The sequence below is a fragment of the Eriocheir sinensis genome, chromosome 14 (assembly GCF_024679095.1).
Source record: "Eriocheir sinensis breed Jianghai 21 chromosome 14, ASM2467909v1, whole genome shotgun sequence".
In the NCBI taxonomy this organism is placed as follows: Eukaryota; Metazoa; Arthropoda; class Malacostraca; order Decapoda; family Varunidae; genus Eriocheir; species Eriocheir sinensis.
The window spans coordinates 12,817,478-12,947,752 of record NC_066522.1 but is presented as its reverse complement, the minus strand read 5'-3'; the positions used below and the strand labels follow the sequence as shown (position 1 = coordinate 12,947,752).

The 130,275-nt window shown below is 45.0% G+C and overlaps 5 protein-coding genes and 1 long non-coding RNA gene across 8 annotated transcripts; 2 read left to right on the top strand and 4 right to left on the bottom strand.

Moving 5' to 3' along the window:
* The first annotated feature begins 28,135 nt into the window (after nt 1-28,135).
* Nucleotides 28,136-36,797, top strand: LOC126998491 (beta-1,3-glucosyltransferase-like). The gene is made up of 13 exons (XM_050860226.1): nt 28,136-28,848; nt 29,033-29,086; nt 29,468-29,568; nt 30,302-30,375; nt 30,829-30,940; nt 31,146-31,282; nt 32,011-32,185; nt 32,371-32,506; nt 32,706-32,847; nt 33,453-33,597; nt 34,056-34,181; nt 35,961-36,182; nt 36,523-36,797. Exons 1-12 carry the CDS (start codon nt 28,821-28,823, stop codon nt 36,120-36,122), a joined length of 1,392 nt encoding a protein of 463 aa, XP_050716183.1. The 5' UTR covers nt 28,136-28,820; the 3' UTR covers nt 36,123-36,182; nt 36,523-36,797.
* Nucleotides 36,547-54,832, bottom strand: LOC126998490 (trafficking protein particle complex subunit 10-like). 2 transcript variants are annotated; one of them, XM_050860223.1, is made up of 23 exons: nt 54,616-54,832; nt 53,769-53,871; nt 51,705-51,819; nt 50,665-50,858; nt 48,783-48,899; nt 47,373-47,563; nt 46,912-47,099; nt 46,106-46,303; nt 45,507-45,701; nt 44,887-45,119; nt 44,525-44,631; nt 43,719-43,854; nt 43,010-43,156; nt 41,891-42,157; nt 41,084-41,213; nt 40,654-40,875; nt 40,147-40,350; nt 39,863-39,976; nt 39,161-39,283; nt 38,496-38,687; nt 37,947-38,172; nt 37,396-37,533; nt 36,547-36,698 (listed from the first exon to the last, which is right to left on the bottom strand). In XM_050860223.1, exons 1-23 carry the CDS (start codon nt 54,638-54,640, stop codon nt 36,547-36,549), a joined length of 3,717 nt encoding a protein of 1,238 aa, XP_050716180.1. In that variant the 5' UTR covers nt 54,641-54,832. The 2 variants fall into 2 exon arrangements, with proteins under 2 accessions (XP_050716180.1, XP_050716182.1); XM_050860225.1 differs by having other exon boundaries at nt 41,891-42,151.
* Nucleotides 54,833-56,904: 2,072 nt separating this feature from the next.
* LOC126998489 (mucin-2-like) lies at nt 56,905-66,608 on the bottom strand. 2 transcript variants are annotated; one of them, XM_050860222.1, is made up of 5 exons: nt 66,121-66,608; nt 61,408-61,439; nt 60,265-60,503; nt 59,968-60,114; nt 56,905-58,786 (listed from the first exon to the last, which is right to left on the bottom strand). In XM_050860222.1, exons 2-5 carry the CDS (start codon nt 61,430-61,432, stop codon nt 57,671-57,673), a joined length of 1,527 nt encoding a protein of 508 aa, XP_050716179.1. In that variant the 5' UTR covers nt 61,433-61,439; nt 66,121-66,608; the 3' UTR covers nt 56,905-57,670. The 2 variants fall into 2 exon arrangements, with proteins under 2 accessions (XP_050716179.1, XP_050716178.1); XM_050860221.1 differs by lacking the exon at nt 66,121-66,608 and adding an exon at nt 63,056-63,460.
* Nucleotides 66,609-67,080: 472 nt separating this feature from the next.
* On the top strand, nt 67,081-71,187 carry LOC126998488 (uncharacterized). Its single transcript, XR_007752899.1, has 2 exons — nt 67,081-70,354; nt 70,463-71,187. It is a non-coding gene; the product is annotated as an uncharacterized LOC126998488 (long non-coding RNA).
* A 231-nt stretch (nt 71,188-71,418) lies between these two features.
* LOC126998486 (uncharacterized) lies at nt 71,419-86,963 on the bottom strand. The gene is made up of 5 exons (XM_050860220.1): nt 86,889-86,963; nt 73,912-73,953; nt 73,458-73,714; nt 73,193-73,339; nt 71,419-73,034 (listed from the first exon to the last, which is right to left on the bottom strand). The coding sequence occupies exons 2-5, from the start codon at nt 73,943-73,945 to the stop codon at nt 72,888-72,890; spliced, it is 585 nt and encodes a 194-aa protein (XP_050716177.1). The 5' UTR covers nt 73,946-73,953; nt 86,889-86,963; the 3' UTR covers nt 71,419-72,887.
* A 12,002-nt stretch (nt 86,964-98,965) lies between these two features.
* LOC126998485 (uncharacterized) lies at nt 98,966-101,766 on the bottom strand. Its single transcript, XM_050860219.1, has 5 exons — nt 101,607-101,766; nt 101,033-101,122; nt 99,926-100,755; nt 99,646-99,792; nt 98,966-99,563 (listed from the first exon to the last, which is right to left on the bottom strand). The coding sequence occupies exons 2-5, from the start codon at nt 101,058-101,060 to the stop codon at nt 99,411-99,413; spliced, it is 1,158 nt and encodes a 385-aa protein (XP_050716176.1). The 5' UTR covers nt 101,061-101,122; nt 101,607-101,766; the 3' UTR covers nt 98,966-99,410.
* Nucleotides 101,767-130,275: the final 28,509 nt, after the last annotated feature.

Sequence of the window (130,275 nt, the reverse complement as noted above, 5' to 3'; positions counted from 1 at the left end):
ATCTTGAACCTAAAAAAAACACTCATTAGAACCCGACTGATCTTAATTTTGGACTTTAAATATAGTTGATGTGGGAGGCAGAGCGTCTGAGAATACCAACAATAATAGCCGAAGGAAATCAAGCAAACCCCGACTTTTGTATTGGTAAGGACTGAAATGGATACAAACCCCGACTTTTGTATTGGTAAGAACTGAAATGGATACAAACCCTGACTTTTGTATTGGTAAGGACTAAAATGGATACAAACCCTGACTTTTGTATTGGTAAGAACTGAAATGGATACAAACCCTGACTTTTGTATTGGTAAGAACTGAAATGGATACAAACCCCGACTTTTGTATTGATGAGAACTAGAATGGATACAAGCGGCGATTTTTATACTGGTAAGAATGGGTACAACAGAATTTTAACTTTACTACCACTAACTAACTTCTACTACTACTGCTACTTAAATAATCCGCTTAGTCCAAATTGAGGTTAAGCGGAACAAGAACTACGAATAAAAAACACCAAATAGATTTCAATACATGCGCTAACTCTCGCATTAGGAAAAGGGACAGTAGTAAATAGCAATAAGTCTATAAGATGTAATACAAAAAGAAAAATCTAAAGTACACACACACACACACACACACACACACACACACACACACACACACACACACACACTTATATAGGGAGTTAACGAACGGTGTCAAAAAACGAAAGAACGGCAAGCGGTGGGCATGTCATTTTCATCTATAGTGCGGCCTCCTACAATTGTCCGGATCACATATCAGGCGTAAAGGACAGAGCCACTATTTCCTAGTATACCCTGGGAAAGACAAGCTACACATCCCAGGAAGAACAAGATACAAGTTGCAAGGGAAAAGCGACCTTGTATTTAGTGTACCGAGTGTCGATTTTTCCTTGCAACTCATATCTTGTTCTTCCTGCGATGTGTAGCCTGATTTTTCTTATGCAAACTAGAAGAAAATGTCTGTGTCCCTTACGCCGCTTCTCCGCCCGGTGCCGCTTATTTCTGAAGTGTCTGCTGAGCCTTGTGTGACGCGCGGGTCATAGCTCACAAACAACTTAACCTTCTCCTAAGTATTCTCAATGTATTTCCGTATCAACTGTACTATAACCAACAACAATATCATGAAGTCTACAACAATATCATAGTCTACATAATCATCCTTTTTTTCCTTAGCCTTATCGATAGCAAGCATTTCCCAGCCTTACGTAACCTTAACTAACCTAACCAACCTAACTTAACCTAACCTAACCTAACCTAACCTCACTAACCTTAACTAACCTAACCTAACCGAATCTAACCTAACCTAACCTAACCGAATCTAACCTAACCTAACCTAACCTAACCGAACCAAACCTAACCTAACCTAACCTAACCTCACTAACCTTAACTAACCTAACCTAACTTCACTAACCTAACCTAACCTAATCTAACCTAACCTAACCTAACTGAATCTAACCTAACCTAACCTAACCTCACTAACCATAACTAACCGAATCTAAACTAGGACCCTTATTCTCAAACCTCTCGGGGCTTACACACCCACATTTGAGAAGGATTTGGTTGAGGCTGTGTCAGTATTTCCTTGGGTTGATTTATGAGCCTATAGTGTCGGGGGAGGTTCTGTTTGTGATTACTGATTGTGTGTGTCGGGGGAGGTTGTGTTTGTGAATGGTGATTGTGTGTGTCGGAGGAGGTTCTGTTTGTGATTGTTGAGTGTGTGTGTCGCGGGAAGTTCTGTTTGTGATTGTTGATTGTGTGTGTCGCGGGAGGTTCTGTTTGTGATTGTTGATTGTGTGTGTCGGAGGAGGTTCTGTTTGTGATTGTTGATTGCGTGTGTCGGAGGAGGTTCTGTTTGTGATTGTTGATTGTGTGTGTCGCAGGAGGTTCTGTTTGGGATTGTTGATTGTGTGTGTCGCGGGAGGTTCTGTTTGTGATAGTTGATTGTGTGTGTCGGGAAGGTTCTGTTTGTGATTGATGACTGTGTGTGTCGGGAAGGTTCTGTTTGTGATTGTTGATTGTGTGTGTCGGAGGAGGTTCTGTTTGGGATTGTTGACTGTGTGTGTCGAGAAGGTTCTGTTTGTGATTGTTGATTGTGTGTGTCGGGGAAGGTTCTGTTTGTGACTGTTGATTGTGTGTGTCGGGAAGGTTCTGTTTGTGATTGCTGACTGTGTGTGTCGCGGGAAGTTCTGTTTGTGATTGTTGATTGTGTGTGTCGGGAAGGTTCTGTTTGTGATTGTTGATATGTGTGTCGGAGGAGGTTCTGTTTGAGATTGTTGACTGTGTGTGTCGGGAAGGTTCTGTTTGTGACTGTTGATTGTGTGTGTCGGGAAGGTTCTGTTTGTGATTGCTGACTGTGTGTGTCGGGGAAGGTTCTGTTTGTGATTGTTGATTGTGTGTGTCGGAGGAGGTTCTGTTTGTGATTGTTGATTGTGTGTGTCGGGGAAGGTTCTGTTTGTGATTGCTGACTGTGTGTGTCGGGAAGGTTCTGTTTGTGATTGTTGATTGTGTGTGTCGGGGAAGGTTCTGTTTGTGACCGTTTTCTCTGCACCATGAACGTGAAAAGCACTCATGAGAACCCGACTAATCTCCTTTTTTTGTGGTCTTTGGAAACGTTTGTTGTGGGAGCCAAAAACGTCTGAAAATAAGGGCCCCGGGGTGCTGAACTCTGATAACGTTTTCTGGTATATGCGTCCAGATTGCCGTGTTCCCAAAGGCGGCACTGCAGGTCATCGGCCAGTATTATGAGACCCTTTTATTATTATTATTATTTATTATTATTAGTAGTAGTAGTATTATAAGGCCCTATCCCTTCTCACATCAACCATATCTGAAGGTCAAAGAAAGGATCAATCGGGTTCTAATGAGTATTTCTTTAGGCTCATGCTACTGAGGAAGGGTCAAACTACCACCAGGGGCATAAAACTACTCCTGGAAATGCCCTCAACGCATACGAAAGCCTTGTCAAATATGTGAACTTGAGCGACGAAATGTTTTAAAATGCGACCAACTGGCGGTATAGTGTTGTTGATTGTTATCCACTAGGCACATCAATAAAGGGCATTTAAATCAGGTATACAGATAAGAAAGAATATATTGGTAGCGGTTATGGGTCGGATGATTCTTTTACTAACTCTTTTCCGGCTGATCACAAGCGTTTCCTAGCCGTTAAGTTGGTCTGGGATCTAAACTGTTGATAAATATACTGTATACATGTACTTGGCTATATTTATGAGCGGGATCTTTATATTAGGCATTCTGAGTATAGGCTGATTATTAGGTTTAGGCCGAAATAAAAAAAATAACCGTTGATAATAAGAGGAAATAAAGACAGGAATGAGAAAAAAAAGAGGAAAAAGAATGAGAGGAAAGGGAAAATGGCAGAAAAGACAAATGTGAAAATCCGTGTAAAATTAAAAGCGTTCATCATAGGAATAAATAAAGATAAGTAAGAAAAGGGGAAAAGAAGAACGGAAATAAGAAAAGATTAAAGAAAAACAAACCAAGAATGAAATAACAAAACCGAAAAAAGGACAAAAAAAATAGAAGAGAACTTTAGGGAATGGTTTGGTTTTCAATGCGTCTCTCTTGGGAAATCCCTAATATTGTATCTGTAATTCAATGCTTTAACACTTGTAGTCAATGTTGTTATCTCTACCCATCAAAGGCCCCGCTTCACACAAGGACGGAGAGCGTTAAAAATAAAGAACCAGAACCTCCCCCGACACACACAGTCAACAATCACAAACAGAACCTTCCCGACACACACAATCAACAATCAAAAACAGAACCTCCCCCGACACACACAATCAACAATCACAAACAGAACCTCCCGCGACACACACAATCAACAATCACAAACAGAACCTCCCCCGACACACACAATCAACAATCACAAACAGAACCTCCCCCGACACACACACAATCAACAATCACAAACAGAACCTCCCCCGACACACACACAATCAACAATCACAAACAGAACCTCCCCCGACACACACAATCAACAATCACAAACAGAACCTCCCCCGACACACACACAATCAACATTCACAAACAGAACCTCACCCGACACACACAATCAACGGTCACCAACAGAACCTCCCCCGACACACACAATCAACAATCACAAACAGAACCTCCCCGACACACACAGTCAACAATCACAAACAGAACCTCCCCCGACACGCACAATCAACAATCACAAACAGAACCTTCCCGACACACACAGTCAACATCCACAAACAGAACCTTCCCGACACACACAATCAACAATCACAAACCGAACCTTCCCGACACACACAGTCAACATCCACAAACAGAACCTTCCCGACACACACAATCAACAATCACAAACAGAACCTCCCGCGACACACACAATCAACAATCACAAACGGAACCTCCCCCGACACACACAATCAACAATCACAAACAGAACCTTCCCGACACACACAATCAACAATCACAAACAGAACCTTCCCGACACACACAATCAACATTCACAAACAGAACCTTCCCGACACACACAATCAACAATCACAAACAGAACCTCCCCCGACACACACAATCAACAATCACAAACAGAACCTCCCCCGACTCACACAATCAACAATCACAAACAGAATCTCCTCCGACACACACAGTCAACAATCACAAACAGAACCTCCCCCGACACAAATAATCAACAAAATCGGATATAGAAAAGAATAAATCATGCAGCTGTATTCTCACTAAACATTACAACCCCCAACCTCAGACTCTTGTGTAACGTGGGAGTCGCTCGCTGCAATATCTGCTACAACATACTAGGCTACATAAACACATATTACTTGTCCTATAACCCTCAGAGCAGAACGAGTCTCCTTTTGCAATACAGTTCATGGGCTACAGAAACACATCCTTCCTGATCCAAAAGGCCTCGGAGCATAGTGAGTTTCCTTTTGCGACGCACTATCCTACAAAACCATATCCTACTGATCATAAAATTCTCGGAGTATAGCGCGGCACTTTTTGCACCATACATACGAAGCTACAAAAACACATCATTCTAATCCCTGGGTTCATTTTGGATCATTCTAAAACATATCGGCGATCACCTATACACCAATTTGACAAGGCTTTCGTAGGAGTTGTGGGCCAGGGGTAGTTTTATGACCCTGGTGGCAGACTGATCATTCTTCTGTACCGTGAACCTAAACACACACTTATCAGAATTCAATTGATATACTTTTCGGCCTTAGGAAGTGGATGATGCGAGAGGCGAAAGCGTCTGAGATTACCGACATTTATCTCCTTTTGCAACACACACTAGCCTAAAAAAATAACTCCTCTAAATCCTGAAGTCCTCGGAGCACAGATGGATTTTGCGGAGTGAAGAAAGCACCATCGTCATCTTTAAGACTTAGCCGGGGATGAATACAACTGAGGCAACGTTTGTGAATCTAGAACCAAGAGGAAAGTGTTCTCGTAATGGCGGGGCGGGGTCCGTAGCAAGCGTCGTGACAGTACACTTTTGTTGACTGAAAGAGATAAATGTTTTGAGAGAGAGAGAGAGAGAGAGAGAGAGAGAGAGAGAGAGAGAGAGAGAGAGAGATTATTTATATACAGGTACTTTTTCCTCTTCTTATTCTTGTTTTAATTCTTTCTTCTAATTAAATACTATTACCGTAAGACACGTATGTATTTCAAGTCTATACGTACTTCATCTTTTTTGTTCTTGATTTATTTCTTTTTATTATTATTGTTGTTGTCATCCTAACCACCACCGCTGATATAATTCCTAACACTACCACTGCAACAACAACAATGCCAGCAATGACCTTCCTACCCCTGCGTATTATGCCCCAGAAGCGACGACACATTATAGCGTGTGTGTGTTTGTGCGTGTGCATCGCTCGTGTGTGTGTGTGTGTGTGTGTGTTGCCAGAGAAGCAGCATCGCCAGTGTTACCAAATCTACCGTGAACATTTTTTTCATTTTGTTTTTTTAATTCTTTTTTATTACAGATGTGGGTGGCTGTGTGCAAGTTATTAGCAGTGATGGATGGTCGGCCCCTATGCACTTTATATTACGAAGAGAGAGAGAGAGAGAGAGAGAGAGAGAGACACACACATAAATAATACCACCCTACACACCCCTAATCTCTCTCTCTCTCTCTCTCTCTCTCTCTCTCCACATACATGACACTTCTAAATAAATCCTTCCTCCCTTTCCTCTCCTCTCTCCTCGCCGCCATTCCCTCCGCCCTCCTTCCTCCCCCTTCCCCGTGGTGCATCCGGAGAGGCACTGTTCCCTCCCTCACAACTTCCGGTGGCCCTCATGGTAGGATGTTGGCACTGTCCTTCCATCCGCCCCCTAGCTCTCTCTCTCTCTCTCTCTCTCTCTCTCTCTGTCTCTCTCTCTCTCTGGCATTTCTTTTGGATCTAAAGTGATTATTCTTCCATTTTTTTCTTCCTCTTTTTCTTTTTCTCCTTCTTCTTCTTCTTCTTCTTCTTCTTCTTCTTTTTTCTCCTTCTTCTTCTTCTTCTTCTTTTTCTCCTTCTTCTTCTTCTTCTTTTTCTCCTTCTTCTCTCTCTCTCTCTCTCTCTCTCTCTCTTGTATAACCGTTTCTATATCTTCCGTAATTCATTTTTTCTTCTTATTATTCTCATTCTTATTATTACTATTCCAATTACTACTTCCACCGACGCCAGCAATAGAACTGTAAACACCGCTACAACAACAACAACAACAACAACATAACACCACAACGCCCCCCCCCCTTGTAGACCCCCATTAAAAGCTGGGTTACATAAACAAACCCACACTTCCGATTGATTAACGATACTCTCTGCCTGTCTGTCTGTCACTTGCAGCAATCCACACATAATAAAAACAAAAAATGGAAGCGATAGGATACTCAATTTGCTATAATCGCCCCTCACATTTCCCCTTCGATTTCTCCCTTTTTTCTCTTCATCAATCAAACTATCTCAATATCGTCCTCCTTTTCAATCTCTCAATGTATATCCATCCATCATTCTATCAGTCTAATTATCTCAATCTTACCCTCCCCCCCTTTCCTCTATCTCTATCAGCCTATCGAAAATTATTCATGCCTCACAAAGTCATAAGTATACATCATCTTTTTGTTATACTATTTTCTTCTCCCTTTCTGAAGATCGACAGTCGACCTCCATAGCACTATATAAAAGCCAGTACCCAACCAGGCGTTAGTCAGTCAGTCTGGTGCACTTGCCGAGGACGCTTACAGGACAGCACTTGAGGCCTTTAACTTTTACAGGATGGCAAGAAGGAACTGGAGCGCCGTTGCCAGATTATCGTACTCAGAGCATAGTATTTACCGGTTTCTGACGCCTAACTATTGCCAAGAAACATCAGGATCTAACTCTTTTAACGATAACTATAAATGGGTTTCGTTATTGGAGCCCAGAAGACAGTTTTTTGGTAGGAAGTCGGGAAATATAAGCGGCTGAGTACGACAATCTGGCAACGTTGAACTGAAGTGGAGCGGGAAAAGGGGGGCGGAATCAGCCTTACGAGAGAGAGAGAGAGAGAGAGAGAGAGAGAGAGAGAGAGAGAGAGAGAGAGAGCACATCATTGGCCCCCGAATTCATCCACACTGCAAGGAAACTGATATTGTGCCATTCATCTACTTTAACTAAACTATCTATCCACCTTCCTTCCTTACATCCTTCACCTCCTTCCTCCTCCTCTTCAATCCCTCCTTCAGAAAGAGTTAGGAGGCCAAGGAAGGAAGGAGGGAAGGAGGGGCGTAACGAGTAAAAATTTGAGTCCATCTTCTTAAACCTATCGTCACCTCAGTTCACCTGTTTGAAAAGACTCGCGGAAGAAGTGACAGGGTTTTTCATGGACTGCATTTGTGATCCTGGTGATATAGATAGTTTTACACGACTTCTGCTTATTGTTTCAAGAGAAGGGTATCTGGACACCTCTCCTTCCGAAATTGACCTCTCTTTCGGCCACCTCTTTGGATTCTTTTTAGGAGCAGCAAGTAGCGGGCTTTTTTTATTATTGTTCCCTTTTTTTGTGCCCTTGAGCTGTCTCCTTTGTTGCAAAAAAAAAAAAAATATTCAACAGGAAAACCACTACCCATGAAAACCCGACTAAGTCTTCTCTGTGGCCTTGGAAAACAGTCACAATGGGAACCCGAAACGTTTAAGAATATAGGCACAGCATAACACGAGGAGAGAAAGAAGAGAAGACCAGCATAACACAAGAGAGAGAAAGAGAAGAACAAGAAAGCAGCATAACACGAAAGAGAGAAAGAGAAGAAAAACAGCGTAACACAAGAGAAAGAGGAGGAGGAGAAACGCAGTATAACACAAGGGAGAGAAAGATGCGGAGGAGAAACGCAGCATAACACAAGAGAGAGAAGAAGGAGGAGGAGAGAAACACAGGATAACACAAGAGAGAGAGAGAAAGAGAACAGAAAATCAGCATAACACAAGTGGAGAGAAAAAGAGATGTAAAGGGACGAACGGGAGGAGGAAGAAGAAGAAAAAAGCCGCATAACACAAGAAGAGAAGAAAAACAGCATAACACAAGAGAAGAGAGAGAGAGCGAGAGAGGATAAAAGAAGCATAACACAAGAGGAGAGAAACAGACGAAAAGGGAGGGACGGGAGGAGAGAAAGAGAAGAAAAATCAGCATAAAACAAAAAGAAAAAGAAGAAAAACCGCATAAAACAAGAGAAGAAGAGAGAGACAGAGAGGACAAGGGCAGCATAACACAAGGAGAGGAAGAGGAAAATAAAAAGGGCCGTGATGGAGGAAGGAGCAGCGAGGGTGGTGGACGGGAGCCTGGCAAAGCGTCTGCGTCCTGAGTCCTGACCCCAAGTCCCCCAACGTCGCTGTTAAGGAGGTCGGAGCCTGTGAAAGATGCGCTTCGTCTCCTGGTTTTCCAATTCCGCGCCATTAATAGACCGTCTCGGCGTGAGGGGCGGACGGCGGCGGCGGCGGAGGCGGATGCAGGGAGGAAGGAAGGTCGCGGGGAGTGTGTGGAGAGTGGTCGCAGCGAGGGAGGGGTGAGTCTTTAGGCAGAGGAGTGCTAGAGAGAAATGAAAGTTAGTAACCCATACCACCACCACCACTACGACTACCCCCACCACCACTACCACCACCGCCTCTCTGTCTGGCCTGGTGGTGGTGGCTGTGGTGGTGGTGGTGTTGCTGCAATATGGAAAATTCCACTCATCTATGGTCACTTATTTGTCTCATTTTCAGCCTCCTCCACTGTGCCATTTCTACCCTGATGAGCCCCTGGGAGAGACTGTGAGATGAGGATGCTGGCGTGGACTGACTGGCTGACTGGGAGTGACTGGGCCTCCTCCTCCTCCTCCTCCTCCTTCTCGTCCTCCTCCCTCCACTTCGGTCTCTCCACGTCACCCTCCCTCCATCCCTCCTCCCTCCCTCCGTTGCCTCCTGCAGGGCCTTAGATTCCTCGGCGGACAGAAGAAGGAGAAAAAAATGGAAGGTGTAGTATAATGGCCTATGGAGCGGGGATTTAAAAAGCCGACTTGGCCGCGAAGGAACCAACCCACCAGCCCAGCCTGCTATTGGCGGTGGTGACGTCACGTGCAGGCCGCCCGCTGATTGGTCCCGCCGCTGCCCAGATGAACGACACATTAATGTACCCGACGACGTAAACGATGACGACGATGGTGATGATTACGATGATGCCCCAAAACGACTACGAAGATTCACTGCCAACGACGACTTTCTTGTAATCAAACGACGATATAAAAAACGAAAACGAAAGGACGATGAAGGTGATGAAAATGACGACGACGATGACGCAGACGAAGGCGACGACGGTAGTGGTGGGGGTGGTGAGGGTGGTGGTGGTGGTGGTGGTGGTGATGGCAGCGGTAGTAGTGGTGATGGTGGTGGTGGTGAGGACAGGCCACTCACCCACTCCCTCACACACACACACGCACGCACACACACACACACACACATTTACACTCCGTCAAAACCCCTAAAACAAAACAACGAAAGATATGAGTTCGTGCGTGCGTGCGTGCGTGCGAATATATAGTGCTTGCATGTGTGTGTGTGTGTGTGTGTGTGTGTGTGTGTGCCAGTGAGCAACATACGCCGGAATCCCCACCACATACCCCCCTCCGCCCCCTGCCCCCCTCCCTTCTACCCCCCCCCTCCCTCCTAACTCATCTTTTCTTCACCCTGGAAACGGTGAGTCGCCTTGGAAGCTTCAGAAAACCCATCTCGTAGCCCAGGAATCCTCGGCCGGGCATTAGCATACTCGAAATACTTCACATAGTTGACGGGAGGGAGAGGAGGAGGACGGAGGACGGAGAGAGAGAGAGAAAGAGAGAGAGAACGGAGGCAAGGGAGAGAGAGAGAGGTAGGGAGGTAGGTAGGTAGAGAGGTTGGTACAGGCGGATGGAGGAGGAGGGAGAGGGTAGGTAGGTAGCTAGGTAGGAAGGGAGGTAGAGGAGGAGGAGGAGGAGGAGGAGGAGGAGAATTCTTACGCCTTACGCACTGCTCTTAAGAACAAATCCATTTCACTGCCTTTTCGTCTCCTTCCTTTCCACGTAAAACTGAATATGTGAGGGCGTGAGATCGCATGTGTATGTGTGTGTGTGTGTGTGTCTGTGTGTGTGTGTGTGTGTGTGAGCCTCGCAGGGACAAGCAGGCAGGGAAGCAGGGAGGCAGGCAGCGGGCGGGACCAGGCGAGGGGAGGACTAGGGAGAGGCGGCGAGGCAGGGCGAGGCAGGGCGAGGAGGCGAGGCGAGTGGTGGGCGGGTGTGGCGACTCGCGGCATCCTCAGGGGACTCCGCGATCATTGAACCTTGGATGTTTACGGTTTAGGTTTAAAGGCAGTGGCGGCGACCAGGCAATTAACCAACCTGGGATTGTATTCATAACAGGAACAGCCTCTGCCTCTTCTTCTTCCTCCTCCTCCTGTTCCTCCTTGCTTTCTCTCCAACATCCTCTTTCTCTTTCTCTCTTTTTCTTTTTTTGTGCCTCCTCATCTCCTATTCCTCCTCCTCAGTAGCAAAATTATCCCTCTCAGTTCCTTTTTGCTTTCTCTTCAACTTCCTCCTCCTCTTTCTCTCTTTTTCTTTCTTTCTTTTTTTATGCCTCCTCATCCCCTATTCCTCCTTCCACCAAGACCTTTAATCCTCCTCAGTAGCAAAATTATCCCTCTCCTCAACTTCCTCCTCCTCTTCCTTCTTTTTTTCCTTTAATCTGTCTCCTGTCTCCTATTCCTCCTTCTCCTTATTTCTCCAAAAGCCTTAATCCTTCTCAGTAGCAAAATTATCCTTCTCAGTTCCTCCTTGCCTTCTCTCCAATTTCCTCCTCCTCTTCCTTCTCTTTCTTTCCTTTAATCTGTCTCCTGTCTCCTATTCCTCCTTCTCCTTATTTCTCCAAAAGCCTTAATCCTTCTCAGTAGCAAAATTATCCTTCTTAGTTCCTCCTTTCCTTCTCTCCAACTTCCTTCGCTTTCTCTCTTCATCTTAATCTGTCTCCTGTTTTCTAATTCCTCCTACTCTTTCTCTCAAAAATTATCCCTCTCAATTCTTTCTTGATTTCTCTCCAACTTCCTCCTTCTCTTTTTCATCCTTTTCTACTGTCTCTTCTTTCTCCTCTTTCTCCTCCTCCTCATTTTCCCAAAAGCCTCAGTTCTTCTCATCCGTCAGAGTTCCTTCTTATTTTTTTCTCCACCCTCCTCTCTCTTCCTCTTCTTCTGCCTCCTCCAACTCCTCCTCCTCCTCCTCCTCAAAAGAAGCCTCAATCCTTCTTAGCATCAAACTTATCCATCTCATTTCCTCTTTAATCCCCCACAGAGGATTTTAAATGAGAGAAATCAGCCATCGGGAGTCGAACTAACGCCCGTCACCCAGCCCTTCTACGCAACACCGCCCCTACGCTCATACGCTAAGGCCTCTGACGGCAGGAACCACTACTTTTACTACTCACACGGCGCCTCCTCTTCCTCACTCTCCCCTCTCCTCATCACCCATAACGCCCCCATAACGCCGCCCCCAGGAGTTACAGTGATGGTAATGGGAGGAACAGTCATCACGCCCTTATCCTTCCTTCCTTCCTCGCTTCCGCCCGCCCGTCAACTAGTCAGGCAGTCCACGATACCACCCTCCCATACGCCCTCTCTCCCGTGGTACTCCCTCCCTTACCTTCACTATACGCCTTCTGTTATAGCAACGGTGACGGTGAAATATACGCCTGCCGCCACCTTGAATACGCATATCTTGGAATTTTTTTTCTTGTTCTTGAGTCGATTTCTTTGTTCGTTTTTTAGGGTTTTAAATTTTCTGACGTTTCTAGATTTTTTTTTTTTTGTATTGGTGTTGAGGTGATTTTTTTGTTAGGTTATTTAGGGTTTTACACATGCATATATAGACACACTAATGAGAGAGAAGAAGAAAAAAAAAGAGTAGCCATTACGATTTGCCATTCATAACAAGTCTCATCCACTTTTACAGTAATACTAGATTTTACACACAACTTGTTTTATTATCATTTGCGTGTACAGCATTAGCGCAGGACATTCGTCTATCACGTGATACAGCAAAATTATTTAGCTTTACGTCTATTAAAAGAAACCGAGGCCTTTTCAGGGGTGACTACGTAAGCTCGTCCTATGTGAGGCTGTAACTTCAAGAAAAAAAATCGTGTTAGTCTAATCGAGGTTAAATTTGTCGGGGAGGAAAAAGGACATAAATCAGGAACGTGTGCGTGTGTGCGTGCGTGTCATAGCTGCTTGAGTGCGTGTGTGTCTGTTAGCGTGCGTCCCAGCGTGAATGTTTGAGTGAGTGCTTGCGTGTGTGTGCGTGCGTGCATGTTAAAAGTAAGTCATTGAAACACACAAAAAGCTTAAGGAGTATTAAATTTATGATGCGGAGGTGATGAGAGAAGAGTACGATGAGACACACCACAACCACGATCACCACCACCACCACCACCATCACCATCACCACCACCACCACCTCCGCTCTACCGCCGCGTGCCAAGCCACCACCACCACACCCCTCCCTGCCACCTCCCTGCTACCTCTCCCTGCTACTCAACGCTGCGGAGACTGACCCGTGTCGTCCCTTTAATTCCATCCATCCCCTTGTGTGTGTGTGTGTCTGTCAGTAGGCCGGCGGTGACTGACCCTTGCTGTCCCTTTAACCTCATCCATCCGCCTGTGTATCCATCAATAGGCTTATCAGTCCCATGTGATCGCTGGCTGGTGCAGTTTATTACTCTACAAGGGTGGGATAGGCAAGCGTATTTTTGTCATTTACGTGAAGAGCTGAAGTGATGTTCAATTGTTCATTATTCAATCGCTGGCTTAGACTCCTCATCATGCTATAAGGTTTCGATATGGCCACGCACTTAATACTCAGCTACTTGAAGAAATTAACAGACTTCTTAATTTGAAGGATCACGGAACGGGTATCGAATCAACCGCGCCATGGTACACAGCTAAGTTATGAGCTGTTACAAGCATCAATTCCTCCTGCACCTGCGTAAGGGCTCGGGGGTAGGGGGGGAGGACCAAAGAGAGGCCCAAAACATTATGCTCGGTATTGTCAGATGCTCCCACCCCTCACTCCAACTATTTCCAAAGTCCAAAAAGGAGGTTAATCGAGTTCTAATGAGCGTTCTTTTAGGTTCACGGTACAGAAGAAGGCTCAGACTACCACCAGGGTCATAAAACTACCTCTGGAAATGCCCTAAACTCCCACGAAAGCCTAGTACGATACGTGTTCTTGGGCGACGAAATGTTTAAGAATATGGATGGCCCTATGTGTTAGTGAATGTTGTCAGGCCGCCCAAGGATCCAGGGAAGGAATTTATGTCCAGCTCCCAATGATGCCATGTTGTGAACTCGGAAAAAAAGGCGAGAGTAACAAGTAACAATGAAACAAAGATATTGGACTCAACCCGGCACACGGCACGCCCCTCGTCCTGGTCGCCCCGGGTTATCACTCACACCGAGCCCTTCCTTCACAGCACGCGTCGCCCCATCAGCACGGCGGCAGTGGGCGGTAAGGTAAAGGTAAAGTTGGGGACATAGCCCGGTATTTTAAGACACTTTCGCATCTCACATCAACTATTTTTAAAGGTCAAAGAGGGCATCAATCGGGTTCTAATGAGTGTTTCTTTAGGTTCACGGTGCAGAAAAAGGCTCAAACTACCACCAGGGTCATAACACTACTCCTGGAAATACCCCAAACTCCCAGGAAAGCCTTGTCAAATAGGTGAACTTGGGCGCCGAAATGTTTTAAAATACGGCCCATACGCCATTGGTGCGCTCTTTCCCCTCATGCTTGTGTCTTCCTCCACTGCTGTCCTCGGCCCTCATCACCTCTCCTATTTCTTATGGTGTATTTACATGAGCATACCCAGTAACAGCTAGGCCTCATGATTTCCAGAGGCGCTCCTGTGCTTGCCGCCGCCGATGTGCCCGCGCCCCGCCACGCGTCAACACGAATTCCTTGCACTGGTGACGCAATCATCTGGCCGGTAGTGACGTCATACCGCTAGCAACTAATGAGCGACCCATGGATATCCAGCCTGCCACAAAGGTCGGTATTGTCAGATGCTCCCACCCCTCATGCACTCCAACTATTTCCAAAGGCAAAAAAGGAGGATAATCGAGTTCTCATGAGTGTTCTTTTAGGTTCACGGTACAGAAGAAGGCTCAGACTACCACCAGGGTCATAAAACTACCTCTGGAAATGCCCTAAACTCCCACGAAAGCCTAGTAAAGTACGTGTTCTTGGGCGACGAAATGTTTAAGAATATGGCCCAAAGACATCAATAGCCCCACTCCACGAAGGGTCCGCACACACCGAACTTGACAGTGAAACGAATACCATTGACCTGTCAGCCACCCCGATGGTAACACTCGTCTGATCGCCAAAACCCCAGCAAGGTCAGTCAACGTTTATCACCCATCGCGGCCAAGGCAACACCCGCCATGCACACACCGACACACTGACGACCACAATGCAGGGAACAAACTCGCCCACCCGTAACACCGAGTACACACACACACACACACACACACACACACACACACACACACACACACACACGTAGAGTGAAATAATACACACTAAAATACCAACAATAAAAAATGACCACACGAATCCCTTCCCAAGACGATCCAAACCTCATACATACAAGCAAATAAGTTCAAACCCTGAAAACTGTAAAAGGAGACAATGCGAGATGCCACTCACATGTACACTGACGATTGCCTGGACGGGCATCACACAGGCACTCCGCTCGCTCAAGTTCCTCCCTCTCGCGCTGCTGAGTCCATGCAAGCGCCCAGTCCAGCGATGAAGTGAGAAGCAAAACACGAGTAAACGCAGACGCCCGTGGATCAGGGATGAAGGAAGGCAGTCTGAGGGAGGACGCGGCGGCACAAGCACACGGGAGAGGAGGAGCACCGCCGTCAGGGTCCGGGCAGGCAGGCGGCTCCACGCACTTCAGGACAAGCGACAAGTGGGGCCATCCAGTAAGTCCGCCCTGGCCGCCACCACTGCCTGCCTCGCCTTCCTCGGCTTCCCGGCAACGTTTCTTTCGCCTTAATTTACTTTCCCCGCAAAGCTGTGAGGGTAATGTGGCACGCGCGGGCACGTTCACGCCGCGGGCCACGCAAATACCCGCGACCACCTCGAAATAGTGACGCGGAAAGCAGCGCATTTCACTCTTAGAGGTATTACCAAGACCCCCTCCCTCCCTCTACGTCTCCCTCCCTCCTTCCCTCTCTCTCTCCCTCACCCAATCCAGGCCCAAACCACCCTCCTGCCAGTGACCCGGGAGGAGGAGGAGGAAGAGGAGAAGGCAGAGGAGGAGGAGAAGGTAGAGGAGGTGGAGGAGGAGGAGGGCCAAATACCTTCCTTCAAGGACTGAAATTCCTCAGCAAAACTCTACGGAGGTACCCGGCCTGACTTCGCTTACTCACCCCCCTCCCCGCCTAATGTACCCACGAACCTCGATACAACAAACACAAACTCACTCCAAAACGCCCATAGAATCCCCCACATGAGCTACGGGCGTGAGTGGGCATGCGGGCGTACATACAGGCATGCGGAAAAGGTAGAATCGATCACCATACCCATAGAAACCCCGCCAAAAGCACACCGCAAGCCCACGAAAGACTCCTCCCCTCCCCAGTGCCTTCCCCAGCCCCCTCCCCGGCAGCGGAACACACCAGCAAAGAGATTCCCGAACGCTTAACAAATCCATCTCGGGCGGTGGATAAGGAAAGACAGGTTTGTTTTCCCAGCATTCTGTCGGTATGTGGATAGGCGGACAGGGGCGGAACGGATGACGGCGGGAGAGGGAGGGAGAGGGTGTGTGAGTTTCAGAGGCGGACCAATATCCACTAGTGAGTCGTGGAGCCACCTGTACCCATCTTTATAAGGTATGGTATTCATGTTGCAGGAATGTATTCACCAAACGGGTCAGCCCAGCCATGAGGGAAGGCACGGAGGGGATGCGATCGTGTGTCCGCCCGCCGCAGAGCCGAGTGTTCCCTGCGTGTGTGCGGCGGGTGGGTGGGTTAGCAACTTCATGCCCCCCCCCCCTCCCCCCCATCTCTCTCTCTCTCTCTCTCTCTCTCTCTCTCTCTCTCTCTCTCTCTCTCTCTCTCTCTCTCTGCAACATATTTTAAGTAAGTAGTATTTCTCTCCCCTCCGCTAAGCAATGCAGTTTGTTTGAAAATTGAGCGAAATATGTGTTACTGTTCTCCACTCTACCCCCTCCCCCCCTCCCTTCTCTCTCTCTCTCTCTCTCTCTCTCTCTCTCTCTCTCTCTCTCTCTCTCTCTCTCTCTCTCTCTCTCTCTCTCTCTCTCTCTCTCTCTCTCTCTCTCACCCACTTAGTTCAATACCCATACCCATTCATTCATTAACTCCCCATTCACCCACTTAGCCCCATACTCATCCATCAACCTACTCCCCTTCACCCATCTATTCCCCCCTCGCCCAATCCCTTACCTCCACCCACATCACCCAGCCACCATCTTCCATCAGTACTCAATTATCCCTCACAATCATAACTGAAAAATACGAACACACCAATTAACACACACACCCTTAAATCCAGGTAATATTCAGGTAACAAACACAAAATAAAATAAAAATGTATAGCCGCGTTACCCTGCACACTTATAACTAAAGAATGCGAACACCCCAAACTCGAATCCAGGTAACATCCAGGTATCACACACACACACTTGAATTAATAAAGAAGTATTGGCGAGGGAACAGGTAAACGAATATGCGGTTTGACTGACAGGTGACTAAACATATAAAAGTAAAAGTATGCATCGATTTCAAGGTGTTGGAGGTGCCTGACAACCTGAGTGATGCTGGGGTATAGCGACACACACACACACACACATACACACACATACACACACACACACAGGTGGCAATGGTAAAAAAAGACTAAATTTCGCTTCCCTGAACAGTTATTGTCTCGGGCGGAAGCACTAAAAGAAATGAAAGGATACGATAATTTATGGCTTCCTGTTTTCAGTAAGTCATACAAAAAAAGAATAAAAACGAAATTATCGACGACTAAAATTTTAACCAAACTCCCTTTTCTCAAGCCTAATTTAAGACACCTTTACTATTCGATACATCTTGTCGAAAAAATAAATACCGTGGTAGTCTATTCTTTGTAGGGATCAGGAGGCGGAAGGCAATACTCAAGGCGTCACATTGCCTTCAATACGGAGATGATATCGGGGAACTGCTTCTCATATACATGTTAGATTTTTTTTTTTTTTTTTTTTTTTTACGTTCAGCCCATGGCGCCGCTAGGCTTTCTTGGTGGATCCTGGTGGTCGGGTCCAGCCCATTATGGCACAGGCAAGCGTTTTATAGAGGTGCCATCTTGCTTTGCTCATGTTGCACCCCCAGAGCTTCTTTTTTACCCTCTTAGAGAGTTTCTCTACAGTCCTGGTTTATAAGTGGTCTTCAGGACAGCATATGGGTAGTCTTAGGCCGCTCGGCGATGACTAAAAATTATCAACTTGTAGCGGCTGGTTGGACTGCTCCCGGGTCCTCCAGGACGCCGCGCCCGCACGTTGGCAATTCAGTGAGTGAAATACATAATGTGCCTCAAGAGAAACCAGAAGCACCTTAAGGCGTTATGTTACTAAAAAGAAGAAAACGACGCTATCTCCGAGGCGCTGATGGCAGAAACGTGTCAACTTATCGGAGCAAGAAGGCAGTCACACAAGACGGGTAGGGAGCATTATGGAGTCTCGCTTTCCCTCGCCGGGTTCCGCCGACCAGCGAACACACCACGTCGCTATATCTCGAACTCGCAAGAAAGGCATAATCTAAGCTGAATAGCCTACGTGTTGCGGAAGACGGCGAATCCGAGCTCAGGAGGAGATCAGAGAAAATACTAATGAAGAAACCCCTGCTTGCAACTTTTTATATATTTTTACAGCAAAGGAGACAGCACAAGGGCACTATGTTGAACTTGCGAGAAACCTTACAGCAACCACTCTGCTATATCGTCACTCTTATATAGTCTGTACTGAACCGCAAATCTACGTTACAACAGACAGACTTCGACTCCGTACGCAATCAATCCTTCTTTCTTTTTTCTCTCTTGGCCCCGATGACCTCCACAACCAGTCTCCTATATCAACACTTATATCATTTATGCAGAAACTTAAAACGACGTTAAGAATCCTCACACAACAGATGAACTTCGACTTCAACCGTACGCAACCAATCCTTCTTTCTTCTCTCTCCTGGTTCCAGTGACATCCACCACCATTAAATCCACACCCTTTCATCGTCTATACTAAAACTCAACGTCAGAACACACACACAGACAAACTTCGACTCCTTACGCATCCAGTCCTTCTTTCTCTCTTAGCTCCAATGGGCTCCCCAACCAGCCCGCTATACTATCAGGACACCTCTTCTCACGTAATTGACTGCTCTTTCGGCCACCTCTTCGGATTCTTTCATTTTATTGTTTTCTTTTTTTGTGTGCCCTTGTGCTGTCTCCTTTGCTGTAAAAAAGAAATATCGACACCTTTACATCAATACAAAAACTCAAATCAACGACAAGAATCCTCACACACAGAGACAAACTTCGACGCCGTACGCAACATCTATTTCTTTCTTCTTCACTCCTGGCTCCAATGACCTTCACAGTAGCGAAATCTGCCCGAGGTCCCATACAGACAAGGGGGGAATAGCCGTCCAGGAATCCACCCAACCAGTGACGTCAGGCCCTTTCTCTGCCCTGCGGCGCTTGGAAAGACTTCCTCTCCTATTCTACGACCCGCCACAGACGACCCTACGAAAGCGTGGCATTGCCGGCGACCTTCACGAGCTCCCGGGCCGCTAGTGGTGCTGATGGTGGTGGCGGTGCTGTAGAGGCCGGCGGAAGAGGAGAGAGAGGAAGAGATAGCGCGTGATATAGTCCTTAGAAGGTGCTTGTATTCTTTTTATTGTCTTGGGATGTGTGGGGGTTCTTGGTGGGTAGGTATGATGTGTAAAGTGAAGAAAGAAGGTTCGTTTGACAGAAGTGAGGATCTTTTGTGGGTGGATATGATGTGGAAAGTGAAGGAAGAAGGTTCATCTTTTTTTTTTTTTACAGAAAAGGAGACAGTTCAAGGGCGTGAAAAAAAAATAATAAAAAAAAGCCCGCTACTTACTGCTCGTGAATAGAGTACAGAGGAGTGGCCAAAAAGAGAGGTCAATTTCGGGAGGAGAGGTGTCCAGATACCCTCCTCTTGATGTACAGATGTGGGTGTACAGGTCTTTGCATGTATATAGGTATGGTGTGTATAGTGAGTAGAGGTTCGACTGACAGGGTTGCTAACGAAGAGAGCTTACATAAACTACTGGTTATAATGGGAAGCATTCGGTAGTGAGAGAAAGAAAGAGAAAAAAAGTAAGCTATGTGTTAGGAGAATGAGGATGGATATTTCTGTACCAACCTAAACACCTCACATGGAATCAATAAACATACACACTCACATACAAACAACAGCATCAGACTCACACCAAAAATCACAGCAGAACACTGAGGTAGCGACGTCCACATAAGAACCACAAGAACTAAACACGCTGACCACTCTGGGCAAGACACGACATACGTAAAGAAGGGTGGATCGCATAGGAAGGAAGGAACCCGGTGAATGAGAACCGCGGTAGCAAAAGCCATAGAATAAAAGAGTTTGCCTAACTTCATCAAAGCCGCCATGTTGTTACCAAAAGATATACGCGAAATTCATATTGAGGATGATAGTTTTTTTTTTTTTTTTTTTTTGTATGTGTGTGTGTGTTCAAGGTACTTTTGGGAGGAACCCGAGCATGCCTAGAACTCAAAAATCACTTCTGCAGCGGCATCAATTTGAATCTCGCGCGGCTCTTTCGATAACAACATGGCGGCCGGGATGAAGTTGGTCAAGCTCTTCTAGTCTATGGCTCTGGTGGTAGCTGCTTGGTGTGCGTGCATGAGTGCGTGTGTAGAGAGCTGGCGAGACTGACCATTGAGTAACCTACGACACACGGACTAGAATATTACTAACGGGGGTCGGGGGGGGAGGGTGAGATGAAGGAAATGAAAGGGGTCGTTGATCGATTTTGTATAGTCACCCATTAAAAAGCACCTACACCCACCCACCCACCCACTCACTCACCCACCCACACACACACACACACACACACACGCAACCTAGTCGTGCGTTTAAAGCTATGTGACAAAATAAAGCCTAAAACTGTCCTATTTAGCCTTTTTTAGCGTTGTTCACCTTGATATAGATAAAAAAATATCAACTTTAAATTATCAACACAAGATTCTCTGACACGTACACAACACAAGGAAACACTACTTTAATCAATGCAAGATTACGCTATATACGCCATAGTCACGCAACACTCGAGCTGGTAAGGACACACTACACCTCCCTACACAAGACTACGCCACGCAACACCACGCCACGTCACTGTAACGCAACACTGTCACCTTAAATCACGCCACTATCACCAAGCACAAATTTGTCTCTATACAGGAACACTACACCGCCTTACGCAACATTATTCCACGCAACACCACGCCACGGCACTGTAACGCAACACTGTCACCTTAAATCACGCCACTATAACCAAGCACAAATTTGTCTCTATACGGAAACACTACACCGCCTTACGCAGAATTAATCCACGCAACACAACGCCACGACACTGTAACGCAACACTATTATACCACACCACGATACGCCTCGGCCATGCAACACTACGGAAACACTACACCGTCCTACACGACCTCCGGGTAACTCAACACAAACGACCCACTACTTATTAACACTACACCGCTCTACGCAACACTACACCATCATCACGCAACACACTGCCACGCTATCCACCTCAACACCCTGCTCAACGCTCCCGCCCCCTCCTCTTCCCCCCCCACCCACCCACACCCACACACATCAGCCACTCACAAAGGTGTTGATCTGATTCATTTAGCGTCACTTATGTGAGTCTTTCCTCTATGTTGCGCAGTTATTATTTACTGTTAAAGAAAATATTAAACGTAACTCCTGTAAGCGCTTTTTAGAGTATAGTTAGTGGGGTGAAGGGGTAGGAGGGGGAAAGGGAGAGTTACGGGAGTGGGGGAAGGGGGTGAAGAGAGGGGAGAGGGGGAAGGGGTGGTGAGGATAGGGAGAAGTTAAGGGGGTAAGGGGAGTTGAGGGTAGGGGGAGTGGGAAGGGGTAGTTGAAGGGAGGAGGAGTTAGGGGGAGGGGAGTTGAGGGGGAAGAAGTTGAGGGGGTAGCGGGAGGGAGTGAGGGATGGAAAGGGGGAGTTGAGAGGAGGAGAGTTGAGGGGAAGGGAGGATAAGGTGACGAGGGAAGGAGAGATGGGGAGCAAAGGGAAGGGAAGGGAAGGGAAGGGTAAGGCAAGGAAGGGAAAGGAAGGGTGGAGGAGGTGGTAAGAGGAGGGTAGGTAGGGGAAGGGAAGGGAAGGAAAGGGAATCTAAGTGTAGGAAAGGGAAGGGAAGGGAAGGGAAGCAAAGGGAAGGGAAGGGAAGGGAAGGGTAAGGCAAGGAAGGGAAAGGAAGGGTGGAGGAGGTGGTAAGAGGAGGGTAGGTAGGAGAAGGGAAGGGAAAGAAAGGGAATCGGGAATGGAAGCAAAAGGAAGGGAAGGCAAGGGAGGGCAAGGGAAGGGAAGAGAAGGGAAGGAAGAAGCAAGAAAGAAGAAAAGGGTAAAAAGGGGAAGAACAGTAGGTATATTAAAATTAAACTAAATGATATAATTATTTGCTAGTAATTATCAGTACCATTGTTTTTTCAGTCTTCACCATCGAGACCCATCACACAATAGCTAATACCTCTGACTGATCATCCAATAAAATATAAATAAAAACAAAAAAATAAATAAAAACACCAAATTCTTCAACCCCACGAAAAAATAAACACGCTAGGAATGTTCGTTTTCTCTTTTGATTTCCTTTTTTGAATTTATATAATTGTTCACTACCAAGCCGAAAACACTACCATCTCTCCTATGCGGCTAGTAAGAAAATAAAATAAACAATAATAATAATAATAATAATAATGAACAACACCTCCATTGATGAGTTATTTTCAATACGTACACGAGTTAGCTAATAAAAAGAACTATACAGTAACTTCCTCCTTCGAGCCGGCGAGTAAAACAATTAAATAGAGAAATAAAGACAACCTCTCTCTCTCTCTCTCTCTCTCTCTCTCTCTCTCTCTCTCTCTCTCTCTCTCTCGGGTGGACGACGCCGTACGGAATGTTATGACGCTGGAGTGACCGAGGAAAAAATGTGCAGTGTCAGGGCTAACCGGCAACCCCCTGGCGACACTGAGGCGCTGGGAGAGAGAGAGAGAGAGAGAGAGAGAGAGAGAGAGAGAGAGAGAGAGAGAGAGAGAGAGTTATAATGAAATACCGCCCTTTTTATACATCCACGTTCATAAAAAGAAGACATGAAAGCGATGGATGGAGATGTATTATTTTTTTTGTTTAATTGGTGTGTGTGTGTGTGTGTGTGTGTGTGTGTGTGTGTGTGTGTGTGTGCAGAGGAATTATAAGCGGCAGGTATAGATGCTAAGGCGATATTGTTTTTGTTGTTGTTGGCGTTGATTTAGTGCTACCGTTGCAACACCTGATTCTGCTGCTGCTGATGATGATGATGATGATGATATTGTTATTATTATTAGTAGTAGCAGCAGTAGTTAGTTCATTCTCTCGTTTATTGATTTCATTGTTACTATTAATGTTTCTTTTCTTCTCATTATGAATTGTTGTTATTGTTTATGTTGCTGCCGTGCTTCTAGTAATCAAAGGAAAGAAAAAAATGACAAAAAGGAGAATGATGCAAAGAAGAGACAAATAATGAAAATACCTAAATGAGGGATTGGAGTGGCGAGTGGCTGCGTGAGACTGGTGACAGGAAGCGGCAAAACAAAACAAAAGGAAGCACCACCACCCTCTACAACAACAACAACAACAACAACAACAACAACAACAACAAAAACACAGTAGTAACATCAGCAGCCAAGATGAAGCAGACCCATTGAAGATAAGAGAGAGAGAGAGAGAGAGAGAGAGAGAGAGAGAGAGAGAGAGAGAGAATATTGTGCTATAAGACGTATCACACAACTTTCGTCCCTCCGCGTATACGCATAAACACTCAAAACTTCTCCCTTCGCCTATTCTTACCTTCACATCAACAACAACAACAACAACAACAACATCTCTCTGCGTAACCACACTCGTCACCCACAACAAGAGACGGAGGGAAGAGGTGGGCGGTGGGTGGTGGTGGAGGTGGTGGTGTGTTGGCGTATGCATGGCAGCAGCAGCACCGCCACCACCACCACCACCACTACCCGAGCCACCAGACCACCGCCGCCGTACCCTGCTATGATACCTTCGTGTCTGGGGAACTCCACACCCTTGTATAACTAACGTCTTCTTAAAGCTATACATTGTCCGTCAGCACCTTACTACACTCCTGGCACTCCACTCCACCCATCTACAGCAGTTATGTCGCGCGAACGCCTCACTCTTACCTAACTAACCTATGCTTGATCTTATACACTGTCACCACCTCAGTACACTCTTGCACTACACTTCTTATCTCTTCACTGGCTGCAACTGCACTGTCCTCTGCTTATCTGTCGCGCGAACTACATACAACTTGTCTAACCTTTTCTTCGTCTGGCTGTTAACATCTCACATACTACTCTCCACGCTTCTTCACTGGCTGCAACTCCACTGCATTGAAGCGATATTATACTGTCTTTACACCTCACCACACTTCTACGGGACACATCCACGCTTCTTCACAAGCCACATCACCTTCACACACACATTCTTGAAGTTACACATTGTCTGCATACAACTGTTTAGCGGTTTAGCCTATTCCTGAAGATGTGCAGTCTCTTAAGACCTCACTACACTATTCCCAAACACCTCCACGCGTTTTCGCTGTCTACACACACATATCGTTTCCTAGCCAAGTGTCTCCGTACAACTGTTTAACCTATTCTTGAAGCTGTACAATTTATCAACGCTTCACTATGCTCCACCACTACGCCTCTTCGCTTCACACACACACACACACACACACACACACACACCAGAAACGCACCACAGACTCCTTACACGGTGCCACAGTCCTCGCGCGGCACCACAGCTTGACGCAACACTGCCACAGGCCCACAGCAGAGCCACACGCCCCCGGGAAGGTACGCCCCCGCCCGCGACTCGGCCACACTGAAGGGGCGTGGAAGGGGCGCGCCACACCACCACCACACCCTCCGCGGCCTTCGCTCAGGCTTGCTTGCTCCCTGGAGGACGAGGTCGTGTGTGTGTGTGTGTGTGTGTGTGTGTGGCGCGCCTCCCTCCTGCCTGGCTCGGTCCGCCTTACACCACCCAGCAGAGATCTTTACTAAACATCGCTCACTGAGGCTGCGAGGACTGGAGGGGCAAGGGAGAGAAAGAGGGAGGAGCGAGGGAGTAGGAGGAGAGACATTGAAGGAGGGGGGGAGGGTTCGTACAGGCACGACGCCAAACCCTTGCGTACTCCACAAGCACATCTCATTTTTGACCCACACAAGAACTAGTTTTATGTCTTGCACGTTGCTAATACTCGCAATGCAGGATACGGATTACTACCGTGAGGGACGAGGGCGAGCAGCAGTGTGTGTGTGTGTGTGTGTGTGTGTGTGTGTGTATATATATATATATATATATATATATATATATATATATATATATATATATATATATATGGTATAATTTTTCTCCACCTTTTTTGTGCGTCCTTACTTTATTGTCACTTTTATTTCTCATTTTCATATCTGCTCATGAAGGAGGCTGCAGTTCTATATAATTTTTTCCCTTGATGTCTTTTCACAAATAATAATAATAATAATAATAATAATAATAATAATAATAATAATAATAATGTATAACAGGTATTAAAATTTTGACATAATAACTCTTGCACTGGTTTAATTAAGAAATCGTTGCACATGTAACTGAAAAGCTAATAAATCACCCGCAGAGTTTCCATTACAGATTCAGAATCTGCTGGTTAGGTTGTCATAATGGTATATAGAAAGAATGAATGAAAACATTATAATTCCTGGACTGCATTGACAGTGATGAAAATAAATTATTTAATCTTTGATTTCCGTTTTCTTTGAAAGATTGATATAGAAAACGAAGCTTTAGAACGTAGACTATTAATATTGGTAGATATACTTTTTTTTTCCATTGAAAGCATGTAAGCGTAATGATAAATACCTTCTTGCTCAAGCTACCATGACATAACAACGCCATGATGTAACAAGAGGTAGGAATCACACGAGCAATATAAAACACAATAAATAAATATATACATCAATATTTCTTGGCAGTATTGTAAAAAAAAAAAAAGTCCAAAATCTGACCCTAAAATATGCAAAGAATTCGTTTCTCTCAACCCATTTACCAAGTGATCGTTCTTTCCTGGGAATGACAGATAAACTGGTGAGTAAAGGTAAACTGGGGCCATACGCTATAAGTACGCGTGGCCTCGGTGCTCACCTCCGTCGCATTCGCCCTTGAGCCTGTGATGGATAAGAAAACAGGACACGGAGCAGGTGTGACATCTGAGTTACCACAGTTTACCTTCCCCAGGTTTCCCCATGTAGGCCTACCCATTTATCGACTATCGGCTTCAGAACAGCTACAAACAGGGCGATACAATGCAAAATGGCGCCACTATAAACACTTGCCTGCGCCACAACGGGCTGGGGCCGACCATCAGGCCCCACTACGAAGGCCTACCGGCGCCATAGGCGAAGACGTAAAAAAAAAATTATAAAAATATATATATATATAAAATAACAGCCAGTTTTCCGAAGACGCTCCAGTCCAGGACGATCTGTACCACATTCTCTTTCGGCGTCCCAACCGCCTGATATTATTTTTTTTCTTTTACATCTTCCGTCATTATTATATTAGGGCCTACTTTGCATTTTTTATAGTGAGCACAGTATAGTCTTCCCTGGTCTACAAACCCAAAACCCTAAATTTGTCCTGTTCCCCTTTCACGGTGTAGTCCTTTATCCCGCACAAAGGAAAAGGTTCAGCAACAATGCATGTCAAGGGTTGCGGCCGCACGTCAAGGCAGGAGCGGAAGAGCTGCAAACCTGCGTCCTGCCGTGAAAGATAATGGTTCCCTCCCATCACAAAGGAGCTTCGCTGCCTCAACGGGCCCATGCCAGATAACTGCACACACACACACATACACACACACACACACACACACACACACACACACACACACAACGGTGGTACTCTCCCATACAATATCATTCAACAACGGTGCGTGAGTTTTCCTTTATCATTTAAATTTTGATTTGTGGAATTATTAAAATAAAAAAATGAAACCCCGAATGTGATCTATTTTCGTAACAGAAATGCCCAGTTATTATAGTTCCCCCCACGGTGTATCCTTAACCCCCGCCACCACCAATCAGAAACACCATAAAGCACAAACTTCCTTATGGATCTTCTAATATTTTCATGTAATTTTTCACAAAGTTAGCCGTGACAGCAGCATCAATGATTCAACAAGACTTTCCCTAAACTTAGCTCAGGACTTTAAACGATCTTTCCCACGCCTGCCAAAAGCCTAACATAACTCTTGTCGCAACCAACAACAAACAGCCGTCACTTGCGTCACAGCTGATGTGCCAAACAGTGAGTCACGTGTCATGGCAACTTCACGACACCCGGGCCGGCTCTCTGATGTTTCTGTCGCCATACGATTTCTTTCCACCACGACACACAGGTTTGAGAGTCGCGAGGTGTTGTGGCTCTAAATTCGTGGCCCGTCTGTCTCATCTTTACTTGCAACAATAAACTATCAATCAATCAATCAATTAATCATGTCGGCTAAACGTAAACACGCGTACAGTCGGCTATTCAGGTTCACCGGGTGCTGGGCATGACACTGTAGTCCATACGTGGATATTCAATAAGGAATGAGAATGTCTATATGAAAATGTGTAAATTAAAGTAGTGAAAAAGCATAAAACCAGGTCGTGAATAGTTACGGAAGACTATTTAAACGCCCCAGCAGGGATGATGATGATGATAATTAAATACCAAACATGACACGGCGAAAATTGAATGAAGCAAATAATGTCGTACACGTATTTACACTTAAAAACAACCTGTGTAGCCTACATGTGCGACCTTACTTAACTCATTCAATTTTCGCTGTTTAAATTAGTTTGCCAAATAATTGACCAACAAGCAAATCTTACCTGATAGTCTAAAAAGCGTGCACTGCAGAATACACAGGTACCGCTGCTGGCATCGGTACTACCGGTACTATAGTCATCGGTACTGGTATTACCGGTACTCAAATTAATGGTACCTCCCCACCCATACCGGGAAAGTCCGTGCACTGTCTATATATTTAGGACAGCCCAGCACCAACCTCTTCCTTAGCTACATTATTTTTGAGGCAATAATCAAATACAATACAAGAACCCATTAAACCTTGAAGTCATTTGAAACTAACATATGTAAACATTTATACATAGACTCCCTCCCCACTGCACCTGTCACCGCGGGAAGCTACGCCTTTTTTTCCGTTCATTTTGTTTGTTGCTTATTGGAACGTGTCACCAGAGAGGAGAACGACTCTGTGATATATTAGAACCTATACTTTAATTCCGCCAAGCTCTGTAGCGCCAGGGAGGACGGGAGCACCCCTTCAGCCCTGCCACCCTCAGGCCTTCGCCCCTGCCCTCACCCCTGCACCTGGGATGCTGCGGCTCCCTGTACTAATAGGAATGAGCTTAATTCTCTGGGTTTGATGCATTTGTTGGCTATGGTTTGCAGTTTAATCTGACAGCTAACACTTTATAATCTTAACAAATCAATTATTTTCTGAAAGGAGGCCTCTTGAGCTTCAACACACACACACACACATCATCATCATCATCATCATCACCATCTCATGTGCCAAAAGTAATGCAAATAATATGAATGTATAATACAATGATGACAAAATGCTGGTAATGATGAACCTGACTCATTCCCATATATGAAAAGTGCAAATATCTTAGAACAGTATGAAAAGATTTAGGCATTGCATAGAAGCAGATATGGAGAGAAGACAACAGAAGACTAGCTCAGGCCCTGGATACAACTAAATACAAGACACACACATATGCACTTAGCAAAGGAGGCACCAGCACACTCAGCAAGATGAAGGCTGTGATAAGCTTCTTGAGAGGTCAGTACAAATATTAACCAAGGAAAAATGTTAAAGAGGCTCTAGGAGGATATAATAATGTATACCAAACAAGATCTGGTCACAGAAAACTTATACTTTTAAATTGTTGAGAATTGTCATATAAAACCAATCTATATATCATATTTAAAAGAAAAGTAACATTGCTTATTGTATATCATTGCAGTATTTCTATCTCTATGGATCACAGTCAATGCAGCGCACAGCTCCCAGCAGTCAGGTGAGGCTTGATAAGTATCTTGTGATGCACTTAACTTTGTGCAGCTTTGTGCAGTTATTAGTCTTCAAATATAATGCATAATACATGTGGTTCAAATCAAGCTATAAAGTACTACTAACATTAAGAGGAGGCACAGCATATTATGATAACATGTAGCACACTGATCTCATATTAAAAAAATCCTAAGAGAATAAGTTATAAAGTTTCAACCAACATTATTGGATCACTGTTCAATCATTTAGCTATTGAAATCAGCCACACAGATTAATATAATGACAAACCTTCAATTTTGAAAGATAGTAATGATTGAGAACACTTCAGTCATCCAAAATTGAAAAGGGTTCTGGTATTCTAATATAGTAATGCAATATTCAACTTCAGACACTCTGGTGTTTGTGATCATGGACGCTGGGGGCTCGGGGCCAAGGCCTGTGGAAGACTTGAGCAGCAGCATCTCCTCCCAGGCTGCTCAGCTGGACATGGTGAGGGAACTGATGCCTAACTTTATTTTCTACCATGCTGTCAGAAACTGCTAAAAGATGAGCATTATCAACAATCAATAAGATAACTAAATAGGAATGACCAAGTCAACTTATGAATAGAACTGACAGCACTGAACAGTTTAGTTAGCAAAAAAGTAATCCAGTGATAGAAAAGAAAACCAAATGGATATGATACAAAGTTAAATGGATATGAGCTCTCATGGGATTCAATGAGGCACACTGAAAGAGAGAGGAAGCAGCAGGTTTAACTGACTGAAAGCTGGAAGTTATGTGTTGCTGACTTTAAATTGCTGCCAGTGACAATGATGAAAATGATGTGCCACTCGCATAATATATACTAAATAAATCAGCACATCATTATTCATCACAAAAAAAGAACAATGACTCAGTAATGCAAAATTTTGTAAACCTCCACATTAACCCCTTCACTCCAGCGACGGCGGCGTCCGACGGCGTCACCGTATGGAAAGGGTTAGTCCTCTTCTAAACCTCTTAATTCTCTTCTGAATCTCTTAAGAGGAATTTAGAGGAGGATTGAGAGGTTTAGAAGAGGATTAATCCTCTTCCATTTCCTCTTGACCCTTTCCATACTGTGACGCCGACATCTGCATCACGGATGGAAAGGGTTAATAGATACTTTAAGTTCTTCCCGTGTGCTGTGTCATCAAACATATTATTGCATACTTCCTAATTTCTATTTCTCTTTTCCCAGCCTTGTGTTGTCTACAAAACATCCAGGGACTGGCTGGGTACTGGTTCCTGGACTTACTTCCCATTACTTGAGTGGTGAGTGGAAGCAACAGAGAAAACCTGAGGGGAAGCAGTTCACTTGCATGCAAGACTAAGGCCCATATTCTCAGGATACTTCCAACCCTCACAACAAATGTTTCTGAAGCCCACAGAAGAAATAAGCTGGGTTCTCATGTTTTTTTGTTTGTTTTTTTATGTTCCTGGTGCAGAAGCCTTGTCAAACTATCACTGGACTCTAAAAATACCCATAAAATCCTTATCAAATGTGGGTGTTTTAGCCCTAAGATGTTTGAGACTATGGGTCTGAGTCACCCCCTGTATGTGTCATAGCTGGAATCACAAAGTGTTCTTGTTTCTCAGTGTTGAATAAACTTTGTGACTTTTTTGCTGATATCATATTACCTTTGTGATTCCAGTCGAACTGCATTAGTAGCCTTTAAGATTTTGTTATGTAAAGAGTACTGTTTGAATACATTTATGTTTTGGCAGGATAAACAGTAAGCATGGGAAAAGCAAGTACTGGCTGGTGTTCATTGGGAGCTGGGCCAAGGTGAGGGTGGCCAGGCTGGTGAAGCTCCTGCATGCCCAGAAGTCCTCTAAGGTAAGATACACACCAGGAAGGGCAGGTGCAGGGATATGGAGTGACCGAGATCTTGCATTAGCTGAAGGGTTAGATGTTCAGTAAAAAACATTGGGACCTCAAAGGTAGATGGGAACACAAGTATTGTTGGACCAAATTCTTGAGGTTATTCATAAACCAGCATTTTTCTTCCCTCAAATGAAGGCACCCACATTCTCCTTGGCAGCTGGTGTTCCTGGGTAGAGGTGTACATGACAGCGAGGAGACCATCATCCACCACTTTGCACGTGTGGACAGCAGCCGACCCTTCCTCTACCCGGATGTGAGGGCCGGCATGGTCCTGTCAGGCTCCCTAATCAAGAGGTGCGTTTGGTCAAATCATGAAGTACACTAAACCCTTATATTCCTACCCTCAAGGTGAAACAGATATTTGTATTTATTCTGCACAAACCATTAGAAAACATATCAACAAGAAAAGAACTAAGTGAACATGATTAATGATCTCCCTCAGCATCTTTATTTGTCCCCTTTAAAAAAGCATAATTTTTTCTTACTATTATAAAAGTTTTTATTCAGCCCTTGGTCCAACTAATTTGCCTTAGAAAAGAGGGAAGACAATAACAAGTTTCATCAGTGCATGTGTCTTGTATATCAATAAAGACATTGTACCAAAAGCTTTAGAGACAAATCACACTAATGTAGGGAGCTGAAAATCTAGTCAAATACACACTTGGCATTTTTGTTCTACATAATTGCAAAGCTACTATTTTTGTGGTATACCCTTTTTTCCGATTACCTGAAACTTTCTCCATCATAATACTTATTCAGCACACAATGATCAAACTCCATCTTAGTAATTCAATGCCTCACACTACTGATGCAACAGTCATAGATTTCAGTGCGCCAACCTACTGTGCAATGCAGCCAAGTATCATATACATGATTTAACATATACTATCATACTAATTTAGTAGTACATTATCACACTGATTCAACATGCAAACTAATCCAGTTCACCCTCTATCTATTTGAGTACCCTGTCACACACCCCATCACACAATTTAATGGTTGACATGACTCCATTCCCTCAGGTTAGCCAAGAAATGGACAGGTGCCAGGGTAAAGATAGGCTCTGAGATGAACATTGATGCTCCATATGAGTTTGCAAAATTTGTAAATTCTGAAGGAGTGAACTTAACACCAGACCCAGCCTTTTGCGTCAAGGATGAGGACCATTGTGCCATTCTGTACTCGCCTCCCAGCTGTGTAAGTTGTTATTCACACTATTTGTTGTGAAAGATGGACTTGTGTACATTTTCATTGATCTTCATTGACTTGCATGTTCACTGTGCAATGTGTTTGATTCTCTTTGAGTTAGGGATCAGTGCAAACAACAATGTCCAACAGTATTGAGTGCATGGACACCAAAGTTGTTGTTTTCCGGTTCTCAGGGTAAAGCTGTGGATGTGAGCAAGATCCACTATGCCATCAAGAGCTGTGAAAAATACCACAGTGAGCGATTGCCGGTCCTCCACAGCACCTGGCTGAAACACGCCACTAACTATGCAATATACAGTGATGTTGAAGGTACGAGTCTGATTGAGAGTTTGCAGTTTTCATGCAGTGTCATAAGATGTAAGGAGCAGGGAGGTTGCATTTTTTTTATCATAAAGTAGGGGGTCCAGTATTATATTTTGTTCTCAATCTGCTTTTTATTATTGACTGAGCATGAACATATGAAAAGATCAGGATTGCATGGACAAAAATTGACTTGTTACTTCCACAGACTCATCATATGGCACCGTGTCCCTTGGTGTGCCCAACACTGAGCGTGGGCACTGCGGCAAGACTCTGGCCATCATCCACCATGCTGCCCAGCTGGATGGGATGCAGTGGCTGGTCATAGCAGATGATGACACACTCATCAGGTGGTTCCTTTTTATACTAACCATAATGCCACATGTGTCCCTCATATTCTAAAACACTTTGTTAAACAGATTGTTATGTGTGAGGTGATGGCACAGTTCCATGCTCCCACATGAGTAAGGGATGGGTTATTAGCAGCACCATGTGGACAGACAGTGGCATATGGAGTTAGACATCCAGTTTCTATCTTGCCTTTATCCTCCCCAGTTATCCTTAACCAGGTACCCAATAATACTGGATGGGCCTAGGGAAAGGCCAGCATCCTGGAAAACTCCCCATGAATACAACTGAGATAAAATCCAGGTCACCAGCATTGTAATCAGTCATGCTACCAACAAAGTAATTCTGCCTGCATCCCTTCCATTTATTGCTTTTTTCTTATGACTCCACAACATTGTTTGGAGCATCTTCATCTGTCATCAACCCTCATCGTAAATAGCAGTTCCTTTCTGCTATTACAATAAAATTGCCAGGGAAAATCATGATTGACAGAAACTTGAGTGAGAAATACCAATTAGGTAACTGGCTATAAATCTATAACCACTTTCCATTATCTTGATCCTTTATTTGTTCTGAGTATATGCTAACCCTCAATGTTTGATTCCAGCGTTGAGGCAATGAGTGAATTCCTAGGCTGCCATGACCACACCCAGCTGGTGGCCCTCGGGGAGCGGTATGGGTATGCCGCAGCAATGCCTCATGGCTACGACTACATCACCGGTGGAGGTGGCATGGTCTTCAGCCGCCCACTGGTAGGCAAGGCATTAACACTTGGTTATGATCTTGCATCTCCAAGCACCTGAAGATGCCTTCTTAGACTGTTCTTGTTCAAGTAACACTACTTCAGTGCCATCAGTCAACCAATACATTAGTAAACTAAAGTTTCTGGAGGAGGGAGAAGCAAGCCATGTAGACACAGTTGACCAGTGAAAATACAGAAACAGAACTTATACAGAGCTCTTAGCTTTACAGCCACTATTAGTAAAACACTGCAATTAGTAAAACACTGCTTTGTGCTACTCTGCTCTCTACCTCATCATGGCACACACTGCTCTGAACATATTCACTTACTGGCTTGTATTTTCCCTGACCAATTTCTAATTGCGAGAAATGTGGAAAATACTAATATAGCAGTAATTATTACATCATGATGTGCATTTTACTGAGTTTACATAAATAATCTACTTGTTTTGTTATGGCCTTTTTCCAGGTGGAGGCACTATCTGGCCCTGGGGTGTGCCAGTGTCCTACAAACGACACACCCGACGACATGTTTCTGGGAATGTGTCTCCGCAGCCTTGGTGTTCCCATCACCCACTCCTCAGCCTTCCATCAGGTACACACAAATTTTTTGATTGTCTGTTTGTCTGTGTCTGTCTGTCTGTTTGTAAATTTAAATCCTTTCTCTTGCATACTGGTTTTCAATGGAAGAATTGTCATTGCACTGCTTTAAAACTACCTTTGAACCTGTATGTATTTTGTTTGCATCAATGAAAAAGTAATGAAGAGCCAAGGTAGTTATATGCAAAGGCAATAGTTTTTACCCACTCAAATCATGCACACTGTAAAAAAAAAAAGGTTAACTTCAACTTTATAATATGATAGCACTTCAGCAATAGAGATAAATGAATGTAGAAAAATAATAAGGGGCTGTAACTGGGAATTATGAGTGAGAGGTTCATGTGTAACGTATGATGCAGCAGCTTACCTCCAGGGAAAGTGCCATGTGATGAGTCTGTGAAAGTAGCAAGTTAATTTTTGTCCATCCAATCCTGATCTTTTCATATGTTCATGCTCAATCAATAATAAAAAGCAGATTGAGAACAAAATACAATACTGGACCCCCTACTCTATGATAAAAAAATGCACCAGACCTTGGAAGCTTAGGAATGCCTCATCAGTAGAGTAAGACAAATATTTGAGGGTTTATTGTAGTTTTTTTACAACACTAGACCTGGACTGCTGGAGTGTAAGTCTGCAAAGGAATTCTGAAGACATTCCTATCATTATCTTGCATGAACACAGACCCATGTACAATTAGATTTCTCTTAATATCGGTTCAATCAGTCTCTATCTTGATACAGGTGGAAATGGAACTGCACTGAATATTAGAAAAATCTCAGCTTAATGTCATGCCAGCCACCCAACATGCACCTTATACATGTTACTTTTCCTGCTTTTGCACTTCACTTGTTCTCACTGTGCCAGACATGATACCTTTATATTCACCCCTCAATAATACATAAATCTGGTATAAATATCAGACACATGCACCCACACACACAAAATAAAATCATTAGTGACTTTGTTTCTTGAACTGGCAAGATGGGAAGCCATGTGACAATTCTGATGAGCATTCTGGGCAAAAACTCAGTCTCATGTTTTGTAGGAGTTACAAGCTATTTATGAAGTTTCCTCTCAAATCATTTAGCAGTATTTGGAGACATGTTTTCTTGATCTCCTGTCACTGGGATATTCACATGTCTCAAGAAAATAAAATAATAATAGTAAAGCAATACTACCAATAATATTACTATTGTTTATAACATTAGCAAAACAAATATTGCAAAAAAATTCTACCTCTGCTATTTCTACTACTACTACTACTTCTTTTAATAATAATAATAATAATAAGTAATAAAAATAATAGTAGTGATAATACAACCATAATAATAATAATAATATAATGAATTAATAAACACTGAAGTACTGGTCCCCATAATTATGTAAGATCCTGAAAAGTCACTAGAAAGAACCAAGCATAATTACATATATACTTTTCTTAATTACTTTATACAATGAGTATTAACTTGCCACACAGTACCAGCATAGGAAACAAATAACAATGAAATCATGCTTCAAACAAGTGCCTGAGCTGTGATTTTAGGTGAACATTGGTGCGTAGTACAACTAACTGGTATAATATATCAACAGGTAGTCTCCATGTATAGAGATAACAAAATATAATACAACTTCTCACAATGACATTCCCACCTGAAAATATATATTGGTGATGATGTGATTATATAGAAGCAAATGGTAAGAAATCAATGTGTGTGTGTGTGTGTGTGTGTGTGTGTGTGTGTGTGCGCTTAAGTGCCTCCTCTCTGCCCAGGCTCGGCCCATGGACTACCCACCTGAGATCCTTGAGGAAGAGCGACCAGTTTCCTTTCACAAGTTCTGGATGGTGGACCCACGCCAGGTGTACGCCCAGTGGCTCCACTCACCCACCACCACCACCACCAGCACCTCCACTCACTCTCAAGATGAACTGTAGACTAACTGGCTCTACAGTGATCTGCATTCACCTGTGCTGACAATTGCTTAGATAAAACAGGTATCATGCAACCATATTTTCCTCTTTTTAGATAGTTAGAATTGACAGGAACTTACTATTGCTTCATCCAGTATTGAAATGTCAGCACTATTAATCTGGTAACACATATTTTTAGGTAAACATTGTAGTTGAGATAAAAATTAATTGACACTGCATATATATCACAAAAATCTAGTGCCCAACAAGACAACAATCAAAGCCTTTAAATCAATAACCTCTTTACGAATATCACATCATCAGCCCAAAGAAAGGCAAAGAAGTCCCACAGGAGAGGGAGGTGACTGGGAGGCGATGCACCAGAATCATAGAATTTGTAATGGAGTGGAAGTATCATCTCCAGGCCAGGGAGGGAGCATGATGCCCTTCAGGTGAGGGACTCTGTCTGGAGAGTGTTGGAGGCCGGGAGGACGTGCACCTGCTGGGCCTTGCTGAAGTTGTACACCTGGCCCGCGCTGAAAGGCTGCAGGCGGGGCACTGACGAAGCCGTCCCCACGTGCTCCACCTTCCTGCTGCCGTCTGTCGTGCACAGTTTATTGTCATGAGTCCATGCATTTTGTAGCATTAATATTCACTCAACCATTAAAAGTCCTTCATTATAAGACAATAAAACATGAAGTTTATCTATAACTTAAGAAAAGATATAAAATCCCCTGATCCCCATGACAGCTTTTTATTTAAATGATAGTCATAAAAATAAATATTAGATAAATAGAGACAGAGGAAAAATCATACATTTTATAATATATAAAAAAAATTAGCATTTTAAAGTGCTGTACAATATATTAAGACTTTTACATAATTTTTGTAATTTAACAACCCATGTTTTATTTCCCCTCATACAGTTCAATGCAACAAACATTGGTGTGATCTTAAATCATGTATTGTATTTTCATATACTCAAATACTACACGAGTGGTTCAACAAACACAGTGAGGGTGGGGTGAGGAACATACATTCATCAACTGAGAGTAAATCATCGAACAAGCACCAATACTTTTGCATGATTCATATGAGAAGAGAATTATACGAAAGCATATATAAAAATGAAGACATCTGAATTTCTTGGGTCCCTGTTTTTTGTGTATGAACTCAGTCAAAAATAATGACACGGCTGAGGTAAAAAAAATAATAATGTCTGTAAGCTCAGTGTACACCATCACCAAGATTAAGAAAACAGATACAGACTAGACTAGAGAAGGCAAAAATCTGTTACCTCTCGCCGTGTTGTGCTTGGTATCGGCTGGGATGTATTTAGACAGCCTGACGGAGGGGAGGGGGAGGAAGCCGCCAGCAAGGGGCATGACATCCATAGTCACACTCTGCTTCACGCCGCCCTCAAGAGTGAGCACTCCTGCAAAGCTTAATGTTAATAAAAATGCAATGCCACTCAAACCACAGCAACCCTCTCATGCATACACAGGGTGGGAGTTTTAATGCTTCAGTAGAAAAAAATTATGATAATAACAATAATAATAATGAAAATAATTATAATAATAATAATAATAATAATAATAATAATAATAATAATAATAATAATAATAATAATAATAATAATAGTAATAATAATAGTAGTAATAATAATAATAATAATAGTAATAGTAGTAATAATAATAATAATAATAGTAATAATAATAATAATAGTAATGATAATAAATATAATATAAAACAAAGTAAAAAGAATAAAAATAATAACAACATTAAAATTACCCTAAGTATATTTCACCTGATTCCTGGCGAAGAGAAGAATACCGCCACAAGACTCACCTGCCGTGCGTCCACACACCGCCCACATGGTCTGGTCTGCCAGCACCTCATACATGATGGAATGTTGGTGAGGGGCTGTCCCTGACTCCGTTCGGCTCCCAGTAGGGGCGGTGGAGATGGTGGGCCCCACCTGCTGCAGCACAATGTGTAGGTGGCACATGTTGCCTGCTCGACACAGCTCAGACCCCTTGCTGGGCTCCACTCGGGCACGAATGGTGTACAGGGTCTGGGTGAGGCAAACATGCAACAGGTATGATTAGTTATAAAAGTTTTTTTTTTAATTTTTTTTTAATGTGTTGCTTGGTGACTGATTGCCTTGGAATTTGTTAGCTAGCACTTTATATATGATATCCCATTGTTGGCTAGTTCTTCTTTTTCAAATATTGTAATCTTAGGTAACCTCAAACACCTTGAATCTGTGCAACAAGGATGGGGAAGATGCAATTTATGTCTCCTCAATCATTTCTATCAGAGAGCATTACAAATGATAGGTGAAATACAGCTTACAAGAATATTTCTAGCTGCTAAAAATACTGCACAGTCCTTCACCTTATAGTCGTGGAGGTCAAGGGTGGAGGTGTAGCTGCGAGGAGGGTTGGGGTTGGGGCTGCTGGGGCCATCAGGGGACTCTACCGGCTGGTACATTAGTGAGAACTCAAGCTTGACCACTGGTGTTCCCTCCTGCTGGTGGTCCACCTCCAGCCCCCACATATAGCTGGCAGCCTGGTCTGAGCACACCACCTGCAGGCAAACAGTGAAAGATAAAAAATAACTCAAAATTTATCCAAAATCATATGAAACAAGATTTGAATTGGTTCAGAATCAGAACAGAAAAAAAAAAAAATTATGTACCTTGGGGATTCCTAGTACGGTCATGTTAACAAATGCTAACAGTGTAATACAACCCAAGATCACCAATTTAACACCTGCTCCCGAGTGAAATCTGCAGCATGAAGTTGTGAGTTCATTCAGATGGTGCTAATAACTCTCAGTGATGTAAGAGAAAGATTTCAAATAGATGCTTTCCCTTATTAGGTGCACCACCTCTTTAGGACACTCAGCTTCCTGGAGAGATCTCTGTCTATTGAGGGACACTTCTTACTATGAATACTTTGATTTTTTCATGGAGGTTTTTCTCTGTGCATTCACATGAGTAACTAACTCCCTAAATGACCAGCACCTTATGGAGACAGGTGAGTGATGGGGAAACTCACCAGGGCCTGTGAAGGGGGGTGCAGAGGACTGAGCCGGACCTGGTGTTCCTGCTGAGGGTCCAACACCTTCAATGTGGGCTCAGTCAGCTCCATGGGGTTGGCCACCAGACCTGTCACTGTCATCTGCCAAATGTCAATACTTGTGAATACAGAAATGACAAAAACTGTCATGATATCTAAGAAACCACAATTCAGAAACTCTCACTCACTCAGTCACTCACTCCCTGGAGAAATAAACAGGAGCTCCTTGACTCACGGTGCTTTGACCTAAAATTTTTCAACTTTATGATGTTGCAATACGGTAGAATTTGGAAGAATCTATAGTTTGAGTTTTGAATTTCTGTTTTCAATATTTTATTATACAATAGGCTTTGTGTTAAATGATTTTACCCATCTAGAGGCTATGGTAAGTGTTCTGAACATGTTAAAGGTATACTAGGCTAGACTATGATGTTGGGTAAGTGTGAATTCCACTGCAGATATTTTAAACTTACATTGATTTTCTTGGAATGTAAACGTATTGTAAGTCAAAGAGTACCTACAGAGCTGAGTTATTTTTTGACCCCAGGCACTCTTTTCTGAAGCCTGGCAGACCAAGGATGAGCCACTACTACCATGGGCTTTTAGTTTTCTACTTGTCTTTTATCTAATTACTTTTGTTAGCAAATTTTTCCACATCAGGAGTAGCAATGCTGTCCTCACCTGCAGGAACTTGGAGGTGTTGGCCGTGTGCAGCTTGTGGGACGACATGAAGGGCGGGATGAAGTGAACGTCCACGTCCTGCCGCTGCTCCACCAGGCTGCTGCTGACACTCACCTGCACCAACACCAACAATAGTCATTATCATAGTCATGGCTAAATCACCCACAATCCAAACACCAGCTATATCATCGTTTGTTTCACTAATGCTCTTCCCAGTGACATTATCATCCTCTTCGAACTTACAAATCCTTTACTACAACACCAAACGCTTGTAGTGGGCTTACCGTATGCTCAATAGTCGCTGCGTCCCGTTGTGGACCCAACTCAGCGAGGACTGTGAGGGGGATGCTGACAGAGGAGAAGGGAGCAACTTCTGGTAGTTGTACTTCCACCTCTCTTTCAAGCGAGCCCTCCTTCTCATTCTCTCCCTCTGGTGTTTGTATTCTCATCACAAGGCCGCGGGAACTTCGAAGCTTCACCTCCGTCCCCTGCAGCAGCCAAGAGACATGCTATCAGTGCCAATCTCCCTTCATTATCTTCAAATATAGAGTAATAAAGTTGACAATGTAAAGCACTGATATGTAGGCAGCACGTATAATAGGTAGATGGGATGTGTGGTGCTATTTGCTCCACACATTCCACCTACCTATTATACATGCTACCTACATATCAGTGGCTTACAAGAATACCTACTAGATAATACCTCTAAACATTTAAGAAGTCACATAGGACAACAAACCCTCTTCCTCACATGAGTATGAGTGAAGAAGGAGGTGAGGTGCAGTACGTACCTTTGTAATGTTGGAGCTTCCGCTATGCACCATCAGCACCATCTCCTGCATCATGCCAGCCAAGAGGTCTCTGCTTCCCCGCCCCAGAGACACCCGTGGGCTCTCACTCACCACTTCCACGTTGAGCGGCGGCCCCCCAACACTCCACCGCCCACACACAAACTCTATCTGCTCCAGCGCCAACACCACCTGGCCCGCTGTGTACTTGCCTTTCTTGTCCACCTGGTGACAAGCCAATGGTCATTCATGATGAAGACTTACAAAGATTTGATAATTACAGTTTCATGTTCAGAATGGCCAACATATACTTTTTGTTAACAAGAAAGTTACAGTACAAATTATAAATAATGTCACTCAGAGGTAAATGGATACAGCTCCAGGCAATGCTTTGTGTTAAAGATTATAGCATTTGCTCCCCCTCAATACAAACCTTAGTGTGAAGAACTATAGTGTTTGCTCCGGGCCGGATGATCACTTCCTTAGCACTCAGACTGTCCTTCTGCTCCTCCTTCACAATGTTACGGTCAACCTTATACAGGCCACCCTGACTGTCACGACGCCTGCATCGTAAACAAAACAATTCAGTGTCAGGAACAATGACAGGCTAATTGCACAGTTTAACACAGCAGGTTTGTAAGTTCCTAAATCAAATACTGAAGACTATGAAAATGTCTTTGTTGATATTCCTGTCCAAACTAAGAAATTTGAGGAAACTTTATGGGAAATATCTCCATCATCAGGTGCTGTGCAAAAATCCTGACTTACATTTAGCATGAATACTTACATTAATTTGATGTTAGACTGTGGAGCTGCCCCAAAACTTTTAGATAGTGTAAAGACAAGTCATGCAACTTTACTAAAACTATCACTATGAATTTTTTAGTCACAAAATGCTGTCTTCAACATCAAAGACTGTGTGATATGTACATTACTAAGTAATTACTATTATTAAGAGTTGAAAACACACCCATTGCTTATGTGAGTGTTTTTAAAGTTTATGCTTCCCACTGTTTTTACTCTTTCTGGCTGCATTCCTTGAAGGGGGTCAGCTGCTGTCTCTGATCCCTCATCCCTTAACTATCATGGCATGTTTGGGAAATAGCACAGAGAAAGAGGGGAGGGGAGTGTAGGAGGAGGAGACAGAGACAAGCAGAGAAGGAGGTGAAAGAGAAGAAAAAGGCAAAGGAGGAAGAGGGAATGGAGAACAGCTTCATCTCTATGTTTCTCCACAACTTACCTAAGAACCTTGTGGGAGTTTGGGCAGGTGACAGAGGCTGAGGAGAGGGACTTGTCCTGCTTGTACTCCAGGTGGAGGGTCATGGGAAGAGTGTGTGTCATGGGGTTTATCTTGTTGGGCTCCCCCTCAGAGCTTTCCGAGGGACCACTGGTGGTACTGCTACTGCTGCTGGTGCTTGTGCTATTGCTGCTGGTGGTACTGCTGCTGGTGCTGCTGCTGGTGCTGCTTGTGCTATGCTCTGTGTCTGCATTGCTGCTGCCACTGGTACTGAAGTAAATGACAAATCAGGTAAACTTTGCTACATCTATGAATAACCTCCACCACTTTTTTCCACTCACCATCAACCTGGGTGAATGACACTAAAATTAAGCAATTGCAGCAGGAAATCCAAAGAGAGAGTGTATGTTTGGATAACTTGATAGTGAACACAAACAGCAGGTTGTAATTTAGCTGCACCAAATGTAATCTTTTCCAGTGGCAATCTCTAATCTGTACCACTCCATCACTCCATCTGAAAGTGTCATGAAAGTATCTGATGACCTTTGATGTAACCATTATTCAGGCTCACACTCTGGAGTGCTTGGAATACTTGGAATCCTGCACACACACAACACACACACACAGTGCATGCAGCAGCTGACAATTATGAGTGACAGAAATTTCACAGTAAATTTTGACTGTCCTCACATCACAGTATTTTTATACTAAAAGTTAAGCTCATGAACTGCCTCTGTTACACAAATGTGACAATCCTTGATGATGCACAAAAAGAGCTCCTCAACATTGAAAAGATTAAAATCTTAGTCACTGCTGAACATCATTTAAAAGCATGTACATCAAATAACTGAGAAGAGCAGCTTCCATAACTAGTTTTTGAGTACACATTCAATGTGCTCATCTTCAAAATAAAAAAAATAAAAAAATGTCCAACACCCACTCAATAAACTTGTAGGCAGCTGATACAAAAGTTTAACTTTCTGCACAGAAGACTAAAAAAACTCCAATGTGTCCATTTTAACTAGTGTTCTGTTATAAAATTAAAGAGGACCTGTCACCAACCTCAACTGTTTACCACACACAGATATGTTCCTGGTTTGCCTTGCCATGGAAGACACTGACCTGTGTGGTGTGGATGCATTGTGCGTCTTGCCACCGCCTGGCTGAGCAGAAGGTGCAGTCTTTCCCTCAGAGTCAGCAGTGCGGCGGCCTGAGGGAGTCTCACTTTCATCATCCCAGTGGTGCAGCGACACGCTGACTGACGTGCAGCTGTAATCAAGAGGAAACAAAATATACATGACTTCTATTCACCACCATTGTCCCTTTCACCCTCTCAGTATGACCAAACTACCTCTGTGCATTTTCCTTTACACTTCCAACATGACTCCCACATTCCAAACCACTCCTGCATATCAGTAAAATAAGTTGTGAAAGAGTACAACCATAGGAAGGAGGAAGGAATGAAATGTAAATATAAATTAACAATATCAAAATACAAAGCTGCTGTAGATGGATGGGGTGCATGCTGGGATAACTGAAAATTAACATGTCAAAATAGTTTGTGCAGATCCAGAGAAAAAAATCCATGGAACAGCAATGTGATGCCTCAAGACTAGGGCAGAGTAACCTCAGTGCCAACAAGAACTACGGAGCTGCACTGAGCATGAGAGATATTACAATATGAGTGGAAGGAGAATCACAGAATTTATTACGGAAAAACAAGTTTATATATACATACACTAATACTAGCATAAAAATAGCATCCTGCAGTCTATTGTTTTACCTCTTTGCTTACTGTCCTCCCTGTACCAAGATCACTCAAGTTACTCACCAGATGTCCTGAGGCAGCTTGCTGTAGACGGAGAGCTCCACCTCCACCACGGTCCCCAGGATGATGCGCCCCTCAGACACAAGGTTCAGGCCGCCCACCTCCAGGATGCGCTCACTTGGGATCAGCACTGGGAGGCCTGCACACCACAAAGGGCATGACAATTAAACCCATGGATCATATCAAACTTAATAGGATAAATATTAAGTCCTGGGTCAAACCTACTGAAAAATGTAAATGTGTTATGAATCTTACATGTAAAACTCATTAATTTACAAAATACAAGAACAAAAACAATTAAGACACAACTACATTGTCAGCATCTGTGGAGCAGTGGTCAGCGTGCCTGATTATGACTCTGCGGGCCCGGGTTCGAATCCCGGCCCAGGCAATCGGCATGCAGCTCACTCAGCTGTTGACTCTCCCTTTCAGGCTGGTCAATAAATGGGTACCTGGGGAAACCTGGGGAGGGTAAACTATGGTGATCCCAGATTTCACATTGGCCCATGTCCCGGGGTAATTGATTCTTGCCTACCACAGGCTCAAAGGGCCAATGGTTCGGAGATGAGCACCGCAGCTGTGCACAGTTATAGTGTATGCACCCTCCTTTACCATACATGGTCAGAATTGCTAGCTGAAGAATTATTTGAGCTTCCAATCTGAAACAGATGATTGCCTGAAGTCTGATGAAACAATAAAAAAGTGGGTGAAGCTGAACGGCGTGGGGATACAAAAATGATGTTCAAGCCATTTCAAGAAAAAAATAATTCCAGTGAGGATTAGGATTGAAAAATGACCCCAAACCTCACCTTCCTTGACTCCCTGCACAGCCTCCATCATCTTGTTGAAGTGTTGGTCCCTCAGCTCAGAGCCCAGCACGGGGCTGCCCGCCAGCTGGGCACAGGTTCTCACATACCTTGAAAGAGAAAGGGTGAGGGTTCCATATAAGTCAGCTTATCAAGTCATCACATTTTATGTCATATCACTCTTACTTGTACACTACATAATGTTATATTGCTCTTCATGGCCCTTTATATCATTATATGGTCATTCTAATAGTGCATGTAATACAACTGGAGACTATATCATATTTTGTAGTGAAGCTGGGTTTAAATATTAATATGAATTATATGTTATGGTGTAAACAATGCTTGCAGTGCAGAAATTATACCTCTCCAGGTCACTGGTGGCCAGGTAGCACTCTGCCAGCTGCAGCTGTGTCTGGGTGGCCAGCAGCTGCCACCCCTCCTCCAGGAACACCGTCAGCTGGTCGGTGAGGAAGGTTGCTGCCTTCTGGGGTTCACCTTGAGCCATATAGAAGTTGGCCAAGTCTCGGCCTATAAGGCGAGCTGATCGAATTCGTCCAATGTGCTTGTAGGTGCTGATGGCAACCTCTGACAGCTCCTGCAAGTTTCAGTATATTAGGAATTTATCTTAAGCTGCCAAAGCAAAGCATCCTCTCTAGGTAGTGCTATTACCTCCTTACTCCTGGTAGGCAGATCAATTTACTTATTCTAGTCTGATTCAACAACAAAGAAATATATGCTATTTCTGCTATGTTGACATGGGTCAAGATTTACTTCGGGCTGCTCGCCCATGGAACCCAAATATCATAAGGGTGAGTATTTCTTCAAGATTTACTGATTTCCATTTGCCCATCAGGTGAATAGCAAAGCTGAATTGCAGCATCTAGGAGATATCTAATACTTTAAAGTTTGCTGGCAATTCCAATATAATTTACTTTACAGCAGGGATAACACTCCTCAGCTGCACTGCCCACCTGTGACTCACCAGGAAGTGCTTCTTGAAGGCCTGTGGGGAGGAGAGGGAGTCCTTGAGTCTTGTCATGGGGGAGTCTCGCGGGGGATCCTCGTGACTGTGGGGGTCGTTGCCCATGCCACACACCAGGGAGATGACTGTGTGGAGCTGGGCACTGCTTGTGGCACTGCCTGGCATCAGTCCACACAACATGCCCAATTCCTGCAGCTGAAGAACAAGAACAACACTTGCTTATAGGTCGAGCAATTTAAACATGTCAAGAAATTCAGCTTCCCACTCAAACTATTAACAAACAGAATGGTCAAAATCCAGAGGTGGGTCATGCAAGAACCACTCATGAATTTAAGTTAGGGATAAGGATAAGTTAGATAAATGTGGATATGAAGGAGGAATTGGCAGCACTGGGCATTGGAGAACCTGAGGCAATGGGCAGAAATATGTAGTTGGAAGTGTATCACTGATTGTCTAGCAGCTCTGGCGTCATAAGAGATTATGGGAAAACCTGACATGAAACAGATGATAATGATGATGATGGAGGTAGTGCTATGCAAACATGTCTCAGTCCTGTAAACTACAACTAAGTTAATACATAAACACACACACATACACACCTTGTCCCTGGCATATGCCCAAAGAGGAGCAGTGTGGAGGGAGTGGGCATCGTCGGTGTGGTACTGGTTGAGGACATCCGTCACCTCCAGGCAGGACAGCACCCCCCAGCAGGCCACGCCCCCCGGTGCCACACTCACCTCCAGGATCTTCAGTTCGCCCACTGTGTTCTGCAGGAAGGTGAGGGCACGCGAGGCCACCTGCACACAAACACCAATGATGATAACAATTATATCTTTGGACACGTGAGTTCTGCTGGTAATGTTCTGTAATGAAAAGACTTTGATTTACAGATAAGGATAAGTTCCTCCTCCTATCCATTTTCTCTGGTAGGGTTTTCTTGGTAGCATCTAACATCCCAAAAGTACCTAGATTGTCCTTGCAAAAGTAGCAGTTACAAAAAATCCTTCTGCCTGATCCAACACACTGGGCCCGTTGTAACTGCAATGCCTCATAGTGTAATGGCCCAAGACAAGGATAAAGACTCCAGAGACCTAAAGCCTGATTGCTAGAATGTCTGCCTTGCGTCTCAGAGTCCAGGGTTTGATTCCTGGGCAGAGTAAGGCAAAGTAATTTATTCTCTCAAATACCTCAATTTCTCATGTGCTTTGAGAAGAAAATAAAATTCCCAACAAAATTAAGGGTTATCTCATTTTCTAATTAATATAACAATAAAGATAGCAGATGATGACAATAATTATGGAAGCTGAAATATGATAAAGATATATTAATGATGATTAACATTGTGGATGACATATAGTGAAATTATAAGGCAGTAAAGTCATCCCTCATTGCTCCCAACACTTGCCTCCCATGGTTTGTTGAGGAGGAGGAGGAGAGCACACTGTCGCTGGAAAAGATAGTTGCGGAACTCCAAAAGGGTGACCTCCTTTGAGCGTATCTTAGCCTGCACTGCTGTGTCCAGCTCAGGCGTGAGGTGTAGCCCTTCCCACCGCTCACAAGGCTGGCTGAATGTGCTCAGCCATGGTGGGGAGTCTGGGATAAAATATATAATTGTCATTAATTTTATTGATTGAAGTTTTTTTTTCCCCAATAACACAGTTTGTTGAACCTCACCACTTCCATCAGCCATACTGCATAATGTCAACCATCATGGGTGCGACTATGTAAATTTCATCAACATCACAGACAATATCCCAACTAACTTTGGTCATATAGTACTCCATTCTTTCATGACTTCATTAACAACAGCTTGTATGCATCATTTCATGCCTTTCCGATCAACACTCTTGGTCACATGTCACTTACCTCCAGCTGCTGAGTTCACCACAAACTGGGTGAAAAGTGCATCCAGCTCGTCGTACTGCACCAGCGCCTCGTCATACAGAGCCAGCAGCTTGAACACGTGGGCCAACTCCTCCTGCAGCAAGAAGTACCAGCAGAAGGACCACGACTGCTCTGTCCGCCTCTCCCTCTCCGCTCGCATGGCCTCCTCGAACCTGTTACAACAAATTGCCATCCATAGTAATGCTTCTGAAATACAACGACCTTGCATGCTTCCCTAACACATGACACGACATACCATATTTGACAGCTTATAAGACACATGGGCTTATAAGACGCACCCCCAATTTCGGCAGCCATTTGAAAAAAATATAATAAACGGGTTTGAACTACGATTGTCTGGTGAAGATTTTTTGCCCGACATTCATAGCCCTCCCCACTATCAGGTCATTTTTAAAGTTTCACATGCGTTCAGATCCTTATTCAATTCCAATACTTTACATTTAAAATCCTGAATATTTTCTGGGACCTACTAGAACTGGTCCTTCTTAACCCATAAGCGTCGGGGAGAGAGGACTATCGCCTCCGCACGCTGCTGGGCTGTGCTGATAGATTTTAAAAAGGTGTAAAATTTCATGGCAATTTCAAACGAAAAAACAATAATTTATATTATTTTTTTTCGCTAATCTTTCCTCTCTCCACGATTAAAATTTGTGAAGTGCTCACGCCGCAGGCACTATATAGATATGATGTTGGGAAGAGGTGCTTTTTTTGGCTGTTACGCGCTGGGGGATGGCGGAACTCCGCCGCTCGCCCGCTTCCTCCGATCGGAATTCCCACACCGACGACGGGTTAAGAGACTTGAGGGTACTGCTTTGAGATGTAAACAAACATGGCAGAGACAGCGACATTCAGAGGGGTAATGGGTATAAATTTGTGCATCATATTTCTTTATCATCATTCTACATCATAAGTCTAATTGTTGTAATATTCTAGCACATTTTTAAAACATGAGGAAGTGTGAAGTTTCAAACTTGAATGTGGTTCAGTGTTTGTTGAACACGTTTGTAAAATTAGAATGTTAAAAGATAAGCGGAAAATGGAGAAACAGGAACTTGTTAATATCAAATAATAACCTACCTTCTCAATGTCTCATCAACATCATCCATATATTGTTTGTCTATCAATCAAACATTTTTTTGGAAAAAAAGTGCATCTTATAAGCTGTCAAATACGGTATATACAATTCTATCCTACGTATAATTATGATGACTGAAACTATGCACCAATAATCTTCAATAAATTAAAAAAAGAAAATGGAAACTTAACAGGAGGAGGTTTACAGTAGTTATCCTTATGAGAGTAATGCAAGAAAGGTTTAATTAATGACATATACAAGGATTATCACTAAAATTGTCAGTAGTAGTGACTGACTTGTTGAGGGAACGGTTGTAGGCCAGCATGAGCAGGTGACGCATCTTGGTGAGGAGCGTTTGCCACGACTCCATGGACCGAGAATCAGTCTTCAGGGGGTCCACAAGTGACACACACCTGCAGGGAACAACGAGAACATGTTTATAACCCTTCCGTTTTTCTGAGATACCACTTGACATGCACAAGAAAACAGAAATGAGATACAGTTACAATGGGTATTCAAAAACAATGTAAAAAGCTAATAAAAACTGAACTCTGTAAGTATCCAGTGCAGTGCAAGGGAAGATGTAGTAGCAATGGCTCTATCTCAGCATGGGAGATTATAATTTACCCAAAGCTTCAAGTGTCAGGATAATAAGAGAAAAATAAATATTAGAATTCAGACATTTATATTCCTGTCTGTGTTCATGCTTCTTTGGTGTAGCGTACTTTTAGGTAAGGAAGTTCTGTTATGTTTTGTCTGTCACCAACTTTCTTCGTCAGACACAAAAAAACTTGCATTACAACTACGCCAAGGAAACTGACACATGAATCAAAGATGTGATAAAATCTTCATTAGCATCTCCTGTATTGATAAGTCTGCTGCATCTATCAGGGCTTTTCTTCTCGTTTAACATCCTTATTTTCCCTTATGGGGTTGGATGAGCTATGAGTCTCTCCCACTCTCGATAATTGTATACTCTCTCCTTCTTGATGCTCCAGGGCATAAGGGTTCATTGCCTTTAAAAAAGTTATCTACATAAGCACAAAACTCCAACAGTGCTGCTTGACCCACCCAAACACATACCTATTGTCCCTAGTGATTTATTTATTTATTTATTTATTTATTTAAATTATTTTTTTTTTTTTTACAACAAAGGAGACAGCTCAAGGGCAGCAAAAAGAGTGTAGAAAAAAAGCCCACTACTCACTGCTCCCATAACAGACAAAAGTAGCATTTGTGCAGGGGAGAAGAACTGGCGGAGACCATACAGAACGCCCAACCTCAAGGAAGCTGATTTAGTGAGAGAGGAGATATGGAGTTTCCAGTTGAAATTTTGAGTTAAGGATAGACCGAGGATGTTTAGTATAGGAGAAGGTGATAGCCGAGTGTTGTCGAAGAATAGGGGATAGGTGTTTGGAAGGTTGTGTCGAGTTCATAGGTGAAAAAATTGTTTTTGAGGCATTGAAGGACACCAGGTTCTTCTTGCCCCAATTGGAAATGATAGTAAGGTCTGAGGTTAGCGTTCTGCAGCCTCCAGCCTGGAATCGTATAGTTCCTGTGGGGTTGGCCTTCTGTCAAAAGAAGTTGAGTAATGCAGAGTAGAGTCATTGGTGTAAGAATGGATAGGACAGTTTGTTTTGGAAAGAAGATCATCAATGAACAAAAGAGAGTGGGAGATAGGACAGAGCCCTGTGGGACACCACTGTTGATAGGTTTAGGGGAAGAACAGTGACTGTCTACTACAGCAGTGATAGATCGGTCAGAGAGGAAACTGGAGATAAAGGTACAGATAGAAGTATAGAAACTGTAGGAGGGTGGTTTGGAAAGCAAAGATTTGTGCCAGACCCTATCAAAGGCTTTTGATATGTCTAGCACAACAGCAAAAGTTTCACCGAAACAGTTAAGAGAGGATGACCAAGAGTCAGTTAGGAAAGCAAGAAGATCACCAGTAGAACACCCCTTGCGGAACCCACACTGGCAATCAGAAAGAAAGTCAGAAGTGGAGGAGTGGGGAGGGTCTTTGGAGGGCTTGCAGCACCCTCCTCACCTCCCGTATATACCTCACCGGGAGTGGCTTGCACACGTTTCGGTAGGTGTCTCCCTACCTACTCTCTTATGTCATTTAAAACTCAATACTGACCCCCCACTGCCATACTTCACATATGTAAACACACACACCTTTCTGCCTGCTTGCTACCAAAGTCATTTTTAATCTTATCAAGGACAGTGGTGCGAGGGAGAAGCTTGTTGCCCTTGCGTGTGTCTGGCGTCTCCAGCAACACCACCATCCAGTCTGTGATTCCATGCTGCCTCAGGGACATTACCCATGACTGCAGGTTGTCCCGAGTCGTGGTCTTGTAGGCCTCCACATCCTGCATCAGGAGAACAATGCACTACATGTATTACTGGTTCTGCAATTTGGTTACCCTCTTTTACATATAAGCAATGGAGACAGGCCAAAGATTAAAGAAACAAAGTGTGAAATATGTCTACTAGTATATACTAATGAAAAAGATAAATAGTATAAGGGAGGTATACGAGCAGTGACCAATTTAGATTCAAGACACACTCTTAGACTTTTATTCATCAAATGTACACACTATTATGTACATCACAATAAAACTGAATATTATTACAAAAAAGCATACACATAAAGATCAGTCAGGTTAAAATTAGGATTACAAAATTCAGTAAGCTCAAACTCAAAGCAACACATCACGGGAATTCACACATTCAACAAAGTGACTTCCAAGAATCTTTCAACCTGTGTTTTTTTTATAGTTCAGATGCCCACAAGTCCAATGATATATACTCCTAAATATTGAAATTTTAAGAAATGACAGGAATAAGAGAATTATTATGTTCAGTAATGTATGAGCAGGAGAGAAGTAAGTTCACCATCTGAAAAGTATAATTGCCAAGACAGCAGGTGAGGGTTTTGCAACACATGTGGTAATAAACATGGGGTATCGAGTTCAACCCATGTTTATAAGTGGCTAATTTCAACCATTGTCAAATGCTGAAAATCATCTACAGGCCATTTATCAGCCCTAATTCTAATCATGACTGAAGTCAAGTGTAGTAAAATGAATCAAGCAAGACAATAAAGCTGCCCTTTGAGATATGTCTGTACCAGCAGTTTCTGAGGGCGGCCAACACAGCCCTTGCAGAGCCTGAGGGCGCCAATGCTTCCACTTGAAATTAAATAAAATACTTACAGAGCAGTCAGTCCAGTAGGTGTGGAATATGGGGTGTCCCAGGATGGTGCGTGGAGTCTCTTTCACAAAGCATTCCTCAGAGTAGGGCACAAAGTCCACCTCCACATGCACACACCTGGTGGAGACAACAAAACTTTGCATAAGTTTGTGGAGAAGAATTATCAGAACTGTCAAGAGCCCTAAATTTTCATAAGTATCTACAGAACACATGTAGAACTACTTAAAAAAATACTGCTGTACAAGAAATAAAAAGAAAAGTATATAATATGTGGGCATCTGAGCCAACATGAGGTGGTAATAGTCATAACAGTGAAGAGGGTGTGGCAGGAATGGTGAGAGGGGGTGTAGGGGGGGGAAGATGTGAGAGAGAGAAAAAAAGAGAAATGGCGTGTCAAAGGAAGTTTAAGGGAGAGAAAGGAAGGAAGGAGAGAGAGAGAGAGAGAGAGAGAGAGAGAGAGTTAACTGATGTTAGAGTTATCTTAGAGAGAGAGAGAGAGAGAGAGAGAGAGAGAGATCTTCAGAGAGAGGGAGAGAGCAAGAGAGAGAGAGAGAGAGAGAGAGAGAGAGAGAGAGAGAGAGAGAGAGAGAGAGAGAGAGAGAGAGAGAGAGAGAGAGAGAGAGAGAGAGAGAGAGAGAGAGAGAGAGAGAGAAGAGAGAGAGAGAGAGAAATAAAACTAAGGTATACCTCACTTAATTGTATAGAAAGTCTCATTACTGAGGAAGCATATATGAATTTTCTGAGTCAAGACCTATAGTAACTGTTTTGTTTTGGTTAGGTTAGGTTAAGTTTAGGATATCTTCAAACACATGATAGCCAGCACCGTACAGTATAAATCAACAAAGAATGACTTCATTTTGTTGTATAGAAAGTCCCATTACTAAGGATACATATAAGAATTTTCTGAGCCACGACCTATAGTTTTGTTATTGTTAGGTTAAGTTTAGGGTATCTTCAAACACATGATAACCAGCACCTTATAGTATAAATCAACAATGAATGACCTCACTTATTTGTATAGGAAGTCTCATTATTAAGGATGCATATATAAATTTTCTGAGTCAAGACCTATAATAACTGTTTTGTTTTTGTTAAGTTAACTTTAGGGTATTCTCAAATACATGATAGGCAGCATCGTATGGTATAAATCAACAAAGAATGACCTCACTTAGTTGTATAAAAAGACTCATTGGTAAGGAAGCATATATGAATTTTTTGAGGGAAGATCTATAGTAGGTAACTAGGTATTTTGTTTTGGTTAGGTTAGGTTAGGCTAAGTTTAAGGTATCTTCAGACACATGATAGCCAGCACCTTATGGTATAAATTAACAAAGAATGACCCCACTTAGTTGTATAGAAAGAAAGTCTCATTAGTAAAGAAGCATAAATGAATTTTATGAGTCAAGACCTATGGTTACTGTTTCGTTTTGGTTAGGTTAGGTTAGGTTAAGTTTAGGGTATCTTCAAACACATGATAGCCAGCACCTTATAGTATAAATCAACAAAGAATGACCTCATTTTGTAGTATAAAAAGTCTCATTAGTAAAGAAGCATACTATATGAATTTTCTGAGTCAAGACCTATAGTAACTGTTTTGTTTTGATTAGGTTATGTTCGGTTAAGATTAGGGTATCTTCAAACACATGATAGCCAGCACCATTTGGTACAAATCATGTCGTTGGTGCCAATACCATAGATACATTCAAGAAGACGTTGGATAAATTCATGGATAGTGAAGTTAGGTGGGATTAGGCATACAGGAGCTGCCTAGTAAAGGGCAACCGTCCTCTTGCAGACTCCTTACGTTCTTATGTTAATTAATATTTCAAGAATATATGATTAGTTTCTTAGAAAAAGTAATGAAGAAATGCTATAAAAAATTCTTATATGACAGATATAAAAAAGTTTAGGAATCTAAAGCAAAATTGTGGCACTTATTCTATAATATATTGCCACAAGTTAATTTTTCAAGGATCTAATTAGTTTATAACAAGAAACTCCTCTTCCCACTGAGCACCACCTTACTCTGCACTACACTCCCTTAGCTTGCCAAGACAAACACTCACCTGGAGGGTCGGCCATAGGACCTGCGCCACTCCACACTCTCCTGCGGCAGCCCCGTCACCAGGCCGGCCTGCAGCCCGCTGAAGAGACTGTTGTCCCCAGCATCTGTCACCGGGAAAGTTGAGGTTTACTAATGGTGTGTCAGAAATAGTACTAAAGTATGTGACTTGTACAACACCTATGCAACTATCTGTTGGCCTATATTAAATAGCCTGGACTGGCTAGTTAGAAAAAAAGGTGAGTAAAGATTAGTATTATTAGGTAATGTGTTGATATAATATTTCCAACTCAACTAACTGCTCCTCTCCTGTATGCGCTAGTTTCAATGTGTTATTACAGTTTCTCTGATGATCAAAACAAGTAAGGAAACAGTCACGAAATGTGTCCTAACTAGTGATTGCAAACCTCGCGGAAAACCATTGGAGAAGTGTAGAGATCAAAATAAGCTAGAAAATAGCCATGAAATATGTGAATTTTTCTAGTAACCTTCAAACTTCCTGAAAAAACAGAAAAAGTGTAAAGATCAAAACAAGCAAGAAAAAAGCCATGAAATGTGTGTCCCGGCCCTCATTCTTACCTACAAGGAGTTTTACTCCCCTTAACCTCCTTTAATGTCACTAAATACCAAATGACAGGTGACCTTATAATATATAATCTCCTGACATGAGGCCCCGCCCCTTCATCCTGCTTGTTTGTACGGTTCGTTGCGTTAGCGATAATTTGTTTTTTTATTCAATTGAACAACATATGAAGCCCCAAAACACTCAATTGAGAGAGTAAAACACCAACACAGGAAGCGGCAGTAAAGGAAACAAATACCAAAATTACTGTACATGGGGCATGACTCACAGGTGACAATCGGCCGTCTGTTCATCGTGAACGCCTCCAAAGACTCCCAGGACGGCTGCCTCTACACCGCCTGCTTCATGCCAGCACAGGGAAGCCACCGGGGTGATGATGCCAAGCGGGGGCGCGGGGCGGGGCTGCGGGGCCTGGGCACTCACTCACAACACGCCCCTCGACACTCGACACACGGCCGCCCTCAACACTTTCTAAAGGTAAACAAACCTCGGCTTTCCGCCTTCCTTACGGCTCTTCTCGCCTGTACCTCCCAGTTTTTATTTTATTTTATTTCATTGTTTTTATTTTATTTTATTGTTTTTATTGCAGGAAACTCAACACCTCGAATCATCTCGTTCATGCAGTTTTATGATGCTACGGCGATAATGACCAAAGATATGTGTCAATCAGAGGTAACCTGACAATAAAAAAACCTCCGTATAGGTAATATATATATATATATATATATATATATATATATATATATATATATATATATATATATATATATATATATATATATATATGTAGTGCGGCGACTATGCCTGATGAACGAGCCTCCCATAACCCACTTAATCAGTGGGGTACCTCTTTGGCCGACTCGGTAAGGAGTGGCTCTCCCGTCACGCTGGTTGCGGGTTCAATCCCAGGCAGTCGGCGAATACCCTGATCTTGATTAATTTCTCTTGTGTTTCGATACACGCAGAGTACGTGTTGGAAAATAGAGGAAACAGAAAAAGAAAATCCCGGGGCATGATATATATATATATATATATATATGATTTGAAGAAGAAAATACAAAAGACACCGCAGCGTAGGAGCAGATTTTAGAAATGATGAATTTTGGGGAAACCTGAGCCAGGTGAGGCTGTGTTGACCCACGAGCTGTGTGCCAGCTATGTATGGCTTTTATTACACATAGAATTCACCATCTGCCTCACATGACAACACATCTACTCTCAGCCTTTTTATATATCGACAGTGGATGATTAACAGCAGTCTTTTAGCAGCGTGATTCTACACCGAGCAAGCTCCGAAGCACACTCAGGGCAATGGTTTGGGTTCACAAATATTTTCTGCGCGACACACCTCAGGCATATATAAATTCTCCCTAGGAAATGCATGTAACTTTACAAATAAGAAAAATCAACTATTTGTTCACATATCGTACAGCCACTTGTCACTCACGAAGCGAAGTCGGATCTTTTCCGTTTGGCGTACAGCGCTAAAATTAATTTTAATATTGATTTTCTTATGTATTTTTGTCCGTAGAATCCGAATATGACAACCGTTTTATGGAGAAACGAACAGTTTTTAAGTTATTTTCCTTTACGCTGCAGCCGCCGCAGCCTCAAAATAGCTCGCAGGGGGCTTAGGTCAGGGGAGCATATTTAAACTACTCAAACCGAACTTTACGACCCCTCATGTATATGTGACTTATTTCAGCGAGGAGGTATTTCTCGCAACACCTGCTGCAGCCTCGCCGCGGCCAGCACCAGAGGCGACGCGCTTTCGTAAACATTATCCCATATTTTCAAGAGTAAAAAAAAAGTCCTTGAATTGGATTTTCAAAGCGTTTCCATGACTGCTGAAGGTTTGCAAACGGAATACTGAATATTACGACTTTTTAAAGTTTGAATTCCTTCAGTAATAGATAGGAAGAAAATAACTTTAAAGGCAAATAACTCAAAAACTGTTAATTTCTCCAAAAAAATAATGTGATATTCTGATTCTACGGACAAAAATACATAGAAAAATCTATATTAAAATTACTTTTAGCGCTGTACGCCAAACGGAAAAGACCCGCGAAGTCACCAGGCATAGTAAGACACGTCACTAGAAACTGAACGATACTTTCTATAATGATTTATTTTATTGAGGAGATATAATAATTTTTTTATTTACTCTTTGGAATACGAGGAGCCATGTCTTCTTCTACCTCTCGGAGACTTACCTTTATACACATACAAATAAATAAGGATGAAATAGATATCACATTCTTACAGTCGTTCTTCATGCGACCAACACACTCACTCTTCCTCTGTTTATATTTATACTTAAGGTCAGTAGAATCCTATACCTTTATATCTTCGTCCTTTCATCCTTAGTAAACTCAACCCTGCGTTCAGTTACATTCCCATTTCCTTATACTTCACCTTCTTCACTTTCGTTATCAATTATACTCACCCCTCTCTCTCTCTCTCTCTCTCTCTCTCTCTCTCTCTCTCTCTCTCTCTCTCTCCCTTTTCATTCTTTTTTCACCTTCATTCTTCTTTCGGCATAAAGTATACACTATAGTTAACCGTTTGTACACTGAGCGATGCAACGTGATAGGCTGCTACGCTCCTGTCTTTTATTAACATTAGTACTATATAGTAATACACAACACGGGTTAGAAGCACAACATACATGTATATACGCGTCAGTCTTTGCAGGTACACTTCTCTTAACAATAATAATAATAATGCCCGCTCATTAAAGTTGGACGGACTGAATAGTGACTGTCAGCCGCGACCGTGACCAGAGAGAGAGAGAGAGAGAGAGAGAGAGAGAGAGAGAGAGAGAGAGGAAGGGAAAAGGGAGAGGGAGTGAAGGAGAGCTAACTTGAGGGAGAGGGAGACAGATGGAAGAGAGGAGGAAGAGAAGGGAAGGAAAAGGAAGAAAATGGAGCCAAGGGTGATGAGAGGTGGGAAGGGAATCGAAAAGGTTGAAAAAGGAGCCGAAGGGAGGTGAATGCAAGGAAAAGGGGAAAGGAAGAAAAAGAAGGGACGTAGACGAGGTGAAAGAAAGGAAAAGACGTATAGAAGAAGGTAAAGAAAAAGGAAAATAGAGACAGACGAAGGTAGGGAAGGGAAAGAACTTGGAGGAAGAGAAAGTAAATGAGAAAGAAAATGAGGGAGACAGACCAGGTGAAGGGAAGTGAAAAGGAAGAAAAAGAGAGAGGCAAACAAAAGAGATGAAAGGGATGGGAAGAAGGAAAAAAAAGAAACAGGAGATAGGGAGGAGATATCATGAAAACGTGAAATAAAAGAGAGTATGTGTAGGGAGGATAATAAGGAGCTCCTCAGACCCCCTCAAACGCTTTAGGTTCAAGGTTTGGGTGGCGGTGGTGGTGGCGGCGGCGGCGACGAGGGAACAAACCAGCTCTCAACCTATAACTGGGGGGGCGTCGAGGGGCGGGGGAGGGGGTGGTGCTGGTGCTTGGGGGAGGGGGGCTGGGGGTGGTGCTGGAACTGGGGGGAAGGGGACTGAATTTAAGGTCGGAGCTATTAGTGGGGCTTTCGTTGAAGGTACGGCTGTAAGGAATCGGTGTGGGGTTGCGACGGAAAGGAAGAGGTCTGGGGCTGGGAGTCATGCTTGGGCTGATGTTATTGTTGGGGCTGGGGCTGTGAGTGGGGCTGGTAGTCGGGATTCGTATTAAAGGTATAGGCGAGGGGCTACGACGGAGAGGAATGGGTGTTGCTCTGGGGCTGGAAGTAAGGCTGGGACTACGGGTTGAGCTGGTGATAGGCGTGGGGCTGGTGGTAGTCGTGGGGGTGGGGGTAGCCGTGGGGGTGGGGGTAGTCGTGGGGCTGGGGGCAGGCATGGGGCTGGGGGTAATAGTACGCCGTGAAGCATTAGGTCTGAATCGCCGACGGAAATGAATAGCGTTGGGGTCTAGGCTGGGTCTGATGGTGGAGCTGGGGGTAGTGGTGGGGTTTATGGGTCCAGAAATGGGGTTGGTGCTAGGGGTGGGGCTGGGACTAGGAGTGGGGCTTGGGGTAAGATTGCGACGTGAAACGGAGGGTCGGGGGCTGCGACGTCTGGGGCTGGGAGTAAAGGTGGGGCTGGGACTTGCGGTTCGGCGTGAGGGGAAAGGACTAGTGTTAGGGGCTGGGGTGGGACTGGAGGTAAAACTTGTACTGGGGCTGTTCCGTTGAGAGGAGTCGAAAGTGGTATCAGAGAAGGGGCTGGGACTAGAGGTTTGCCACGATGGGAATGGGGCAGTGTCTGGACTTAGGGTGGGACTGGGTTGACTCCGTGGGGCAGGGCTGGGGGAAATGGGGGCGGGGCTGGGGGTGGGGCTGGTCCGCTGCACATCTTCGGCGGGCACCACGAAAAAGTGGTTGTTCCGGTCGTACAGCTGCGGCGCTTGAGGGCAGGGGAAGGCCGAGTCCTCCCAGTCACACGTCATCGAGTCCTGAAACATCGTAAGCTTCGGTGACTCAAGAGATCGGTATTCTGGCATTCTCAGACGCTTCCGCCTCTCCTCCGCCTACCGCCTCCGCCTCTTTCCAAAGACTGAAAAGGGGATCAATCGGGTTCTCATGAGTTTTTTTAATATTTAGGTGTACATGATACAGAAGAATCGTCAAACCAGGGTCACAAAACTACCCCTGGAAATGGCCAAAATTCCTAAGAAAGCCTTATTAAATAGGTGTGCTTGCCAGCAGAAAAATATGAAATTCTACTGACCTTGGTTTTAAGAATATGGAGCGAGAGAACGAAGGTGACCCAGAACCTGACCCGGTCCCATCAAGTCATGAACCCTGAAGAACTACAATCTCTGAACCATGAGAACAGAGATATTGGGCCAGTTTTACAGTTCATTACACCAAGTTTGTAAGCTCCCCAACCAAACACAAAATGCGACGAAAATTCCTTGTATAGTGTTTGACGTTGCTATAAAAAGGAGGAAATTTTACGAAACTATACAGGAAAGTTCATTAGTATCTGGTATTGAGTAGAAATAACGGATCATTGTGGAGAAGACAGTTTGGTTGGGGCGCTTACAATGACCCTGTGTTGGACTGTCGAACTGGCCCATAGTCCAGTGGAATGAAGGGCGCTTTGTCAATCCACCACCAAGTCATACAACTATCCATGGAAATACACGCAACTCCTACGAAAGCCTTGCCAAATAGATGTCCTTGGCCGTCGAAATGTTTAAAAGAATATGACCCGTAGCAAAGAGTATCAAGACACATCTCCAGCCGAACTTGACCTCTCTTGTGGCGTCTCACTCTTTACTCTTTTACTGGAGCAGCGCTTGGCCGGCTTTTAGTCAATATTATCAAACTCTTCGCAGGCTTAGTCCATTTATTTCAAAAGGTCCTCGCAGAAGTTGTCGGGGTCTCCATGGGTGGTTTCTTGAGCCTGGCGGTAGTTTTGCAAAGCTTCTGCGCCGTGAACGAGAAAAAAACACTCACGGCAACCCAACGTATAACTTCTCTAGCCCTGAAAAACGTTCGTAACAAGAGCCCCGAACGTTTGATAATACGAGCGTTTGTTATGCCCTTTAGCTGTTTCCACTGATGTAAATAAAGTTCTGATTCCCTCGCGTCTGTCAGGTGAGACGCATCCACCTGCACCTCGACTCACTTGGGAGAAGATGGTGTAGCCCGGGCAGATGAAGGAGAAGTGGTAGAGGTCCTCGGGTCCGTACAGGTCCGGGAAGAGCTGCTGCATCGGCACGCAGATGTGGAAGATCTGGCAGTCGTTGTCTTGGTCAGCGTAGTAGCCGTACACCTGCCAAGAGGGGGGGGGGGGGGGGCGGCAAGACGTGAGAGACTTGTAGGGTCGTATTATTTTTTTGTGCGTATTCTATTTATCTATCTATCTACATATCTATTTATATATACCTATCTACCTATCTCTACCTATTTATCTATCTCTCACCCTTCCATTGCAGCTGAAGGTGTCGACGATGTTCCTCCTGATGGCGGTGGCGTTGTGTATCAGGCGGTCTACCAGCGGCGGCAGGTCCCCGCGGGCGCCGATCAGCCGGGCTCCAGGGGGCGTGCTGCTGAGGATGGAGGTGGCGATTGTGCGGGCGTAGAGGACCCGGGTCTCGCGGGGCAGGTGGTGCTGGTGGTGCTGTTCCTTTCCCGGCGCCCCGTTCACCACCAGGCCCGTCACTGCAGGTCAGGTCAGGTCATCCCGGAATTAGTGGTGGGGGATGCGTGTGTGTGTGTGTGTGTGTGTGTGTGTGTGTGTGTTTACGTAGACCTTACATTGCTACGGTACATTTCCTAAGCCAAATAAAGTATATAAATTATGCCTCCCGTGCCGAAGCCTCCCTCGGTAAGACAGACACAGGACGGAGTGGAGGCGCTTGGCTTCGTGCACTCCTCCTGACACACTCCAGATCGAGGTAGTACACGTAGCGGTGCTCAGACCGACAATTAGTCAGCCACCAGATGATGAACGGCTACGAGTTACACTAACCGCCGGCGGCCATGCACAGATTCTTATACATTTTTTTAAGCGGCACTCTCTTTGAAGGGCAAAAGGTTATAAAACAATACACTCAAAATAGATAATAAATAGCACCGACATCAACTGACATTCACGGAGCATTAAGTATACATAGCTTTTTGATATTGCCTCACTGTCAGAAAACTATGATTACTAATAATATTTGTAACTATGACGCTAAAACAGCCCGTGACACAAAATAACTGTAATTTACCAAAGATCATATATGCTAACTGTTCCCTTTTGACAATCTACTTCATCACACACTCATTATTCCAGAAAAGAAATGTAACTAAGGGACAAATACAACATTTAATTTATAAATAAAAATGTCTAATTCAGGGAAAATTATATAGTTGTTCTTTTTTGACATTACTTCTTTGTCAGGCTCATGACTCTTGAAAGGAAAAATAGAAAAATGTAGCGGGGCGCAAAAATGAATATGCAAAGGCAAGACTAAACAAAGCATGAGTGTATAGTGTATAGTGTACAAAATACGAACAGTACTGCTAGAAAGGCAGCAGAGCCGGGCGGCGGCGGTGGGCGGCGGGCGGCGTGACGTACCTGCCAGCAGCAGCCACGCGATCATGGCGCCCCTGCAAAGCCAAAGAACACTGCACTCAGACTGGTTAGGTGCCGGGGATGACGCGGCCGGAGGGGGGGGGGGGGGGAAGTAGGCATTGGGACAACATTCATGGAGCAGCAACTTATCAACTGGCTAAAAATTACTATGATCCCCAGAGACAAAATAACTGATACAGACCACTCTGGCGTAAATCTGAAAGCCTGAGAACACTTCCCTGAGACTGGTTAGGCGCCGAAAACAGGACCCAGCGAGTGAAGGGCCAGTGGGACAACATTCATGTCGCATCTTTTCTCTTAATGTATCTTATCAACTAATTTAGAATCACTATGATCCCCAGAGACAAAATATACATAAAACAGATAATTCTAACGTATATCTGAAAGCCGGAGAACACTACTGAGACTGGTTAGGCGCCGAGGAAGATGTGGCGGCGGGGTGGGTGGGTGGGTGGGTAGGGGGGGGGCGGTAATTGGGACAGCAGTCAAATGGGATCTTTTCTCTCAATGTAGATTTTATTATTTTTTTAGGCGGCGCTCTCTTTGAAGGGCAAAAGTTTATGAGACAATTTACAAGACAGCTGGTTTGAGATGGTTATACATTTTACATCCCCCAGAAGCAAAATAACGCATCTAATTCCAACGTAAATCTGAAATGTTCGTCTTAAAACTTATATTTTGAAATCTTTTGGTGTGAGATATTTTTTGGTGTGACGGCCGTGTCCTGTCAGCACAGCGGCTAAGCATCCCTGAACTGGTCTGAGCTCCCCGTCTTCAGCCCGGCCTCTAACAACTTCCTTCAGCACAAAATTATAACTCTTCTTGACAGTCTGAAGCAACCCTCTCAAAACGATTTGGTATTATTCCCTGATATTTATAAGTTTTCCCTTGAATCCCTTTAATTTCTGGTGTTTTCCATTAAAAGCCAGACAAAGAAATATTTGTTTATAATTTTTTCATCATCGGAATGTTGATTAGAAATAGTGACTAATTAATAGCCGTCAGATACACTTCTAAGTTACAATAATCGACTCCAACATAATCTTCTAACAGCTTGGCCTTTGTGTCAGCGTGTATCGAAATCTAGCCAGCCCATTCTCTCCAACATTCCGCGACTCACACACCCACATTCCACATGGCTTTCGTAGAGGTTGTGTTTTCATTTTTATGGGTAATTACAAGAGACTAATGATAATTTTACGAGGCTCCAACACCACGAACATGAAAAAACACTCGTGAGAACCCGACTAGTCCACGTGACTAATCTCCTTTATTGTGACCTTTGAAAATACTTGTTATGGGAGCGGAAGGCGTCTGAAAATACGGGTCTTTTATGAACACTCGAAACTATCAACAAGTGAGACTATTACACTAAAGAAGATGGGGGCTGATAGAGGAGAGACCTGCTTGTTCCGGGACCTCGAATCGAACCTGGAACCCGCCTGGCCACGGGGCTCGAAGGGGCACTCACTCAAGTCTGTCTCAGCTGCCAATTTCTTCGCCCATTACTTACTGCACGGGTACAAACTCACCGTGCCGCTGTTTAAACAATCTCTCAAACCGCGAAGCCAGTAAATATCACACGCTTACTAATCCAGGCAAAAGTATCACTATTTCCCTTAATACCTACGGAGTTTGCAGCGTTGGATGTGAGTTGGATGGCAAAGCGGCTTTAAAAAAGGAGACGCCCAAGATACGACCCTGATTCGCCTCGATCCCCGCCGAGTCTCCGGTTCTCGCCGCTCCTCGTAACTGTGAGTGTGCGGCGGCCATGCAGGCAGTGCGCGGCGGGTGACAGCTGCAGGTTTTATTGCCGCTAAGCCGAATGTAAATCAGGTCATCTGTCCATAATGTATTTTCCCAGTTGGAGCAACCTTCAAAACCAACGCGGGAGAGAATGAATCCTCTCTTATCTCTGGTAAAGGTTTATGAGGAGACGTCCGCAATGACCTTCAGGAGACCGACAACACTGGCGGCGTCTCGAGCACGACGCCGCGCCGAGGGTGGAGCCGCGCCCTCACCGTAGCACCTCACGACTGTTTTATTTTCCTAAACCAACAAATAATCAGGATAAAGGAGGACATCAGGTCGCCTCAGGACAATGATCTTTTTAACGGTACAGGGCGGGAGGAAGCAGGTTGGCCCGGTGTCACAAGAGCGGTGGGTGCGGGCGGCGGGCGGGGAGGAGGGAGGGAGGGAGGGCATGGCGGTTGGTGCAAGGTGGGCGAGCGGGTGGGCGGCGGAGGTGGAGCGATGGCTGCCGCTCCCTGCCACTACTCGAGTAAATGAGCATGGTGAGCGGCAGCGCCCGGGCGTGTTATCACTTAAGATTGGCAGAGGCGGCGGCCAGGTTCTCGCGCCCTCGAGTTAACCACCACCCTCGGACATGCACGGGGGAGTTTTAACGGTGCCATCTTGGGGCGGCTGGCGATGATCACTGACATCCAGCCCCCCCCCACCCCCCCACCCCACCACCACCACCACACACACACACACACACACACACACACACACACTTCCTTACACATCAAGGAGGTAATTTCCGTGTTTGGCGTGAAGGGGCGACGCCAGAACGAGCAAATTCATAGGGGAAAAAAGGGTTAAAAAAACTATCTCTTCTTTATGTGGTAGACGACGGAAACAGTTGTACTAATGACAGGAAGTAATATCAAATTGTCGAACGTTAGTATTTCTTTCCCCATGAGCGTATAGTAATTCAGGTGAGCCAATAACATAATTCGTCTGATTTTTTAATGCCGCATTAGTCTTTACCAACAATAATGTGCATGAATTTTTTTTTACGCGGTTTTCAAGGCGTGGTAAGTTGGTTTTGTGTAGCTTTTCATATCACTTTTTTAACCACTGAGTTTGTAATGCGTCGACTTATGCATGAAAATCCAACACTTCTAACCAACTCCGTCTCAAAAAGTGGAATTAAAACGCCAAACTAGCCACATAACTCTTAAACAATACTAATACGCCATTTAAGAAATCTGGCGCCAGGCAATCGAACAAGACTCATATATAAGCATTTGAGAAGGCATACCATTACTAACTACGACTACAACGACGTCAAAGAAAAAAACAGGGCATTGTCTCCTCTCGGCATTGTGTTATGAGTGTGTTATGAGTGTGTTATGAGTGTTACGACGTTAAAGAAAAATCAGGCCATTGTCTCCTCTCGGCATTGTGTTATGAGTGTGTTATGAGTGTGTTATGAGTGTGTTATGAGTGTGCTATGAGTGTATTATGAGTGTGTTATGAGTGTGTTATGAGTGTATTATGAGTGTGTTATGAGTGTGTTATGAGTGTGTTATGAGTGTGTTATGAGTGTTACGACGTTAAAGAAAAAACAGGGCATTGTCTCCTCTCGGCATTGTGTTATGAGTGTGTTATGAGTGTGTTATGAGTGTTACGACGTTAAAGAAAAATCAGGTCATTGTCTCCTCTCGGCATTGTGTTATGAGTGTGTTATGAGTGTTACGACGTTAAAGAAAAATCAGGCCATTGTCTCCTCTCGGCATTGTGTTATGAGTGTGTTATGAGTGTGTTATGAGTGTTACGACGTTAAAGAAAAATCAGGTCATTGTCTCCTCTCGGCATTGTGTTATGAGTGTGTTATGAGTGTGTTATGAGTGTTACGACGTTAAAGAAAAATCAGGCCATTGTCTCCTCTCGGCATTGTGTTATGAGTGTGTTATGAGCGCAGGTTATCTCTGTATCCTCTTTTTTGGTTGGACTCGCACGCGGCGTCTCACCACCGTTAAGCCGCCGTCTGTCACGCCACACCCTCAGAGGCGACGATTATTTTTTTTACCTCCCCCCTCCACCCCCACCCACCCCACACACACACACACACACACACACACACACACACACACACACACGCAATTCAAGTCAAGTGGAGAGAGGAACCGAGAGGAGGCATCACAACACTTGCCTCCACGCTGAACAGAGAACGTATACACTCCATATTATTATTATTATTACGAGCTCCCATCCATATTCGTTGTCTCGTTCGTTCGTTTTGTTTACTGAAGATTTACGAGCACATTGTTCACAGCCGCGCATGTGCCAATGAGGATGGATGAGGTGAGTGCCCTGTTGTTGCTGTTGTTTTTGTTGTTGGGGGAGGGGGTGAAGGGAGGGAAGGGGGATGAGGGAAGGGTGCCGAGGGGTAGGAGGAGGGATGGGGTGTGGGTGTAGTGGGGTGGTGAAGGGAGTGTGGTCAGAGGAAAGGAAGGGGTGTGTAAGTGTGAGAGTGTAGAAGAGTGGGTAGTGAAGGAAGGATAGCCAGAGGGAGAGATGGGGTGCAGGTGTGTGTAGAGGGTAGAGATAGCCAAAGAAGTGTGGCCATGGGAGGGGATGAGCGTGGGTGAGTAGGTGTAGAGAGGTAGAGGGGTGGTGAAGGAAGTGCAGGAAGTGTAGCCAGCAGAAGGGGAACGTCCTCATGGCGCAGTGACAGCAAGGTCACTGAGGGCTTCATAAAGATGTTTGGTCGACGTGAGGCGAGAAGAGGGAGTGCGGAGGGTGAGGATGAGGGCAGGGGAGGCAAGAATTGACGGGACACAAACTCGAGGGCGGAAAAAATGGATTGAGCAGAAGTGGAGGAAGGCGAGGTGAGGTGAGTGGCTGCGCCGGCGGCAGTGGTGGCCAGTGAGGTGTGTGGCCCGGCCCGGAGCGACCAGAACTCACCTGGCAGGGGCAGGGAGGAGGAGGCAGGCGACGTGGGTTGAGGCTGGGCTGGCCGCTGGGAACTGGGCGAGGTGTGGCGTCCGTCCGTCCGTCCGCCCCTCACGTGCACCACCACTCGAGGCTCACTCACTCCCGCGTGCTCACCAGACGAGGGGGCGCGTCGTCACCCTCCCCGCGTCATGATCACCATAACAACAGACGCAGCAACTAGCGCGGAACTCGTCCAGCGGGTTCGTGGATACAGGGCGAACCAACGGACACACGGGCGTACCAGGAGCCGCCAATCGTCGCCGTTCCTTCACTGAGCAGAGCTTTATATAGACTGGTTCGTGTCTCCCCCACGGGCCCCACGCCGCTCCCTCCCGCCAGCAGGACAGGCAGGCCAGCAGGCTGTGCCGAATACTAATGGCTGCATGACCCGTGGCGGGGGGGGGGGAACACAAGATATTTCACGAAGAGCCAGAACACAGAGCTTTAAACATTGTACTTTCACGCGCTTAAGAAGAGAAATGAAGGCATATATGTGTGTGTGTGTGTGTGTGTGTGTGTGTGTGTGTGTGTGTGTGTGTGTTTCCTTTCCCTTATTTTTATTTCCATCTCTATTCTTCTTACAATTCTCGTGTCAACTCAAAGAAGATGGAAACTGCTGCGCTAATGACAAGCAAAAAACATTAAATTATCGTACTTCAGTAAATTATTTTTTCCATGAGCAAAGTAATTAGATAGCCAGCAACTGTCATCACTGTCTTGGATCGTTTCATTAGGTCTTTGCAGCGCAGTAGCAAAGGTCCTGATAAGAGGAGCTTGCTTGACCTCAAGGTTAGGGTGGATCCTCATTATCTTCTTGGGTCACTCGCCTCACGGGAAAAAAATAGCCTTTCCTCAACCGGCCTCTTGCAGACTCCTTACGTTCTTATGTTCTAATGTTCTTAATATTTTGTTCGCTTGTGGTTTCTGCAAATACTTTATGATTTCGGTCGACTTAGTAACATATCCTCCCATCTTTACTTTATTGACTATTGACATATAATTTTCAACATAAAGAAAGGTGTCCGTAATTTTATGTCGTTCTTCACAGACCTACGAGCTCACCACGCTGCCACGGATCACCACGAGCTAATGGTTACTTGCTTAAAGGAACTACATTTTATTCTTTACCTGGAGAACGACAATTTACTGGTTGATGCAGAAAGCTACTCGAATTTTGTGATCAATGTGAATGCAATTTTTATTTCCGCTAAGAAGTTAAGTTTTCGGTCTGTTCGTTTTACTGTTAGGAGGATTATGCACAAGCGGCCGACCCAGTTTTCCTGAAAGTGGACGGAAAGGTGCAGCGTGGGCCGAGATAGCACCCAACACATTTTGGAAACGTCCGATAAAAATTGACTGAACAATGACGAATGAGTGATGAAAACTGAATTAATTAATGTCTCAGAGCGGCTATAGGGGAAAACTCACCTGCACTTTGGGAGCAGACCACGATTGCTTCCAGTGGGTGCCCGAAGAGAGTTGTGAGGTGGTTCGGCCCGGGCCTCGAGTGTTTTGGTGGCCAGAAATGGCGCTGCGAGACTTCTGTTGTTGGCGGAGGTCTGCGGTTTCCCAACGCTCTTGTTTTTAAATGTACTCAAATTGCAGCTCGGTCGCTTGTGCTGCTGGGTTTTGTTTTTTCATCGCCGGGGTGCCGGGTCCGCCCCGCGCCCGGCAGCGTGGGACGGGACGCGCCGCCGCCGTCACAGCCATTCGCTTGTCATTAATTTCACTGTTCCTTATGTGGCGGAGCCTTCCTGAGGGTTATTGTGTGACACGGCGGGAGTTGACCTTCCATTGTTTATTTTTTTACATTTTTTCTTATACCTGCATACATGAATAGCTCATTGATGTGAAGTGTTCTGGCGCTGCGTCCGCCATGTTTCTGTATGAGCTGGTATTTACAGATGTGGTGTTACAACCCGAGGAATGTGTTTATTGTGGCTGCTCAGGAGAGGATCCAAAAAATCTGGAACGTGGGGCGCACGTCCAAATAGCAATGTTCGGAGCCGTGCCTTCTTACAGTCTTCTTAATTTTTTTCCCTGGGTGCGCCTCGTCGCATCCGATCTGTCGCACGGGGCCGGGGGGGGGCTCTGGCCCACCCACCCCTCGGAGCCGCGCCTGATACTCCCTGAGGACAACTTTATTTTTACATTTTTAAGTAAATGAACTAAACCATAAATACATAAATAAATAGATAAATAAATCAAAGTACGGAGAGATCGTAAGACACTAGATTATGGTGTTAATTTACAATCTATTGATTTATTATTTTTTGTATCAACCACAACATGAATAGTCTAAACGCAAGGAACTATTCCATCTCACAAACGAAACAAAATAACTGAATAAGCCAAAGAAAGTAAAATGAAGAGCCCAAAGGTCACGGCGGGGTCAGCAGCGCGTGATGAAGGCACTGAGAGGCCGAGGTCAAGGCTCCCGTGCAGCGCCCTGTGAATTATCGACACGTCAGGAGAACAGGTTCCTTAAATTCATGAAATCTTCCCTCCTGCTCCCGTCCAGTACCTATAAACCGAGGCCAATAAAGAATGTAGATAGCGTGTGATTCCCGGCGGAGTGTAAAAACATCGGGAAACAAGTTCGGCCACGCGCGACGCAGAAGAGAGTAAGACGAGTTTCCTCTCTGCGTGCCGGTAGAACATCGACTTTGTGGCTGGTCCAGATTCCCAGTAACTTATGCATTCATTAACGAAGACTAATGCCTGTGAACACTGTTATCAGCGTATCTGCATGAAGGTGAATATCCTTTACTGTGAATAAGGACGGGTTGCTGCAGATCATGTTCATATGGATAATATTTTTTTCTATCTTTCTCTCTCTCTTCTGCGTCGTAGTTTATTCTAAGCAAACACGAACGGAAAACATATAAATAAACGAACTCCAAAGACGTGCGATAACAATACGGATATTCCATCGACTTCAGTACAAGTTGCCTGCTATATTTATGCTGTGACTTGCAGAACGGGTATTAAGAGTTCTTCTCCTTCTAGAAGTAGCTTTTAACTTTACTTCGAGAAGATGGAGTCCCCCTTTAAGTTCAAGTAAAAGGAAGAATTGAAGGATGGATTGCATTACTCTGCCATGTAGCAGTTTGGTTACAGCCTCAAATGAAGGCTATGTGACAAAGATTTAAAGTTCAAAAGATTTTCTGGTATTTATCAACTTATTTGTAAGAGTATTTGCTTCAGTGTTGAGGATGATGTGAACTGCCTGTGTTTTTACATTTTCGGTGGCTTCTAAGGACTTCTAGAAACAAACTCGCTATTTCTAAAAGTTAGGAGGAAACTTAGAAGGAATCTCTACTTTGAAAGCAAAATATCACTTTCAAAGTCTTTATTAACAGGCCCAGGACATTCAAAATAACTAACCCTTGGTCTCTTCTGTCAAACAAATTTTATTACATATACAAAAAGAAGACAAATGAGTAACAATAATTCTTCACACGTGTCTAAACTACTGAAAGAAATTATCATCTTTCTAAGCTAATCACGGCTCTTCACACCTTGACCGCCATGTTATGCACGAAAAGCTGCGAGTCACATGAGCGTCGATATGCGTGTACCTCCGTGACATCAGCAAGGGTAGCATCGTAGACATTATACTATCCCCGTTTATTACTCCTTGATCCTGGCGGTCTAGCTTAAAGAATAAACTAGTCTAAGGAATTAAATCCACTATACTACCAAACACAGTGGCTCCTCAGTTCTGTTACAGTGTTAGGGAAGGAAAGGAAGGAAGTGAAAACCTTACTACACTCATGTTATCCTGTTTTTGATGAGTTCAGAAGGGTTACTTTTTCATGCACGTAGAGTCAGAAACGGAGCGAGACTTTTCCATGCACGTAGAATCAGAAACGGAGCGAGACTTTTCCATGCACGTAGAATCAGAAACGGAGCGAGACTTTTCCATGCACGTAGAATCAGAAACGGAGCGAGACATGCAAAAGAGTTCAGTGTTGATGTGCTCAAGGCATTGGTTAAGGATGCTAATTGTACTAGTGTGATTTGTTTAATGAATGCGAGGATTGGGATAGAGTTCAAAATACTATGTCCATGCTGGTGTTAATCTCTTTGTGCTCAGGTTATGAAGTTAGAAAATCATAAACTCAGACTTTTAATGAATGCGAATATTAGAATAGAGTTCAAAATACTACGTCCATGCAGGCGTTAGTTTCTTTCTTCTCAGGTTATTAAGTAGGAAAATTATACTCCTCTGAACTTTTAATGAATGGAAAGATCAAGATAATTAAGAAAATCACTAAGTCCATGCAGGCGTTAGTTTCTTTCTTCTCAGGTTATTAAGTAGGAAAATTATACTCCTCTGAACTTTTAATGAATGGAAAGATCAAGATAATTAAGAAAATCACTCAGCCCATGCAGGCGTTAGTTTCTGTGTTCACGGTTATTATGCAAGAAAATCCTACAACTGTGATTTTTAATGAATGCAAGGATTAGGAGAAGTATTGCAGATAAGCACTTCAGCAGGTGTTATTCTATTTGTTCTCCATCAAATGTGCAAATCATACAACTCAGATTTTCTAATGAATGTGAGGAGTAAAGAGTAAAGTTAAAACATCTAACTTCATCCAGGTAAATATATTTCAGCAGGTGTTAATTTCTTTGTGCCCAGGTCATTAAGAGTCGTATTACAAAACATCTCGTCGCCCAAGAGCACAAATTTGACAAGGCTTTCGTAGGAGTTGTGGGCATTTCCTGGAGTAGTTTTATGACCCTGGTGGTAGTCTGACCCTTCTTCTGTACAATGAACCTTAAAAACACTCATTAGAACCCGACTGACGCCCTCGTTGACCTTTAGAAATAGTTAATGTGAGAACCGAAAGTGTCTTATAATATCGACCAAGTGTACAAATTATACTACTCATGATCTTCTAATGGACGCGAAGATTGGGAAAGAGTTACAAAATCCTAAGTTCATGCAGGTAAGTATTTTAGGTGTTGTTTTTGTTATTGTTTTCGGTTATTGTTCTCGAAGGTTAATAACTCAGTAACTACTAAACCCCCCCACAAAAAGTCTGATGAAGTTTGTTTTAGCGAATGCGAGGATTAGGAGAGTTAAATATACTAAGTCCATGCAGGTAAGTTCTTCAGCTGTATTTCTTTTGTTATTGTTGTTGTTGGTAGTGGTGGTGGTGGTGGTGGTGGTAGTGGTGGTGGTGGTAGTGGTGGTGGTGGTAGTGGTGATGGTGGTGGTGGTGGTGGAGGTGTCTAAGGTTAATGAATCAGGAAGAATAAACCAATCCAGTAATTTAATGCGACAGTTAATGACAGACAGGTAACAGAACTGATTGTACATACACGATATAAGTCAAGCATTGCCCATTGACGAACACACACACACACACACACACACACACACACACACACACACCTTTGTTACGTAGATTGAACACCTTTCTTATAATGCCCGTTGTTATGTGTGTGGCCACAAGTCTGCATTGCATGAGAGAGAGAGAGAGAGAGAGAGAGAGAGAGAGAGAGAGAGAGAGAGAGAGAGAGAGTAATGCCCTTTGTTAATGTTAAAGCAACGAACGCCAATGCCCAGACGCTGCCCACCCGCCTCCGGAACGCCTAAAACGGGAAATGAAACAAAAAGAGAAAACGAAAAAAAGACGGAATGTCCGGCTAGACGCAACACGGTCAGACGTAAATGAAAAAGAGAGAGAGAGAAAGAGAGAGAGAGGGAGGGAATGTCCAGCTACAGGCAACGCGGTCCAAGGTATAAAGAAAAATAGTTTGCACCTTCATTTAGAGAGAAACGACAAACAAAATAGTAAGTCTGGACACGAAAAAAGATATAAAAGAAGTTCAGTTTACATCAGTGCACAAGTCCAATCCGCTTTGACTTTGAATCTATTTTCACTGCTTGGATATTTGCTAATGCTACGGAGATGAGCACCGAGGCCACGCGCAGTTATATCATATGCCCCAAAACTTTAACGTTACCTTTTTAGTATGTAACCTAAGGAAGGGGGTCGGTGCCCACTTGAAACATAATAGACCGCGAGCCTGTGAGAGTGCAAGAGGGTGATGCTCGGGCCAATCACATGGACTGAGCGAGGGTTTGGAAGGTTTGTAGCGACGCAGTCAATGAAGAAAACCAGCGGGGAGGCAGCGGACGACGGGAGATGTTTCATAAGCGTTCCAGAGTGGGTGGCAGCGACAAAGAGCGAGGTGGAGGCAGTGGACGGGCGGGGAAACCAATTTATCGTGGATGGAGTTTGATACGAAAGTTCGGCGGCTCCGTGACCGTCACCTAACATGGAGCCTTCCGGTGCTGAGCCTCGCGGAACGTTAAGTCAGCAACATGCAAACCTCGGATTAGAGAAACCTGCACCACTAAGCCTCTGTATCCCCCCTTGGAGCGCCATGAGCTAGATGATATATCTCAGGAATCACCAAGAGAACAGAGAAGCTGCCTTTTAGGACGACCTTTTGGGGTGCCTCGTATTTTCCAGGCCGGCGATGCTCCAGAGAAAACGGAGCTCGAAGTGGTAGACTGTTGCATATACATAATCTCATACAGGTTACTAAGCTGATATAAGATTATCTGGACACAAACACATACTCAGCCAAACAGACACACAGACGATAAAAGCAAGACAATGTTGATCAAGAGAAAGCAGTTGTCCCCATGCCCCGCGCTGCCCTACACCGTAATGCCCACCACCGTCCCCCACGTCCAGGCGACACCAGCAGTCCTAATTGAGGGGCGAGTTCACTTGGGCGTAACCCTCCTTCCCGTCAGGATTGGTGATCTTCCTGAAGAAGTTTTGGTTCATCCAGTACAACTCATGGGCGTACTCACACTCCAGCGCCTCCTCCTCCCAGGCACACACCATGGAGTCCTGTGGGGCGGGACACACGCGTCAGATAATGCTGGTGAGAATGAGGACGATGATGATAACAGAGAGAGAGAGAGAGAGAGAGAGAGAGAGAGAGAGAGAGAGAGAGAGAGAGAGAGAGAGAGAGAGAGAGAGAGAGAGAGAGAGAGAGAGCACCTCACCTGAGAGAATATCGTGTGCAAGGGGCAGATGAAGGAGAACTGGTAAGTGATGGGTTGGGTGAAGTTGGCCGGGAACAGCTGCTTCAGCGGCAGGCACACGTGGAAGATCTGGCAGTCGTTGTCCTGGTCCGCGTAGTAGCCGTACACCTGCCGCAGACAAGGCCTCGTCAGTTAATCTCTATGTGTGCTGCCTAAGGGCGCTACACATGCAGCAGCGGCACATATTCAGGGAAGCTAGACAGAAACACTGCCGGGAAACACTCACGCGGTCGTCGCATCTGAAGGTGTCCACAATGTTGGCTCTGATGAGTGTGGCGTTGTCGATCAGGCGGTCCTCCAGGGGCGGGATGGAAGGCTGCGAATACAAGAGCCGTGCGCCTCGGGGGGCACTGAACAGAGCATGGCCGAGGGCCGCCTCTTCTATCAGGTTCCGCCCTGAGCCCACTGGTCTGTAGAAACTTGACGAGGTTTCTCGGCGGGCTCTTTGTCTCAGCGGCTCCCCGACAGCCACAGTTACACACACTGGCGGCCAGTCAAAGATCAGTATAGCTTCTTTCACTCCACTGAGCAACTTTTCCTCCATGAAAACAATACAACAATGATCAAATTATTATTATAGGTGTCTCAGAAGGGATGTTGTAATGAACTAGAGAAGCTGCTTAATGCTAGATGTGAACACCTTGATAATAAGGTTTGTGAGCGGGCGGAGGAACACTCACCGACCAACAGCAGCAGGAGGCGAAGACTCGACATGGCTGGACCTGCAACACCACCTCAGTTAGTTCCCGTTAGTCCTTCAAGCTGCAAACTTTATCACACAACATTGAACGTCACTAACTCAACAACAGTAACTGCAGAACCTCCAGAATGATACACGGACTAAGAATGAACTTATTCCTCCATGAAGTGAAACTGACGGATCAAGAACACAATACGAATAATGAAAAAAAATAAAGAAAGAAAAAAAAATGTCCCCATGGCCGACCACAGCTTACAACGTCCTGCCATTCCTGGAGACGACCTAGTGATATGATTCCTTAGCCTGTCGTCCCTCCGGCAAATGGTCGTGTTGGCGCTTATAGCAAAAAGCAACTGATACTCCATTATTCCCATTATCTTTATACCTTATTTTCCGCGCGCATCGCTCCTGGGCCACGGGAACGCAATATAGTTCTCCCACTTCAGCCCTGCCCGCCGCCCCCTTCGCTGCCGCCGCCACCACCGCCTCTCTGCACTCACCCCATAAAGAACTACAATCTGGTCCGCCGTGCATTATGGGCGTTACCCTCGAGAAAAAGCGCCAGTCACGACCAGCTCCCTCCTTACGTGACCGGCGCGCGTTATACTTCTTCCTTCACAGATTAGAATTAAGGGAAAAAAGTCACAACATTCAGTTTAGTTTCCCATAAACCAAAGCGTAATATGAGTGATGGCAAAAAAATCAATATGACCCGGAAAAGACCTTGACGTCACCCATGAATATTTGAAATCCATAAACTGGGAAAAGATGAAGCATTACTAGAATATACTGACGGTGTAAATGCGTCCCTCTGTAACCCACATCGAACTCTATAACACATCGAACTCTGCAAGAAGATACTGGTGTTTATCCGTCCCTCTGTCCCTCACATCGAACTTTGCTAGAAGACATTGAAGCGTTTATTTGGTTAAAATTGGTATTATTAACGCATAAATATCTTATCTTAGGAAAATCGTTGGAAAGAGTGTAAAGATCAAAACAAGTGTGGAAATGGCCATGAAATGTGTGTGTGTGTGTGTGTGTGTGTGTGTGTGTGTGTGTGTGTGTGTGTGTGTGTGTGTGTGTGTGTGTGTGTGAGGTTGTTAAGATTGATATTAGTAACGCGCCAGTATCTAATCTCCTACTCAACCAAATGCTCCTCTGCTGCCATACATGTATTCTACCAACCTTCAAACCTCCAAGAAAAAAAAAACATAGTACAGAGCGGTGCAAAGATCAAAATAAGTGAGGAAATAGTGGGAAGCCTATTCGTCCCTCTGTCTCCAGCACCGAACATAATAACCACGTTTCATGGCACAGGTGTACAGAAGACGTTACAGCCAACACCGAGGGAGGAAAGTAACCGCAAAACTGTCGGTCTCCGTTACACTGTCGGAGGCAAGACACAAACTGCAGACCATAAAACCGAGGGAAGACACGAGACTAAGTATGGGACGAACCCAACCAAGAAGCGAGGGAAGAAGCGGAGGAAGAAAAAATGTAGGAGGGAGGAAAAACGGGAAGCGAAGGAAGGGAGGACGAGAAGGCGAGAAGGAAGGAGAGAACAGAGAGAGGAAAGAAAGCGATAGGAAAGAAATAAGGATGAAAGGATATAGGAAGGAGGAAAGAGGGAAGAGAAGGAAGGGAGGACGAGAAGGCGAGAAGGAAGGAGAGAACAGAGAGAGGAAAGAAAGCGATAGGGAAGAAATAATGATGAAAGGGAACAGGAAAGAGGAAAGAGGGAAGAGAAGGAAGGGAGGACGAGAAGGCGAGGAGAAGGAAGGAAAGAATGGGAGAGAGGTAAGAAGGCAAGAGAAAAGAAAAAAAAAGATGGAAAGAAGAAGGAAGGAGGGAAGGAAGGGAGACAGGAAGGAAGGAAGCATTGAGGGAAGGAAGGGGAGAAGAGAAGAAAGGTAAAGCTGGAGGTATACATTACTGCGCGTGGTCTCAGTGCACGTCTCCGTCTCTTTGGCCCTTGAGCTTGTTGTGTTCCGGGTAATAACACCTTTGCGAGTCCTCCAGAAGTGATGTTGTTACGCGCCACTATCATCATCGCCATCATCAGGTTAAAATAGTCTCCATTGTTTACTTACACGAGACACGAAGCTGGTGCGAATGCTGTGCGCTTCAAGGAATTACGTCGTTTGTTACTTGAACCTTACGAACACGCTTTATATATGATAGTTATATGGTATTCAAGTTATCTTCTGCAATACATACGGCCGATACAAATTGCTATGGACGTTAGATGCCCATTAGTGACGCCAGCTTGCGTTTAATGGGGCAGGTGCTGAATATAAAACCCTTAATTACGTCGTTACCTGTTTGGTGAGTTGCATACGTGAACAGTAAACAACAACAACAGCGGCGGTAGATATGTGGTGGTGAGTAGGTGAATGTCCTTCCTTCTGTCCTGTGTTTCCTTTCTCCCAACGATACCTTTTCCAGAAGAGTCCTCACAAAGAAAGCTGACTCGTTCATCTTATTTTTTTTTTTTTTTCACGCCGCCCACCAACCGCGAGGTGCATGAAGGGGAAGGCATGAGCAGAAAGGAGCTGAAGAAGGCAGAGGAAAGAAGAGAAGGGGCTGAGGAAGGGTAAGGGAAGAACATAGAGGAGTTGAGGAATGTTAAGGGGAGAACGGAAAGGAGTTGAGGAAGGGAAAGGGAAGAACAGAAAAGAGCTGAGGAAGGCTAAGGCAAGAACATAAAGAAGCCGAGGAAGAAAGTAGAAGGAGGAGCTGATGAGAACAAGAACGGAAAGGAGTTGCAGAAGGAAGGAAAAAGAGTAACTGATGAGGCAAGAACAGAAAGGAGCCGAGAAAGAAAAGAGGAGCTGATGAGAACAAGAACAGAAAGGAATTGAAAAAGAAAGGAAAAGGAGTAACTGAGTGAGAAGGGAAGAACAGAAAGGAACTGAGGGAGAACAGAACAAGTGCGGGAGAACATGAGGAAACTGGTTAGGAGATAAAAGGATAGGCCTACAGTGGAAACGGGAAAAGGCTGGCTACAGGGAGCGGAGGAATCTGGGCATGGGTAGCGAACTTGAAGTGGCCGGGGGGAGGCAGAGAAGGAAGGGCTGAAATAGGAGGGTGCTGAAGGGGCAGAGCGATAAAAGAACCATCAAAAACCTATAACACCTTAGAGGCCTCGGTTCCTCCACTTCCTCATCGCTCTTCTTCGCCTTCTTCGCTTGCTCCTTGTCTGAGGCCGCAGCTTTTTTTTTCACTCAGCTTGAGGTGAGAAAGGCGAGATAACAGCCAGCAAGGAATAGTTGAGGAGATCGTTATCTGTGAGAATGCTGAGGGGATGGAATTTTCGTGTTTTACCGCGGGGGAGGAGGAGGCGCCACGACATAAATAAACCAGCCAGGGAGAGAGCCGTGTTGAGAGAGGGACGCAGCGGACAAGGTGGATAAACGTTTAAAATATTCTCTTAGTGCATGAATATCGCTCTCTAGGAAACACAAGACACACTCGGTTTTCAGCCTCTCATTCTATTTTCTTTACAGGAGCAGAGCAAGCGGCCTTTTTTGGTATTTCGTGTTTTACCATTACGCTGCTTCCTTTGCTGTAAAAAGTTAATATTATACGATTTATGACCATGATGTTAGCAATATTTCTTTTGTCTTTGTCGTGGGCTGAAGAAGTATTTCACAGAGGTTCTTTTGACTGGTTAAGACTGATCGAAATTACTTTAACCCATCCGCTGCGATTGGCACTGATTTGGCTTTCCTGGTAAGCTATAGTCCCAGGTGTTTCTCTGGCTCTGTGGTGGATTGTGGAGTGTTTCCCATGTGGTATTAGTGTGCTAGATATCCCCTCTCAAGGTGCAGGACTTTAGACTTTTCTTCATTGAGTTGTAGCAGACCCTTTTCATTCCCTTCCTGTAGCTTGATGATGTGTTCTTGTAGGAAATCCGTAGTCAAGGGGTTAAGGGATGATAAATCTTACATCAACGAGTCGCAAGGAGTAAACAAGTTCTGCTGGCCGAGTGCTGCGACGCGCGGCCCGGCACTCAGGAGCACAAACAAACAAACAAACAAACGTTGTGGCGACTACTGCCTCATCGTTATCGTGTGTGTCACAGAGTTGTTGTTTTAACGCAAGAAGCTTCAAGATCATTGCCGCCACATGCTTCACTGTTCCTCCCTTCCTGTGTGTGAAGGCTGAGTTTGCCGACATAACCGACGAGGAGACTCCAAGATTTGCGTATTTTTATGGAAGACAAGACCAAGTTTTCTGTTACCAGTCGACCTGGCGCCTCCTTACCACCCCCCCACCCGGCCTCACCCCGTCACCGCTCGCCAGCCACCAGATGACGAACCGAAGACAGCTCGCAAGATACACACTGGACGAGTTAATGCGATGGGAATTATATGCATCATGGCCACTACAATAATTTGCGTAAAGACTCGTTACGATGTTGGATAAAAATATGTTGCATATTTCAATATTCTATTTATCTATATAATGTATTGGCAATATTTTGCTCTTCCTGATATACACGTCCAGCGCATGATTATTAGTCTGCCTCAAAGATCATCGGTACTCTTTATAGAAAAATCGCTCACAAGGAAGACGCGTGTGGGTGTGTGACTGTCCAGTCCGGCACGGGGGGTGGGGTGAAGCACAACAGCCCGTGGCCGCCCGCTGCCTCGCCAGCCTTCTCTGATGTTGTCTCTGAGCGCGGCGTGACGAGGCGTTAAGTCATAAACAGAAGGAAGCACATCCCCCGGTAAGCAGCGAGCAGTGGCGGCGAGGGGCGGGAGCAGTGAGCGCACCTGCTGGGCGATCCCGCACACCGGAAACAGTCTTCGCCGCCGCCTGGAGGCAATGATTGCCTGCCGCTCCATCATAACCGCCGCCACTCAGCCGCCGCCGACGCCGCCACCACACTTAACAACGGTACACACACACACACACACACACACACACACACACACACACGCACTCCGTGAGCACTGCAGTCCCCAAAAGGTGAGAGTCATCGCTTCGTGGCGGGCGTGGGCGGCGCGGCGCTGCCCTCCTGCTCACAACGATCTTGGGAGACAAAGTGTTCGCCGAGGAGGAAAAGTTGGTGCGTTAAAATATATCGCGGGGGCGGAGGAAGTGCTTCGTATTACCACAGATTATAGAGTCCCTGCCGCTAGTAATTACCAAGTTAGTAATTTTGGAGATAACTGTGGTATTTGTAAGCTACAAAAATAAGGTCGATATATATATTTCTCTCTCTCTCTCTCTTCGGAAAAACAACATCCCCCAACAACAGGATTCCAAACTCATTATCTAAACACGCTGAAGAAAGCAAAGAGCGGACAACAACAAGCACAACAAGTTTTACACAACTCCTCTTAAAACCAAAAAAAAAAAATCTTATATAAAATCATGCCTTCGTACATTTTTCTTCCCTCCAGTATTTTTTCTTCGTGCCAAGCATCTACTCCAGCAAGAACAAGTGTGCAGACCAGTTAGTCCACGCCGAGGGGCCTGGGCTAAACATGGAGTCGGGACTGGTGGAGAGAGGCCAAGGCGGGAGGGAGGGAGGGAGGAGGGAGATGGGTAAGAGGTTTAGATATTATTAAGTGGGGCTTGCCAGGCGCTGGAAGGGGTAGGGCAAGAACAGGAAAGGGCTAGGCTAAGACCAGGGCAAGGGCAGAAAGCGTAGGTCGAGGACTTGAAGAGGTAGGCAGGGCAAAAAGAAGTATAACAGGAACGAGGAGAGCAGAGAAAAAGACACTGGAAGGGAAAGAGTTATATAGTGCAAGGAGTTAGACAAGGGCAGAGGGCGCAGGGCAGGAACTTGAAGCTGTGGGAAGGGCAGAACGAAGTAGAACAAGAGCGGGAATACCAGAGAAGGGGCAGAAGGATTAAAGAAAAAGCTACAAGAGAAGGAGGTTGTGAAAGAAGATAAACAAGAGCAGAGGACGCAGGGCAAGAACTTGACGCTGTGTGAAGGGCAGAACGGAGTAGAACAAGAGCGGGAATACCAGAGAAGGGGCAGAAAGATTAAAGAAAAAGCTAAATGAGAAGGAGGTGGTGCAAAAAGCTAAACAAGAGCAGAGGGCGCAGGGCAAGAACTTGACGCTGTGTGAAAGGCAGAACGGAGTAGAAGAAGAGCGGGAATACCAGAAGAGGGGCAGAAAGATTAAAGAAAAAGCTAAAAGAGAAGGAGGTGGTGCAAAAAGCTAAACAAGAGCAGAGGGCGCAGGGCAAGAACTTAAAGCTGTGTGAAGGGCAGAACGGAGTAGAACAAGAGCGGGAATACCAGAGGAGGGGCAGAAGGATTAAAGAAAAGCTGAAAGAGAAGGAGGTTGTGAAAGAAGATAAACAAGAGCAGAGGGCGTACAGGACGAGAACATGAAGCCGTTGAAAGGGCAAAACGAAGTAGATCAAGAACGGACAGAGCAGAACAGGAGTAGAAGAATCATGGAAAAGCTGGTGGGGTTTGAGGAGAGAACACAACAAAACAAAAAAACAGAAAAGTTAAAGCTAAACCTAAGACAAACTGACAAAGGTTTATAAAGGAAAACGCGAAGAAACAAGGAAAAAAAGAAAGTCTAACACAAGAACTGTACGAAATGACAAATATTCATAAGGGAAAAAAGCAAAGAACTGGAGGAGAAGACAAACCAGCGACAGACTTCACGGGTTCAAAGGTTCTGGGTTCTGGGTCTGACGAAAAACAGGAAGGGGCCGAAGGGAAGGGGAGGAGAAGAGAGGAGAGGGCGGGAACGGGACCTACAGGATTGGGGCAGCGAAGGGCGGGCGGGAACGAGGGAGGGACGACACTGGACCCCTGCGGCACCCCCTCCAGGCCGCCACCATCGCCGCCGCCGCCGCCACTGACAGCAAACCCTCGGGAGTGAAGGTCGAATCAGGGTCGAGAATAATAATGATCTTCCGAGCCCGTGAGGAGCAATATGCGAAGGAGGAGGAGGAGGAGGAGGAGGGGAAGGAGTCAATGTGGGGAGGACGAAAGAGGAGAAAGGGGAGGAGGGAAATGAGAAGATAGTCGTAATGAAGGAGGAGGAGGAGGAGAAGGAGGAGGAGGAGGAGGAGAAGGAGGAGGAGGAGGAGGAGGAAGTGAAAAAGGAGAAGAACGGGGAGGAGAAGGAGAAAGAGGTGAAATGGGAGAAGGAGAAGGAAGTGAAGGAGGAGAAGGAGGAGGAGGAAGAAGTGGAGGTAAAGAAAGAGGAGAAGGAGGAGGAAGAGAAGGAGGAGGAGGGAGGAGGAAACGAAAGAGGAGAAGGAGAAAGAGGTGAAATGGGAGAAGAAGGAGAAGGAGGTGAAGGAGGAGGAGGAGGAAGAAGAAGAAGTGGAGGTAAAGAAAGAGGAGAAGGAGGAGGAGGAGGAGGAAACGAAAGAGGAGGAGAAGGAGGTGAAGTAGGGGAAAAAACAAACAAGATGGAGGAGGAGGAGGAGGAGGAGGAAGAGGATGAAAGAGGACGAGGTAAGAGGCAAGGAGAAGAAAGAACAATAGAAGAAAGAAAGAAAGAAGGAAGAAAATGTTGGATGAAAACTGAACGCCAAAAGAAATCTACTGAAGCGTTCGAGTTTAAAAAAAAAAAAAAAATTCCGTCAGCTAAAACAGAATAGAATAAAACGTGAAAAATAAAGATAAAAAAAAAAAAAACTTGAGTGTAAAACAAATATTCCTTGGAGAAGACTGAAGGAATGTCAACAGAATTCCACCCACATGAAAAATCGAAAGCAATATTAAAAAAAAAAGAAAAAAGAAAAGGAAAAGGAAAAGAAAACCGAGGAAAACCAACAAACCTTCTCGGAAATAAAAATAATAATGATAATAAAGAAAATCCACGAAACGGAGATTGAAGAAGAAAAAAAAAAAGAAATATATATTGTGTTTCAGTATTTATGCAAAGAAAAGTTTAACCCACGCACGAACGCACAAAGTAAAGTATAAGTGAAAAAAAAAGTAAATAAACAGGTATATAAGTAAGAAAGTAAGAAAGGAAATAAGTAAGAAAGTTCATAGGAAAGTAACAGAGTGCGTGAGTGCGTGCGTGCGTGCGTGCGTGCGTGACCAACAAACAAGCAGATAAATTATGTAGGTATGCCTTAAGTGTGTGTGTGTGTGTGTGTGTGTGTGTGTGTGTGTGTGTTGTTTACGAGGGCACAGGTAAGGTAAGTCTTCATTAACTCATGTCTTCAGGGAACAAGAAGGGAGGAGGAGGAGGAGAAGAAGGAAGAGGAGGCAGAGGAGGAGGAGGAGGAGGAGGAGGAGGAGGAGGAGGAGGAGGAGGAGGAGGAGGAGAAGGATGATGATGAGGAGGAGGAGGGGGAGGAGGAGGAGGAGGAGGAGGAGGAGGAGGAGCAGGAGAAGGATGAGAAGGATGAGGATGAGGAGGAGGAGGAGGAGGAGGAGGAGGAGGTGGAGGTGGAGGAAAGGGAAAGGGAGAAAGGGGGGAAGAAAAAGGGAAAGGAACAGGGAGAGCAGAGAAGAACGAAAGGGAAAAGAAGAGTAAAAGGAAACAAAGAGACGAGGAAAGAGGAAACAGACAAAGAAGAGGAAAGAAGATGGGAGGAAAGAGACAGAGGAGGAGGAAAGATAAATAAGGAAGGAGGCAAGAGAACAGGGAAAAATGGAAAAAGAAGGCAAAGAGGAAATAAAGATAGAGGAAGAGGAGTTGAAAAGAAGAAAGGAAGGAATGGAATGAGGAAGCAATAACAGGAGGGAAGGGAAGGGAAGGCAGGGAAAAAAGGGAAGGAAAAAGGGTGAGGAGGAGGAGGTATAAAGAAGGTAGGAATGAGAGGGAAAGAGATGAAGGGAAGAAGAAATAGTGCAAAGAAAAACAGAACTTGGAGGAGGAGAAAAGGAAAGGAAAAAAGATGAGAAGACGAAATGGGAAGGGAAAAGGAGTGGGAAATCATGTGGAGAAGGGGAGAGGAGGAGGAGGGAGAAGGAGAGAGGGAGGGGAAGGAGAGAGAGGGGAGGGGGAAGAAGAGAGGGGAAGGGGGGGAACACACTCACCAGCCGCCCGGGCGCTGACCTTCGCACCCAAGACCCTTCACACACACACACACACACACACACACACACACACACACACACACACACACACACACACACACCACACAAGGGCAAGGTTACGCCATACACACACACACACACACACACACACACACACACACACACACACACACAGGACCTGCTGACTCGTCGGACGCAACCAGTACTTACTTACGTTACGAGTTTCTCTTTTTTCCTTTCCTTTTACTTTTTGCCGCCGGAGTTGAAGCCCCACACAAGGACGAAGGAGGAGAGGAAGGAGAGCGAAGGATGCGCCCGATGGTACAGGACAAAAGGGCGTACAGAGGAGAGAGAGAAAGAGAAAGAGAGAAGGCCAAGAGGTTATTGTGTTCCCGAGGAGAGAGTGGTTGGGGGGTAGGAGGAGAGAGAGAGAGAGAGAGAGAGAGAGAGAGAGAGAGAGAGAGAGAGAGAGAGAGAGAGAGAGAGAGAGAGAGAGAGAGAGAGAGAGAGAGAGAGAGAGAGAGAGAGAGAGAGAGAGAGAGAGAGAGAGAGAGAGCAGACAGACAGACAGACAGACAGAGATAAAAACAGACAGACAGACAGAGATAAAAACAGACAGACAGACAGAGAAAATCACCCAGACAGGAAAAGACACACAAATGAACAAAAGAAAAATATCCAGAGAGACCGACCGGCAGACACAGACATAAAAAAATAGATATAAAGACAGACAAACACACACAAAGAAACTGAATTAAAACACGAACTCAGACAGAGAGATTGAAAGACAAACACCCATAGAGGGAAAGACAGACGCAAACAGAAAGACAGACACAGAACACAAAACAGAGGACAGAACAACACACAGATAATGAGGGAAACAGATATGTAGACAGAGACAGAAAGAGTGACAGCCAGACAGGAAGAGAACCAACAGAGGCAGACAGGCAGACGAACGGACGGGCAGACGGAAAAAACACCCATACAGTAAAAAAAAAAAAAAGACACACACAACAATAAAAAACCCAGACGAAAAAACACCAAAGAGATTGTATCACTTTCTAAACACATATACAATAAAATGAAAATGAATATAAAATAAGACAAAACAAACTTAACATCACACATGAATCAGCGTAACACAGCAGGTAACAAAACAAACAATTAACAAAAAACGAAAATCAATTAAGCGTCCCTAACCTGACCCGACGGACCCCTTCTCTACCTGGCTGTATACATTACCTTAATTCATTAAAGGCATTCAGCGCACGCAACGTCACAGTGCAAGACTTTACACCTTGGCCAGGTATACGGGGAGAGAGAGAGAGAGAGAGAGAGAGAGAGAGAGAGAGATCGTTTAGGACTGACGAAGGGGAAAGAGAGGAGGGATCGTGCAAGGTGGAAGAAAGGAAAAGGAGGAGGAGGAGGAGGAGGAGGAGGAGGAGGAGGAGGAGGAAGGTATGTGCTCTACCTGACCTTCACCTTCAGGAGGAGAGAGAGAGAGAGAGAGAGAGAGAGAGAGAGAGAGAGAGAGAGAGAGAGAGAGAGAGAGAGAGAGAGAATGGAAGAAAGAGAAAGGAGTCAAGAAAGAGAGCGTGAGACAAAGGAGGAGGGAGGAAGACGAATAAGAATAAATATATAAAGTTGGTATTTGAATCGGACATTGACAGGAGGAGGAGGAGGAGGAGGAGGAGGAGGAGGAGGAGAGGAGGAGAAGGAGGAGGAAGACGGAGGACGGAGGTAAGTAAATGGCCAGTAAAATAGATTACTAATGGAAAATGTGATAAAAAATAAGATAGAGAAGAAATAAAAAGAAGAGAGAGAGAGAGAGAGAGAGAGAGAGAGAGAGAGAGAGAGAGAGAGAGAGAGAACAAAATGAGAGAAGAGGAGAGAAAGAGATAGAAAAAAGCGATTAAACAAAGCCAAGTAATCTACAATGAAAGGAAAAGATCTCTAATTACGATAAAGAACGAGGAAGAAGAAGAGGAGGAGGAGGAGGAGGAGCGAACGAGTGATCGAGAAAATAAAAAAAGATGATGGGTAGAATTATCTCACCACGTCCTCCCCCTCTCTCCCCCTTCCTACCGTTCCTTCCCTCTCTCACACAGGTTTACTAGCCCCCCCCTTCCCCTCCTTCTCCCCTCTCCTGCCTTCCCCTCTCCGCCTCCTTCATCTCCTCCTCCTGCTCCTCCCCCCTGAAGGTTGGACATAAGATTCCGTTAGTAGCGTCCGACAAAGAGCATTAGCCTGTCTTGACCTCTGCCGCCACTCCACTCCATCCCTAGCCCTCATCCTTCGCCTCCTTATCCTCCTCCTCCTCCCTATCCTATATATCATCCTTCGTCCTCATTCCTTTCTTCTTTCTATCCTCCTCTGCCGCCACTGCAATCTCTCCTTTGTCTTCATCCTTCCTCTCCTTTCTTTCTTCTTCTTATCCTCCTCTTGTCTATCCTTTCCCCTCTCACTCTTCTCTTTCTCTTCTTGAATTATATTGCAACTACACTCAAGCTTTTGTCTTCCTCCTTCTCCTTCTCCTTCTTCCTTTACCATTCATTCTTATCCTCCTCTTCACCCTCCTACACTCCATTCTTTGTTCTCATCCTTCTCCTTCTTCCCCTCCTCCTCTTCCCTATCCTACACTCCATCTCTTGTCTTTATCTTTCGCCTCCTTTATTTCTCCTTCCTATTCTGCTCTTCCCTATTCTTTCCCTTTTCCTATCTCACTCCATTCCTGCCATGCCCCTGTTCTCATTCCCCGTCTCTTAACTTGCTTTCGCCCTTCCTGTTCTTTGTTCGTGTGTCTCCTACACTTGCAACTTTTCATTTCCCATTTTTTTTCTTCCATCACCATTAAGTATTTTTTCTTCGTTGCCGTATCGTTAATTTTCCACCACCCATTTATCATTTACCTCCACTTTTTGTTCACCATTTCCTCCTCCCAATCTCTAGTCATCTTCCTCACGCCTTTCCCCGTGGGAGAGGAGTTGCTTCGAGGGAGGGTGAGCCTCCACACTGCCCACCTCCCCCACCAGCCTCGCGGCCCCACGCCCACCCCAGCCTCGGCCCACACCCAGACTGGCAAAGGCAACGACAAACGGTGCATGTCTCTTTTTATTGTTATGTATATCAATTTACTTATTCATTCATTTATGCATGGACACACACACACACACACACACACACACACACACACACACACACACACACACACACATTCCTCACCAGGGCACTCAAGGCGGGGCCGTGCCGGTTACTGAGTGCGGCATGTTTATGGTAGCGGCGTGTGCGGCCCTCGGTGTGCCTAACGCGGCCCCCGCTGTCCCTCCGGCCCCCGCCGCTCCCCTTGACTAAGGTCGTAATCACGTTATGACTGATGGTGGCAAGGAGATGATTTCAAGCCATTTTGTGGCAGAAGAAATAGCAAATAGCTAAGCATTAAAGAAGTGTAACTTTTTTCCATTCCCGGCATCACGCGCATTGAACCCTCAGTGACACACCTACCCAGTGCATCTGACGGTCGCGGCGTCACCTGACTTCACTAGGAACATACATAAACTGGAGGAGCCACGCCATGCTCGGCCCCTCAGCCTGGGGCCTGTCAGTTACCGATCATCGACCCTCGCGGGACGCGCCTCGCAGGTAACCACTGACTTCCAGATACTCTGAATAACTGTAAACAGGGCGTCCCGCGGGTCACCGGTGCCCCATACCCACCGCCCGCCGCCCGTCCTAATCCACCAGCACCCAGCGACGCGCCTCTCGCTACTTCGCCGTCGACGTCTTCGTGCACAATGTGCTTGCGTCACGTACCCCCACGGGTGTTAAAGTACGCGTAGAAAAGTTACGGAGGCTGTCTCAAAGCTACAGGCTATCGGTGTGGCCTCCACAGAGAGAGACAGTGAAACAATGACACTGCTGTCTTCCCTACGCCCAGCCGCCGGTGCTGCACAGTGACCGACACTTACCTGTTCGCTGACTCGTGGAACCACGCAGGAGAGAGGCGACGGAGCGATAGTGCTTCCGCTACGTTACGAAGCTCTATATACCTAACACCCGCCGATGCCAGGCGTCGCCAGCCCACGAACCAGTGGACGATGACCCCTCCCTCCCCACGAGGAAAGGAGGGAGGGAAGGGGTGCCTCTGACCTTCCCCCATCAGCCTCCCTCCTCCCATGCCTTTCGTCCCCCATTGCCCCTCCCCTGCAGGCGCGTCTTGCCGGGACACTCGGTATGTCCGCTCAGAGGAGGCACGCCAAGCTGACCTGTGTCATACGCGAGTAGGGGAGCAGGAACAGGAAATAAACCTCTGCCCCTCACGTCATCCCCGAACTCTCTCTCTCTCTCTCTCTCTCTCTCTCTCTCTCTCTCTCTCTCTCTCTCTCTCTCTCTCTCTCTCTCTCTCTCTCTCTCTCTCTCTCTCTCTCTCTCTCTCTCTCTCTCTCTCTCTCTCTCTCTCTCTCTCTCTTCTCTCTCTCATCTCTTATGCTTTATAAGTCAACATAATTCACAATAAATGATATAATAAAAATTCTCTCTATATATTTCTATCAACCTATCTATCTATCTATCTATCTATCTATCTATCTGTTTACCTACCTCCCCGCCTACCTACCTACCTAGCTATCTATTTATCAATCTATCCATCTATCTATCGACTTACCTACCTTCCTACCGACCTATCTATATATCTATTTATTTATCTATCTATCTATCTATATATCTATCTATCTCTCTGTCTGTCTACCTTCAAGTACAGCATAACCATTCCATCGTCATTCCTTCATGTCATTCCTTAATCCTGACATAATTTTTCCTCCCTCAGTGATGTTACTTTTTTCCTTAGTCATTCTTTTCTACTTTTAACCAACTAAACCTCCATTTCTTGCACGCTTTCTTCTCTCAACTCTTATTCTGGACGCATCTTAAGAGTTCTAACACGACTGCGTGAAGATGGTCTCGTCGTACACGCCCGCGAACACCACCCACATGATGTACAATTGCGTTCCTTCGTGTCAAGCCCCGCGTGAGCCGTTAGGATGATTTTACGGTGCTAAGGGCAGGGCGTCGCATCCTGTGCCGCCGCCGTCGCCGCCACTGCCAGATGTTGCGTTCGCTGTGGTCCTTTTTCTGTACGTACACTGCGCCCCCGATGATCTATATACATGGCCGTGTTCAAGATCGACCATTGTGTTACTGTAAAAGAGGCAGAAAACCAAAATTGCGAGGCAGTCCTGACCAAATTTAAGATCACATTTAGAAGGGTACGGTGGCGCTGGAGTTTGGGAGATTTTGATGCTATCGTAAGTAATGATCGGACCTTCCCAGACGGTACTGTGGCGGTGAAGTTTGAGAGATTTTGATGCGATTGTAAGTAGTGATCAGACCATCCCGGGTGTTATTGTGGTTAAGCTTCAGAGATTTTCATGGTATCGTAAGTAGTGATCAACCTTCCTGGACGTTATTGTGGCGGTGAAGTTTGAAAGTTTTAGATGCTACCGTAAATAGTGATCAGGCCTTCCCGGGCGTTACTGGAGTGAAGATTGAGAGCTTTTGATGTTATCGCAAGTAGTGATCAGAACTTTCCAAACGTTACTTTGAAGCTTAAGGGATTTTGATGCTATCGTAAGTAATAGTCCGAACTTCCCAGGTATTACTGGGGGTGAAGATTGAGAGATTTTAATGCTATCGTATGTAGTGATCAAACCTTCCTGGACGGTAGAGTCGGATACGAAAATCGTGAAACCTGGGGGTTGGTGTCTACCGCCAGATGTCAGTTTGATCGCAAGAAAATCAGTTTGCTTTGAATACAGCCACCAATCGACCAATACACCAGTAGGAAGCGTGATGCCACAGTTTTCCTAGCGCGTGGTGCCGGGAATGGAAAAATTTACGCATCTTCAATGCTTAGCTATTTGCTATTTTTGTCTGCCAAAAAGTGGCTTGAAATCATCTCCTTGCCCCCATCAATCCGACCGTGATAACGACCTTGGTCAAGGGGAGAGAGCCTTGGGGGCCGGTGGGGCAACGGGGGCCGCGTCAGGCACACGGAGGGCCACGCACGCCGCCACCGTAAACATGCCTCACTCAGTGACCGGCACGGCCTCCGTCTTCAGTAACTTCCTGAGGAAGTTTGATTGATTTCGATGTTATCGTAAGTGTGATCAGATCTTCATAGACGTTACTGTGGTGAAGCTTGAGAAATTTTGACGATATTATAAGTAGTGATCAGGCCTTCTTAAACGTTACCGTGAAGTTTGAGAGATTTAAATGGTATTGTGAGTAGTGAACAGGCCTTCTGGGACATTACTGTGGTGAAGTTTGAGAGATTTTGATGCGATCGTAAGTAGTGATCAGGCCTTCCCGGACGTTACTATGGTGTTTGATAGATTCTGATGCTATCGTAAGTAGGGATCATGCCTTCCCCGGAGGTATGTACATGTAGGTATGTTTCGTGATAGACTCGCGTTCCCTTAATCACTCGGTACTCTGAGGTAACCGCTCCATGAATCAATATGCCTGGCTTTTAGGCTGACACATTGCCCTTCTGCATTATATCGTTTAAATCAATCGCGCTGAAATGGTCGTTACGCAGAGAGATTTAATCTCGTATTCTCAGAAGCTTTCGGCTCTCACAACAAATATTTCCAAAGGCCATAAAGGAGATGAGTCGGATTCTAATGAGTACTTTTCACATTCTTGGGGCAGAAGCCTTGTCAATCTATCGCTAAGCTCACAAAATTAGCCATGTATATACTATAGTGAAGAGATCGTATTTGCGTTGGCTTCCGCGGGCCCTTTCCTCCCCGCCGCTCTGCCACACAGTCCCAACACCTATCTCTTCCTCTCATATGTTAGCTATTGGTAACATATAATAGGAAAAGATAGGTGTTGGGACTGTGTGGCAGAGTGGCAGGGAGGAAAGGAACCGCGGGAGCGACAAAAGGCTTCCAAAAGGACGATTTCTCTCTCATGCAATTGTTTCAATTTTGGTATTTTTGAGAGGTTACGTAATGACCTTCTCATTATGTACCAGCGAGCTTTCTTTTTTATTTTTTTTCCTTGAAACACATCCTTTGCTGTAAAAACACATAAGTTAGGTGAACCGTGAGTGGCACAGCAAACCATTTCACGACCAAATAACAAAACTCGCAAAGAAAAAAATGTACGAGCGGAAGATAAAAGAATAACGTCTAGGCCTAGCTGTGCGCGGGTCATACAGGGGCAGCCTGGTGACCTAAGGATGCGATCAGCAACATGAGACCCACCTGCAACTCACACGACCTTGCCTAATACATCGCTGGACATCCGACACGATAAGGCGAAAATGGATCTGCTCAAATGACTTTCGCATCAGCGCTCAAAGGGCCGCGGCGAGGCTTCGGTCCGGCGGCATTTTCCCGGACTGTAGCAGTGTTCAGCGCCCGGCCAGATTCAGGATAGGTTATTTATGGCTGTTATGGTTAGGTCAAGCTAGTTTAGGTTAATTTAGTCCAATGTATGTACTAATCTACCGGAAATACACTGATGATAATTAGTAGAGGTATAATAGGTTTAGTGAGGGTTACGCAGTTAGTTTGTGAGCTATGGAGCTACGACCCGCGCGTTACCCACGACTCATTTGCTCCAGAAAGTGCCAATCACGCATAGAGCTGAAAGATATGCGGCCCGGCAGTGCCTCCCCAGCTACAAGGCCTCACGTAACGGTCGCCCAGGACAGGTTTGGGGCCAGGTATAATAGGTTTAGTGAGGGGAAGGGGGAGGGGAGGGGAACGCTGCACAGCCTGACACAAGAGCATTCTCAGGTTAATGAAGGAGACGATCGGACCATTTTCGGAAACTATGCACAAACGAGGACCAAGTAAAGCATGTGTGAGATTTTTTAACTGTCCTAATGAGGATTCTTTTTGTAATTTGACTTTTTTGGGCACTTTCTCTCATTTATTTTTATTTCAACTGAGAACCAAGAGAGAATATTTTTCACTGTCATGCAAAACTTTCTTGGGAAATACATCGTCAGTTATTGTTACTACTACTACTACTATTACTACTGCAGTACTACTACTACTACTACTACTACTACTACTACTATTATTAAGGCATACACACACACACACACACACACACACACACACAGAAGTTGAGGGCGACCACGTGTAGGCGAGATGTGAAAAAGTTTAGCTTCCCAAACAAAAGCATTGAGCTATGGAATAGGCTGGAGGAGGAGGTGGTTTGTGCAAGAAACATTCATGATTTTAAGGAAAAGTTGGACAAGAGTGAATATGGAGACGGGACAGCGAGAGCGTAGCTCTTTTCCCGTATGTCACTACTAGGTAAATACAACTAGGTAAATACACACACACACAAAACAACCCACATGCTGTCCTGAAGACCACCATCAACGGACTCTCTAGAGAAGCCGTCAAGCGAATCAAGTACGAGTTAAACACACACACACACACACACAGAGGCACATATCGCATTCTTCAACCCTGTACTTCACTCCCTCGACCGTACCACCTCCACACACCACGCACGGCACCCCATAGTGGGAGCGCCTATAACCTCTGACCAGACCATTCAACTTGCCCCTCCACCACCTGCTCCGCACCGGCTAATCCTTAATCCGCCCGGTCCATTCAGATCCATATTCTCAACATTTCCGGGCACATACCCACATCGGTTAAGGCTTTGGTAGAGGTGTTGTTAGTATTTCCATCTGTAGTTTTATGACCCTAGCGATAGTTTAACAAGGCCTCTGCACCATGAATGTGAAAAACAGTCATGAGAACCCGACTCATCTCCTTCGTGGCCTTCGGAAATATTTATTGTGGGAGCCGAAAGCGTCTGAGAGCACTGACCCTGACACACCCACATTTGTTAAGTATTTGATAGAGGCTGTGTTAGCATTCCATGGGTATTTTTATGACCCTAGTGACAGGCTTCTTCACCATGGCTTCTTCTCACGTAATTGACTTCTCTTTCGGCCACCTCTTCGGATTCTTTACAGGAGCAGCGAGTAGCGGGCTTTTTTTATTGTTTCCTTTTTTTGTGCCCTTGTGCTGTCTCCTTTGCTGTAAAAAAATGAATGTAAAAAAAAACACTCATGAGAAACCAACTAAGCTCCGTTGTGACCTTTGGAAATTTTACTTGTAAGAGCCGAAAACGTCTATAAGAATACGAGCCTGAGTCAGTCCGATGAGCAGGTTCAGCTTGCGGAAGTGGGACATATTTCCATATTAGTCCGAGTAGCAACGACGAAAGGATACGAGGTGGCAAAAAATGAAGAAAAACTAGTAGCCATCGTCAAAAGAGAGAGAGAGAGAGAGAGAGAGAGAGAGAGAGAGAGAGAGAGAGAGAGAGAGAGAGAGAGAGAGAGAGAGAGAGAGAGAGAGAGAGAGAGAGAGAGAGAGAGAGAGAGAGAGAGAGAGAGAGGGGGGATGGGGAAGGAGGGAGGTCAAGTCGATTCAGCTGCTGTTCGTCTTTCTCTTAACGAGCGAATGTCTGCTCCCAGGTAACGGTCCAAATGATTATTCCTCGGCTCTGATCACGTTACTCAGCACCGGTACACTCGGGTGGATATTTCAGTCCTAAGCGGCGCCGTTGTCAGAGAAATATTAGATCATTATGTAAGCAGACCCGTCCTTGTATAAATCTCATCCCATTACTTCTCGTTTGCTAGCCTACTAAATTTTGCATGTGTGTGTGTGTGTGTGTGTGTGTGCGTGTGCGTGTGTCAGTGTTAATATTCAAAGCTTCTGTTTCCATCAAGTAATGACATCATAAATAAAAGTCAACTAACAGGAGTTCAACGTCTGCACAATTGGTAACGCTGACCCCGGATTTGTGGCTGAGAACTCGGATCACAATTTGTCGTCTAAAGGGGCTATTACACTGGGCAAATTTTCCGTGGATCGTCAGTCAAACCACGATTTCCGCTGGCGTGGTTCTCATATTTCCGTGGTTTTCTGACGTGTCCACGATCTTCCAAGGCTACGGTAGATTTCACCAAAGGACGACGGTATTACTCACCATCATCATCAGCAGCAATAACAAGAAACAAATGAGAACCACGCTAGCGGAAATCGTGGTTTGACTGGAGATCCACGGAAAATTTGCCCAGTGTAATAGCTCCTTTAAGCAGCGAGGTGTGTTTTGAAACGTTTGTACTCGGTGGTCACACGTCGTTGATGATATGTATTGCCATCACTGCTAGAGACTCAGGCCCTTATTCTCAAACAGTTCATAGCTTAAACATTTCTGAAGGCCTTTGTAGAGGTTGTATTAGTATTTCCATGGGTAGTTTTATGAGCCTAGTAATGGTTTGACAAGGCTTCCGCACCATGAACGTCAAGAAACACTCATGAGAACCCGACTCATCTCCTTTTTGGCCTTTGGAAATATTTGTTGTGAGAGCTGAAAGTGTCTGAGAATACGAGACACGATGGGAGCGTATCCAGCGAAAGTCAAAACATTTGGAAAGAATTATCGCGGCAGTTTCAAGAACTCTACGGGGCAAAGGCGTCAACATATAAGAAAGAGGCAAGGCGACGCCACAGGTCACGCTTGTACCCAGCCCAAATGTTGTGACTCCTATGGCTGCATCGCTTGACTCCCTGACCATGCTCACGGCAAAGTCACCAACAAGTTCTTAGCACTTTTTTTTTTTTTAGCAGGAACATTACAACAAAGAAGGTATCACCATTGGCGCCAGAGAGAGAAGGACATGACCTCCCCTCCCTCCCACACACACATGACATGACCGAAAGGTGACGCTCCTCAAGAAGACCCACGGGCTAGTGATGCCCTTGACAGCGGAGTCTACCAATGGGGAAGCAGATGTGGGGGTTGGATGCACTGTAGAACAAGGCCCTTTGAGGAATAAACGACATTCTTCAGGAAGAGGCGCTCCCCTTCGGAAAAAAAGACAAGCATATCTCTCGTTCCTTTCCATGGTGACCTCGAGGGACTGAGAGTTACTGCCAGCGTCAGGGGCGGGGTGAGGGGGAGCGGGTGTGAGGGGCAGACACCTCTGTGAACACGCCTTGCTCTGTCTCTTGTCGCGTCGCTGATTTACTTGTGTGTTGGTTTGCTCGCATATTTACATGAGTGAACATCGGGCGGCGAGTGGAAAAAAAAACAGTGGAAGTTGCTCCACGTGTATACTAAACGCACCTTCATCGCAAGTACTAAGAATTTAACAGTTAGGAACTTCGATTATTGGAATTTCATGTTTATTGATATTTTTTGTGGTCGTCCTAATACCCGCTCCACCTGCAATGCCGCCCCACAAGGAAATCGCTTCATCCAATGATTTGCGACGCTTAGACCGCTTAGACGCGGGGGGGGGGGAGGCCCTTTCCGAAAGCCCAAGAGAATTTACTACGTCTCGTCTTGGGGAGTTCGACGATCTCTCCAATGACCTTCCCATGCTCCTTAATTACCTGTCTTCGCTGTCTTGCTGCAGGTGGCCACAATTATGTTATCAACGCGCTGTGCTATCTACTTTCGATTTTCTTAATTAACATCACGCCACACTTGGGTGGGCAATATGCATAACAATGAGGGAGGAGTGAACGTCTCGCTCTCACACTGGAGAGCGTTAACACCACGCACTCCGGCCACCACCAGTCACGTCCCCAAGTGTAGCAGTGTGTTGGCGGCCGCAGACCGCTGCCCTCGGGAATGTGTCTCGTATCTTCAAACTTCAGCCTCCTCCTCCTCCTCCTCCTCCTCCTTCCCGCTCGCCTCCCCGCCTCTACTTAACACCCACAAAATCCAGACCAGCTAATACCAAGTGTTCCCTGGGTTATCAACAAAGAATTCGGAAGGACCTTTAGACTCCTTGGTGTTCAACTCGACACAAGGGTGAGAGGTGTGCTGTAAAACGCCTTAAAGTGCTGTAAAACATGGTCTGACTACAGCAATACACGATGCCCTAAACTCAACGGGTACCCAACCAGAACGCAGCCTCCGGGGCACTTTTGCAGGATTAATTGACTTCTTTTTTGTTGTCAGCATCCTCTCCACTCGCAGCATCCGCAGAGTGACACCCAGACCTGCCGCGCCAGCCTGCCTGCACCTGCACTCTGGCAAGTTACCAACCCGAAAAATGGCCTGCTTCTACACAACCCCGAACCACTCACAGCCTCCAAGGACCACCACCAGGTGGTGGTGGTACCAACCGACTGGGGATGTGTTGGGTTCCTGTCTGGTATTATTGTATTGGGTCCAGGTTTGTTTATTATTTATATCAATGACTCAATGACAGGATGTCGGTAGATTAGAAGATAATTTGCAAGATCGCACAAGATCGGATTCGAATTGAGTCGACTGCTATGCCAGTAGCCTCTAATGTGAACTCAATGATTGAAGACTGGCGGATAGTATTCAGATGGCCCAGGGAATGGTGGAAGTCTGATATTTGAGTGTAGGTAAATCATACATCTCGCTATTGTACGCTTAACAGACACTCTACAAGCAGGTTCAAAGTGAGAGGGGATTTAGGGGTTCAGTGATTTCGATCTCCGTCCAAGGTACAATTTATTCAAGCAGAAATTTGAGCAATGAAGGGTATCGATTTATTTCTATGAGTAAGCAACAGAACAACTGAAGTAGAAGCTTTCAAGTTATATTTAGCATAGTAGGTGGATCTTGATCATGCGGTATTGTTCTGGTCACCTACTATAGAAGCTATAGAATTCAAAATGTTAGTTATCGGTGTCAACCACACTCCCCAACCACCACAGACAGCCCCAAACCACGATACACAGCCCACAATCACCACAAACAATCCAAATCATTACACACAGCCCCCAAACACCACACACAGCCCCAACCACCAGACACAGCCCCCAACCACCACACACACAGCCCCCAACCACCAGACACAGCCCCCAACCACCACACACACAGCCCCCAACCACCACTCACAGCCCCCAACCACCACACACAGCCCCCAACCACCACACACAGCCCCCAACCACCACACACAGCCCCCAACCGCCACACACAGCCCCCAACCACCACACACACAGCCCCCAACCACCACACACAGCCCCCAACCACCACACACACAGCCCACAACCACCACACACAGCCCCAACCACCAGACACAGCCCCCAACCACCACACACACAGCCCCCAACCACCACACACAGCCCCCAACCACCACACACACAGCCCCCAACCACCACACACTGCCCTCCACACACACAGCCCCAACCACCACACACACAGCCACCACACACAGCTCCCCAACCACCACACACACAGCCCCAACCACCACACACACAGCCCCCAACCACCACACACACAGCCCCCAACCACCACACAGACACACCCCAACCACCACACACACAGCCCCCAACCACCACACACACAGCCCCCAACCACCACACACACACAGCCCCCAACCACCACACACACAGCCCCAACCACCACCACACACAGCCCCCAACCACCACACACACAGCCCCAACCACCACACACACAGCCCCCAACCACCACACACACAGCCCCCAACCACCACACACACAGCCCCCAACCACCACACACACAGCCCCCAACCACCACACACACAGCCCCCAACCACCACACACAGCCCCCAACCACCACACACACAGCCCCCAACCACCACACACACAGCCCCCAACCACCACACACACAGCCCCAACCACCACACACACAGCCCCCAACCACCACACACACAGCCCCCAACCACCACACACACAGCCCCAACCACCACACACACAATCCCCAACCACCACACACACAGCCCCTAACCACCACACACACAGCCCCCAACCACCACACACACACACACACCCCAACCACCACACACACACACACACCCCAACCACCACACACACAGCCCCCAACCACCACACACACAGCCCCTAACCACCACACACACAGCCCCCAACCACCACACACACAGCCCCCAACCACCACACACACAGCCCCCAACCACCACACACACAGCCACAACCCACCACACACACAGCCCCCAACCACCACACACACAGCCCCCAACCACCACACACACAGCCCCCAACCACCACACACAGCCCCAACCACCACACACAGCCCCCAACCACCACACACAGTCCCCCAACCACCACACACACAGCCCCTAACCACCATACACACAGCCCCTAACCACCACACACAGTACTCCAACACACACAAACACAGCCCCCAACCACCACACACAGTCCCCCAACCACCACACACACAGCCCCCAACCACCACACACAGCCCCCAACCACCACACACACAGCCTCCAACCACCACACACACAGCCCCAACCACCAGACACAGCCCCCCACCACCACACACACAGCCCCCAACCACCACACACACAGCCCCAACCACCACACACACAGCCCTCAACCACCACACACACAGCCCCAAACCACCACACATACACACCCCAACCACCACACACACAGCCCCCAACCACCACACACACAGCCCCCAACCACCACACACACAGCCCCCAACCACCACACACTGCCCCCAACCACCACACACACAGCCCACACAACCACCACACACACAGCCCCAACCACCAGACACAGTCCCCCAACCACACACACACAGCCCCCAACCACCACACACACAGCCCCCAACCACCACACACACAGCCCCCAACCACCACACACAGTCCCCAACCACCACACACACAGCCCACAACCACCACACACACAGCCCCAACCACCACACACACAGCCCAACCCACCACCACACACACACAGCCCCACCACACACACAGCCCCAACCACCACACACACAGCCCCAACCACCACACACACAGCCCCCAACCACACACACAGCCCCAACCACCACACACAGCCCCCAACCACCACACACAGCCCCCAACCACCACACACACAGCCCCCAACCACCACACACACAGCCCCCAACCGCCACACACACAGCCCCAACCACCACACACACACAGCCCCCAACCACCACACACTGCCCCCAACCACACACACACCCCCACACCACCACACACACCGCCCCCAACCACCACACATACAGCCCCCAACCACCACACACACAGCCCGCAACCACCACACACAGCCCCCCCCCCCCACACACAGCCCCAACCACACACACACACACACCCCAACCACCACACACACGGCCCCCAACCCCCACACACACACAGCCCCCAACCCCCACACACACACAGCCTCCAACCACCACACACACCCCCCAACCACCACATACACAGCCCCCAACCACCACACACAGCCCCCACCACCACACACACACCCCCCAACCACCACACACAAACCCCCCAACCACCAAACACACAGCCCCCAACCACACACACAGCCCCCAACCACCACACACAGCCCCAACCACCAATCACAGCCCCCAACCACCACACACAGTCCCCCAACCACCACACACGGCCCCCAACCACCACACACAGCCCCCAACCACCACACACAGCCCCCAACCACCACACACACAGCCCCCAACCACCACACACACACACCCCAACCAACACACACACAGCCCGCAACCACCACACACAGTCCCCCAACCACCACACACAGTCCCCCAACCACCACACACACAGCCCCCAACCACCACACACAACGCCCCCAACCACACACACACCCCCACCACACACACGGCCCCCAACCACCACACACACAGCCCCAACCACACACACACACACAGTCCCCACCACACCACACACACACACAGCCCCAACCACCAGAACAGCCCCAACCCCCTCCACACACAGCCCCCAACCCCCCACACACACATACAGCCCCAGACACGATAGAGCCCCATCCATCACTATTCTTCCATCCACCACGTCTTCCTAATCCACCCTTCCATCCACCTCATAGCTTCCAATTACTATTCCATCCACCACAACCTGCCTATCCATCATTCCTTCCACCACGCCACCGCCGTCCACCTCAACATTCCACCCTAAAACTCACTCGAAATTGGGTTACGTAAAAGAAATATGATAGAACCTAACGGAGGGAACGACAAAGGAAAATATTCAAAGTTCGTGTTGCATATTTATTTATTTCACAGGTCAGTTCCGATCGCTGTCATGCAGGGAGTGGCGTGGAGAGAAAATAGTAACGTGGACTGCTGTGTTAGTCGGTGATTCTGGCTCCCTCGTTAGTGCAAGTCCGGTGTGGCAGGTACGGTAGTAGTGATGACTGTCAGTGTGCTGGGTTGCTGCCTATGTACATGCAAGACACACACACACACACACACACACACACACACACACTCTGGTAAGTACACACAATCAATAAAAGCAAGATTACTCTAGCTCATCATGAAGACTTGAAGCAGCTGCCCCCCCGTGACCAGCTTATAACATCTCACAGTGATAATGCCCAAAACTACCCCTCCTCCGGGCGGACGGCACAGATGAGACTGCCTGGGTATGCGTCTCCTCAGTCTCGTCTTCGGTTGGGGACATCGCTGGGAAGGGCAGTCTATGGTGCGCGAGGCTCGTTCACGTGGGCCCACCTCATCCCCGTCCCGTCTACTTTGTTAACTTTCCTGAAGAAGTTTTCGTTCATCCAGTACAAGTCGGCAGCGTACTCACACGGGACCGCCTCCTCCTCCCAGGCACACACCATGGCGTCCTGCGGGGCGGGACACACGCGTTACAAGGTGATGGTCGATTGTGTGTGTGTGTGTGTGTGTGTGTGTGTGTATGCACCTCACCTGAGAGAATATCGTGTGCTTGGGGCAGATGAAGGAGAACTGGTAAGTGATGGGTTGGGTGAAGTTGGCCGGGAACAGCTGCTGCAGCGGCAGGCACACGTGAAAGATCTGGCAGTCGTTGTCCTGGTCCGCGTAGTAGCCGTACACCTGCCGCAGACAAGGCCTCGTCAGTTAATTGATCTCTCTCCTGGCGACTGGAGGCACTAAGCACCGATGTAAAAAGACACGCGGCGATGCTACAGAGTTACAGATGTCAAACAAAAACTACCGGAAGACTTACGCGATTGTCGCATCTGAAAGTGTCCACCGGGTTCGGCCTGATGAGCGTGTAGTTGTCCGCCAGGCGCTGGGACAGGGGGAGAAGGACGGGCCTCGTGGCGATGAGCTGTGCGCTGGTGGGGGTGTTCCGCAGGACTTGGCTGACGGAACTGTGGAGGAGAAGGTCCTGTCCCCTCACTCTCTGTCCCGCCCCACCACCCGGGAACTCTGCATTGTACGGGCTGAGATGGGGGGTGTTGTGGCGGGCCTGGACCTCATAAGCGGGCTGAACATTGGCGCGTGACTCAGACTGACCAGACGGAGCACTGGGCTGAGGGTTGGGGGCGGCAGAGAACTGAGCACTGGAAGGGTCAGTGAACTGGGCACTGGGAGGGTTACTGAACTGTGTATTAGAGGGGTTACTGAACTCTGTATTGGGAGCAACATTGGACTGGGGGTTGGCTGGGACGGTAAACTGGACCGGGGCCGGCTGGGAGTTAGCTGGGACATTGAACTGGGGACTCGAAGCGAACTGACTCTGGGAGGGAACGCCGACAGAGTTATCCTGGAGGTTTGAGGCGTCGTATTTTTGAGGATAGGTCGGGTTAAGGTTAACGCCGGAGCGTTCTATGAATTGATCGAAGTTTTGGGAGTTTACTCTGATCAAAATGCTATCAGCGTCGCCCGAGCCCTGAACAACCTCAAATTCTGGGTTATGGGGGTTATGGTGCGCGGCGACCCCCTGCTGTGCCCGGGAGGAGTGGTGCTGCGGATTGTGGTGGGGGAGCGGTCTGCCGTACGGCGACACTTGCGGCCCTCTGACCCTGGGCGAGGCCAGCGAGACCGCGCCCGCTGAAATGAATAGTTACTCCCTTTTAGTGATGCTTTACTGGGCGCACGCGTATACACACATACACACACACACACACACACACACACACAAACAAACAAACACACACACACAAATTCTCTCTCTCTCTCTCTCTCTCTCTCTCTCTCTCTCTCTCTCTCTCTCTCTCTCTCTCTCTCTGCATACATAATATTAGAATGTCTCTAGTTCGCTATCTACCATCCAGCAGTCAGGCTTTTTTACCCGGTGTTCGGGGTGGCGGCGACCCGGGGTACTCACAGGCCAGCAGCAGGATGGACAGCAGCATGGCGGGGCAGGCGGGGAGGAGGAGGAGGAGGAAGTGGAGGGGACGGAGTGGGCGAGCCGGGCCTGCAACAGGAAGGAAGAGATGGTCGCTGACACCTTGCGACGGTTGTCTCATTAAAACCCGGCCGTGCCCGTCACCGGAAAGAGTTACGATTAGATAACATGTCTCATTTTTACTCACATGATCTGAACTACTTTTTTATGACTTAATGTAAGATATAAAATCCAAATTCGTGGAGTTTGTGTGTCAAAAATATCTTTTTTTGAGTGTGTATTATCTTTAAACTACTCTTGATATTTTCTTCTATTCACATTCAAGTAATTAATCTTTAAACAGACGACTTAGAAGATTAGGAAAGATTAACTTGAGCAACGCAAATGTCCTTTAATAGTCGGCGGGCCTAGGGGTCTTTACCCCCTACAAAGTCAAAGGTCACGCAGCCGGAACACAGCGCCGCAGCAGAGCGTGGCACAAGCCTAAGAGTGTTCCTGCACGCCACACCTGCATGGGGCTTGCCGGTCTGACAATTCTGGGCGGACTACTTACTTGTATGCACCAGGGGGCGAGGGCTGTCAGGCAGGAGTGATGGCGGGGATAGCGGCGGTCAAGGGCAGGGCGGCAGCGGCACCGGTCGTCGAGGGCTGCACCGACTGGTCAACTGGAGATACAGGAGCCGGGTCGGTCCTTATATCCTACCCCCTCTTCCAGCAGGGAGAGGGCGTGGGTGCTGGCGACTGCATTCCCCCCCCTCCTCCTCCTCTTCTTCCTCCTCCTTGAAGAAGACCCCACCGGTGGGACCACATCCTGCACCGGGTTGTCCTCTGCTAAATGACCTGCCGATGACTTCATCTGGTTGACCCGATGGGCGATTTGTGTTCGTTTTGGTCCGTTAGCGACAGACTACAGCGACTTTTGAATGCACCGGTGGGGGGGGGGGGGGTGCAGGACGGCGAGGCTGAGGAGAGGAAACATACCACACAGTTCACTCCTCCCTCCACTTCTACTTCCCCTCTCGTCCTCTCTCCCACCCTCTTCCCTCGCTCTGTCCCTCTGCCTCTCCCTCCCTCAAGATCCCTATTATCATCCCCCCCAGAGCTACCTTTCCTCCTCCCCCCTCCTCCAGAAGCTTCCTCACCCCCTCCCTCCCTTCCCTCCTTCCTTGCTGTTCCCTATTCGTGTCACCCCCCCCCCCCCCTCCTGTTTATCTGTACTTCCCCTCCCTCTTCAGTAAGCGTTCCTGTTGCCAACACCGCCACCACCACCACCACCATCACCACCACCACAACCAGTACCCACATCGCCAGTACCATCACCACCATCACCACTACCATTACCTACATCACCCCTAATATTGCCACCATTGCCATCACCACCACTACAACCACCATCACCACCACTTCACCACTTAACGACAAGTACCATTACCCTCACCACTACCTCCGCCACTACCCTGGTCAACGGCCACTACGAACAACCAATACCACTACCACTTCTTTCACCATCACCACTACCAACCATGAACATCACAACCATCACCACTACTCTCACCACCACTATCACCACTATCATTACCATCTACGCCGACTATCATCACCACCACCACCACCACCACCTAGTCTCCATTCTTCCTCGCCCACTCGCATTGTTGTACCGAGACCAAACTTGCTTGAAATATGTGTTAAGGGCATGGTAGCGGCCTTGTCCATGGGGTTGGTTGTGGGTCAGAGCAGGACAGCGGTCGAGGGAGTGACTTACATGCCCATCTTCTCAAACGCTTCGGGGCTCACACACCCTCATTTGGTAAGGCTTTTGTGGAGGTAGTGACAGTATTTCCATGGTTAGTTATATGAGCTTAATAGTAGTTTGACAAGGCTTACACACACATTTAGTAAAGCCTTGGTAGAGGTTGTGCTAGTATTTACATGGTTAGTTATACGAGCTTAATAGTAGTTTGACAAGGCTTACACACACATTTAGTAAAGCCTTGGTAGAGGTTGTGTTAGTATTTCCATGGGTAGTTTTATGAGCCCAATGGTAGTGTGACAAAGCTTACAGATACATATTTGGTAAGGCTTTCGTAGAGGTAGTGTTAGTATTTCCACGGGTAGTTTTATGAGCAAAGTGATAGTTTGACAAGGCTTACACACATTCATTTGGCAAGACATTCGTAGAGGTTGTGTTAGTATTTCCATGATAGTGATAGTGTGACAAAGCTTACATACATATATTTGGTCAGGCTTTCGTAGAGGTTGTGTTAGTATTTCCACGGGTAGTTTTATGAGCCTAGTAATAGTTTGGCAAGGCTTTTGCACCAGGAACGTGAAAACACACTAATGAGAACCCGACTAATCCCTCTTGTGGTCTTTGAGAATATGTGCTGTGAGAGCCGAAAGCGTCTGAGAATAAGGACCAGATAAGCGAAAGAGGAAATCTGAGCAAAGCATTGGTCCACGAAGCCAAGCGGTTGAGTTGTTGTCATGTAACGTTCCCGAGGCTCATGACATTACCCAGGCGTTCACCTCAGCGATGCACAGTGACGAAAAGAAAATTAATAAAACAGTGTGCTTAGCGGAGGGGAGCAATGAAAAGGAAAGAGACAGCATGGGGATGGAAAGGAATTAAGAGAGATTAAGAGCGATACATGATAATGCCGATATGGGCCGAAAACGCCTGAGAATACGGGACATAGGTCGGTATTATAAGACACTTTCGCTGTTTCTAAAGGTCAAAGAGGGGGTCAGTCGGGTTCTAATGAGTGTTTCTTCAGGTTCACGGTACAGAGGAAGGGTCAAACTACCACCAGGGTGATAAAACTACTCCTGGAAATGCCCACAACTCCTACGAAAGCCTTGTCAAATATGTGTTCTTAGGCGGCGAAATGTCTAATAATACAACCCATGGTGTTTTGGAGAAGTAGAGCTCGCTTGTAATAAGAGAGTGACGATTTTCTGTAATATGATTCTTAACGTGACTAAAAAGTTGATCCCTTAATTCCGCGAAGAGTCAATTTAAACTTCATTCCATTCCCACGAACTTAACCACTCATAGTATATATTGGGGGTATGTAGCGGGCTTCTTTATTTTGTGTTTTGTTTTCGCCCCTGAGCAGTTTCCTTTACTCTGAAAAAAAAAATCACGACATATCTCCATCTAATTTCGTCCCCCTTTCGGCTACTCTACCAACTATTTTCAGGTGTCACCGTCGTTGTCTTTTCTTTTTTTGTCAATCTACTGATGAAAAAAATCCGGCGGTAGACCACAAGAGAAAGGTATCAGGACACCTCACGTAACTGACTGCTCTTTCGGCCACCTCTTCGGATTCTTTACAGGAGCAGCGAGTAACGGGCTTTTTTTATTGTTGTTTCTTTTTTTTGTGCCCTTATGCTGTCTCATTTCCTTAAAAAAAAAAACCACCATTATCATCATCATCATCATCCTTAAGGTCGGCAACAACAACGCTACCTCGTGTTTTTTTCTTTTCTAATTTTGTCTAATCTATATTTTGCTCATTAACTCCCTCCTCTACTGTAAAAAAAAATAATCCAAGAGTAGACTACCACCACCACCACCACCATTATCATCATCATCATCATCATTATAAACACAGGCAACAACAACAACGCTACCTCGAGTTTTTCTTCTAATTTTGTTTAATCTGTATTTTGCTCATTAACTCCCTTCTCTACTGTAAAAAAAAAAAAAAAAATCCGAGAGTAGACCACCACCACCGCCATAGTCACCACCCTCATCACCGTCATCATAATCATCATTGAGGTCGGCAACAACATCAACGCTGGCCTGTGCTCCTGTCCCAAACCCTTCGTATCAGCATTACTTATTCGGGCGGGTGATCAATCGACGTCGCTGCGGCTGGCATGACCGACAACGCCCGTTAGCCGAACAATGGTATGTATCGGCCAGGAGCGCACTAAAGCCACAAATTTGGCCCGTCGCTGCTACACGGTAAAGCCACAAATTTGGCCCGTCGCTGCTACACGGTAAAGCCACAAATTTGGCCCGTCGTTGCTACACGGTAAAGCCACAACGGTAAAGCCACAAATTTGGCCCGTCGCTGCTACACGGTAAAGCCACAAATTTGGCCCGTCGCTGCTACACGGTAAAGCCACAAATTTGGCCCGTCGCTGCTACACGGTAAAGCCACAAATTTGGCCCGTCGCTGCTACACGGTAAAGCCACAAATTTGGCCCGTCGCTGCTACACGGTAAAGCCACAAATTTGGCCCGTCGCTGCTCCCGGGTTAAGGGCCATAACTTGCCATCATTTTCGAAGACGTATAAATAAGTATGAACACACTGGATCGCTTCACGTCCTCCATGATTAGTCTTTGTTTATCTGTTATATTATCTCATTACTGTTACTCTATGGTTCTTTATTACTATTTTACTTTATTATTTTTATTGATTTATTTACAAACACGCTTTTTTTCTTTCCCTTTTGTTCCTCCATGCTTAAATTTTTCCGTCCCTTTGTTTCCCTTTCATCCCTTTCTTTCCCTTTTGTTCCTCCATGCTTAAATTTTTCCTTCCCTTTCTTTCCCTCTCATCCCTTTCTTTCCCTTTTGTTCCTCCATGCTTAAATTTTTCCTTCCCTTTCTTTCCCTCTCATCCCTTTCTTTCCCTTTTGTTCCTCCATGCTTAAATTTTTCCTTCCCTTTGTTTCCCTCTCATCCCTTTCTTTCCCTTTTGTTCCTCCATGCTTAAATTTTTCCGTCCCTTTGTTTCCCTCTCATCCCTTTCTTTCCCTTTTGTTCCTCCATGCTTAAATTTTTCCTTCCCTTTTGTTCCTCCATGCTTAAATTTTTCCTTCCCTTTCTTTCCCTCTCATCCCTTTCTTTCCCTTTTGTTCCTCCATGCTTAATTTTTTCCTTCCTCTCACCTTAATTCTTCATTCACTTTCTTTCCCTCTTCTCTCAGCTTTTCCTTCCCTTTCTTCCCTCATGTTTTAATTCTTCCTTCCTTCCCTTTCCCTCTTGCGTAAACTCTTTCTTCCGTTTTTTCCATCTTCTCTGAACTCTTCCTTCCCTCTTTTTCCCTCTCATCTAAACCTCCCTTTCTTTTTTCCCTTTTATGTAAACTCTACCTTTCTTCTCTTTCCCTTATGGCTAAACTTCTCCCTCCCTTTCTTTTCCTCTTGTCCAAACTCTCCCTTTCCCTTTCCCTTCGCCTCCCCTTCCCTTTCTCTCTTCTCTCAACTCTACCTTCCCTTTCCCTTCGTCTCTCCTTCCCTTTCCCTCTTCTCTCAACTCTACCTTCCCTTTCCCTTCGCCTCCCTTTCCCTTTCCCTCTTCTCTCAACTCTACCTTCCCTTTCCCTTCGTCTCTCCTTCCCTTTCCCTCTTCTCTCAACTCTACCTTCCCTTTCCCTTCGCCTCCCTTTCCCTTTCCCTCTTCTCTCAACTCTACCTTCCCTTTCCCTCTTACTTCCATCTCCTTTCGCTTTCGCCTCCCCTCCCCTTTCCCTCTTTTATCAACTCTCCCTTTCCCTCTCCTCTCCTTTCCCTCTTCGTCTCAACTCTCCCTTCCCTCTTCCTTGTCCAAACTCCTCTCTTCTCCCTTCCCTCCCCCCCCCCCCCTCCTACTAGCTCTTCCCCTTTCCCCTCCTACCTCTCCCCCTTCCTTCTTACCTAACCTCTCTGATGAGCTGATGTTGTTGCTGATGTTGCTGTCGTTGATGTCTTTCCCGGGACGTTGAAACAAGTCAGCCAGTCACCAGCCAGCCAGCCAACAAGCCCAGGGTCCTCACTTCCTCATACCCCGCGCGAGGTCATCATCCTTTTGACCTCCCCGTGACCTGTCCTGATGATGCTACTACGCCAGCCAGTCTGTCTGAAGCCCCTTGCTGCTATTTCCTTCATCTTGTTGTTGTTGTTGTTGTTGTGGTTGTTGCTGTTATTGTTGTTGTTGCTAATGTTGTTTCTTTGATTCCTTCTTAGCCTTCTGCACCTTCGCCTTCTCCTCCTCTTTTTATTTCGTCTTCTCCTCTTCCTGTTTTTCTTCTTTTTCCTTCTCATTGACGTCAGGTTCTTGTTAATATTCTTCTTCCTCTTCTTTCTTCTTTGATTCTTGTGGGTTTTTTCTTCCTTTCTTCTTCTCCTTTCTTCTTTTTTGTCTCCTTTTCTTCTCCTTTCTTCTTTTTTGTCTCCTTTTCTTCTTTTCTTCTTCTTCTTCTTCTTCTTCTTCTTCTTTTCCTTCCTCTTCTTCTTCTTTCTCTTCTTTTTCTTCGTCTTCTTCGTCTTTTTCTTCTTCTTCTCCTTTTCTTATTTTTCTTATAAATTTCTTTCTCCTTTTCCTCTTCCTCTTCTTCCTCCTCCTCCTCCTCCTCCTTTTCATCATCATCAACATCCTCTTCGCCGTCAAACTTCTCGTTAACTTCATCCGTCATCTGCTTAATTGATTTCTTTCCTCTTTCTCCGGTTTTTCCCTCTTTTTTTCCTCTCTCTCTCTCTCTCTCTCTCTCTCTCTCTCTCTCTCTCTCTCTCTCTCTCTCTCTCTCTCTCTCTCTCTCTCTCTCTCTCTCTCTCTCTCTCTCTCTCTCTCTCTTCTTTTCTTTTTCCCTTCGTTTATCACATTATTTTATTAATTTTCTTTTCGTCGCTATTTTTGGGAGACTCTGTTTCATGGCTTTCATATTTTCATATTTTCTATTCTATTTCTGCTTTTTTTTTCATTTTTCACATTGACAACTATCTGTTCTGACTCCTCCACCTCCTGCTCCTCCTCCTCCTCCTCCTCATCATCATCATCATCCATCTCTTCCTCTCAAACGTTTTCGCCTCCCACAGCAACTATTTCTAAAGCCTAATATGGGGTGTATCGAGTCCCGAAATGTTAGGGAATACGGGCTTCAGTTCCATGCTTTGTGGGTATCTAAGTCGGCATTACAAGACACTCGCTTCTCCCATCAATTATTTCTAAAGATCAAAGAGAGGATTAATCGGGTTCTAATGAGTGTTTCTTTAGGTTTACAGTACAGAAGAAGGGTTAGACTACCACCAGGGTCATAAAACTGCTTCTGGAAATGCCCGAAACTCCTACGAAAGCTTTGTCAATTATTTCTAAAGATCAAAGAGAGGATTAATCGGGTTCTAATGAGTGTTTCTTTAGGTTTACAGTACAGAAGAAGGGTTAGACTACCACCAGGGTCATAAAACTGCTTCTGGAAATGCCCGAAACTCCTACGAAAGCTTTGTCAATTATTTCTAAAGATCAAAGAGAGGATTAATCGGGTTCTAATGAGTGTTTCTTTAGGTTTACAGTACAGAAGAAGGGTTAGACTACCACCAGGGTCATAAAACTGCTCCTGGAAATGCCCGAAACTCCTACGAAAGCTTTGTCAATTATTTCTAAAGATCAAAGAGAGGATTAATCGGGTTCTAATGAGTGTTTCTTTAGGTTTACAGTACAGAAGAAGGGTTAGACTACCACCAGGGTCATAAAACTGCTTCTGGAAATGCCCGAAACTCCTACGAAAGCTTTGTCAGTTATGCGTACTTGGGTGACGAAATGTTTAGTAATATGGCCTCTAATGTCTTGCCGCCCACACGAAGAACTCATTTGTTTGGTGACGGTAGCTCTGTTCTTTACTTCCTTATAGATCGTTGTCCAGAGTCACACGTCCGCAACTGACCTCTCTTGACCAATCATTTCCTCTTTTTTATAGTAGCAGTGATTAGCGGGCTTATTTTATTTATTATTTATTTATTTTTTTCCCTTGAGCTGCTACCTTCACTGTAGAAAAAGGATTTGTAGCCAGAACGACGTGTTTATCTACGTCACAAAGCATACTTGTCCACCTGACGCGTTATCTACGACACGCTGATGCAGAGTGGACGAAAATACCGTGCACGTAACCCCTTGATGACACACCCTCCAAGGAATGTTTCTCGCGCGACTCCCAGCACTGTGTAAGGCAGCGAGGATGAGCTGCTAGTGCCGTGCCCTCTAAGGAATGCTAACATATTGAGTCTTGTTGGGAAAGATCGTTTGTCTAGCGCTTTTTATTTTTACAGTAAAGGAAGCAACTCAGGGGGAAAATAAATGAAAGCAAAAAAACTCGCTAAGCATTGCTCCCATTAAGAGTATAGAGCGGCCAACACAGAGGTCAATTCCGGGTATTTATTAACAGTCATGTGGTTAGTTTGTTCTTTTTAGTTCCATTTTGGGGACGGAGTTAGAAGTGTTGGATTTCCACGGAAGTAAAGTCGTTATATTATTTACAAAGTCGGTCGTAAGGTAAGGTAAAGCTGGGGGCATACGCTGAAGCAGCGCGTGGCCTCGGTGCTCATCTCCGTAACATTGACCCTTGAACCTGTGGTGGGAGGGAGCCCATTACCCCGGGACACAGGGCCAGTGTGACACCCGGGTTACCACAGTTTACCTTTCCCAGGTTTCCCCAGGTACCCATTTATCGACCAGCCCGAGAGGGAGGATGAACAGCTGGGTGAGCTGCACGCCGACTGCCCGGGCCGGGATTCAAACCCGGGCCCGCGGAGTAGAAGCCAGGCACGCTGACCACAAGACCACGGAGGCGTCAGTCGTAAAAGGTGATATGAAAAAAATCAAGAAAACCAACTAACGCCGCTTGTAAAACGTTTAAGAAAAGTAAATCTCTCGGTCTATTTAGTAAAACATATACTATAAAATTATCTGCCAGCGTCATAACTTTAAGCATATATTGGTGAAGACGATCCGCCAGTGCCACGGCCTCTCGGGAGTGCTAACATATTGAGTCTAGTTGGGAAAAGTCGTTTGTCCAGCGCCAGATTCTCCAGATTTCGTGTTAGTATTTATGAAGTTATGTGGCTAGTCTGGATCTGAATCTTAATGCGCAGGGCACCTGTACAGGTACATAACACGCATGTTGCATAACACGCTCCTTACTTACATTTACAAGAGTCGGTCTAGCCTCTTCATTTACATTTTAGGGACGGAGTTCGTTAGAAGTGTTCAATTTTCACTGAGTTGAGTAAGTAGAAATTTTACACACTCATCCGTAGAAAAATGCCAAAATTATTAAGAAAACCAAATAGCCACGCCTTGAAAAACGTGTAAAAAAAATATCAGCCAAAACACTGATGATGAAAACTTCTACGATGTTTAAAAGGGTAAATATCTCGGTGACCTTAGTTAAACATGTATTAGTAAAGAGGATCAGTCAATGCCATACACTCTGGAATGGGTATATATTATTTCTTGCTGTGGAAAATTCCTTGCCTAAATCTCTCGGTGACTTTCGTTAAAAATACATTAGCGATAAGGATCTACCAACGTTATGCCCTCTGAGAAATGCATATGTAATGAGTCTTGTTGGGAAAGATCATTCGCCTCAACCTCTCTGTGACCTTAAACATATATTATCTCTGCAAGTTTATCCTGTAACAGACTAACAGGTGGTTGTCCCGGCCGGTTAGTGACGCGGGGGACTCATGTTTAAAGAGGCTGCCGTGATATATGACTCCCGTGGCTCGTGCCGCCCCCCGGAGCTCCTCTTGACCGGAGTCGCTGACGTTAAGCTTGAGGTTTATCTGGACGGCGTGTGGGTAATCTTCCGTCACTCGGCGATGGTTGGAAATTGCTAGTTCGTTGGGGTGGGATTCGAACCCGGGACTTTCAGATTACCGCGTTCATGCACGGAGCGAGCAATCGGCCACCACCTCCCCACTACTACTACTACTACTACTACAACTACTACTACTACTACTACTACTACTACTGCTACTACTACTACTACTACTACTACTACTACAACTACTACTCAATGTGAAAAAAAATAATCTCAGAAAAAAAACACCAAACATCTTTTCACAGAACCCTCTATTAAGATCCCATCCCAAGACACTACACATGAATATATTGAAAAACGATTCAACCACGCAAGGAGTTTCATAATCGATGTGGGAGCACTTAAAATCTCGTTAGGTGTGTGAGGGGGGGGTGCTTAATACATGCGTTTGTTGCTCCCTTAGTTCATAAAGGACGAAGAGGTGGAGATAAATATTAAAAGATGTTCAACGCAGGCGGGAAATGAGAGTTTAATGCAGTTGTCCAAGTAAGCTCAGAGAGGCAATCCAACAAGTTATTCCTCATCCTTCTTATAAATGTTCTTTCGCCTCACTTGTTCGCTGATATTTCTCTATTTTTTTCTCTTTTTCTCTTTTTTTTTCTCTCTCTCTCTTCGTTCATCTCTCTTTTTTTCTTCTACTTCACCTTTTCTTCTTTCTTGTTCTTCCACTTTCTCTCTTTCTCCTTCCTCCTCTCTCTCTCTCTCTCTCTCTCTCTCTCTCTCTCTCTCTCTCTCTCTCTCTCTCTCTCTCTCTCTCTCTCTCTCTCTCTCTCTCTCTCTCTCTCTCTCTCTCTCTCTCTCTCTCTCTCTCTCTCTCTCTCTCTCTCTCTCTCTCTCTCCCCACCACCTCCTTTTTTTTTTCTTCTTCTTCTTTTTCTGTATTTCTTTCGTCTTGTCCAACTCCTCCTCCTCCTCCTCCTTTTTATTTTCCTTATTCTTCTTCAGTATTTCTTTCTTTTTTGTCAAACTCGTCCTCTTCCTCCTCCTCCTCCTTCTCCGTTTCTTTCTTTTTCTCCTCTTCCTTCTCCTCTTTTATTCTCCTCTTCCTCCTTTTCCTATTTCTCATCATTTTTGTTTTACTCCGTCTTCTTCTCTTCCTCCCCCCCCTCCTCCTCCTCCTCCTCTTACTCTTCTTCTTCCACTTCCTCTTCCTCTTCCTCCTCCTCCTCCTCCTCCACATTCACCATCCTTTCCTCCTTTCTCTAAACCTTTATCTCTCCACCTTTCTCATTATCATTTCTCTCCACATACTCCTCCAAGTCTAATCCCTCCTCCTCCTCCTCCTGCTCCTCCTCCGTTTCATCAATTCATTTTCCTCTTTTTTCTTTCTTTTCTCCTGTTTTTTCATAATTTTCAAAACCTGAGTCTTCCCTTGATTTACCTTTTGACCTCCGCTCCTCCACCCTTCAGCTGTACATTAATTCCTCTCTTTTTTTTTTCTCTCCTTTCTCTCTTGCATCCTCTTCCTCTCCCTCCTCCTCTCACGCCTCGACACCCCGCCGCTCCCTAACCACAAGCCTAGTCCTTTCTTGTTTCACACTCCCCCTAACACACTACCTCCTCTCTTTCTCTTCCTCCTTCTTCTTCTTCTTCTTCTTCTTCTTCTTTCTTCTTCTTTTTCTTTTTCTAGTTCTTCTTCTTCTTCTTCTTCTTCTTTTTTTTCTAGTTCTTCTTCTTCTTTTTCTTTTTCTTCTTCTTCTTTTTCTAGTTCTTGTTTGTCTAGTTCTTCGTCTTCTTCTTCTCATTTTCTAGTTCTTCTTCTTCTTCTTCTTCTTCTTCATCTTCTTCTCCTCTTCCTAACCTTCGACCTCTCCTTCTCATTTTTTTCAAACATTAATTTTTCGTTTTTCTTCTTCAATACAAATCTATTTCTTCTCTGCTTCACACTCCTTCTTACATAATTTCTTCCTTTTTCTTCTTTTTCTTGTTCCTCTCCTCCTCCTCCTCCTAATTCTCATCTTCTTTCTCTTTCTCATTAACTTCTTTCTTTCTCCTTTTTCTTCTTCAATATAACTCTAGTTCTTCCCTGTTTCATACTCATCTTCACATAATTTCTTCTTTTTTTTTCTTCTTCTTCTTCTTGTTCCTCTCGTCCACCTCTTCGTCCTGCTTCTCCTCCTTTTTATCATGCAGTCCTTTCTCCTTCATTTCTCTTCTCTTTCTCCTCTCATTCTTTTCTCTTTTTTTCTCCTCTACCATGCACAGCAACATCAGTTCCTCCTCTTTTTTCTTTCTCTCTTCCACCTCCACCTCCACCTCCACCTCCTCCACCTCCGCCTCCTCCTCCTCCTCCTCTTTCTCATAAACTCCTTTTTTTTTCTTCACCACAAACAGCAACACAATCTCTTCTTCTTCTTGTTCTTGTTGTTGTTGTTGTTGTTGTTGTTCTTCTTTTTTTTCTTCTTCTTCTTCTTCTTCTTCTTCTTCTTCTTCTTCTTCTTCTTCTTCTCCTCCTCCTCCTCCTCCTCCTCTTCAATCTTGTCTCTCCCCTCACCTCCAGATTCTTCCCCCTTATCAACTCTCCCCAGCCTCACTCTCCCCTCCCCTCCCCTCCTTTACCCTCCCCTCCCCTCCCCCTCCCCTCCCCTTCTTCCCCCTCCCTCCCCATCCCTTCCTTGGGCATCCTTACCTTTCCTGTCCTTCTCTCCTTCCCACCTATCCATATTAACTATCTTTACCTGTCCTCTCTCCTTCCTCCTTTCTTTCCTTTCCTTTCTGTCCCTTTCTCCTGTTCTTCCATATTCACTTTCACTCTTCCAAGCCCTTTCTCTCTCTGTCTCTCCCTCTCTTCCTTTCCTTCATTCCCCTTTTCTTCAGCCTTCTTCTTCTTCTTCTTTTTCTTCTTCTTCTTACTCTTTTTCTTCTTCCTCCTCTTTCCCATTTCCTCTCCTTCCTTCCTCTCCTTCCTCTCCCTTCTTTCTATTTATCCATATACATTTTCACTCTCAGATCCATTCTCTTTTTTCTCTCTATCTCTTTTCCTTCCTTTTTCTTCTTCTTCATCTTCTTTTCTCCCAGCCCCTTTCATTAATACACCTTACTTTCCATCTTCCCTTCCTTCCTTTATTCTTTCTTCCCCTTCCTGTCCTTCATTCCCCTTTCCTTCAGCCTCCAGCCCCTCCACCTCCTCCATCCTACCCCTTCCCATGCATTCTCATCCCCTCCCTTTCCTCTCCCTTCTCCTCCCCTTCCTTCCCCTTCCCCTCCTTTCTCTTCCTCTACCCTCTTTCCCTTCTTTCCTTTCCTCTCACCTTCTCTTTCCCAGTTCCCTTCCCCTTCCATTCCCCTTCTCTTCCCTCCTGCCCTTCACCTTCTTTCCCTTCTTCCCCTTCCATTCCCCTCCCTTCCCCTCCTTCCCCCTTTCTCTTATGCCCCCTGGGTCGACCTGTTGTTGGGTGAGATTCTCTAGACCGGTCTCCTCCTCCTCCTCCTCCTCCTCCTCCTCCTCCTCCTCCTCCTCCGCGACCTGCTAGTCCAGGGGCAAGGTGAAGGCGAAAGCAAGGCGTGGGCTAAGCAGGAGGAGGAGGAGGAGGAGGAGGAGGATGATGGAAGATAGAAAGGAAAGGAAAGGAAGGTCAGGTGATGTTCGTGTTGTGCAAAATAACGAGGAGGAGGAGGAGGAGGAGGAGGAGGAGGAGGAAAAGGTGACACTGGAGGAGAAGTTTGTGGTTGGAGGAAAAGGATTAGAAGTGGAGGAGGAGGAGGAGGAGGAGGAGGAGGAAGAGGAGGGGAAGAGAGCAACAAAAATGAAACAACAACAACTATATACTTAAAAGAACATAAGAACATAAGAACGTAGGAGTCTGCAAGAGGTCGGTAGGCCTGTACGTACAAGGCAGCTCCTTTGAACCTAATCTGTGAATCTAACCCCACCTAATATCACTGTCCATGAATTTATCTGATCTATTTTTTAAAGTGACAATATTGTAGTGGCACTCACCACATGACTGCTCAGCCTGTTCCACTCATCTTATATTACTACTACTACTACTACTACTACTACTACTACTACTACTGCTACTACTTCTACTACTGCTACTACTACTACTACTACTGCTACTACTACAGCAATCTAAAAAGTAAAACAGAGAATAGCAATCAAATTGAGTTAGCTTAGTTACAAAACACTCCCACCACCACCACCACCACCATTATCACCACCACCATCACAACACCGCTACCTCCCATACATACATATAACCCTGAGACCATTACCGCCACCACTGGCATCTACGTTATCACAAGACCCACCACCACCACCGCCACCACCATCACCACCACCAACAACTCTCCTCTATACGCTCCCTCATTCATCTCACGTAACCATTGTGTATCAGCCCATGTCATCGCTTCTTCCTGTGCCCACTCCATCGACGAGGGGGAAGCCGAGGAAATGACCAGCGAGAGGGAGAGAGAGAAGAAAGGAAGAAAGAAAGGAAGAAAGGAAGAAAAGGAAAGAAAGAAAATCCGTGAAAAGAAAAGAAAAAATAACCAATAAGATAGAAAATACGTGATTGAGAGAAAAGAAAGAAAGAGAGAGAGAGAAGGAGAGAGTACGAGAAGGCAAGGAGAGGGAGAGTGAGATCGGGGCGAGTCAAACAGGTTGCAAGGAAATTGTATTGATGAAGCAAGGCGTTCGAAGTGCCTTGACCCTGTGCTGCTGCTCCTCCTCCTCCTCCTCCTCCTCCTCCTCCTCCTCCTCCTCCTCCTCCTCCTCCTCCTCCTCCATAATCCTCCTGCTTCTGGTTCTTCTTCTTCTTATTCTAATATATTTTTTCGCCTTCTTCTGCATCTTCTTCTATTTTTGATACATTTTTCCTTTTATTATTTTTTTTCTCCAACTTCTCCGTCTCCTCCTTCTCCTTCTCCGTTCCTTTCTCCTGTCCTCCTCCTCCTCCTCCACCTCCTTCTTCTTCTTTTTTCTGCTTCTTCTTCTTCTTCTTCTTCTTCTTTTTCTTCTTCTTCTTCTTCATCATCTTCTTCTCTCCTCCTCCACCTCCTTCTTCTTTCTTTTCTTCTTCTTCTTCTTTCTTTTCTTCTTCTTCTTCTTCTTCTCCTCCTCCTCCTCTTGATATATTTTTTTCTTTTTTCTACTTTTTCTCCTTCTTCCTCCGTCTCTTTCTTTCTGCTCCTCTTCCTCTTCCTCTTGATATATTTTTAATTTTTATGCTTCTATCTTCCTTCATCCTCCGTCTTCTTCCTGGCCATCTCTTCTTCTTCTTCTTCTTCTTCTTCTTCTTCTTCTTCTATTTCTTCTTCTTCTTCTTCTTCTTCTTGTCCTTCTTGTTCTTCTTCTTCTTCGTTTTCTTCTTCTTTTTCTTTTTCTTCTCCTTCTTCTTTTCTTCTCATACTTCTTCTTCTTCTTCTTCTTCTTCTTCTTCTTCTTCTTCTTCTTCTTCTTCTTCCTCCTCCTCCTCCTTCTCCCCCTCCTCCTCCTCCACCTCCTCCTCGCAGGCAAACGACACGCATCACTCATCGAAGACGTACATTTGTAAGTATAAGTTTAGGCGACACAAGAAAAAATTCTCTCTCTCTCTCTCTCTCTCTCTCTCTCTCTCTCTCTCTCTCTCTCTCTCTCTCTCTCTCTCTCTCTCTCTCAAAAACAAAAAACACACACACACACACACACACACACACACACACACACACATCGTGTACACGTGTGTGTGTGTGTGTGTGTGTGTGTGTGTGTGTGTGTGTGTGTGTGTGTGTGTGTGTGTGTGTGTGTGTGTGTGTGTGTGTGTGTGTGTGTGTGTGTGTGTGTGTGTGTGTGTGTGTGTGTGTAGTGGGAGAGGGGAGGAGCTGGGTTACACATGAGGCAGGTTTTCTGACTTAACATAACGTGTGAGGAAGGAGGAAGAGGAAGAGGAGGAGGAGGAGAAGGAGGAGGAGGAGGATGGGGGGAGGTCAGGAGGAGGAGGAGGGGGGGGGGTCAGGAGGAGGAGGAAGGTCATCCGTTACGCCGACCCCAAGTGAGCATGTCCACTGTCCGTCCTGTCTTCCTCCTCCTCCTCCTCCTCCTCCTCCTCCTGTCCGTCAGTCGTCCGTCGCCATTCTGTCTGTCACAACTCCTTCCTTTGTTTCATCCTTATGGTCTCATCTCGTTTGTCTTTCGCCCTCTTCTCATTTGCTACTTTTCCTCCTCCTCCTCCTCCTCCTCCTCCTCTTTCTACTCCTTATCTTCTATCTTCTTCCGCGTCTTCTCTTCATCGTCGTCCTCGTTCTTGTTCTTCTCCTTTTTCTTCTCCTCTATTCATTCTTCGTTCTTCCTACTGCATCTGCTTTTCCTCATTGTCATCATTCTCCTCCATTTCTTCTTCTTTTCTCTCTTTCCCTGCTCCTCCTCTTCATTAGCCTCCATTGTTACTTTATTTTCTGTTTCTGCTCCTTTTTCTTCTCCTCTATTCATTCTTCGTTCTTCTTCCTGCATCTGCTTTTCCTATTTATCATCATTTTCCTCCATTTCTTCTTCGTTTCTCTCTTTTCCTGCTCCTCCTCCTCTTCATTATCCTCTATTGTTACTTTATTTTCTATGTTTCTCTTCCTTCTCCTCCTTTTCTCTATCCTCCTCTTCTACGCGTTTTCTTCCAACTCTTCTTATTCCTCCTCATCCTCCTCATTCTCCTGACCTTTCTCCTCATTCCCCTCTTTCTTCTCTTTCTTCACCTCCTCTTCTTTCTCATTCTCTTCCTCATTTTTATTCGACTTTTTTTCCCCCGTCGCTACTTTTTTTCTACTCCTTCTTTTCCTTTTCTTCTTTTTCTCGTCTTTCTCTAAAAAAAATCATATTCTTCTTCTTCCTCTTCTTCTTCGTCGTCGCCGTCGTGTTCCTCTCCTCTTCCACTTCCTCCTCTTTCTCCTCCTCCTCTTTCTCCTACTCCTCTTTCTCCTCCTCCTCCTCCTCCTCCTTTTGAAAAAAAACCGCCGTATGATCAAGCGTATCAAACGTATCAAGTATAAACGAAAAATGGATGCCAGTAACATCATAATCTCAGAAATCCTCCCAAGGGTCGGTGCTGAACCTAGCTTTTACAGTAAGGCCTTCAGCACGAACAAAAGACTTCAGTCCCTTTGCTCACAAGAAAACGTCCAGTTTGCTAACTTGTGGAACAGTTTCTACTACGATTCGAACTTGTTCCTTGCCGATGGCATCCACTTAAACCCTGTTGGAGCAGCCCGTTTCGGGAGGCTGCTCTGTGACCAAGTGGCTCTTCGAAAGCCAAAAAACGCCAAGGTGAGAACACCAGCAGCTCCACCGTAAGGGAGCACTCAACCAGCGCAACCCCCGACTCGAATCATATTAAAGCTTGCTATATAAACGCTCGTAGCCTACGCAATACATTTGAAGACTTAGAAGCACTCGGAGCTACAAATCATTATCACATCATCGGAGTCACAGAATCTTGGATAGACACTTCAAATAGAGATTTCATTGCGGAATATAGATTACCGGGTTATACAATTTTTAGTCACGAAAGAGAGAACAGACAGGGAGGAGGCGTTATCTTATATATCCACAACTCTCTCCATCAAGTATCCGTGAAAACAGATATTATAACCAATGTGGACATGGTCTTCATTGAAATTAGAAATAAGTCTCTTAAAATAGTAGTTAGACTAATCTATAGACTGCCAGGGCAGACTCTTAATATCGACCACGCGTTAAGTGAATTAATATTAGATACAAGTAGCAGTTGTGAGGCAGTAATTGTGGGGGACTTTAACTTGCCAGTGAAAAGATGGGGTGAACCGATGAACTCTCATACAGGGCTCGACCTGTACACAAATTTATTAGAAAGTGATTTACATCAACGCGTTCAAGAACCGACTCGGGAAAATAATATACTTGACCTTATCTTTTCAACGAGAGCTGGTCTAGTTAACGAAGTAAATGTTGGTCCAGTTTTTAGTTATACCGATCACCGAATAATCACATTCAGCATCAAGGTGAATGAAAGTAAAGTAATTGCTAGTAAAGAAAAGGTGCCAGATTATCAGAGAGCGAATTTCATAAGACTCCGATCAATTTCAAATAATTCTGACTGGACTGTAATTTCGACGGAAACAGATATTAATAAATCGTGGGAGGTCTTCACCACAATATTGAACAATGCCATAAGCATATGCGTACCCTATCGTAACAGACGTTCAACTTTTAAGAAGAAACCCAAATGGTGGAATAACGAAATTAAAAATAGCCTCTCTCTTAAAAAACGCGTATACAGTAGATACATATCAACCCAGAGTGAGGCTGACAAACTAGAGTTGGACAGAATTCGCCGCGAAACCAAGAAATTAATAAAACGAAGCAAGAAAAATCTTTAAGAATATATAGCGGAAACAAGTAAATCTAATCCAAAAGATTTTTTTAGCTATGTAAATAATAAAAAGTCACTCACTTGTAGTATCGGACCGCTTGCTAATGAAAATGGTAACCACACGAACGATGAAAATGAAATGGCTACAATCCTAAATAACTTTTTCGCATCCGTATTTACCGACGAAGATTGTTTATCACCTCAACCGCCGGAGGTTAGAAGGACCGAAAAGATGTTAAGTGGCGTGCTCATCGTAGAAAGTGACATTTTACGCACAAATGAAATGATTTAAGTAAGCAAAGCTTCTGATTCAGATAAAATTACCCCTAGAATTTTAAAAGAAATCAAACAACAAATTTGTAAACCGCTCTCTATCTTATTTAATAAATCTTTAACAGCTGGAAAAGTTCCGTCGGATTGGAAACTAGCAAATGTCACATCAATTTTCCAAAAGGGGGACAAGTCTCATCCAGGAAACTATCGAACAATTAGCCTGACATCGATTGTTAGTAAGTTAATGGAGACTATCATTCACGACAATATGGTGAAATTCTTCGAAGAAAATAATATAATAAATAATTCGCAACATGGTTTCCGTAGTAAACGTTCGTGTTTAACTAACTTACTTGATTTTTTTCATTATATTTTTGAGGTGTTCGATGAAAGCAGATCAGTAGATATCATATATCTGGATTTTCAAAAAGCATTTGATAAGGTCCCCCACGAACAGTTGCTCAGTAAACTACTGGCGCACGGTATCTCAGGTAATGTTCACAATTGGCTTGTGGACTGGCTCTCTGAGCGGAAACAGAGAGTAGTTCTAAACGGTGTTACATCTAACTGGCTCGATGTCAGAAGCGGTGTACCTCAAGGATCAGTGCTTGGTGCCATGCTCTTCTTAATTTATGTTCATGATATCGATGATGGGCTCACTTGCAAAATATCAAAATTTGCTGTTGACAAAAAAAATCGCTAGTAAGGTAACTACGACACTCGACGAAGAAGCATTACAATCAGATCTAGATCGACTTGCACGTTGGGCCAATCAATGGCAAATGAAATTTAACGTTGACAAATGCAAAGTGTTACACATCGGAAACAATAACAATCGCGTTCAGTACGTAATGAATGGCCAACAACTTTCTGCAGTAAGTAAAGAAAAGGATCTTGGAATCACTATATCAAGCGATTTAAAGCCCAGTCAGCATTGTTCAGAGGTAGTTAAAACTGCAAACAAATTGGTTGGCTTCATCGGACGAGTCTTTAATAATAAATCGGAAAAAGTAATATTAAATCTGTATAATTCGCTGGTTCGACCCCATCTAGAGTACTGTGTACAGTTTTGGTCTCCCTATTACAGAAAAAAACGTAGAAAAGTTAGAACGGGTTCAACGGAGAGTAACAAAAATGATTCCTAAGTTGAGAAATTTATCTTATGAACAAAGGCTTAAAGAAGTAAATTTATTCAGACTATCAAAACGAAGAATGCAAGGCGATCTAATAGAAGTGTTTAAAATGTTTAAAGGATTCAGTGATATTAGTACGGAAGATTACTTTACAATTGAGAGATAAAATAGAACAAGAAGAAATCACAATTTCAAGATGTGGTAAAAGATTCTCGTCGCACGAAGCCAAACACTTTTTCAATCGAGTCGTTAATGTTTGGAACTCTCTACCTTGTGATGTCGTTGATAGTACAACAGTTACGGCCTTCAAGAATAGATTAGACAAGTATTTTGAATCCAACCAGCAACTAAGATATTATTCATTGTCGTAATAGCGTTAAGTTCTTTCGAATACTGGTGTCCTTGTCCGTTTTTATCGCCCGGTTAGTGGTAGCAATAATGGTAGTTCTTTATTCTTTCCTACATAATTTCCATGCAGTTTTTCCATGCTGCATGGTTCTTTTTCCTTTCCTGCCAGCTTTGGCTGGAGAGATGGGGGGTGGGGAGGAGCCTTCGGCTTTGCTGTCCTTCATCTTCCACCTTTAATTAGATAGTTAGTGTAGCTTGTCACAAACAGCCTCGTAAGGACCATCAGGTCTGCTATTGTTTGGTCTTCCTTTGTGTTCTTTTGTGTTCCTCCTCCATCTCATCCTGGATCATCTTCATTCCTTCCCTGTTCATCGCATAATAGAAGTCCTAAATACATTCTTGGCAGCAGACAGATAAGGCACGTATGCTTACTGTCCTCCTCCTAATCACCCTTTTTTTATCTTTTATGTCTCTAGGAAATGTACGAACCGAGGAAAGGATACTGGCTAGGACCTCGATAGTGCTTATCCATCATCCTTTCGTCCTTTCTTGGTAACAGGAGGGAGAGGGAGAGACAGAGGGTGAGGGACATGTTGAATGGATTAGTCAGCAGGCACACGGTCTCGTCTGATGGGCCAACAAGCCTCGTGTTGCTCTGCCATTCTGAGGGTCTTGGCGTCGCGTGTACGGACCATTATGCTCGCTAATGGCCCGATGTTGTTCCTGTCACTTCCTCGTTCTTTGTTTATTCTGCGTCTGCTTCCCTTGTTCTTGTTCTTGTTCTTCTTGCTCTGTGTGTTTAGAATATTGTCTTCCCTAATTTCTATTTTTACTACTTGTCTCGTCTCAGTTTCTCCTCCTTCTCTTTTTTCTTCCTTCTCCTTTTTCTCCTTTTTCTGTTTCTTCTTCTTGTTCTTCTAGTTCTTGTTCTTGTTTTTGTTCTCCTTGTTCTTGTCCTTCTTCTTCTTGGTCCTCTTCTTCTTCTTCTTCTTCTTCTTCTTCTTCTTCTTTTTCTTCTTCCTTCTCCTGCTCCTCCTTCATCATCTTCCCCTCCTATATCTCCATCTCTTTCTCCTCCATCATTACCCTTGTCTTCATATTGTATTTCCATGTTTTTTTTTCATTCTTTTACACTGTTTCCACTACCCTCCTCCTCCTCCTCCTCCTCCTCTTCCTCCTCCTCCTTCGTTCTTCTCTTGCTTATATCATCTTTCCATGTTCCTTTTATCTCCCCATGTTTCTTTTGTTACTGTCTCTTCTCCTTAAGCAGCCTCTTTGTTTCCTCCTCCTCCTCCTCCTCCTTCTTCTCTTCCTCCTTCTCTTCCCCTTTCACCATCCTCGTCTCTTTCTTTTCCTCCTTCGTTGTTATTCTTTCCCCCTTCTCTTGCTCTTTTCTTTTTTTCCTCCTTTTTCTCGTCTAACATTTTTTTCCCTTCCTTCAGGTTCTTTCCCATTACTTCTTTCTCTCGTTCTCCCTATCTTGTCTCTTCTATTTTTTTTTTCCTATCTTTATTTCACATTTTCCACGATTGTTTTTCCTCCAACTTCTCTTCCTCCTCCACCTTTTCCCCCTTAGACTTCAGAACCTTTCTTCCTCTTCCCTTGTTCTTCTTATGTTCGTATTGTCTCCCATTGTTTCTATTTCTAATTCACATTTTCTTTCGTTTATTTTTCCCATTTTCCTCCTCCTCCATCATCTTCCCATTTTCCTTTTCTGTCTACTTCATCGTTTTCTTCTTCTTCTCATTTTCTTTCGTCTGTTATATTCCCATTTTCCTTCTTCACCATCTTCCCATTCTCCATTTCCTTCTCCGTCGTTTTCTTCGTGCTCTCATTTTCTTTCGTTTATTTTTCCTATTTTCCTCCTCCTCCACCATATTCCCATTCTCCATCTCTTTCTCATTTGTCCTTTTCTTCGTGTTTCCATTTTCTTTTGACTTTTTCCCATTCTTCTACGCCATCTTCCCATTTTCCATTTCTTTCTCATTCGCTTCCCTCGTGTTCTTATTCTCTTTAATTCCCGGCCGGTCTCTGTTTCCCCTCCTCCTCCTCCTCTTCATTTTCCATTCTCTCCTCCTCCTTCATCTATATCGCGTTCTCCTTCTCAAAACGTCTTTCTCGTATACATTATTCTCTCCCGTGTTTCTCTTCTCATAACCGGTTCTTCTGCTATTTCCTATTCCGTCATCTTTATTGTATGTGCCTCTTGTCCTCATGCTAGGCTATTGCACCCTAACTCCCTATGGTTTATTCTTATGATTCCCGAAGCCTCTGTTTATCCTTATTCTCCTTCTCCTCCTCCACTTTCATCTCCACCTGTATCTCGCTCTCTTCCTCAAATGGCTTCCTTGTGTTCCTTATTCTCTTTCCTGTGTGTTAAATTTCGTAGCTCGTTTTTCTGATGTCTTCTGATGCTGTCTATACCATCATCTTTAACGTATGTGCTTCGTTTTATTATGCTAGGCTATTCCACTCTTTGCTTCCCTTATTTCTGCTTTTTATCATCATTGTAGTATTCTTTTGTCTTCGTGTTCATTATCGTTTCTTTTATGTTTCTTTTATCACTTCCCGTTCTTCTTTTGTTTCCTATACCGTCATCTTTATTATATGTACATTCTCTTGTCGTGCTAGGCTATTCCACTCCTTAGTTTACCTATTTCCATTATTCTTTCATCCCGTTCTCCTTCTGATACGTCTCCCTCATGTTCATTATCATCTCTCCTAAGTTACTCCTCTTCTTTTCTTCTGTTTCTCCTTATCTGTTTCTTCATTTCTCATTGCCCTTTCTTCTTCCATTGCTGGCTAATCATATACCTGCTTCTGGTCCTCATGTTAGGCTACCCCAGTGACTTCACCCCCTGCATCAACCTCCCATTGTCTGTATCCGTGTTTCCTTCTCCAAACCTTCACAAGATTCTGTTAGTTTTATCCCAATTTGGCTTTTGTCCGCGCCAACCTGATCCTCACCTCACCCTGTTACCGCTGCTGCTGCTCTCTCCCTCTTCCCCTCTCTCCCTCTCCTTCTCTCTCCTTTCCTCCTACGCCCAAGGACTCCCGTTATCCTAGTCGCCTTCGCCCTCCTGCCGCCACTCCTACCCAGACTCCTACCCACTCGCTCGCTGTCTCATCCTGTCCACTCTCGCCTCGCCATCTTAGTCAGCTCTTTTTGGTTTCTTTCCCTCCGGTTTCTTTCTTTCTTGCTCTCCCGTTGTTTCTTTCTTTCTCTTCTTTTTGTCTTGCTTTCCCCTCATGGTGTCTTTTTTTTTTTCTCTTCGTTTATCTCTGTCTTTCATTTTTCCTCTTCTTTCTTTTCCTGGCATTCTCTCCCTTTTTCTTTCCTCCTCTTTTTCTGTCTGTCTCCACCACCTCCGTCTTGTTATTTTCCTTCTTCTTCTTCAGTATTTCTTTTTTCTTTCTTTCATACTTGCTGTGTTATTTACTGTTGCCGTTATCGTAGTTCTTTCATTTCGTCTGTTTTTCTTTTTTTGTGTGTAGTTTTGGTTATGTGTTTTCAATCTTTCTTGCTCTTCAGTTGTTTCTTCTTTCCTCTTCGTATCTTTCTTTCTCCTTGTGGTGATTTTTTTTTTCTTCTTACTTGCTGTTTCATTTATTTGCCTTGCGTTGCTGTTGTAGTTCTTTTATTCCGTCTGTTTGTCTTTTGTTTTTAATTATGTTTTCCTGACCCTTCATGGCGTTGTGCAATCTTCCTTTCCGTTTGTTCTTCCGTCCTTCGCTTCTTTATTCCTCACTTGTGATTCTTTTACCTCTTTACGGTGATGTAACTTTTCCTTTCTTTCTCTCTTCCTTCCGACTTCTCTTCCTTTCACAGTGAGACCATATCCCTCTTTGGTACGGTGTAACCTCTCCTTCCTTCTTTCCTTCCTTCCTTCCTTTCTTTCTTCCTTTATTTATTTATTTCTCTCACGTGGGCCCTTGTTATTCAATGATGCTGTGTAACCTTTGCTTCCATCTCTCTTTCTTCCTTTCTTCCTTTCCTTTATATCTTCTCTCGTTGTCTCGTGTCCCTCAATGGCGCTATGTATCCTTTCCTCCCTTCCTTCTTTCTTTCCTTTCTTCCTTCCTTCCTCTCCCGTCATCTCTCATCCCTCCATCAAACTGTACCTCTCCCACCATCACTCAGAAACAAGACACAACACAAACCACACACGAACAACACACACAAATACAACACACGCTCAGGAGTTCTTTTAAACATGAGGAAAAACACACACACGTCCATTCACAACTAGCCTAGCTGCATTCTCTCTTCCCTTCCTCATACTCTCGTTCTATCTTTCTCTCTCGTGTTTCCTTGTCTTCCCCGCGGCCTCGTCTTACACCGGCCAGTAACGAAGAGGGGGAGAGGAAGCAGAGACACGAAGGAACACAAGCATAACAGGGAATAAGCGAGAGAAACAGGCGAAGATTCTGAGAGCGAAGAAGAGAGAGAAACACGAAGGAACACAAGCATAAAAGGGAATAAGCGAGAGAAACAGGCGAAGATTCTGAGAGCGAAGAAGACAGAATGTGTTATGAGGACGGAGATCTTTCTTTTCATCTTCCTTTCTTTTCAGTTTCAGGTCAACAACGAAGTAGAAACAAAGCAGAAACACGAAGCAACACAAGCATAAAAGGGAATACGTAAGAGAAACATATGTTCATCCATGCGAGAATTCTGAGAGCGTAGAAAAGTGTATGATGTGAAGACGGCATTTTTTTTTTTTTTCGTGTGTGTGTGTGTGTGTGTGTGTGTGTGTGTGTGTGTGTGTGTGCGAGATTTCAAGGAGCGACAAGACAGGGAAATGACAGGGTATGATTAAGCCAGTGATTATCTCTTTCTTTTGGTCTGCATGTGTGTGTGTGTGTGTGTGTTGCGTATATTAGGATTGTGTATATTAGAACATCGCCTTCTTTCTATCATCAATAATTCTATACACACACAGTCTCGCATGCACACGACAGCACAACCACCACTACGTATAACTGTGCTTGGGGGAGAGAGGAATGACTTTAGGCACGAATTCTGGGACGCTTTCGGCTCACAACACCTACTTCCAAAGGCCACAAGGGAGGATTAGTTGGGTTTTCATGAGTGTTTTTCACGTTCATGGTGCAGAAGAAGACTTATCAAACTACCACTAGACTCAAAATAACTACCCACCATGGAAATACTAACACAACCTCTACGAAAGGCCATATTCTTCGACGCTTTCGGCTCACAACACCTACTTCCAAAGGCTACAAGGTGGGATTACTTGGGTTTTCATGAGTGTTTTTCACGTTCATGGTGCAGAGGAAACCTTGTCTAACTATCCCTAACTATCACTAGGCTCATAAAACTACCCACCATGGAAATAATAAGACAACCTCTACGAAAAGCCGTATTCTTCGACGTTTTCGGCTCTCACAACTATTTACAAAGCCCACAAAGGAGATTAGTCGGATCCTCATAAGTGTTTTTTTACGTTAATGTTGCACAAGCCATGTCAAACTACCACTAGGCTCAAAATAACTACCCACCATGAAAATACTAACACAACCTCTACGAAAAGCCGTATTCTTCGACGTTTTCGGCTCTCACAACTATTTACAAAGCCCACAAAGGAGATTAGCCTGATCCTCATAAGTGATTTTTTACGTTAATGGTGCACAAGCCATGTCAAACTACCACTAGGCTCAGAAAACTACCCACCATGGAAACACTAACACAACCTCCACGAAAGCCTTATTAAATGTTGGTGTGTAAGCCCAGTGGGGTTTGAGAATACGAGTCTATCTAGTGTCTTGAATCACCGTGTTGCTGCAGAGGGTCTTACTTACGGCTATAAATTATGAAGAGAGGAACACAAACACAGGCGCCGGCATCGAGGTGGTGGAGGTGGTGGTGGTGGTGGTGGTGGTGATCTCTGCCGTTTGTCGGGGCCATTTGTAACAATCTGTCGTGTGTGTGACAACTTAAGACGATCACACACCAGGACACACACACCCGCGCGTCAGCACCTGCAATGACGTTGAGGGAAGAGCCTCCACGCGCACACAGGGAAGGTTTATTATTCTTTTTTCAGGCGCGCGGAATAAGACGTAACAATAGGCTCAGCTTCTCAGAATTTTCGGGGCTTACACTCACATTTGGTAAGGCTTTCGTAGAGGTGCTGGGTATTTTCGTGGTTGGTTTTATGAGCCTAGTGATAGTTTGACATGTCTTCTGCACCATCATTGTGAAAAACACTCATGGGAATCCGACTTATCTCCTTTGTGGGCCTTTGGGAATAGTTGTGTGACTCGAAAGCGTCGAAGAATACGGGTTTTAGGAGAGGTTGTGTTAGTATTTCCTTGGGTAGTTTTATAAGCCTAGTGATAGTTAAACAAGGCCTCTGCACCATGAACATGAAAAAGACTCATGGAACCCGACCTATCTCTTTTATGGGCCTTGGAAATATTCGCTACGAGAGCCGAAAGCGTGTGAGTATACGAGCAATGCATAAGTAACGCTTTGCCCGACACAGAACCTAAAACTTATCAATATAAAGAAAAAAAAACATTGCACATACACATAAATTAGCAAACCACAAAGTCACCTTGAGTAAATAGGAAAACAGGGAAATTGAAGTAAAAATATAGCCCCACACGGAACAACAAAATTCTGAAAGCAAATAAATAAACACGGCAAATGGACGCAATAAGTACCAAAGAACAGTTATCATGAGCAAACAGGCAAAATAGCTATACTATATTACTGCTACGGAGGATAAAACAACACACGTAACAGGTTGGCCCTCACTAAAACGAAAGTAATAAAGATAAAAAAAATGTCCGTCACTGTAAAGAGTAACAAAAAGAGGAGCATGGGGTGGAGACAAGTTTATCGGGTGTTCAGTTTGACAAAAAAGAACATGAGCAACAATTTGAGCCACACGGAACCTGAAAACTAGCAACATAAAAATGGGAAAAATGGCAGTGAAAAAGAATAATGAAACACAGCAAAGAACAAAGTCACCACGAGGAACAAGGCAGTCTTCCGGTAATGCAGGGTAAGATATCATGTATAAATACCAGTTCGCCCCACACAAAGGAAACTGAATAAGGGAAAAAAACAACCTCGACATTGAAAGCAACAAAAGAACAAAGAAGCCATGGGTGTAGTGAGACAGGTTTTTCGGGAACGTGAATAAGGCATGGGATAGGAAATGACTTGCCAGGACATAACACGACGATTATCATCACAATAGGGGGGGAAAAAACAAGTGCCTGTCGACACATGAGAGAAAACGAAAAGCTGCGAAAAGTAAAGAGGTAAGATTTTTTGGTGTAGGGGTATGACATTTTATCTTAGTAACATTTGGCCCAACACAGAACGTTAGAATTATCAATATAAAGAACAAATCTGAACAATAATCGATAAAAAGAGTAAAGAACCTGAGCAAACAGACAAGACTTCAACTGCGAGGTATTAGACATTTTATTTAAGTAACAAGTTCCCCAACACAAAAGGTTAGAATTATCAACATGAAGAACAAATCTGAACAATGATAGATGAAAATAGTAAAGACCAATCACCAAGAGCAAACAGACAAGACTTTCAACTGTGAGTGATACGACATTTTATATAAGTAACAATTTCCCCAACACGGAAAGTTAGAATCATCAACACCAAGAACAAAACTGATCGTTGATATAGAAAATACAAAAGAACAGAGCCACCAAGAGCAAACAGACACGAATTTCGACCATAAATGGGTGAGGAACTTTTTTAGGTAAGTAACAATCTGACCCCATAAAAGTTAGAAATATCAACATAAAGAACGAAACAAATTATATAAAAAAAAGTAGTAAAAAAACAGAGCCAGCAGGAGAAAACAGGCAGGAATTTCGACTGTAAAGGCTGAGGACAGTAACAATTCTCCCCCCACAGAAGGTTAGAATGACCAACATAAAGAACGAAAACGGACTTTGATATAAAAAGTAGAAAAGCGTTGAGTCACCATGAGCAAACAGGCGAGAATTTCTGCTGTGAATGGGTGAGGATCTATTTATGGGTAAGTAGCAATTTGACCCCATGCACAGAGCTAGAATGAGCAACACAAAGAACAAAAATGGACTTTGATATAAAAAGTAGAAAAGCGTTGAGTCACCATGAGCAAACAGGCGAGAATTTCCGCTGTGAATGGGTTAGGATCTATTTATGGGTAAGTAGCAATTTGACCCCATGCACAGAGCTAGAATGAGCAACATAAAGAACAAAACTGGACATTGATATAAACAGTAGCAAAGCGCAGAGTCACCGTGAGCAAACAGGCAATAACTTCCGCTGTGAATGGGTGAGGAACTATTTATGGGTAAGTAGCAATTTGACCCCACACAGAACTAGAATGAGCAACACAAAGAACAAAACTGGACATTGATATAAACAGTAACAAACAGCAGAGTCACCGTGGACATACGAGCAATATAATCACCAGTGCGGGGTAAGGAACTTTTTGTAGGACAGAGTAACAATTTGACCCTGACTTTCTAGCTAGGATGATCAACAGGAAAAACGAAACTGGACATTGATATAAACAGTAGCAATGAAGAGAACCACCAAAAGCAGACAGGCAAGACTTTCAGCTGTGGAGCACATCGACAGAAGTAGGTTATCCACGAAGATGGAGAGAAGCCATTAGCACATACATTCGTGATAAAACAAAATGTAGTTATGATGAAAGTTTGATCAGTGAAAGACAAAATATAATGATCGATATAAAGAGAAAAATACACTTGGACTTGGACATGAAGAAACAAACAAACCGCCATGAACACATACATTCGTGATCAAATAAAATGAAGTTATAATGAAAGTTTGCCCAGTGAGAGACAAAAGAAAATGACCAATATAAAGAGAAAAATACATACACTTGGACTGGAAATTAATGCATGGAAAAACAAACAAGTCGCCATAATAACAGACATTCGTGATAGGACAAAATGGATAATAATAGCTTCTGCGGGAGACAAAATAGAAAGATAAAAATAACGAGAAAAAGAATTACAAGACATTGACAGGAAAAATATACACGAAGAAGCAGAATCACCATAAACACATACGTTCGCGATACGACACCTTGTTCGCCATACGGGTAATAATAGTTTGCCAGGCGGAAGACACAACAAAAAGGCTAATCTAAGGAGAAAAAAAATATTGCAACTCGACAGGAAAAGTATGCAAGAAGAAACTGACAAGCCGCCATGAACGAATACATTTTAGATAGGACAAAATGTACATGTAATAAAAGTTTGCCCCAAGGAAGATAAAACAAAATGATCAAACTAGAGAGGAAAAAGGACAACACCAGTACCCCGGCAAGAATTATATGAAGGAAGAAACTGACAAGCCGCCATGAACGCATACATTTTTGATAGGACAAAATGTACGTGTAATATAAGTTTGCCAAGCGAAAGACACAACAAAATAATCAATACAAAGAGGAAAATGGACAAAGACTGCATCTAGAGACAAAAAAGTATGTATGAAGAAACGGTCACCATAAACACACACATTCATGATAAAATAAAATGTACGGAT

Coding starts and splice junctions, on each gene's coding strand:
- LOC126998490 (XM_050860223.1), bottom strand. CDS start 54,640: ATGAACAGACGGCCGATTGTCACCT. Junction 47,100..47,372: donor GGTGAACTCAGCAGCTGGAG/GTAAGTGACATG, acceptor ATTTTATCCCAG/ACTCCCCACCATGGCTGAGC. Junction 40,876..41,083: donor CTATAGTTCTTCACACTAAG/GTTTGTATTGAG, acceptor GCTTGTCACCAG/GTGGACAAGAAAGGCAAGTA.
- LOC126998489 (XM_050860221.1), bottom strand. CDS start 63,198: ATGGCCGCCGCACACTCACAGTTACGAGGAGCGGCGAGAACCGGAGAC. Junction 61,440..63,055: donor CATCCAACGCTGCAAACTCC/GTAGGTATTAAG, acceptor TTGGCTTTGCAG/GGGCGCCATGATCGCGTGGC. Junction 58,787..59,967: donor GCTACACCATCTTCTCCCAA/GTGAGTCGAGGT, acceptor ACGATGTTTCAG/GACTCGATGACGTGTGACTG.
- LOC126998491 (XM_050860226.1), top strand. CDS start 28,821: ATGAAGGCTGTGATAAGCTTCTTGAGAG. Junction 29,087..29,467: donor GCACAGCTCCCAGCAGTCAG/GTGAGGCTTGAT, acceptor ATTCAACTTCAG/ACACTCTGGTGTTTGTGATC. Junction 29,569..30,301: donor AGGCTGCTCAGCTGGACATG/GTGAGGGAACTG, acceptor CTCTTTTCCCAG/CCTTGTGTTGTCTACAAAAC.
- LOC126998486 (XM_050860220.1), bottom strand. CDS start 73,945: ATGTCGAGTCTTCGCCTCCTGCTGCTGTTGGTCG. Junction 73,715..73,911: donor CCTCCTGCTGCTGTTGGTCG/GTGAGTGTTCCT, acceptor ACTGGCCGCCAG/TGTGTGTAACTGTGGCTGTC. Junction 73,340..73,457: donor CCTTCAGATGCGACGACCGC/GTGAGTGTTTCC, acceptor TGTCTGCGGCAG/GTGTACGGCTACTACGCGGA.
- LOC126998485 (XM_050860219.1), bottom strand. CDS start 101,060: ATGCTGCTGTCCATCCTGCTGCTGGCCT. Junction 100,756..101,032: donor GTCCATCCTGCTGCTGGCCT/GTGAGTACCCCG, acceptor TATTCATTTCAG/CGGGCGCGGTCTCGCTGGCC. Junction 99,793..99,925: donor CTTTCAGATGCGACAATCGC/GTAAGTCTTCCG, acceptor TGTCTGCGGCAG/GTGTACGGCTACTACGCGGA.